Source organism: Pyxicephalus adspersus, chromosome 6 (genome assembly GCF_032062135.1).
Source record: "Pyxicephalus adspersus chromosome 6, UCB_Pads_2.0, whole genome shotgun sequence".
NCBI lineage: Eukaryota > Metazoa > Chordata > Amphibia > Anura > Pyxicephalidae > Pyxicephalus > Pyxicephalus adspersus.
Window position 1 is genome coordinate 36883878 of NC_092863.1, and position 144179 is coordinate 37028056.

General features: G+C 37.1%; 3 protein-coding genes and 1 long non-coding RNA gene across 6 annotated transcripts; 2 read left to right on the forward strand and 2 right to left on the reverse strand.

Annotated features, from left to right (window-relative positions):
* Window positions 1-52858: 52858 nt before the first annotated feature.
* On the reverse strand, window positions 52859-100431 carry NF2 (NF2, moesin-ezrin-radixin like (MERLIN) tumor suppressor). Of its 2 annotated transcripts, XM_072415289.1 has the most exons (18): window positions 100312-100431; window positions 98157-98434; window positions 93182-93307; window positions 92981-93103; window positions 91824-91907; window positions 89104-89172; window positions 87417-87499; window positions 86305-86380; window positions 85312-85446; window positions 84630-84704; window positions 84048-84161; window positions 73450-73572; window positions 73116-73333; window positions 72670-72775; window positions 70091-70224; window positions 67332-67479; window positions 66799-66845; window positions 52859-54950 (listed from the first exon to the last, which is right to left on the reverse strand). In XM_072415289.1, the coding sequence occupies exons 2-17, from the start codon at window positions 98268-98270 to the stop codon at window positions 66822-66824; spliced, it is 1752 nt and encodes a 583-aa protein (XP_072271390.1). In that variant the 5' UTR covers window positions 98271-98434; window positions 100312-100431; the 3' UTR covers window positions 52859-54950; window positions 66799-66821. The 2 variants fall into 2 exon arrangements, with proteins under 2 accessions (XP_072271390.1, XP_072271389.1); XM_072415288.1 differs by lacking the exon at window positions 66799-66845.
* A 6084-nt stretch (window positions 100432-106515) lies between these two features.
* On the forward strand, window positions 106516-125988 carry NIPSNAP1 (nipsnap homolog 1). The gene is made up of 10 exons (XM_072415294.1): window positions 106516-106671; window positions 110355-110482; window positions 111185-111230; window positions 115940-116034; window positions 116100-116170; window positions 116386-116526; window positions 123643-123674; window positions 124410-124504; window positions 125107-125190; window positions 125302-125988. The coding sequence occupies exons 1-10, from the start codon at window positions 106589-106591 to the stop codon at window positions 125364-125366; spliced, it is 840 nt and encodes a 279-aa protein (XP_072271395.1). The 5' UTR covers window positions 106516-106588; the 3' UTR covers window positions 125367-125988.
* LOC140333562 (uncharacterized) lies at window positions 125517-128520 on the reverse strand. The gene is made up of 3 exons (XR_011921393.1): window positions 128370-128520; window positions 127831-127935; window positions 125517-125769 (listed from the first exon to the last, which is right to left on the reverse strand). It is a non-coding gene; the product is annotated as an uncharacterized lncRNA (long non-coding RNA).
* A 154-nt stretch (window positions 128521-128674) lies between these two features.
* Window positions 128675-141663, forward strand: THOC5 (THO complex subunit 5). Of its 2 annotated transcripts, XM_072415290.1 has the most exons (21): window positions 128675-128787; window positions 130026-130123; window positions 130685-130828; window positions 131881-131994; window positions 132069-132166; window positions 132883-133029; window positions 133402-133516; window positions 134120-134252; window positions 135312-135347; window positions 136206-136283; window positions 137043-137083; window positions 137581-137680; window positions 137763-137871; window positions 137985-138086; window positions 138185-138281; window positions 138482-138596; window positions 138692-138795; window positions 139173-139260; window positions 139804-139919; window positions 140043-140233; window positions 141486-141663. In XM_072415290.1, exons 2-21 carry the CDS (start codon window positions 130046-130048, stop codon window positions 141547-141549), a joined length of 2070 nt encoding a protein of 689 aa, XP_072271391.1. In that variant the 5' UTR covers window positions 128675-128787; window positions 130026-130045; the 3' UTR covers window positions 141550-141663. The 2 variants fall into 2 exon arrangements, with proteins under 2 accessions (XP_072271391.1, XP_072271394.1); XM_072415293.1 differs by lacking the exon at window positions 135312-135347.
* The last annotated feature ends 2516 nt before the right edge of the window (window positions 141664-144179 follow it).

The following is a 144179-nucleotide window of genomic DNA, read 5'->3' on the forward strand; positions in this document are numbered from 1 at the left end:
AGTCACCAAAGGCTAGGATATTCTAAAAGCAGGACCTGCAGAGAAGTGTCTTTGAAATAATCACAGTAGGTAACAGTTGTGTTCCTTATAATAAAGCAGCAGTGAAAAGACCAATTTTCTTTAGTAAGAGAAAGCTAATGACTTTGTAGTTAATGCCCTGTAGATACAAGCTAGCAGAGCAGGGGTGAAGCTCAAGCAATATACTGAACAAAGGAACTTTCTAAGTACTAGCATGTTGAGATAGATATTTAGAACTTAATAAGAATGTCACCAAATCCAGCTATTTATTGGAATAAATGATAGCCTATTTTCAAAGAGCCTGCAGTAAACCACAAAGAAAAGCATAGCCAAAATAGCAGATCTAAAAACCATGATAAGCTCTAGTGTCACATTTAGGATAGGATGCATAGTTTATATAAGATATAACTAGTATCACTAAGGTAGTACCCAAGTAGAAAAAAAGCTGGATGCCAGAGTACTTGATGGCCAGAGTACTATAAAGTATAATTTAGAAAGCTATACCACTTCTTTATACATAAACACTACTGTGATATTTTTGCAGGTATATCTAGATCCAGTTCATTACAGGAAATTGCATTAAATGCTATGTTCAGATGTTTTTAATCATATGAACATAATTCATAAGGCACAGACACCTAGACACCAAGAAGACAGTGATATATGTTAAAGTTTTAATTAATCACGACTTTTCCTAGAGAATAATGAACCCCCAGTCAACCAAACAAAAGTCCCCAAATGTGCAGGGAAGAGTAGGTTAAAGTATTTCTTACAGACCTGACTTGCACAAAAGTATATCACAGCAGGTGAGACTATTATATGCCTAGCCAAACTAGTAAAATGCTTGGATGGTTGATCCTTTCTTGATTTTCTCATAGGAAGTATGCGCTTGAGGAGATTGTTTAGAGGTAGTGTCAAGCTGATTTTGTTTGCTTGTCCCAAAGATTGTTAAGGGGGCTGAAGGTCAATAAATTTCAGAAGATCCTTAGCTTATCTCAAGTCATAAGTGTTTGAAGCAGTCTTTTATAAGTAAACTACAACCTAAAGCATTATTAGCAGTAATAAATGCAAATGAATTTAATATTTTTCGCATGTCTATATTGATCAGTTCAAATTTAAAACTTTTGATTCAGGCGGTGCAGTGCAGTACTAAAACATCTGTCTCATGCAGAATTGTATATAGGTATAAAGATAGAGATTATAAATTATAGGTAGAGATATAAAGGATAGCCTGGCAATATTTTTCCTGTGGGAAAGTATAGAAGTATATTCCAAATTTGTCTGAGGCAAAGGGGCAGCTGACAGTCATAGGACCTGGACCAGGAAGTAAGCAGGGACTGGTATCCCTGACCAGAGCTGGTGCTGGCAGCAGGGGAATGAAAGGTAGGTGATACTGAAGAGGGCACAGATCCCCTGGTTCTGCGGGGATCTGTGACATTGCATCTTTACTCTTGTGAAGTATGAAAACGCTTGAGATCTCTGAATGAAACAACTTAACACAGGATTTGAAGTCCTCCCCACCTTGGTGAATATTGGTTATAGAGACTTCCTCTCTTTGTTCCCCTCATATGGCACTGACATGTTCTCCCTACTAGTTCAAAATGATAGCCTAGTTCATCTGTTATATAAATGTCAAAATCATTAATCACCGTACAAAATTAGACGTTTCTCCTGAGGAAGCTTTATTAGAAACACGTTATTAGAGGTTATAACACCTATTAATATATATGCATTAGCTTTATTGCAAAGAAAAGGATAGGCAAGATAATCAGCACTAAAGTGGAACTTGCTGTCCGATTTTATTGTAATTTATGATATTGTATAATTATAATTATTGCATAATTATGTCATTATAAATCAATCATTTTGATTTGTACAATCTACCTCAAAATTTTAAAAATTTTTAAGTTGTCACTGTTTGGGACATGGTACCATAGGTATAATAGGCCACTGACACTTACCTCATCAATATTACTGATCTAACCTTGGTCAATCCAGTCTCCAACACCTCAAGGATGTCTAGGGTGGGGAGATTTGAAAATTTAGGCCATTTAACTATGAATTAAGATTTTGAAATGTTTGATAAGTGTTTTACAGGAAGTATATCATGGAGATTGAGGTCAATAAAGAGGATGGTCCAAAATATTTGCTGAGAGCTGGAGGCAGTCTATTATGGAATGCAGCTTCTTTTCGTAGTGATGCATTTTTGAGCTGCATATAGTATAAAGCATGATGGTAAGGCACCCAATATTTATTACTTGAATTTCAATGAGCTTGCCCTCAGAGTTTAAGAGCTCTGCTAGCATTTGTATCCCCCTTGACTCCCACAGTTAAAAGACATGCCAGGTTATAAAATCTGAGACTTGGTTGGTTTACCCCTAGGTGCTTTATTGGATAGTAAATTTTAGCCTTTGCTACTGGCCTTTTTACCCCTCCATATAAAATGCGAAAAAGCAGATTGCCACTTAAGTATGTCAGAGCGCTTTAACAGAGTGAAGCATCTGTAATGGAGATAATAATCTAGAGAAAATATTCTTTTGTATAGGATGGCAATGCCCCATAAAAGAGACTGGTAAATTGAATTATGTCTTCTGTTCTTGAATAGTTTTAGCTATTAAAGGCTTAAAGTTTAGGGACATGTCAGGTGTTTGTCTCATGACTTGGATTCCTAGGTAAGTTATACTTTGTAAAGTCAGCTTAATATTGCAAAAGGTAACCTAAAATCTTTTGGGTCTCTCTCTGGTATTGCTCTCACAGAAAGTATACATAGAATTTGGTGAAGACCTCTGCAATGTCTTTGGGAGAGTGATGTAAAATCCCTTCGGATCTCTGATGAATAGGACATGTTCAGGCTTGTGAAATCCTTTCACCAGATTGCCCTAGCATTTTGCCTGATTTGTTCCAAAACCCAAAAATTCAACATCCTGAAAAGAGCAGATGATCATATCATGTTGTGTCATCTGTCAGATGCATTACACTGTAGGTAGTAAGTAATTGTTTAGCTCAGTACCTGATTATGTGCATTGGGTCCAAAGGCTGCATAGATAGTTAATGTAGCAGTCGCAAGTTGGTGTGTCACAGCAGCCCATCTTCCATCTGTGGGTTCATAAATAGTTTTCATGGCTCTGTAGCCTAAATGTTTATGAAGCAAAAACAGTATACCCGTCTTTCTACTGGCTGCTGGGGCACCCCAAACTTCTCCCACCCACTATTTACACATAAAATGAAAACAAGATTTAGAAAGGTTCTTAGGTAGTACAGAACATAAGCCCCCCACATGCCATGTCACTACATTTGTCATGGAGGCAAATATGAGGCATAATATATTATGTGTGTAACGTGAACATGGGGTATAGTACAAACAAATGGTGGGGTGTATACTAATTTTTTTGATAGCTTCTCAGTTGGATAGTTTGTCTGCTATGTCCCATCAATTTACTATATTGAGTTACTGCACCACAATATAGGATTTCCTATATGAGGTGTTTCCCTGATAATTAAACTAAAGGAGGGGAAGAATCTTCTTTCACTAGGCTGAGTCTATGCATTATATACTACTTCTTCAATGGGTACAGGGTAAATGTCTGTTTCATTATCCCTGCTGACATCAGCCAGCTGTCAGCCAGCAATTTTGTCAATGTTATCACAATACACAGGCTATGGCTATGCGGATTAGGAGAGCTGTTTCATAGTTCAGTTTGTTTATTGCTGGACAATACTGATTCCAGCTGTCATAATCAAGTGTAGCTTTGTTATCTGTGGACTTGGAATCTTGATATGGAATCAGTTCTTTTCAAGATCAGCAGCATATATCAAAATGTATCAATTTCTTTTTTAAAAGAAGGATTATCATAGTTCCAGATGCTTAGGGTATTGAATTAAAATACTAAAAACTCATCATGGGTAATAACTATTTGAGTATTGTCCTTTTAGCAGATATTTACGCATAAATATATATTGCATGTAAACCTAAAATTGTAAATGTAATGTTTAAACTATATTTTGTGTACTAAACATGATTGCACTGTGTAACATAAACCATAAAAGAAATATATTCCTTTTTTATATTATTTTGACATATGTGCAGTATCCTACAGGAACTTCCTGTCTACATGTGCTAATGTCTGAATATCATTGCCTTGAAATGGCTTTATGTTAAAAAGAGAGGGCCAAATGGGAAGAAAGACATAGCAAGAACAAAACTGGACACAATTGCCTGAAAAATAGCCTGAAAAAAAATAATAGCAGGATCAGTCGGTATTCACTGAGTTACAAAACAGAAAAGCTGAACAACTTTTGAAATTGAAGACATTACCAGATTTAAGTGATTGGGTTTGAAACTGCTTTATATGCCTTTCTTCATTAGTACATCAGTTTAAAGCGGAACTAAATTTTCACCTTAAAAATTTGTGATCACACAGGGTTTTATTGCAGAAAGGGACAGGCAATGTTCATTCTGCAATAGGAATTCTTACCTGTCTGATTGCTCCATGGTGCTGTCAAAATTGCTTTGTGCAAATGCAGCCCAGCGTTGGTTGTCAGGATAAGCGGGACATCCTGACTTCCTCTGTGGTTGCCTGCACTGAATGAACTCCGACATGCCTAAGCAGGAGTTACATCATCATGGCCTGGCAAATAAAGATGGCTGAAGACCACAAAAAGGAAGAGAAGAAGGAAGAAGATTGTTGCACTCTGCGATGAAATGGGGACAAGGGAGTATCACGGGGTTTATTTTATACAATGGTTATACTGCACAGAAGCCAATGTGGGATCATCCTTGGAACAAAATAATAAAATAATGATCATAAATATAAATGCCTATACAGGGAGGTGCCATGCTCCTCATCTGGTGAAGTTGCCACTCATTAAAAACATTCAAAAAGCAGTGCTTTGAGACATACTATCAAATCCAAACAACACACTACCAAGTTCACAAAAAAGATCTAACTATGCCTAGATCGTTAGTTTGATTTCCTCTTAAGATCCTAATTTTCTTTATATTCTTTCTATAATACTGTTCTTGGTACATATGGTCTTCCATATACCAACAAGAAGAAACCAGGCACAAAATATAACATATATGCTCCTAGCAGCAATTATATACTTTCTATATTGTACTTGACTTTGTTGGTAAAAGGACATTAAATATGGATTTGAACTGTTTGAATACACTAGTGCATGTTATGGAATCTCCTTTTTAGTTTTCATGTTCCAAGTCGTGCAAAAATATATGAAAATATTGGATGTAAACAGGCAGCCGATGAGTGATAGTGAGATGGCAACTTGTCTTTGTAGTGTTGTCATGTGAGGAGGTAGACAGTAAATTACATTTAGGCAGAAATACAAAACTAAATTTATCATACATTACTGGCCTGTCAAATATTGCTACCTGCTCACCATTTCTGAACAAAAAAGCATAAACTACATGTACCATACAATGAGTTACTGTATATACTATCAGTGAGTAGATTGTATACATCAGTTTATGGCAAACAAAATGGTCATTGTGATTGCTAGATTGTTTTTTAGCTGGAGATAATCATTCATGAAAAAAGAAAAAGTTTGAAAACTAAAGCAAAGAAAACCCTACATGTGTAATGTGCAGATATGACTGTGTGATGTATGTATGTAATTATAAATCATATTTAAAAACAAGGAAAACCACATCTGAATTGCCATTGTATATCATTTTGTAGATCCAAAATCAATAGGACACATAATTAGCTACCATGGTGACAGCAATGTAGAATATACATCATTATTAGCAGAATATTTAACAAAATCCTGTAGTTTAGGTGCAACTTGTTGGGTTTTTTGAACTTTCAAAAGTTTGGAATAACATCTGCTATAAAATTGCATTTGAATGTCAGTACCTTGCTTGGAAGTTGTAAAATGCACAAAAGGATTGCTCACATAGGAAAGTAAATTATCAACTTGCTAAAGGTCATTTCCCCTTATGCAAAACTTACCTTTGCAAATAATACCCAGATGTACACCACAAACATAAATAAAGCACAAATTTTGCTTGCCTATGATTGAATGGTTGATGTCAGTGAAACTTGACCTTGACCATTCAGTGGCTAAGTGAACATTTCATTGCTAGACAAGTATTCTCTTTGCTAAATGAACAGCATATATTCCATCCAACTCCAAAGATTACAATGTTAAAAATATTGTGTTCCTTTGCATGAAAATACCCTCACTGCAATTAGGGTGCTGGTCACCTAGACTTGAACAAATGATTGCTTAACAATGAATAACATATACCTGCAAATGTGTATACCCTTTACTTCAGTTAATTTGGATGGTATCTCTTTTTCAGTCAAAAAATATAACACTAGCCAAAATGACTTAACACTACTAATGTTCAAATATAAGATGATACATGCTCACATTTATTCCTAAAGGAAGACAATTATTGTTTAAAGTTTTATTGGTTTGAAATGTGAATGGATCCATATTAATAGAAGAAAGACAGGAAAAGAAGCAGAGGGTTGGTGGTGAACAGCAGGTAGATACGCTGAAAGAGATGGCAGAAGACAGACAAATGATGAAGACAGGCAGAAATTGGCATGAAACAGTAGATAAATGAGAGAGCAGAAGCACATATATGAAGAGGCAGAAAGAGGGGCGCAAAGCCTGACTGAGAGTGAGTGCTGCAGAAGGAGATAGTGATATGATATGTTATACATCTGTCTATATATCTCATCAGAACCAAGATCTTTCTCCTCCATATGGGCACATATGTACCTCATGAGAAAGCATGCCAGATCGCAATAACATTAAACATGTTCTCAATCTTTAAAAAACCTGCAATTCCCAGATCCTTGTGTTTAATGCTGGTACTATTTTTACTTCCCAATACAGCACTGTTTTGTTACTGAACGTAGAAACAAATGAATCCATACATTTTAATTAATGTCTTACTAAGGTCTTCACTGGTTCACAGTTATAAATGGAGATGGATTACTCAGTCAATTTTCATTTAAAACTATATTTCTTTAAACTTATGTACTTATTCACATCTGTAGCATCACTAGCTGTTACTTGTCTATTATTAGCTATTCTATAAAGTATGTTTTTTTATATATGTATATAGGTATTGATTTTTTTTGTACAAGCAATCTACATATATGAGCTACATGCAGTATGCAATGCACATAAACTTATTAAAGATAGTTCTCACAATCCCTATCAAAGCAAGAAATGTTACTTTCTTTTAAGCTACGTACACACTTCCAATTTTTATCGTTGGTAAACGAACGACGAACGATCCTGCACGATATCTGCGAACGATCGTATGGCACCGATCCTGTACCTACAGATAACGACACGATCGTTCAAAGATATTGTACACACGATAGATGCGATCGTTTGAACGATACAGGAAGTGACGTGCACCACAGGAAGTGAGTGAACGTTCGTTCACCACGCATGCTCAGACCATGGACGATCACTGAACGACCGTACACACGATAGATGGTCAACGATCGTCGTCCAATCCGATCCGCCGGTCCGGTCGTTCATTTCCAACGACTTTCCTCGTTCGTCGGCGTCGTTGGTCACTTTTTTTACGAACGATTTTTGGCTGATCGGTCGTTCGTCGTTCGTTCGTCGTTCATTTCCAACGATAAAAATTAGAAGTGTGTACGCAGCTTTAGTTCTCTAAGCCTCACACACACTTCAAGTGGCTTTCCCTGCATCTGCCTATGGAATGTGCCCCATTTACTTAGGGGAAGCTTCTTCTCTACAGAAGTCATTCATGTTTACTTATAGAATGATACAAGCAGTGTCTTACTTGTGTTGCACTTGCTGGATGGCTGAAAAAACTTGCAGAAATTGTCTACAGGCGTCTTCCATGAGACTTCCCTGCTCTCTTCTCACAGTTTATGCTAAATGCTTTTATTGGCCCAGGTTCTTTTATGGGTGACAAAAATAACTCAAAGACTTGTCTGTTGCCCATCATTTCATCAGGGAAACAGAGCAAGCTAAAGTGTTTTTTTTTTATGTTGTCATCTCAATAGTGTATTCTGCAGTTTCAGAAATCTCTTTTTTTACAACTAGAAGAAAACATTTTACAGCAATATTCCAGTCTCTTTGAGGCAGAGTTAGTTTATTTTTAGGGGAAGACTTTAGGCTTTTATCTGTGGAGGGTGACTGTTGCTTTTTGTCATCATTGTTTGTAGCTTCTCAGTGCTGCTGCTGCCATCTCATAACACAGCAAGGCGGGAACCACTATTTCTGCATAGCACACACTTCAGAAGTTCTCCAACATTTCTCTGTATTTACCACACAGAAAACAAACACCATATAGAGGTTCTAAACACAGGGTCTGCACAGTAACAATGTAAAACAAATTCATACACCACAGATTTAAAATTTGTGATCCTGAGATTCCCCATTTCCATGCTTTGAATACATTTGAACATTAGCCACAAGTTTGCAGATGAAGAATTTTAAAGTTTAATTAACAAGTTCCTCACAATTCAATGCATTCACTTCTCTGCAAACATTGACACATACTTACATACATTCTGTATGACTTTAAAGACAATGAGTTGAATAAATAAGTTTGTGTAACAGTCCTTTGTAATTAAAATCCTAATGTCACCCCTAAAAAAGATTGGTTTAAATGATTGCTTAGGCACATAAAAGCATTGTTTATACACACATGCCATCAGGAACATTAGTATATTTCTTTTCCTTTTACAGATATACTGTTGCAAAGTCGCCCTGTGCCAATTACATTATAAAAAGCTGTGTCCAAATTCTGTAAGCTAGGGATTGGGGCAAAGAAAAGCACCCTATTACCAGGGACAAAACAGGGCTTGAATGCAGGTAAAATACTGTGAAACGCTTACCTAACATAAAATGAATGTGTGTAAAAAAAAGATTTCTGTACGTAGTTACTAGTTTTCCTGTGCCTGTCCTGTAGGCAATTGTGTCATTAAATGTAATATATAAATGATATCTATGTATGGCTGATGTGAAGAAAATAAAATGTTCCAAGTCCCGGAGCCTAAAGGCTTTTTTGGGATAAAGTCTACATCTTACCTGGTAGCCAGACCTGAATATTAGTCTATTCAGACTATCTACAATTCTTTTCAATTGTTCTACAGCTAATGCTCAAGGCATTTTTATTGTGGAAACCTGCTCTTGTGGAGGACATGCAAACATGCTATTTTTTGTTTTGGGGAATCTACAATATTTAGGGGGGTAGTTGACTCTATTATTCATGAGTTGACCTGAGTTTTGGTAATTGCTTGGACAGGCAGATGTATGTATATGTCCCTTCTTTATATTGTATTAATCCAGGCTATGTCTGATAACCCATTGTATACTCAATTTTTGCATAGAAACTTGATTTCTTTTACACCTGAACACGACTCTCTGTGTGCCTAGCCTAGATCTGTCATTCAAATTCTGATTTTTGTACACTCACTGTATTTAATCTATACAGTGTTTCCCTCCGTGCAAGTACATGCAAATCTTGTAAGAGTGCTATTTCTGATTTAATGGCAGAGCAATGAATCCCCAGCACGGCTGTCAACGTGTCAGATTCTGCAGAAAAGCTTGACTTTTTTCACCTCACAGAATCCCTGTGCTGGAATGAGAGATGGACATATTCCCCAGATCCAATGTATCTATCACTGCACAATCTCATCTAATGAGGAGAGGGGTGGAAGAGGAATTCCCTTGCTTTCCTAAAATACCTAATTCACAAGATGTCTGACTTCAAACTGACATTCCTGGGTCACTGCAAACATATTCTGACAATCACCCACAATAACCAAGTGGCAGATTTTAAAAAAGGCTGTTGTGTTCTGTGTTCCTGCTTAACAATATCAGAATTGTAATATATGAATACACAGACACCATGGGGTTAGAAAAGGGTTTTCATGTACATTTTGTGTCATCTATCAACCAAAAAATTATTACCCTTATCTTTAAATGTTTTTTTTATATAATCCAGTTTGTGCTAAATAAATAAGGGAATGGGTCAATGAAATGTAATGAATACAATCTACCCGATGTTACGCAAGGATGCACACAGATACATTTGGTAGCCTGACTCCTCAAAATGGAACAATCTTTCTCAACCACAGCAGTACCTTAATTTTGAAGAGTTGGTTTGAAGTGATTTTTAAGCTTAACTCCTTGCAGATACCTCTTTTATTTTTTCTGCTCAAACTTAGAACTAGAAAAGGGAAAGGTAGGTAACTAGGTGTGCTGCATGCCCTTGATGTGACAAGGAAAATGACTGAGAAAAAGAGAAGAATACCCAATCACTGACAGACATCAGGTGCACAGCTTTAAATGCAGTATGGAAAAGTTAGGTTACCTTTCTATACACATACACTATACACATACTGTATATATATATATATATATATATATATATATATTATGTGTATTACTTTTCAAAGAATTTCGATTTCGTCCCCCCCAAATAAAAATTATTTAAGCAAGGGTTCCCTAAAAACCAAAACTTATTCTAAGGGTTTTTCTATATTTATATATATACTAGGGGTTGCTGAGAAGTCAGCAAAGGACATTCACACTGGGATGTCACAAACACTGGGGGATAAGTGTCCTTCCTTTCCCTGGAGAAACAAAAACTTCATGATGGCTCGTTTGCACAGTTACATACTAAGATATTGGTCTGTCATATGCCCCACACTCATTTTTCTATTTCATCTGGAAGGGGGCAAAGCCAGGAACTTCTCAGCACCCAAATATATTCTAAATATGAGCCTGATTTATTAAAGCTCTCCAAAGCTGGAGAAGATACACTTTCATAAGTGAAGCTGGGCGTTCCAGCAAGCCTGGAATGGATTTCTTCAAAGTCATTTGCGAGCAAATGTTTTGAATCCTGGACCAGATTCATTGCAGGTTTGCTGGATCACCCAGCTTCACTGATGAAAGTGTATCCTTTCCAGCCTTGGAGAGCTTTTATAAATCAGGCCCTATGTATCTAGCTGTTCATCTGGAGTTGTTCCCCAATTCTTAGTTAAATAATGTTGAGTGTCATCCAAAACAAGAGTTCTTGATTTTAGTGTGATGCTACAATGTACTGCTGTTTGTTTGTATAGCATATAACAGATGACAATATTCAGACACGTCAGCACCATTAAAGGCCACCTATAGAGTCATCACATGTAAAGCACTCATAATTAAGGTATTTATTTTTTAAATAGTTTAAAACAGGTGTGGGGAGATGCACCAACATTGGAGGAAAGTCGAAATGGTAGGGTAGAAGCAGTTGTATTAAATGCTCCTCACTTAAGGTTTTCTTCATATAATCTTTTTCACCATTTGTATGCCAGTTAAACTCTTTATTTTAATTTTATTAGGGGTCATTGGTAAAATGCTTCTGACAATGATAGTCACTGTGAAGAATGTCCTCTTACAGTTGTGGTTTCAATGCCATTATTATAGACAGCTAAAAAGATTATGTGTCATGCTTGTGCTTCTGCAAGGTGACATTAAGTCTTGAACTATGCAGGGACCATCAGATGGGAGAACAGTCAGACCCAGCGCATTAAAAACCCCTGTAAACCCTTGTAGTAACCCTAAGGTTCCACAGAAGTCTGTCTGAACCAGTCTTGCATGAGGAATGCTTAAAGCATTTGTTGGGTTTTTTGGCAAGAAAGAAAAAAGCCTCAGCATATGAAGACCATTGAAACCTGGCAGTCTTTTTCTCAAAGCAAAAAAACATGGCATTTTTTGCCTTAAGAGAGAAGACTGCTGTGTTTCTAAAACCTCATATCAGTTTGTGCCATGGTAAACCAGTAAATTGTCTAAGTAGAACCTGGTGTGCTGTTCTGCTTTCTTCTTTTTGGTGCCCCTATCACCCACTTAATTTGTGTGTCTTGGATTATGTTGTGCATAGTGAGGTACATTTATTATTTAGGACTTTTTTCCCATCTGAGATCTATTAGGGAATACTAATTACCTGCACACAACAAGAAGTGAAAGGTAATCTCCCCAAACTAAAGGCAACCTGAAATACAAAAATCAGAAATGATCAGTAGGACAAAAAGAGGGGTGAATCTTCTCAGCAGGGGGGATAAATCAATGGGAAAAAAACAAAAACACTTTCTAAATCTCCATATTTTGAAGCTGAACTCTGAAGCTTAAAGTCTTGTATTCTGACGTGCACATTTAGAGGCACCTCGATGTATACTATGAGCTTCCCACAGTATGCACTAGAAGCTGAGGAAAGTCAGAGAAAAACGCTTCTTTTTTTCTGGCTAGGAGACATCCACATTTTCTGCCCGTTTCCTCCCCAGTTTTACTGTCCCTAGCTGCCCTTTCATTTATTACATTATAACTTGTTCCGTCATTTGAATGGCATGATTACTGTCAGTATATCTGCATAGTAGCCCTATTTGTAACTTAGGCTGACCCTCCCTCTCCTAACTATGCTGGATAAGGGATTTGAAGTAACAAGTTAAGAAAAAAACCCATTTTGTGTTTTTTTTATTAATACATAAATGCATTGATTGGTGACATTTAGTACATGTCTATGTGAAGTAACTTGCAGAGCCAATCAGAAACAAAAAATGCTTAGTATTCAAAGCACATTGTAGATTTACTCTTAAAATAGATTGTTTGAGAGAAAAAAAAGACATGACCCTTTTTATTCCATTTGAATAACAACCCCTTCTTGTTGTGTGCAGGTAATTTCTGATTCTTAAACTGTTATCCCTAAATCCCTCACTGCAGGAGGAGGGGGTAAGATGTAACTTTGGCTTTATAATTGTATGATAGGATGAAACCCTTTTCACAAAAGAGATGCATAAACAAATACAAAAGACACAATATATGCAGAAGGCAGAAAGCATGAAAAAAAGCGAAAATGTCTTTTTTTTTAGAATTAGGTAAAAAAACTAGGTCATGTAGCTCTTAAATAAAGGAAGTTGCTGTAGACCTTGCTGACAATGCAAATAGATTAAATAGACAATATCTAATATAAAGGTTTCACAGACTAAAATTTATCAGTGTCTTTTTTTTTCTTTAGACTTTTTACTGTGTAGTGAATGTAGCTATATTTTTTTAAGTTTGATTTCACAGCTAATAAATAGAATCATGTTGATTCCTTAAAGCAAAACTCAATCTTACAAACAAATTGTAAAACATAGTTCCCAGAAGCTTAATTAAAAACACTGACTGCTGTACATACCTGATTTTTGACACTGTCACCATCAGTCTAATAGATCCTGCACCACTCTGGGTTCCCATTATTCAACCCACTTCTTGTGTTCTAAGTTGTAGTTAATTGAAAACCATATAGAAAAACAGTGGATCTAAAGATATATGGATAGTGTAGCTATATATAAATTTTGATTTTATTATGTGCAGTTCAAGCTTGACTTATCTCCGCTTTCTCTTGAACCACCTCAAGACTTACTTTATATGTGGTTGATGGGCAATCATCAACACCCCCTCCCAATCTTTTCTGTATCTTTGTGTAAAAAACGGTTTGAAATATCCACCCAGCAACCACATTTACTTGCTTTGAGGAAGTGGTAATTGTACTGTCACCTTGCCTTCCATATAAACTTACCATAATAGCTGAGAACTAGCCCTAAATAAACAAAAAGAAAGGGTTGGGCCAGGCTCAAATAAGTATCATTATTTTTACTAACAGTAACCCCATTCTGTATACTTATTGAAAAGTTAAAGTACAGCATGTTTTCCTTTTAAAAACACTCCCTGTTAATTTGTCATTCTGATCCACTGGCTTTAGCAGGGGCACACGTAGCCAACAGTAGGCTCCTATGCAAAAGGTTCTAAAGAGGGTAGGGGGCCCTTGTGCACACTTTGCACTTACCTATGCCACCCTTGGGCTTTAGTATATTTGTGTAACTTGCATAAAGCAAGCATACAGCAAGCATAATTAGAACTCCTCATCTGTATACTTATTCTAGATAAGTACTAAGGTTGCCAGTGCAGGGGGGATCAGCATTGGCAACCTATGTATTTTTATTATCACAGGTTTCCTTTAAATTTTAGAACAGACAGCAGTGGCAGCAGTGGGAGAGAAATTAACAGGTATTTTGTAGCCACTATAATGGCTGGAAAAAGCTTGTTCTTTACATATATTTGTGTGAAATAGCAGTAAAATCAATAGTGAAATGAATGTTTGCAATGTGCCTTCTTTCACCCTTCTGTGGCAGTGTTTTGAATTTGTTGGCAGTGAACAGATGCACATCCTTGAATGTTCCTAGAAAGAATGAGAATGAATCACTTTGTACAATATCAACAGAAAATGTTCATAAAAGCTCTTACTATAAAAGTGTCTGGCTTTGATATCAGTTTAAAAATGCTTTTGAGATCATTCAGGATTCATTGACAGGTGCGTTTGCCCTTCAGTTGACCTTCTGATCTGTATTACCGGTAGTCCTACTTTCAGCAGGTTTTGCATCCCTACTGGAATGCAAAACTTGATATTCACAAACAAAAACCCAATGACACAGGCCCAAAATTATAAAAGATGAAGTAACTTGTATCCAACACCAAATACATTTTTACCTTTATTTATATACCTCAATGTAAAGAATTTTGATTTGGGTAGAAAGGAATTAAAGAGGAAATCCCTTAAAACAACCACATCCTCATTTTGGGGAAAATTTGTTTTCCTGCCAAATCCATTAAGACAGTTTCTATTGTCACCTGCTATTCTTTATATATTATCACTCTGAATATTTCAATAAAGATGTGTAGAAAGCAAAAAAATTGTGTTTCCTGCCATATATAGTGCCACTATCTCCTATGGCATTCCGCAAGATAATACATATAGCAAAGGAGAGTAGTACAGGTAATAAATTATATAAAATGTTGTAACAACTAGTACAGACAGGGGTTTTGCAACTTCTTAAGGTATAAGAAAGTAAAACAAAAGATGAAAGAACTTACACATATATACTTACATACAGAGTAATAAGGAAGGCAAATAAGTTTATGGTCTATTAGAGTATAGGCATGTAATACAAAAGGTAGATGAGCTTATACTCTATGATGTCTGTTTGTAAGACAAGGTCACTGACATTAACGGAAACATTCCCTGGTAGAAATTCAGTTACTGCCATTGAAATACATGGACCTGGAAGATTCTCCACCAGGGAATGTTTTAGTAAATGTCAGATTCACTGCTTTATAAATTGAGCCCTTTTAGGATATTGGAAAGCAATACAGAAGGTGGGTGAGCGTATACTACATTAGTGTATAGGAAAGTAATAAAGAAGGGAGAAGAGCTTTTATTCTATTGGAAAAGCGTACAATTTGGAAATGTATAAAGTACATATGGTTTAAACCATTAAGATTTATATTAACTCAGACTCCTGTATATTAACTGACTTATTGCATGTGTAAAATTTGTACTTTACTTGTATGACATGGGATAAATAACAATGGAAAGTGTTATTTATCTCACAAAATTGTTACTTTATTATGTTATCAAACAGCCAGTTTTCCTGCTCTCCATAATGGCAATCATATGAGAAAGTACAGCTCACACCAGTCTGATATCAGTGGCATTTTAAGGATTGGTTTTCCTTGTAATAATCTTTGTGAATTGACTTTTGCATATAAATTACCTACAAAATCAATAATATATAATATGTGCTTGGTAAATGTTATATGTTCATGATGTAAATTCATGTGTTTCTTGTGATAATGCCTTTAGTAAATTGAAAAATTTGTCTCCATAAAAAAATGAATAATGCATGCCTATAAAAATGCAGCTTTTGTGAACTGAGCCAAGTATGAAATATGGAAGAATCTAAAATCTGTTAGTATATAAGGAGATCTAATAAAAGATAAAATACAATGCGGCTGTTGTCGTTTGTATCAATTCAATTTGTTTAAAACAGTACATGTTATGCTTAAATAAGGGAAGCCTGCTAACTTTTTGGGTTGGAGCTGGTTGGCTGTTGCCAGTTTTTGTAACCTATAAAACATTAAAAATATATTTTGCAGTCTGCCACCGACATGAACTCAGCAGTTTTTGTTTTTTTGTGTTTGATATCCCCCAAATAATAAAGTGTATCCTTCTCTTTCTCTAACAACATGACAATGCTCTCAGTATAGTCTCAGATTGTCATTTAGTTTTATTTAGTGAAAAGTTAAAGACAAACAAATGAAAATCCAACTCCAGCTTATACTGTATATTAAAGCAGATCTAAGCCATCAAAATTAAAAAATACAACCAGGCAGGCCCCTTATATAAAATAACCTTACCTGCCTAATAAAAACTTTTAATTGTAGTTACTTGTCTTTGCTTCGCCATCACCATGTTCATCTGATCTTCCACTTGGAGTTGGGTCTTTGGCCGTTGCTATTGGCTGAGCAAATATGGCATAACTCTATTTATTCTAAAGTATATTTATTCCCTGAAGCCCCAGGGGATGGTGGGATACTTGGCACATCCAGTGATCCTACAATGAGGTGTGCATGCAGGTATGTTTTATTGCATAAAGGATCAATGGATCAACTGGCAGGAACTACAAGTGAAAATATTACATAATCAGGAGAGGACTAAATCTGCTGTGTAAATTTTACTTACATATTGCATCATAAGTGTCCTTTTTGGTACTTTTTTATTCTCATATTACCAATTTTAGTGATCTTTAAGACCACTTTTAGCCAATACATTGGATAAGTTGAATATTCACACTGTTGGTCATGTAGTGTATTTCCTCCACATGCCTAATATTAGAACAGATTATCTTTTACTCACTTACCTCTATTGAGTTTGGGTTGATATTCCTTAATATTTGGCTGCTGAAAACTAAGAAACAACTGTAGCTTGAAGCCATTGGATAGCCAAGGAAATGTCTAGTTTGAGGTCATAATTAACCTGTCATTAATTAAGTGAGCTGACTGGGGGAATGCTGGCCAAAAAAGCACGTATATTCACATTTACAATTTTTACAATATTTCAGATTCTTTTCACACACCTCTTCTACACCATATACCCAGAAAAGTACATCAATTCCTATTTCTTGCCTGCTAATTGGACAATAAAGAGTAGTAGCAGCACTAGTAGCAGAATACTAGTGAGGTCATCTCTAAAACCTACCATCCTGCTAGCATGTTGCCTGTGTTAGGCTGGTATCACTGTGCAATAATGAAATAAAACACTTCTATATCTCCCTTTCTCAATAGTCTGACTGTTGCTTGACTGATATTAGGACAGACTTATGTGTGTGTTCTGTATTTTTTTTAGTTATAGATGGATAATTCTTGGATGGGATATCTTACTGTCACAGTGACAAATGATTTCATCAAACAGGAAATGAGAGAGACCCTGCAAAATTTTCTGATTATATTTTCCTGTATCCATAGAGAACCAACTAGTTACACAGCAATGTCACTAACTGTCCATCAGAGGGTCACTCAGTCTAAAGTCCCTACTTACCAATTTTCGGGGAATCCAACTAACCTACATCAACAACAAACAATCTACAACAAAGTTTTGGGATGTGGAAGGTGGAAGGAAGCCCATGCAAACAGGGAGCACATAAAAACTCCATGCCATTCATTATTTGATGAACATTTTTACAGAAAAGCCTTAGCATCTAACTCTAAAGTCTTATTGCAACACATGGAGCTTAGTATCTGTCAGAACCACACTCCGTCCCATATATTGAGAGATACATTGGTTTTAATACTTCATCATAGGAACACTTGTGGCAGTAGAATGCTTTCTGAGAGATGAAAATAGGCATTAAAAAGAGAAAGAAAACTTGCCACTGCTAAGAGACAAGTGGGGTGTTGTTTGTAGACATGTGACTTAAAACCTTTGTTGCCATTATTAGGACCCACTTGTGCCCTATAGAAGGTTTACACCTACAGGGAATTTATGTCAATCTAAAGCAAAAACAAGACATGAAATAGACTATTTTTTATTGTTTCTCTTGTCTCACCAAGCAGCAATCATCCCTTTTATGGTTCACATTACAGTCATACATCATGGGGGGGGGGGGGGGGGGTGAGCAGAGGAAGGTGGGTTTAAGTAAGTAACCAATGAACATTGGAAAAGGGGGACTTATTATAATTTCCACCAACAGCAGTGAAGGGGGTATATTATTATTTACACTTACACCAGTAAAAGGAAAGGGGGGGGGGGTTATTACTGCCACTGACACCAGTGAAAGGTATTTTTTTTATTATTGCCCCTGACCCCAGGGAAGGGGGTATTTTATTGCTGCCACTGACACCAGGAAAGAGGGCTTAAAGTTACTGACACTAATGAGTTGGGGGTTTATTATTTTTGCAACTGAACACCAATGAATGGAGGTTTATTTCTGCACTTACTGAACACCAACAGGGTGGTGGTATTAATTATTTCATTAAACACAGATAAAGAGGGTTTACTATTACTGTCACTGACCCCATTTATTGTGTGTTTAATATTAATGTCATTAATGACAGTTTCCATTAAAACTAATAAATGGGCCAATTTATTTTGGGGATACTGGTGAATGTAGGGTTTATTAATACTGCTATTGACATCAGGGAATAGGGTATATTATAACTACCATTGAACCCTGATGAAGGGAGATGTATTTTGGCACCCAATGAACTCTAACAAATTGGAGTTTATTATTGCTGCCAATGACACCAATATTTAATCTTTGTTTTTACTCCCATCTTCTCAGTGGACCCAAAGTAAACATATAGAATAACGGGAAATTTGTTTGCAAACATGGTTATAATGTAATAATATATTAATTATTTGTCCTTAGACATCTTTTGTGTGAGTTTGGTACCGATTCTTTGAATGGGGACACATTTCTGTATCAGTATGTAAGTATGTAAATAGATAATTTTCTGATGTACTAGTTTTGTGTCCACAATACTAATTATTTGACTACAGATGTTATTCTGGTTTGGAAGTAAAGTACTAATCCTAGGAACATAACTCTTTTGTGTTAGTAATGTACTGACTTCTCTTTCTGCTGAAGTTTTTCTGGTGTGGTATGGATTCCTTGTTTAGGAACATGCTTCTACTGTGTCAATACGATACTTATTCAACAAGTGTCAATACGATACTTATTCAAGTGTCAACATAATTTTGGTGGGTTAATTAGGTGCTCTCTTTCCTGTGAGTAGATGACTTTTTTTTTAAGTCTGTAGACATTCTTTTGTCAGCCCAGGTGGTGTGTCTAAACTAAATCCCATACCACCTCCTTTTTGGTACCCAACATTAACCTCTAGTTCCTATGCCTAGTATGTAACCTTAACTCGTTCTTACCTTGTGTCTAACCTTAACCACTTTAATCTTAACCCCCTTCCTACCTAGCGCCTAATCTTAACTCCCTTTTTGGTGCCTAACCCCCTTGCCTGGTACCTAACCCTAATCATTCCTTCTTAATACCTAACCTTATACTCTCTTTCTAGTGCTCAAATTAAGCACTACTGGCTAACCTAGCAAGAATTCTATACAACAGAGATCCCTATGAAGGCAACACATTCTGTTCTTATTTCACTGGTAGTGTGAAGATTACCTAAATCATTAAAGTTTAAAGAATGTTTCCTTGTTTGGTCTAGATAGGCACCTAGTTAAAGAAAATCCAGACTACCACAGACAAAAGCCCTGGAGTCCATGCAATAGGTGCCAAAGGGATAAATGTGGCTCATAGGCTGCAGGTTGGGCTGCAGGGTAATAGAGTATTTTGATAGTATGCATAATCGGGTATGTATGTACATTATATATGAATATGTTTGGTATTATTTATGTTTTGTTTCTGTTTACACTGACAAACTAACAGACATACACTGACTAAATGCACACAACTTTGTATACGTATGCATGTATGTAAATAATTAGGAATGAGCAGTGATCTAACACATATCTTCTACTACTGCTGCATACTTCCATACATTCAAAGATATAAGAGTGGGATATTGTTTTAGCACAGGACATTTCTGTCATTACCCCAGCTATGCAAACTACAAAGAATAGAGATATGCACAAAGTATGAATCTTTTTTTTTTTATTCACAAATACTTTGTTCATCACTACGTTTCCAAACAACTGTCTTTTCATGGAAAAAGTGTAAAAAAAAATAGGAAATGCCATAATAAAAATGTTGGATAAAAAGTTTAGTGTAGAATAACACTAGAATAATACATTTTATAGCAATCTTAGCAGCAAACCAAAAGGAGGGAGAACTGAGAAGGCAAGAGGGACAGGGATTTGGTCCAAAAATAGGTACAATGTCTCCAAATCGGGGAAGGTTGGGAGCCATGCTGCTGTAGAGCCATAACTATGTGTGATAGACCATACAGAAAATCTGTAAAGGTGCAGTCAGCTTCTATTTCCTAACTCAAAGGTACTGTCTATATTGATATTATCTGCATACATACCGATCTTTTAGGGGTTCCAAAATGGTACATAACTTTTACATAATTTAATTTTGTCAAAAATGTATCTACTAGAGTTACACATACACAATTTGTTCTAATGGCTTACATGCCTTATGCCATTTCCTATTTATCTGATGTCCAAAACTGAACTACATGCCCCGGAAGATAGTCTTACTAATTAATCTTGGGGACACTGATGAATTTAGGGTACAGGGGCAACATTTTGTTTCTGATTCCTAAACTTTTGTCTCTTGTAAAACAATAAAAAAAAATCCTTGCTTGTTTTAAAAGCAGTAGACTGGAACTGCAAGGTGTATGCAGGCTAAGTGACCTAAAACATACCAAATCAATTGGATCAGCATGATCAGGGAATTAGTATTTTCAGCAAAAGTCAGCAATGGCAACCTTTATACATCCTCAGTAAAGTTTACCTTAAAGTGCTAACATCTTCTAATGTCAAGTTTTATTGTGCAAATGTGTTGGCCCCAACCTGCTACAAAAAATGTATTTCATACTTTCCACCTTCTGATATAGAACCTGCTCCTTGAGTTTCAGGGTATTCTTAGGTATTTTTAAAATGTCCTACGAGGGACCACTGACTCCTGATTGAAAACATAATGCCATATGCACAAACTTTACATTAAGGACAGAGCTTTTAAAATGTCCCAAGGGTGTATACAATATTCAATTCACTGTAATGTATGTTCTATTATAGTGGCAGTCCTTCATGGGTCACATGCCAGAGTCTTGACAGAACAAAAACATGTCCTATGAATTATATATGCCAGTTCTGGAAATTCACTAATGCACAGTTAGCTCTGGAATGACATTAGTGAGGTGAAAAATTGGATCATTTAGAAACCAACATAATACACAGGCTTGTTAAAGTAGACACAAGCGTTTTTCATCATTAATGGGTCAACAAAGATATAAAAGTTTTTTTTCAACATTTTTTCATACATAGACTATTATTTATTAATAATATTATCAGTATGAATGATTTATATAGAGCCATCATTTTCTGTGGCTTTGTACAATAAACAATACATAGTACAGACACAAACAACCATGTTGGAGACACAAGTAATGCCCAACTGAACAGCTAATCTTGTAAATTATGTAGAAGTGGAAAAAGATGTATTTACACAACAGCTAAACAAAAACACAATGAGGACGCTACAGGACGAGCCCAACTGAGCGACGGCAAATATATCATATGTAGAGGTAGGGTACAAATGTATGTGCACAGAGCAGTCATGGAAAAAATATAAGGGAGACCCCTTCCTTTACAAGCATACAACCTAAGAGGATAATGGGTAGTGTAAAAGAGGTTAGAGAGTCAATAAACTCTCTGGAGGTGAAAGCTTAATAACTGGGTCAGGTGACCTATATCAGATTATACGCAAAAGTGGTTAAGTGCCAAACTGGTTGTGGGAGTACCAATAAAGAGAAGAAGCACACAAAAAAACCTGAATGCAATAATAAAAATGAGTGACCAGAGAGACTAGATCCCCATACAGATGTCACATACAGCGGAGATAGAAATTTAACATTATCTATATGTTTCAAGTAAGTCCTAAAAGTAGATGAAGAAAACCTAGTTAAACAAATGAAACACAATTTTTTTTTATTTAATAATTGAGTCTGGTGTTTTCAATGTCTCACATTGGTGAATGTTGATGTTCATGAGTTCACATTCAGGAGAACACTGAACAGCAATGGTGTGTATGGCAGGGTAGCAAGAAGAAAACTTCTGCTATCCCCCAAAAATATTGCTGACTGTCTACAGTTTTCTACAGATCATGTAAACAAACCAGGAGGATACTGGGAGAATGTTTTTCGGACATATGAAGCCAACATAGAACGTAATGGCCTAAAAGAATAGCATTACAGTTGCATAAAGAAAAACACTGCATTCTCTCATAATACCCTTATCTATTTGGGAAATATAGTAATGGGAGTGTTCTGGTTTGGGCCAGTTTTGCCACATTAGGACCTAGACAGCTTGCCATCATTTGAAGGAACAATGAATTTGAAGTTAAAATGTCAAGACCTCTGTCCATTACCTGAATCTCTGAAGAATAAAGTGAATGTTCCAGATTGGCCAAGTCAAAGTCTTGACCTTAATCCAATTAAAATGTTGTGGAAAAACCTAAAGTGGCCAGTTCATGTAAGGTAACCCATCAACATCCAAGAGATGAAGTTGTTCCGTATAGATGAATGGGCTACAATTTCTCTGAGTCAATGTGCAGGACTAATCAACAGTTACTGCAAATGTTTAGTTGGAGTTATTGTTGCACAAGGGGCCACATCAAATACTAAGAGCACTGTTTACTACCTTTTTCCACAAACAGATATGTTAATTTTTTTTTTAATTATTATAAAATGATTTTTGTTTAATTTGTTTGACTCGGTTTTCTTCATCTATTTTTAAGATTGAAAGTTTGAAAATTAGATCATGTTTTAGGTTCTATATAAAGATCAAGTAAATATATTGGGTTCATATAAAAATATAGAACATTTTAAAGGGTTTACAAACAAAAGCACCATCATAGGTGTCAGATGATTGTTGATGAAAGTATTCTTTCATTATAGTTTTCAATGACAAATGAACAAGTGAGCGCTCTCAATGGAGAGAAAAGGGGGGAGGACGAGTCAGTGGCACGCCCTCCCCCATGTTCTTCGCGATAGGAATATACAGTGGTTCTTTCTAATTAGCACTTCATTCATTTGTTATAGTGGATTGATAAATGACATCAGGTTACAGCTATACACATGTCAGATTTTCGCTTGAGACGAGCATGACCATTTGCTTCAGGTGATAATAATCTGATTGTATGTTACTTAAGAAGTGGATGTTGTTAGCAGAGATGATGGTATTTATAGATAGGTGCAGTTATATAAAGGAAAGCCAGATTGCAGGAAGCTTTGTTAGAATCCTGAACAGTATCATATGTGTTATAGGAATCCAATAAAGAAACTGGCTGAGACTAACTAGGCTAGGCTATCTGTGTATACTAGATAATTGAAAATCTGCATATGAACAGTACCCCCTTGTTGTCGTTTAGGGATTCACCGTGATGTATCCCTAAACAATCAACCAGGACCACTGCTGTCTTATCCTATGGATTTATTGGGGGCAACCCACTCATCCTTCCCCAAAAAAAACTTAATAGCATTGTCATGTACTGCAAAAATGTATATATAATTGAATTTGTTTTCTTTTTTGCCCAGACATACATTTGAAAATGGATCTGTTAAGCTCCTACACAAGTGAATTAAGTGGAAGGAACTTGGTAATTAATTTTTTGACTTCCAGATTTTGAATACAATTTGGAACTGGATAAGTCTGAAAAAAATTTTGTCCCATATATTTGAAGAAGTGCACATCTCTATGTTTATCTTTTCTTTAGTTAATGCATGTTGTGAAATACAATTAGCTCCTGGTTATTCCATTATATTGCAAAACTTAAAGCCTGTAAGGGATGTTTTTCTCTGAAAATGCAATAGCTTGGACTGCTGGTCCCCTTACCCGCCATATGATATGCTATGGCTATAATTACACCTTTTCACAGTATACCAGGTGATTTACCTGTTATCATTGCAGTTACGGTTTTGGTAAATAAGGAAAACTAGAAAAACGTAACTTTCTTGACGAAATAAAGCATGCCAAATGAAACAAGAAAGATTTGAACATTGGTATTCCCAGGTTCACAGTTACTCTATAGACCAACCTTTCTTAACCAGGACTCTCAGGACCCTAAGGTACCCTCTGAGGTTGCTGGTGATTACTTGAGTGGTGAACAACAACAAACTGATCAATGGCCAGTAATACAAAGGGAGTATCTTTGAATTTTGCATTTACTATTATTGTAGTGTCACTTCCACACAAATCATTAGGGGACACTGTATTTCTTACTGTCCAAATCTGCCCTGGGTGTCTGATGTTTAGACACAATATAAATTTTAATTCTTTTAGTTTTCTAAAACTTACTCTGTATATTAATGCACCACGAGCTGTAGGTATGATAATTTCTTAGCAATGAGATCCCACGAGACATCAAAATTATTTCAAGAGTTTTTCTGAGGTATGGAGGTTGAGTAAAGCTTCTTTTGAAAAAATGTGAGAAAAACTAAAAGGTACAGGGCAATAATAATGTCCAAACCCCTTTTCTACCTGAACGTATATATATATTTCACTCTGTTGCCTTTTGTCTGTATTTCAGTGATGTGGGAACATTCCTGTTTGTGATGCTGAAACAAACCTACAGGCTCTTATATCAAGAGTTCTTATTTCAGTGTCATTTGAACTTTATGATACATGCAAATGAATGCAAAACTCCAGGCAAACATCTAAATACACAGCTGAAATACAAATATATTTACTGTTTTACGTGCTCAAAGATGTTTAACTCTCCACAGCCCAATGTAGGGATTTACGCACATTTTCCACAAAGCAAAGGAGATGCATGTAGTTCATTCTTAAAGAGATCCTGCAGCAAGGCTATTTATTTTATAACAAACAGCTTTCCAAATGATTATATCCTAAATGAATAGATTTAAGGTATGTAATTTATCTGTGTAAGCCTCCCTTAAGTTAAAAAGCCCTGAAAATGTAGCTGGGCACTGCCCCTACCAATGTAATGTCAGAAGACCAAGTGGACCTGGTACACTTAAGTGACACACTATGGTACTTTTATTCAGCCCCCCCCCCCACCATCTACATGTAAGTAAATGGTTAGTGATTTACATATATAAGTGGGGGCAGATATACTGGGCCTGATTTATTAAAGCTCTCAAAGGCTGGAGAGGATACACTTTCATCAGTGAAGCTGGGAGATCCAGCAAACCTGGAAAGGATCTGGTACAGGATTCAAAAAATTTGCAAGCAAATAGCAAATGACTTTAAAGAAATCTATTCCAGGGTTGCTGGATCACCCAGCTTCACTGATGAAAGTGTATCCTCTCCAGCCTTGGAAAGCTTTATTAAATCAGACCCACTGGGTCAGCACAGTAAGTAATAACACACTTTTAGAAGAGGAGAGGGTTATGAAACGCAAGGAGTTAGGAGTGTGTGTTAGGGAATTGACTTCATTGTAGAAGTCAAATTATCTAGCATGTTCAAAATCACATTGCAAGGTAAAGAAAACGACTGTATATACTTGAATATAAACTGAACAGATTATCAATCACTCGTGACCTATGTATTATCCTAGGGCACAAAGCCATCATTGCTAACATTCAAAACAGTGATCTTTTGGGAGTGCCCCCAAATTATCATTTTTTTAGAAACAAGTAATGACTTTAATTTCAATAGAACAGGCATTGATAGACCTTTATGTTCTCATGCTGCACTTATCCATTGCAGTGCGGGGCGAACTGAAACAGGTGATCAAACCAGTAACCATTGGGAGATATATTGCTTCTTGAAAGCCAAAAAATTAATTTTGAAAAATCGGTTATATTATATTACACCTAATTTGGAGGACCTGAAGGCCTTGCTACATAAACGAGTCTTATTAGGTGAACTTTTTACAATGAAAGGCCTGGAAAACAATTTTTTTTGCCTAAAATGGTATACATTTTCAGTGCAGGGATTGACCTTGGAGCAATTGAAGGAAGTAATTACCAACTTTAGAGGGACCATTTGGTACGCAACGGAACAATTGGCAGGAACATTGGGAGCCTTAGATGTTCTAAAATAACCTTAACAAGGTGGGATAAAAATAACAAAACAACAAAAAATCCAATGAAACAGGTACTTTTTAGTTCAATAAGCTTGCAGTTTATTGTAATTTAGACAAGGTTTGTACAAGTTTACAAGTCAATAGCCATGGTCGAGGGTTTGTTTCGAAGCTTTTATTATACAAAGCCATATTGTGTTTTCCTTTGTAAACGTCAAGTATGTACTTTTCCTCATTGTGTCATGTTATGTTTTGTTAGTCATGTAATAACAGAAAACTTTCAATAAAAAAATATAAAAAAAACAGTGAAAAATAAAATGTGAATACATACTGTATTTATCCATGGTGTGTCATTTCCCAAACATTTATTTCAAAAGGAACAAAAGTAAAATTACATGGACTCAGTCTGCATGTCTTTTTTTTTCCTTTATACAGGTAAAGGTAATTTGATCTTTTAAGTTGGATGGTTATCATGGGTCACTTGCACTTAGGGCATAGGTGCTGCCCATCAGTAGATGGTGTTGTTTCCTTATGTAAGGTGTCTACCAAACCAGTGTCTATTGTGTCTGATGGCAAGAGTTTTATACACACTTTACATGAGGACTCAGCGCCATCCAGTGTTGTGACAAGTATAAACCGAGATTATTTTGATATTGAATTATACTCAAGTATGTACAGTAATTTATGAATAGGGAAAACAAGCAACCTTTTCAAAACACTTGAGTTCTCTGATTTTCTTTTGACAATTTTTGTAGGTTGGAGAAGGTGTCTTAAGGGAAGTCAACTTCATTTGTCACTCTCCATTTCCAGCCTTCTCATTGGACAGTGAGCAGGGATATGTCTTAGAAAGTATAAATAATAAACCAGAAATTGTCAGTATATACCAGAGTAATATGGCAATATTTATTATTCCTTTTTATAGTCAAAGTCTGTAAGAAGTTAAGAATAGTATTTTACATAATGGGGGAAGTTGGATACTTTAGTGATCAGCTATATACATTTACATTCAGTTACCGCTGTTTCATTAACAGTGTTTTGAAAAGTGGACTAATATCATTTATATCATGATCTCATATCAAAGAAAATAACATTCTTACATTTGTAATATAACATTTTATTAACAATAGTCACCTAATATTAAATGATATAAAATAAATATATTTAGAATGTGACTAAAACTATAGAATAGAAAATTACTATATTACTATTACTATTACTATAGACTAACTATTACTAATAATACTATTGACTATAGAAAGTCAATACTATTATTATTGCTTATTATTCATAATGACATTTAAAATATGTTCATGTTTTCTTTTAAAAAATAACTTGACAACCTATTGATATAAAATATTATATTTAATTAGATTTTATTTAATACTATTATTCTTGTAAAAACAATAGGTATCCAGTCAGCAAACATATATGTTTTTGCTCTTCTCAGCAATTCACTTTATTATATCTGACTGACAAACATACTGTGTTAATGGATATTAAGGATTCTGGGAGATAACACAAGAGGTCCAAAATCTATGCTGACAGAAGCTTATTTTCTTTCCTCAATACATCAATAGAATGTACTAAGGGAATCCTGTGAGGAAAAGATATAAACACTTTCATGTTTAGAAAATAAATAAAAATCTATGTGCATTTATAAAAACATAAAAATCGTCAAAATTCTACTCACGTCTAGAGTGCTACATGAATGAACAAAGTTAAATGGACATTTTCTGTGTTTTTTCAAATACTTATATAAAAGTTACTCATTCTTGGAAATACATGCTTCCAGAACCTTATATAATTATATATATTTCTTACGGGTTTCACTGTTTTGTTTTTGCTAAATGTAAACATTAAAACTGAAGTTCATTCTACATATATGTTATCTAACCTTGTTCCTTCTTTTCCCTCGGATCGGCATGATATAATAAAATGTTTTACTTAATCTTTTGTGAAGTTTAGGAGACCAATGCAGTACATTGTAGTATTTATGTGAAGTATTTAGGTTCAAACAACTCAAAAATGGCTTTACCTCAGCAGAAAGGAACAAAAAAAACATCTTCGTCTCATCAGAAGGCAACACAAAAAGCTTAATTTCAGAAATCGGCAAAACAAAAACAACTTTGGCCACCAAAGCGGCTACGCCAGGTACTCACAGTTTGCACAGGGTGGTGGTATCAGTCAGATATAATTGAATTTTTTTTTTTTATTTTTATTTAATTGGAATTCCATTTCAAATTCCATAGAAAAAGAAATAGTTTCTGAAAAATAATATTGCCTAAAGAAAGACTATTGTTTCCCCCTCCTTCCAAATAATGGCAAATAAACAGGCTCATAGTTGAAATTGTAAAAGTTGGGATTTACAATTACAGTACGGAGTTCCAGTGTCAGTGAATGGTGATTTTAAGTCTTGTGGTAAAGAATACCTCAATCTGACCTTGGTTAAAACGATCAATTTAGAGATTTACAAGTGCAAAGGACATGAGGAGTACCTAAATAGTAAAGAAAATGTTTTATTTTTGTCTAGAATGACTGAAATACATACAGCCTTCATCAATAGAATAGAATAGATGAAGAAACACAGCATGTATCTCTATCTCTTCTGTAGTGTTGTGTATTACTACAGCATAATTCCTCATTGCATTGCTCACATTAGTATGTACTGCATTGCCCCCATATATTACTTGCCCTTGTTTGTTTCATGTTTTGCTCTACTTTAAACATCATTTCCAGCTAATGAGCTGCTTACATGAATGTGCAGCTGAGTCAAATATCTGATCTATCTGCTATTTGTTTTCTGCAATTTTGCTTATACAAGCAGCAAATAAAGATTTTATTACTGATATGAGCAGTAAGAGAGCAGAAAAACTTTGCATCTTGTATGAAATAAATTAAATAACCTAACCTAGTTTCACGTGTCCCCACAGGGAGGATAATGTTTCTAATAAAATTCTTTACATCTTAATAATGTATTTATTGCTTACACTAACTGATCTCAGGTTTCCAAAGCCAGTTTAGTTAATCCTATATAAAATTTTTATATTGACCACAGATTCGAGTTTCATGAAATTTATATTTCATGAGTTATTTCCTGCGTTGTCAGATCTGCTTAGAAGAGATGTTCCCATAAGAATGGTTAATAAATCCTAATTGTATTCCAACTGTCCAGTGGTGAAAGGGTCTTTCAGAAAAATATAAGCAGAAGGAGCTTGTCCATATATTCCATTTTTATAAAGAAAATATACCATAATATATTTGTAGTCACACTTCACCAGAGTCATAACAAAGATAGATGATTTATGGCTTGCTGCTTTCGATCAGTTCTCAACGCTGAAATAGTTTATAAGACAGAAGGTGATTTTTAAAACAATTGCCAATGTTAAAATGTAAAAACTCAAGCACATTTTGTCATGAGCCCTGAGGAGAAGGAGAGAAAGCAAACTGACCCCTTTCCCATCAACACAAAATCATACACTTTGGTCAGATAGTTTTTTACAATTGTTCTTAACAGGGATTCAATCTAGTTCTGTTTCAAAACAATATTATTCCCCCGAAACAATATGGGAAGTCTGTTCTAAATCTGATCAATGCAGCCAAAGTCTGCATCCCCTTGTACTGGAAGAAAATCATGCCTCCACTGATCAGATCAGAGAAAAATAAATGTAATTATGTTAACAGAGGAATTTACTTCTAGCCTACATTGCCAGTAAGCATCTTTTGGGAATACATGGTTAACACAAGGTGCAAAAATATAAACCCCTTTTGGGTGCACCAGTCAGCTTTGGATTAATAACCACTTTGTAACCTATAGTTATATTACTTTTGGGAAACACCTTTATGTTGTTATCCCCAACACACACACTTTTTTTTTCTTAACTCCCCTTTTTTAAATTTTTTGGGGTTACATATTTTGTCATCTTTTAGTGAACAAAAAGTGTGTCATTGGTTACTGAAATAACAAACCACATTTGACTGTTTACTCCTAATTGTTATGTTGGCAATTCAAAGTACTTACCAGAATACTGGTGTTTACCTATTTGTTGAGTTGGCTTGTTTCACCTGGATATCTAGCAGTGGATCGTTTCCAAGCCACTTCATTAGTTCACTTGATTGTATACTTTTACTGGCTGTTTTTAATAATTGGCCTATAGGCTGTGCCCCATTTTTGTTAACTTTTGTATTGCCTTATCCCCATTATGCTTTGTGGATAAATAAAGGACATATAAAAAAGTGCTTTTGTTAAGGCTTTTTTACCTTTTATTTTTTGTTTGTGATCCTGCACATACCCAAACTGTATGTATTGAGGAGCAGCATTGTCATCCTTGGAAAGGAAATGTCTTAGGACTAAAAATACATTACCATTTGTTAACACCACAGTTTAGGGGAAAGTGTTCATTAGTTTACATATAGAATTGTATTTTAATGTAGAAATACACCTGGATCACTGGGTGTTTTTTTAACATATAAAACAAAACCCTTTCAGTTATATTTTAACAGACCAAAAGACAGTAAAATAGGATATGTTCACTAACAATAAAGTATTTAGGCTTGTTGTAGTACTGACTATCACATGCATATCATGCAAAGACTACTGTGGATATCAGGAGGTTATGTTTTGAGGCATTATAACTGTCCGGGATATAAAATTGAAATAAGTTTTATAACTAGCTAACACCCATCCAGATAATAAACAAGTAGGTAGGATGGAAAAAAATCCCAGCAAGTATAGTACAAATTCCAAATCCCCCCCTGACATATATCTAACTGTTAACAACACTGTTATTCGGCCCTCCCCTCAGGCACGTTGTCTTGGTGTCACCTTTGACTCGGCTCTCTGGAATGGTCTTCCTCGTCCTATTCGGCTTGCTCCTACTTTCTGCTCATTTAAAAGAGCACTCAAAACCCATTTTTTTAAACTTGCCTACCCGTCTTCTTCTGTTTTTTGAAACCACCACTACTTCCCACCACCACTTCCCACCACTGCATATCTCCCATGGTCACAAGGTGACCTCTAAATAATATAGAATCACTGCAACCTGTAATGGTTTTAAATACAAGCCAATAAATGTTATATAAAGAATAGAATGGAAGAACATTTTTTATACCAGTTATACATAATTACTAGAAAAACAGCAAACCACAATTTCCAAGAAATGCAAAGGGAAACCGCTGATAAAGACTACCACAGTGTGCCTTGCACCCACCCCACATTGGTGGCTCTGGTAATCCCAGGGATGATGGGCCACTGGCACCTAACCCATCAACCTTGGTGAGACATTTGCCTGTCTATGGCTGATCTACATGGATTTTATAAAAAATATGTCAGAAAATATATAAATCTCCATGCAAGTTTGGAGAGTATGACCTGTACAATACATTGTGATTGCAGTAAGTGAAATATAATTGTGTCTCCTATTGTGTGAGACTTTCCCCACTGCCTAGATTTGTAAGCTATTTAATGTACAGAGCTGCGTAATATGTTGGCACTATATAAATCCTGTTTATTATTATTATTAATAATAATAATGTAAAACAGTGCATGTGTTAAATCCTAATGGCCAGCTGACACTCCTAAATTAGGAATTCTGACATATAAATGTAAACTGGTGTAAACTTCCACAATGTCCTTTTTGTGAACTGATGCCCAAAACTGGACTGCATATTCCAGATGTGGTCTGATCAATGCTTTGTACAGGGGCAGGATTAAGTATCCATCTCTGCAGTCTATTCCTCTTTTAATACAAAGAAGTATCTTTAGATATTGCAGCTTGGCAATGCATGCCATTATTATTATGATTCTTATCTTCTATTTGCTTGAAAAAAAGTTATATGATGTAGTTCCTTTTAAAGGCACTCTTCCATTAGGATAACAAAGTAACCAACCATGTGAAAGACCATATAAAATATTACTATAAGAACTTTTTATTGGATAGTCCATTCTGAGACACTTCCTGATGTACCTTCACCAGTTATTTTATCACTGCAGGAAAATGATAAATTAAATAAACACTCATGAAAAAAGCTACTTATTTGATATGTTCTTTTACAGGGGAGTGTTGGTTGCCTTTTGTGGTCCAAATGATTAAGGATATTTCCTATTTCTGCAAAAATATGCAGGAATTGGGCATACAAATGTTAAAAATTGTCAGCTTTAACAACCATCCATTGTTTACTTTGCCAACTGTTTGATGTTATACCAGTAGTTGGCAAGGTATACATTGGATGGAAGCTGATTCTTTACATACATAGCATGTAATGTTTCTATTGGGTGGTGTTTGTCAATGGTGGTTCATTCTGAATATGCCCCTGAACACCACCAGCCCATAGGAATGACGCCTGTTGTACACCTTTACAATATCTCGGTGTCTCAAAGGTGTTGCACTCAAACAACGGTTTGGTAAGCTTTAAGGAACATTCATCCTACCTGAAATCAAATGAACCCAGGCATATTCAACTAATTCTACTGGCAGGGTCATTTTAGGACCACAAAACTGAGGGTTGGATACTATTGTCTCTATAAGAGACGTTTATAGCAAACAGTTAACAGTGTGTCTTTTGTAGGTTCTATGAAAATGGTGATCTCATAATGTTTCACCATTACAGCTGCTTCAGAAATATACAATTGTATCGTGATGCAGATGAATATAATTTCTGTGCCTGATTCCACAAAATCCCATCTGGGATTAGATCACACAGTTTATTTCCTTCCTCTAGGGGTATCCCTGTCTGTTTTGCTTGTAGTTAAAAATTGTCATAAACTAGAGATATTTTCCAAGCTGCTAAAGTGATTTGTAATACATTCATCTTAACATGGGAAAATAACATTTAAAGCAAAATGCTATGTTTTTATGGAATTAAAAGAAACTGATAAAAAAAATTATTCTGCCACAGAAAAATTAACATGTTGAGAATAAGCATGCTGCAATTGAAGGTGGAACTCTTGATCTGCCTACTTGCTCTGGGTATTTAAACTATTTGGTTAGGTCAAAAGGCCAATCATGGCCGTGTACACTGAGCAGTTCCTGCATTCTGGCATACCAACAGCTACTGGGAATTAATGAACTCCCAATGTGAGGTATATAATTTAGGCCTGGCCAATCAAAATGCCTGAAGATACCGAACCTAGAAGAGGACTGGGTAAAGATGGCGGCTCATTGATGGAGCAAGGGCAGGTAAGTGTAATAAAAAAATTGCCATCAGGCAGGTAAGTCACCTTAACAACTGTGTAATTTCGAAATTGAGCTGTCTCAGACAAGAAAGAAGCTGATGACCCCAGATGATGCCAAATTAAAGATGGTGTTATTCTTTGCACGGAGAAACTGATGAAGGACATGTCAGAGGGAGTGTTATGATCTCTGTGTGAAGGAAAAAATATCTGTAAGTAAAACACTTACACATTAAATAAATGCATGCAACTGATAAGAAAATTTACATTTACAATTAAACATACTTACCTCCCTGATCTCTGCCTTAACTGTCCAAATCCCTGTGCTGCGCATGCATTGGTTTCAGGGATACCTGACCTATCACAGCCTCCCCTATGGGACTAAATGAACCCAGTGAGTTACGTCATCCTGGCCTGGCCAGTCAAGAAGGCAGAAGATGTAAACAAGGCAAAGAAGAAGGAAGAAGATGGCGGGACCCATGTCAGTTCAGTACAGGTGTTTGGTTAAGCTTTAACTAGCAATGAGGTGACGCAGAAGTTGCAAAGTTGAATCAGGAAATACTGGTGTCACCTACCTTTCTAATTAGGGTGGCAAGACTGGCTAAACAGAATGACAAACCATCTGGAAGGTAAAATGGCTTACATATGTGTTTTTGTTTATTTAGCTGTTTCATATTAACTAGCACTGTAGCACATATATGACAATAAAACTGTATACATTCACTGCAAATCTTGTGCTGTCCACTCCTTATTGTGCTGGTATTCTAATATTATGTATAATGTGTATAGTGTCATTATCTCCTTTGACAGGCTAAAAAGCGAGTGATAAAAATAAAGCCTAAGAAAGACTGCCCTGCCTGTTTTATTTTTGTTTTACATTGAGATCAATGAATACATTTGGTATTCTACACTTCCCAAAATATGTTTTCATCATATGGATTGCAGCTGTTCCATATAAAGGAATGATAAAATGTTTTCATAAATAACTTGATGTAAGATGATGTATCCGCCTAATAACTCCCTATCTCTGCTGTTCCTTTACATGTTGGAGCTCATTATGAATTCAATGGCAGAATCACTCTACAGTGATACAGAGAATGTGGAAAATCTATTTGTAAGAAACAAAGCAGATAGATTTTACATTCTGCCCAGGAGCCACAGGGGAATTGTTCCGGGACATAAATTAGATTAAATAAGGGCTATTTATATGGTGATGAGGGGACCCCGTTACTTCCAAATTATGGAAGAGTGGCCAGGGAGCTTCTCCTTCAAAGCGCCCTCACACATACTTGCACTCTCTGCCTCTCTCTGCTGTAACTACATGTTCAGCCTGCAGATTAAATAACCGACAAATGTCCCCATGAGGACATTTTAAGGTTAACTCCCTCCCATCCAGAAAGAAACATGGAAGTTTTTTTTTCCTCTAAACCTTTCTGAAGAATAAAAGCCAGCTTACAGAGTCTCCTCTGATATCCTTGAATATACAATATCAGATGACTCATCTGAACATGATATATGATTCAGTCCTAGATGTCCAAGCTTATAATGATCTTAGTTTGCTGTGCTTACCATTCAAAGTATAATTACTACAATACAATATAAGTTATACTTTTTGGGAGGGGGTGGTCCAGACTGACATTACAGCGGTCCATACATAGAAAGGCATTTGATAAAAAGGATTCTGGTGCAATGTAGCGATTGTCTGCCCAAGACCAATGTTCATGAACATCTCGGGTGATCTAGCACCTTTTAGAGATCTATTGTGCTGGATCACCAAACAACCTACTATTATTTATTTTACTTGTATTCCTTACAAAGTGTATTTTCACATTGTTTTTTTTTTAATTGAATTTTAAGGTAAACATTCTCAGTTAGGATATATACATATGTCAGATAATAATCGCCCAGGAACGTGCTGCTCTCTCGCCCTCCCCTCTGTATAGAATAGTATGAAGGTGTGTGTGTACAATACTCATTCATTCTTCCATCACTGGAAATGATCATGAAAAATCGTTCCCAGCAACAGTAATCAAACATCTATCTGTGACATAACAGGTGCAATATACCTTATGTTATAAAAGCATGGCAGCATTTGCTCTGCACAAGTCGTACAGAAGATGGTATACAAAAAAATAATTCTAAGAGTAGGAAGCTAAGAAAAATACATTTTTGAAGAGCTGCCAGTTCCAGTGGATACCCTCCCAGGCCATCTTAACATATTGTCCAGCCGAGTGCTAAAATGTCATACAATAGTACTCAAATGACCTCATAAAATATCATTTCATTTAGTTTTATAATTGTGTTGGCTGTGATATTTTAAAATACAACCAATTCTGCCTATAACAGTAGTCTGGCAATGTCATGAAGTTGTTGTATGCTGTACACACTGGCACTATAAAATGGGCAGTTGGTGTTTAGAGGTATATGTGCATGTAATGTATAAATGAGTGCCATTTATATACTCCTACTTCCAGGCAACTCAAGAGAGCCTGTAGCAAAGAATTATGCGGAAGGCAACATGACAGGGGGCACGGACAGACACGAAGCAAGGGGTGGGGGTTGGTTGGAAAGGGTTAAAAGCTAGTCCTGGAGGAAAGGAAGGAGGGGGAGTAGGTTGGGTCGGAAGTAATAGGGGCGGAGTGAGTAGAGGGTAAAAGGAGAGTCAAACGGAAGTGAGTCACATTTTTTGAAAAGAAGAAGTTGTTGTTGTTTGTTAGTTTATCTGTTTGTTTGTGTTGTTTGTGTTTATTTGTTTCAGTGTTATATTTATTCGCTTATGTTCATATATTTAATATGTGGTAAATCATTATTTTGATACATTATGTTAAGTTATAATTGGTTATTGTATTTATTAATAAACGGCTGCTTGCCAGCCATTAAACTGCAGATCGTGGTAGTGTGGTTTGTAAGGTGAAGATGCAGAAGAAGGTTGGAAAAAGGGGGCTGGCAAGAGAGGAGGTATGTTGGTAATGGTGGAGGGGAAGGTGCAGGGGCAAGGTACGGGCTACCCTAGTCATGTAACACACAACAAGTAGTTTGGTGATTGTCGTTAATTGGGTAAAGTGTGTTACCATTTATAATTAGGATGTAGGTGTTTTTGTATATAGTATGTCCTGTTTGTTGCCTTGATAAAGTGGACCACTGCCCCCGAAAATCACAGTGATGGTTTATATGGAAACACAGTAAAGGGATTTTCAAGGAACCATGAGTAATGACAGTGTTGTTATTTGGATTTTGTGTTTTGTGTCAATATTGTCATGTACCACTCACTTTTTTATTATGTGAGCCCTTAGTGTGGTAATGTATATGGAAGGTTAGAGCTAATCTTACCCCTGCCTAACCTGTCAGTGTGTTCCCAATAAATTGTCCAAAATCAAAAGAAGCTTAAAGCCGCATATACACGTGCAATTGCAGTCGTTGGAAAGGATCTTTCTCAATCCTTTCCAAGGACTAAGCACTCCACGATGCATGAACGATGCTCTACATACAGCATCATTCTTCTCTATTCAGAGGGGAGGGGAGAGCGACTGAGCGGCACCCCGCTGCGCACTCTCCCCCTTCACTTGCATTACGATCGTTCGTCGTTCATCGTCCGTGGATCCGCCAGGACGGTGGTTTGGATGATGAACAATGCACGCTGTACACACTTCAGATTCTTGTCGGATATCGGCCTTGAGACGATTATCGGACGAGAACCATTGAAAGTGTGTACGTAGCTTAAGTCCGCTAGTGCTAATACTGCACCCGTGACAACAACAGCTCTTGTGCAAAGTGTTACCCTGGGGCTACACTGGTGATTTGTAGTAGTTTAATTACTCTCAAAATCTCATTGGATCAATGACATTGTTTGTATTACTTTAATGACATAGCAGAAACTATTAGTGATTACACTCCTCTCATCTCTTTTACAGAATTCAGTGTAAGATGAAGATTAATCTTTCACGTATACTTCCTTGAGTTAATCTCAAGATGACTGAAAAAAAATCCACTAGTGTCCTGCAGTAGCACAAAAAAGCAATTTAATCTTATAGCAGATTTTTCAGTCTATGAGATTAAAAAAGTAAAAAGTAAATTTATCTGTTTTATGTTTTTGAAAATTGAATATTTAAAAGTAAACATGCTATTTACTTTATATAGGAAACCAAAGAACACAGAGATATAATACAGTAGATTGAGAACATGAATGACCTGACACAGCTCATACTATATTGGGATGACATTGTATTGCATCCTCAGATTTGATGGCAAAGAGGTCTTGATAATATCAGATACATGGATATAATACGGCCGCAAGATTTTGTCAAAAGGGTGGTTTTTGTAATAGCACTAACTGTCTCATACATCATATTGTGGTTAATTTGAGATTTAACCATGCTTAAATATAGAGATGTGGATTTCCATCTGGCAGCAATATTTAATCTGGCAGCCTTGAAAATGAACTGGATCTCATTGGAATGGAAATTGTAAACCCTGGGCATGTATGCCTAATAGAAAAGAGAGGGCTTGAGGGAATTTTATGGCCAAAATGTAATTTGGGTATGATTTGTGTCCAGAATGTAGATACTATATGGCAAATCTACCAGATGTTTTTGTTTCCCAATGTCTTTTCTATAAGAGTTTAAAGAGATTACATCTGAAATGTAGCTAGCAGCATTCATCTCATTCGATTAAAGGATGCAAAAAAATAGAATATTTGTTAGCTCTAAAGATATTGTTTATCACAGGACAATATTTTATGATTATGACTACTTTAATGATGAAACTATTTAAAACCAGGAAAGTTGTCAGGTTTTGTAGTCCAAAATTTGAACAACAGATTGGATTTGAATTCTAGATGGGGACCTTAGGTTTTGAAATTGATTCATTTTATAATCAGAGTTTTGACTAAAGTCCCAATCTAAAATATGCTTTTTGTTTTAGCTCTGTGCTTTGGTCTTTCTCTGAAATATACAGAAATGTGCAGGAATCTGTTATGATTGTATATAGGGAAGTGTCAAGCCACATCACCATTGCTGATTGGACAATGTAAATGGCAGGATGACCTAAAGGAGTCTTGAAAAGAAAGGCCTGGAGCAACCAAGGGGAAAAGATAAATTGAAGGGCATGCATGAACTGGGGCTAGGTGGAGCAAGGGATAGTGGTTTTAGAAAGAAGGGTAAGGATAAGTGAAATATACGAGGTCGGGATAGGCTGTGAAGGGCAGAGAAGTAAATAGGTAAAAGGAGGTCAAACAGGAAGTGGGGGGAGTCTAAATTTAAGTGAAGAGCTTCTCTCCCGCCCACCCTAGTTTAAAAGGGGAAGGGTAGGTCAGTTAAAGAGGTGGTTGGGGCCCTCAGAGAGCATCTTTTAAAGGTGTGTGCTACAATAGAGAGCCATCTTGGGTGTGGTTTACATAAATAGTGGGGTATATGTAGGGTGACCGTAAAAAGGGGGGCTGCGAGTAGTGTACTCAGTCCCATGCTCATGGTCTTATGGCTGGGAACATAAGTGTTGGTTGGACAGCTCTCCCAGATACTATGGTGGTAAATGGTGCCTCTGAGGGCTTCCAACCAGAAAGGGAGTAAGAGTGTTGAGATTAAGGTAAGGGAATTGGTATTGTAATTCTTGTTGTGTTTGAGATTGTTATTATTTTGTTGGTTATTCATGGTTTAAATGTTATATAGTTTATTGTTTGATGTTAGTTAAAGAAAGTTAAATTTATTCATAATTAAAGAAAGAGTTTTACGTTTTAGGGTTGTGACAATAAAACTGCCATCAAGACAATTTCACACAAGTTGTAGTCTGTGTCAGGGATGGCGGGGTTGGAAAAGGTGGAGTGGGAGGTGGGAAGAGTTTGGCGGCAAAGGAAAAAAATAGGGGGAAAGAGGAGGAACAAAGCAGGTTTGAAGGAGGAGGGGCGACAGTGCTAGCTCCCTGGGTCATACTTTCAAGGCCCAGAAACAACTGAAAACATATACACGTTAATAAAATGGCACAAACCAAAAAATGCAGATTTGTTTTTTTTTTTCTATCAAATTGGCTAAAACACTGTGATTTTCTTACAAGCTGATCATTTCAATAAACGTGTAATATTTCCCTTGGGTAGGATATGCTTGGTGTGGGCAGCCGTCTAAAAAAAACAAGCATTAAAATTACTAACCAGGGGGAGGAAGGGATGCATGACACCTGAAAGGGAATATTCATTTTTTCAGCAATACTACACTAACATTTACTTGTGTATTCGCATGTAGCTAAATAACATACAGAAAATATGTTTTAGATAAGGACAAAAAAACATGATGGGACACGTACTATGACATATTAAATAATGATTCTGCTGTAAACTACAATTCATAGTGGACCCAGTTCAGCCACTTGTAATTGTTCCGCACACATGAATAATAGATGCAAATTAGCATCAAGTGCACGTTAAAATTGCCACATTGGTCCTTCATTCTCCCAGTACAAGTAAATGAAGTGATGCTGTAGACTGCACTTCATGAAGCAAATGCTTTACTAAGCTTCTCTTTTACATATTGTAAGCTGAACATTGGGAGCAGTTAGTACATGTGCGTGAAATGTGCAGCAAGGGAACCGTTTTGCCACTTGTGTGCATCAGGCTTTATATAACATGCATCCTAATTAGTTACAATCGACTAATTGTTAGTGCAGTAAGCTGAGCAAGATCGTTGTGAGGTTCTATATCAAATGTGGTCACATAGTGTTCAGTAAGGTAGACATTTCTCACTGCCAGGCAGCTGCTGCTAAAGCAAAATAAAAATCTTGGGATGTAATAAAAAGGGAATAGAAGCAAGAACAATTTTATTATTATTATTGATTTATAAAGCACCACCATCTCCCGTGGCGCTGTACAAAATAATAAACAAAGGAGGGTATTGCAAGCTATACAATACAAAAAATGTTTCATGGATCAGTACATACAGTTGTTTAGCCAAACACAGCAATACCAAGAAACAATGAGAGAAAGAGCCCAGCCAAATTGAACTTACATTCTAGATATATATCTATCTAATATATAAGGATAATGGCAAGAAAACGAGAAGTAAGGGGAGTTAGTAGGCTCAGATTAAAACATGAGGTGAGGAAGTAGTAACAGATCTGTGACTTGAGGGAAAAAATCTCTATGCTTGAGTTAAACCTGTGAGAACAGAAATATACGTTGCTATTGCAAACTTTGGCAGAGGTTCCTAGGGGTTACCTGAGTCATGAGAAATCTGGAACTCTCAGGTCTGATTACCTTGCACCAATGATCTTTTAGACTAGCTGTAAATGTTGTATTGTTCCCATTCACCACCAAGCGTATACTGTACTGCAAGCTCTGGATATGGTTATTATAGCATGGATTTCCCAATACCTAAAAGCCATTTTAGTGGTCCCCCAATGTTAAAAAGGTTGAGAAAGGCTGGTCTAGTTAGTAAAGGCAAGTTTAGGATATCAACTCTGCAACTTTGATCTTCAGCTTGGCACCTGCTGATTCCTCAGTGATTTAGCAGCCATATAATCCCTAATGTAAACTCAAAGCAGGACCTATGGGAGAGGAGAACATAAGCATATAAACTACCCAGAGGATGACTTAACCAGTGGTTACAATACTTTTCCAGTTCATGTCTCCGTTGGTGCACTTGAACTTTTTTTCAAAGCACCCCTAGGCCAAAACAAAGATCTATCAAATCATAGGAACAGCAGTTAGGTATGTGTTCTGGTCTAAGGTACAGTACTCTGAAAACAAAATGTATACATAAAAATTCAATATTAATAGAAAGCTAAAACAGGAACAGTCTAAAATAAAAGAATATATATATATATATATATATATATATAAAATAATATATCTGTTAGATGCTATAATTTATGGTTTTGGGTGATGACAGTCTTTACTTATTTAAAGCTGAACATTGTGCTGTAACCCTGCAGCGATGACAGGTCCATCTTCACCACAAGCATCAGGGCGGACTTCTGTGAAGACGGTGATCCCTGCATGCGCGAGAGTTATATTATCCCTGGCGGCTTCCTATATGTGTGGTGATGCCACACAAAGTCAAGTTCTAAGCTACATGGTGCATGCACTGCGTAGTTTACAGCAGAATGAAAAAGCCACCAGGAGCCAGGGAACATTGCATGTCTCTTTTGTCAAATAGTACTATCTCCTGGTGCTTTATGGTTTTCTCAGTTTAGGTACATTTTAAGGAATGACTACAGGGCCTGCAGCATTTGGTTAGTGATGAGTGAACATAAATGAGGGAGAGGATTAGCGATAAGCAGCTTCGGGAAATTTGAGTGTTGAATGTTGAAAAAACATAAGGTTTTGTCTACATTACACCATGTTTAGAATTTAATATACAGTTCTGTGTCCCTACCAACAATGAAAACACAGCAGGGTTTGAGCAAGAACAGAAGCAGGCAACTTATTTAAAGGCATAGGATGTATATTCTATACTGACAAAATACGTAAGCAGATTATGTTTACTGTAGACAGAATGCTTCTCTGGCTGGCTACATGCAGGGTAACATTTTGTAAAAGATTTAACACACAAATGACAGAAGATATATTGTAGGTACAAAAATCACTAACAATCAATAACAATCAATAGTTATGATGAAATTTTTCAATAAGTGTTATCAATATAAATGAAAGGGTGAGGGGTAGAAAATCTAAAGATGTCAGCTACTGTTTAAAGAGCGAATAATCAGAATTAATGACCAATAACCCTAAGAACAAACATAAAATATAAATAGTGTTCAGTCATCTGTAATAATGCCAATAGGAAGAAGATACAACATTTTTATACAATCTTAAATGAAATTGCTTTGTGTGTGGCCAGCTTTAGAGGAGATGTTAATAAAAACTAGAGCTCAATACAAAAGAATACTAAACTCTTCACTCTAATGCTACTGACGAGTAAATCTCTGCCACAAAGTTCAACCATCACCATGGTTTTTTTTTTTGGCTGTGATGTCCGACAATATACTGTAAGCTAATATAAATGTAGATACCTTTTATAAGGTGACTTTCCGCACAGGCTTCCATCATTTTTTTTTGGCCTGAGCTATATCGCTCTTTGACATATTGATATCACCTAGTACTTGCATCAATCTTACTCTGTTTTCCTGTTGTATTTTCCTGGTGTATTATATGTGCATTCATGTCCAAAACAAGTAACTCTGACATACAGACAACTCCTCGACACGAACCGAACTTCCCTGCTGCTCGTGTGCAGGACGAAGGCTTGATAGGGGGAGGGGGCAGTTTGCATGATTTGCAGAAGAATTCTTTTACTAAACACAGCAGAGGTTGTGGGTCATCTTAAGGACTGAGCTCTTCTGCAACATCTTGTAACTTTTTAATGACAAAGACAAACTCTGCAGTTGTTTCCTTTTGAAAATCAAAGCACGGCTTACTCCAGTGGTTAATTAATGTCTAGGCTCCATAAAGTTTTTTTTTTGGTGATAAACTCACTGTGAGGATTTTATACAGTAACTGACACCATGCTGCCTAATAATATGTTGAGACAAGATCTGTCCTAATTACATTTAATAAAATAATGTACCTGTTCCCACTACAAATTCAACTTAAGAACAAACCTACACTCCCTATCTCGTATGTAGCCAGGGGACTACTTGTATATGTATCAAGGCTACCTACACCAAATATAAGTGGTAGTGCTTAAATTATAAATAGTTTGTGGTCTACAAAGAAAGTATACTTCATACAAGTACAATGATGCACACATAATATACATTTCCAGTGTCCCATTCTGCCATCTTGGCATGGCTATTGAATGGGTTTTTTAGCACCAAATGGTGCAACTCTAAAAGGTTATTTGGGCATCTGCATTATTAGACAGGAAAGACTAGGAAAAGTAAGGTCAACCAAAAGATTGAAATAGTAATAGAAAGGAAAATATAGGGAAAAGGCAAATAAAAAAAGAAAAATTTAGCCTTTGATTAAAAAAAAGCATTAACTGATATACCCCTTAAAGAGCTATATTTAAAAAACTTAGGTACACCAAAACCATAACATGTATTTAACTATATATGTATATTGCAAAACCTTGCATGTAGGAATGGCTATAGTAACATGCCAATATGGTCTGCTTACTGACTATATTAGGGGGGTTGCTGCCAGGTATAGAGAAATAATGTAAAGGTATATCTCATGTGCATTTATTAACATTGGAAGAAAAGGTTTTTATTGCAAAATCAGGTATGTAATTCCCTGGGGTTTTTTAAAAAGTTCAATTAGTCACAATTTTAGGTGATAGAAAGTTTTTCTAGTATAAATTTGCAGAGACTATTTGAGTCCTTGTTTGTCCATTTTATTAAGGAGTTGTACACATTTTTTATATGGATTGAACTAGGATGACTTAGGACTTATTCTTTATGTTTGGTGGCCACACGGTTCCTTTTTTTATATTTTAAAATAAAGCTGTGGTTTTTTGTCTCTGCAAAAAAAAGATGAGAGGGAAGAAACAAGAGGTACGTTAATCACTCTCCAAGGAAAAACAAATTGTGTACCATTGGAAAATGCATTTACATATGAGGTTACTTCTGCACCTGTGACCACTAATGAATTATTTTCTGTGGTCAGTTGAGTTTAACAGTGCTTGCCAGGTTCCCAATCTTATATGTTCCACAATATGCAAATAACCTCATGTATATTAATAGTTTTCACTTGAAAATAAAATTATGCATTCATAATAGATGTCTTACATTAACCATGTAATAATCTGCTATAAATGATATTATATTCTGAAGAGCAAAGTCATCGGTTATTCTCATAGCTATAGCACTCACAGAAGCATTCATATACATTATTAAATATTGTATATGTACCAACATATATTACATATTGTGTTTGTAGAAATGAGTTATTTTATGAACCACAAATCAATTGAGAATGAGAGTTTTCTGTATAGATCAGGGGTCAGCAACCTTTACTATCAAAAGAGCCATTTTGCCTCCTCTTCCACTAAAGAAAAATAGTCTGGAGCCGCAAAACATAACACAGTTTATAAACTTTTAAAAGTTTTAATATTTTTTTAATTTTACCTGTTACAACAAGTGTGCATGTGTAGGCCTACTTTGAAATAAATTAAACACTGAACTATGCCCCTAGAAGCCTCCAGCTTCTAACGTATCATCCTGTTACATTAGAAGCTGGAGGCTTCTAACGTAACAGGGTAGATTTCTTTTGATGGGCAGAGTTCTTTATGTTCTGGCGATGCCTTAGCGATGAAATTTTAAGGGGTGTTAGCCACAGGTGTCCCTCATTTGCAGCTTTCATTTTGTTCACCTGTACCCCCCAATCTTGAGTAATTGGGGTTCAGGTGCTAGAAGCCTCCAGCAATGTGTAACAGGGTAGATTATTTTGATGGGCAGAGTTCTTCATTTTCTGACGATGCCTTAGCGATTCAATTGTAGGTGGTGTTAGCCATAAGTGTCCCCCACTTGCACCTCTATTTTGGTCACCTGTACCCCCTTCCTGTTCCAGAGAAATTAGGGTTCAGGTGCCTCCAGCAATGTGTAACGGTAGATTTTTTTGATGGGCAGAGTTCTTTATGTTCTGATGATAGCCTAACAATTAAATTTTAGGGGGTGTTAGTCACAGGTGTCCCCCACTTGCACCTACATTTTTGGTTTTGTACATCTTCCCATTCCAGAGGAACTGGGGTTCAAAGGAGGGGGATGTCATTGTACACACCCATTTATACACGCCCCGTGGTAGATTTATTTCACTGGTAGATTTTTTTCATTAGAACACCGGATAGGGAATCCCCCTCCTCCGCAGTGTCTTGGGAGGAAGGGGATCCCCCATCAGAGATCTCCCCGCGGCAGCCGAAGGGAGCCACAACAAGGAGGCTGAAGAGCCGCATGCGGCTCCAGAGCCACAGGTTGCAGACCCCTGGTATAGATGATTAGCAGTAGTTGAAGGGCTTGCTTATACTAAACATTCTTGAAAATTCCTGTAAGAATTATGTGTTGGTACATGAGATTTAGGATACATTGACAAAACATTTTAAATCCTTATGTTGTCTTATTAGTGCAGTGTTTCCTAACTTTTTCACATTGAGAAACCCTTGAAATAACGTATAGGTCTCAAGGAACCCCTGCTCTAATTACTATTTACACAATTCACAGTACATTAGTGTGGAGGTCAGTGGGAGGAATGCCTCCTACATTGCTGGTCAGTGGTAAGAAGGTCACAGATTCCCAAAAAGATAATTTGGGGTCACTAAAACTGAACCCTGATTAAGAAACACTGTAATAGAGTATTTAATATTCATGTTTAAAAAATGTTTATGGTAAATAACAACTAAAGTAGTTACATTGTAAGAAGTCCAGGCTATACACCACAAGTGCCAAACTCAAATCAAGGGTTTGGGCTACGTGGCCTGTAGGGCAGTTGACAACAGAAAATGGGTCAATAATATTAACACAAGTATGAGTAAGAATTGTGGGGAGATGATGGCATAGAAAGATTGAAACCCTGTTTTTATCAATTTATAGGGATGGATTCATACATGGCAGTATGGATTCATAGTGAATACATCTGGAAAGTGTCCCTGACCCAAAAAATAACTGTACTAAAAATTTAGAATGCAGAACCAACAAACAATGATAAGAAGATAAACAAAAAAGAAAGGATAGACCAAGAAAAAAGAGGAAAAAGCATAAAAAAGGATAAGGAGTAAGAAAAAAAGCTTAACACCAAATCAATATGGCTCTCTAACCCCAGGGGTAATTATAAACGCAGGGACAATAAAAGTCACTTAGATGACCACCTTGCCTTGGCGTGCAATAAATGAAAATTTCACAATACATGGACAAACTGTTTAATTGGTTTCATGTTCAGGTAGCTTCCTAGGTATTTTTTGTGATACTTTTGCCAAGATTGTATAAGAAACCTAAACACTGATTCAATATCTCATAATTTTTGTCCAATCCAACTACATGTGAAGTAGGTTACCTAGAGATTTGGACTTAACACTATAGGACCATATACCAGACCATAAGTCGTTTATAGTTGGATTTACTGGTTGTTGTGTTTAATTGAGCAATGGGCTATTTGTTTTCAATCCTCCTGTTTTAGTTATGAAAAGGTTTCTTTTTAATTGTCCTAAATTTAGAGAAATTCACTTTTCAAGCTTTTGGACTGTAATAGAAAGCTATACCGTGTAACATTGTAAAAGGTCTTAAACACATACTCTAGTTATTATGGAAGAAACTCTTGCTAGTGCTCATCTGATTTTGTCAGTTCTGCAGTATTACTATGGGGAGCCTTAAACTGCATTTCAAAGAGCATTTTACATAAGTGAAGTCAATATTTGTTTTTAGCCGTTGAGGTTTTTGATGTAATTATCTGCATTTGGAAAAGTGATTAATGTTAGCCAGGACTGCAGAATTCATAGGGCAGCTGCTCTAAAAATATATCAGGGCCTTCAGCTCTCGATTCAATTTGTTCATATGTATAGTAAAAAAAAAAAGAAAGAACTAAAGATGCAAGAATATTTTTTAGCATATTTGAATGGGTCACATCATTAGGTGATGCATGACCTGAAAAACCTGCAAATCAATTGTTTGTGATTTACAGTGCATCATTTTCATTTTAGTGTAGCTGTAGATGTAGCTCATCATTATAAGTAATGGCTGGTGTCCGATCACCACTGTCTCAGACAGCAAGAAAACATTATGCAGTCTTTATTACTTGAGAGTTACAACTTGTTTTACAAGAATATAACACATACTGCACAAGAAGTGTAAGCTAGAAGGAAGCATAAAACATACAAATATTATATTTTATTATTTATCTACTCAGGTAGCACTTTAGAACCTTTTCAGTAATGTATTTATTTTAAAGTTGCAGAGCAGTGTAATAGGTTAAACAAGGAGCTAGTTGACCTGCAGTGTGTGCTGAGAGCTCCTGAACCCAAATAATTTCCAATAGCAAAGCTCTGCTATTCTAGCGGGACTTGATAACTGCTTATCAGAACCCCCTAGGTTTTAGGGCTCCAGCAAACACCTGACAGTGCCTAATTGCTTTCAATAACTTTTTAGGCAAGACAGAAATACTTGCTATCAGAAATGCATAAAATTTCTTGCTGTAAGCAATAACAATAGCACAAAACAATATTATCATCATTTTGTAAAATACTCAACTCATCATCCCATCAAATGAAGACGAACAAAGGCAGACATGTTTGATGTCCACCCTAGGGGACATTCTCTCCAAACATACAGTACAATGAGTGTAGCAAAGGATAACCAGGTAAAAATAATGTGTTAGCTGCGTTAGTTTTAAGGATTGGTAAGCTCCACTATAGTACAATTGTGCTTATGGGTTTAGTATATTGAAAATTACCAGTCATTTTTAGAATTATGTATTTGAATGAAATATAAAGATTATTACTACAGAGATCTAGGATTAGGGTCTGTAAGTCTACATAAGGCATGTTGTAATGTGAAATCCGTGAATAAATGGGAGGAACACTTTCACAATTGAACACTGGACAAATAAAATAAATGGTTCAGACTAGAAGACAAAAAAAACAATCAAAAGATTGTCATATTTAAATTCAAGATGAGGAAATTGTGAACTAATTTGAGGCCTGCTATCTAAACATCAGTCATTCCTTGAAATAATGTGGAAAATGAACTCCTCATCACACTTAGATATCAAGAAAAAGTAATGCTAGGTTAGTAAGGCCACCTCTCTGTATCACGTAAATGTAGTTGAGGAATAGAGAGAAAGAAAGAGGTTTGAGGCTCTGGGTAGTTCTTTGAAAATAAATGTGTGTATTAGAACTTTATTATGTGGATAACAAATCGTAGTACATGAAGATACAGTATTTGCCACTGTAAATGTCTACCAGGACAATGGGAAATACTGTATCTTCATTTACTACAACTTAGCATCAAAGTAAAAAAGTTCTAATACACGCATTTATTTTCAAGGAACTACCCAGAGCCTCAAACCTCTTTTCTCTCTATTCCTCAACTACATTCCTAGAAATAATAACAACATTTAATTTGAAACAGAATGTTTTCGTGTAGGCCAAAGGTTAATTAAACTTTTAGGTGGCAGGTACAGGGTACAGGGTTCAGTGGGAAGTCCCTGTTCTGAGTAAGGGCATGGAAGGCATGACTTAGGAAGACCAGGCAAAGTATGAATCACTCTATGGTTGTGTAGTATGGCTGCTCCTGCAGTGATACCAACTAACAGACCATCAGGATTGGGTTTAGGTGGGGGTACTGTCATGGTCAGATAAGTTATTAATAAAGAGGAAAATACTTATTATTCTACTTATGAAAACTAGAAAAAAAATTGCATATACAGGAGGATTTTAGCAAGATAATGTGCAGTGTCATAAATGCAGCCATGACTTGGCCAACACTGGAAAAAAATGACATATTCGACTGGCACTTCAGGCCATCCAGTTTGTCTCCAACTGGAACAAGACTGGCAGAGCCATTATTGTCCACAAGATACGTGAATAATGAGGCTCTATTTATAAAGCAAAGAATCTGACATTCTGAAGAATGAATTGCTGCCATTGAAAGGGAAGACTCCCTGTTTTATGAATAGAGCCCATGGAGTAATGTTTAGGAAACTATTTAGCTTTTTGGTTTAGTGCTTACTGACATGTATATCTTAAGACTAGATATCTGTTTGATTTGTGTTTCATAAACTGATCATTATTCTCAAAATCTAAAAGTTGCTTATAGGAGGTGATGTGCAGCTCCAAGCATGTATATATGTATGTATATATATATATATATATATATATGTATATATATATTGATATATATATACTTTATCATTTGCCTTTAAAATATTACATTTTGTATGTATTTTAAAGACAGTATAACCAGAAGGGCCGATTTGCCCCAGAAAACAAATACCTGTAAATGTCTCACTTATTTATGATAATAAAGGTACTTCCATATTAAAAAGGCCCGAAGTTGAAATGCAAAAATGAACGAGTGTGATACAACAGCTGCAAGCACACCGCCATTGCTTCATCTTTTAGTGGTCTAATGCCATAGTGAATGTATCCAGCCCCTTGGCCATGGGAGGCTGCCAATATCTCTGCTGGTTATAGGCTTTTCCTCCCAAGGATTCTTGTGAGTGCAATAAATCTGTGCAGCCAGATTAAGTGCTAAATGGAACTGTGAATTGAAGTATTTATTGGTCTTATTATGCTAAACTCTTAGTGCTCCTATGACTTCCATCTGAGTGAAAAAGTAATTTCCTTTCTTCCTTTTGTGGCTGTTCACTAGTGGATTTACATATAGTTCACTTTTATATCAATACATAAACACTTTTATTTTACATCAGGAAATGTGATAAATGAGGAAGATGATTGTTTTCTTTTGTTTGAAATTAAAATTCAGTTGGTTTAGATATCTGCCAGTTTGTAAAATCATTTTTCCATGACTGTATTACCGCTTCCTGGGTCAGGTCCCTGCCAACTGGATGTAGGTGACGAGGTTTATTCACTGTTCACTGAAAAGGCAGCAGACGTAGGTAGCTGAATTGCTGAACCAGGAAGATGAACTGCTACATCAGGAACTACTTATCACCAATCTGGCTGTGCAACATGAAAAATATGCATAAATCACAAGATTGGTTATACAGAACTGCCAATCCTTTGACAGGTAAAACAGTGAAGATATATGTATTTTACTGTATGCGACCCCTTGCATGGAATTCCACAGCAAGGTCAATCAGGAGTTTAAAGTATATATGAAGTCATAATGTATACAGCAAACACAGGACATTGAAACACTCAATGATTTTGCTTAGTTTTATTCAGCAGTCACATGACTGAAGTAGCTGTCAGTTTTGCCCGGGTTATGGGTTGTAAGGGAACTAGGAGCAGGCAAGGTATCCTGTAGTTATAGAGAAAAGTTGGTATGCAAACAGACCAAGCTGGCATTGACTTACTTTAGTGCCTAACATGGACAGAATGCTTAAAAAAAAGACGAAAACTTTTCGGTTTTGCTAATCAAAAATGTTACAAAGTAAGAAGAAAAATATACAAAATTACAGAAAAATATACAAAAATATTTTTAAGTATTATTAGCTGACTGGCCCAAAAGAGAGAAGTCCCATATGTGTGCATGGGAGTTACATCATTCCAACCTGGCCAATCAAGATGGCTGTAGATCCCCAAACCCAGAGGAGGACCAGGTGAAGGTACCAGTACTGTCAACAGAGCAAGGAGAGGTAAGTTTAGTTAAAGAATAACAAGCAGCATTTATTTTATTGTTAAGGAGACATAGACTGTTCCTCCTACTATAATTTTTATTTTTGAATTGTAGTTACGCTTTAAAAGCAACTAGTGCAATTACCTGAATTCTTCTTAATATGAGTGTCTTGTAAGGCCCTGTACAGTAGCACAGGGATTGATAGATTGTGTGAGGGAAGCAGCACTGCCAGCCAGTTTGAGATATTAAATGCAAATATTCGAATATTCGAGAGGTGCACACTGGTAGGATAGAGTAAAGCTACGTACACACGTCAGATTTTTATCGCCCGATAATCGGCATCGGCCAATTATCGGGCGAAAATCTGCCGTGTGTACAGTCGGTGTCGTCCATCGTCCGGACGACCGACCTGCCGGATCCACGGACGATGGACGACAGCCGATCCTAATGAAAGGAAAGGGGAGAGCGCGCAGCAGGGTGCCGCTCCGTCGCTCTCCCCCTCCCCTCTCCATAGAGCATGAACGGTGCTGTATGTACAGCACCGTTCATGCATCGTGCACTCCCTTGTCGTTGGAAAGGATCGTGAAAGATCCTTTCCAACGACAAAAATTGGAAGTGTGTACGCAGCTTAAGAATGAGCATATAGATAACCTTATCAAGTCTGCTGCTTTGTCATTGTTCAGTGAGCCTGCTGACAATACAGAGAAAACCATTGTAACCCTTGTATAGTCTTTACTATTATTAATATTAATAGGAGAAAATGTGGGGTCATCAGCCTGTCTGTGATGTGTAAATCTCTTCAACAGATGGGCAGAAAGAACATTTTTTTTGTCAGCTTTCATATATGTATTTTAGATTGGAAAGACACACTGTCACTTTGAGCAGGTGGTGGAAGGATGTGGGGTGGGTAATGGAAGCTTTACAAAGACTTTATTTTCAGCATTATTGACTTGAAGAAAGCTGCAAGTGAACTAATACATTATGATCTCCATACTCTTCTAGGTAATTGAGAACACAAAAGTTAATGGATGAGTATGTAAGATTTTTAGAATTACAGGTCCACAATGGCAACGTACATATAACTCTCCATAAAGAATTCCTTTAACCGTCTCCGAAAGTTCTCAATTCACAAATGTCAGTATAGTTTCACCAATGAAATATACACATACAGAGAAGTTATGAATGTGTTGTACCTACAGAAAAAAAACCCTGTTAACAGAGACAATTCCTGATAAAAATAAATGTAGTTTATTATTGCTTTCTCCTTACCTATCATATCACGCATGCAATCTTTTGATGTCACCAGTTAGCCATTTTTCACTTTACACACTTTTACTTCAATGCATTGATTTATTTTTCTTTCTGACTCAGTCACAGCCAAGTCCCCACGGTCTCAGCATAAATCATTATCAAGTCTGTACATGCTGATTTGTGCATTCTGCCCCTTCCTCCTACCTAATAAATGTTTATGGTCATTAACAAATACAATAAAATGGATAGCACATCAATTGCAATCTTGTGTATGGTTCCATGTAAACCAGTCCTGTGAGTATAGTTTTTGATTTTCCATTCCATACACAAATGTCACACACAAGGGCACATCTTAAAAGGGCCAGAAAAACCCCCTTGCTTGCTAGAGAAAATAAATTTACTAAAATATTGAATTAACATCTGTCTCATTGCCAATTGTCAGGACTAGTACACACACTAATAAATTGGTTGGAAGTCCCAAAACACTGCACACACATTCTGTCCTTCCAATTGTTTTCTTCTTAGAGAAAGTGATTGGAATTGTGAAAGGATTGGATTGATCATTTATACACACAACATGACTTGAGTACTTTCAATTGACATTTGCCAACATGTCCAGTCAAAAATGTTGGATGCTAATTTCCCTTCAGATCTGTTTTTTTTTTTTTTTTTTTAGAATGGAAGTGAAAATTGGTCTTGGTGTAATAGGCCTTATTATCTTGTAATCTAAAATGTTGTAAAATGTACTGACAAAGACATAAAAGGTACATTTATTTTGTCATATTACATTTTAACTTCTAACATATTAACTTGCAAGTGGTCCTTTAACAAAGCCTATATTACAGGTTAGTGGTTCCAATACCTTAAATAATGATTATTTTTATTACTAATAAATCCAGATATCTATTTCAGTATTACAATATAAACGTATCAGTGGAGGAATGTAATTATTCTGATGTGTTGATCTATTCAGAAACCAAATTTGTTTTTCATATAAACAGCAGTTTCTATAGATCACTGGTTGAACATTTTCTTGGGCTAACTCTTCAAATCTCGCAGATCTTATGCCCAAAGCTTCCTGTGGTCTTATCTGCACACAGTGGAAAAATACACATCAATTTGTATAAATCAGTTTTTCAAACCAAACACAGGTTTTTCATTTTTTTTTTTTTATTAAAACCAACACTTTTTTGTTTTAACAAAACAATACTGAAAACACTCCCAACACAGTCCAATAACCTTAAGACTGGAAGGAAGACGGGATATATATAAAATATACATATAAAAATACTGCAGTCTTATTTTTAAAATCCATCAGCACAAAACTGAATTAGGTCAGTACAATTTTCATGGCAGCATCCTCTTCAAACAACTCCCTCCTTTCTCTCCTCAGTCCCCCACCTCGCTTGCAATGTCACAGATTTAGAAAATGCTTCTCATGCCAAGTGTGTAAAAGCTAAAGATGAAGCTGTATAAACAGGAGTTTGCAAATAAAAAGAATCGATAGTTACAGCCGAGACAAAATGAAAGGTAACAGGTACTGAGGGTCAACTACAGCTCTTTAAACTGATCACTTGGTCCAGGAACTAGAAACACATTGTAAAACCAAATATAGAAATACATTAACAGTTTATGTAAACTTAAGTTATGTGTACAGAAAATCCATAATTGTGCATCAAAACCAAGAATGTTTTCAAGGCCTAGATAACCAAGTTAGGAATATGTGCATAGAAGAAGACATAGTAGCGGACATATTTAAATGAGAACTATACTATTAATTTAGTTTTTTGGTTAGTGAAAAAAGGAAGGCACTTGGTACGTGCAGCCATGCCTAGAGGTGCCAGTTAGGTCCTCTTAACTCCAGTTGGGAGGTCACCAGTGAAGACAATGGTGTAAACTTTTATTTTTGGAAAGCAGAAGATATCTTAATTGTGATGGGAGGTTATTGATGGCCAAATGTCCAAGGTGCACTACACTACTGCAAAAAACTAAATTAATGTTGGTCAACCGTAATCACAAATCTATCATTTTTACTATGGAAAAAAAATTACCAAAATTCTACATCATACATATTATATTGATAATACCACACTTATTGATTGTCTATTAAATAAATAAAAATAAGACCATTTTTTTAATGAACCAAGAGTCTCAAACCTGATCTTTATCATAGGACATAAAATGTCAGCTTAAAATTGTAGTTTTTTGTTTCACTGGTACATCTCTCATTTTAAAGTCCAAATGTATCTGTGTTGCCTGACATCCATCCTTTCATAACTGCTTTATGTAGTGTCAAAATAATGTGCAGATTGCAGGGTGAGGAGAAAGAACCTAAAAAAAGGATTCCAACTCAACAGCTGTAAACTCGCAATTTCTTTTTTTTCAGGGACACCTTCTGAACCACAGAGCTAATAAGACCTTTGGTGTATTGAATCCATTTAAGGAAATATTTTCTTGCTAAAGAAGCAGAAACAAGGTGAACAGAAGGTGAAATTCTGTAAACATATTATACATTACAAAAACTTTCCCCTGCAAAAAACATTTAGACCTGCATTTTCCAAAATGCAGAAGGTGATGACTGTAACCATCATTAGGTTCCTATGTAGTGATGCCAGCAGCTGTAACACTTATATATGGTGGGTCCAGCACTACATATTTACTAAATTAAGCAGTGTTGATGAGGGAGTTTTAGAACAGCCATGTGGATCTTGTACGTGTCATAAAAGGGTGCCTACAAACAGCCACCAAACGTTGTTAACTTTTGCGGTGATGTCTGACTGTCTTACCATGTCTCAACTAGTCTTATCCAAGTGTTGCAAAAGGATTGTCTGCATTGGCACTTTCGAAGATCATTCTTTTTTTTCTATGTACAAAAAAAAGTGTTGTGTATAGTTTTGCAGGTGCCATAAAAAATTCCATCCTTCATCTGTTCTTCTACTATCACACAAAGCAGGTATTACAAGTAAAAACATTGTATTTATCAGTTCACATTATTCCTCCGAGCGATAATAGTTTGCATATGGCAAAAGGAACACAGCACAAGCTTGAATAAAGACGATAAAAAAAAAGGCAGTTCAACCATATTCATAGCTGTCCCTTATCACAGTTGTATTGATGTGTCCACATTGTGTTTGTGACCCTCGCTTGATGTCCATAGAGAGTTGGGATGCCTACAAGTGACAGGTAACGGATTACAGTTCTTCAAAGAAGGCCACTCTGCACTGTGTGCTCTGCAATGTGAGCTGCAGGGAAAGAAACAGCATTAATAGAATATTAAAGAAATGGAGGCCAACTTTAAACACTAAAACAAAAACAAAAAATCTGCACACAGGAATGGAAGCTAATTTAGTATTAGTGCATATGGATTTTGTAGGTGAACAAGAACTTCCCCAATAAAAGCTCCTTCCAGGCTATATATATATATATATATATATATATATATATATATATATATATATATATATATATATATATTTGGCCAATAATCACAGCCTATAGGGTATTAAATAGAGGTGTCATTTTACTTTGACAAATTTAATTTAAAATACAATAAATATACATAGTTAAGTTATCATGGTATCCATGTTTACTGAGGAGACAGACTGTAGGAATGTGGATGTTAGGAATTTTAAAATCGATTTGCTGTGGCAGTGTAAGTATTTCTACAGTTCCATGCAAGCCTTTGCTAGTCCTATCCCACTGGACTAAAGCGTGCTGGTTCTAGTCCTCTGGATCTTCTCATAGCTATATTATAGCACATTTTAGGGTTAGTGTTAATTGTGCAAACAGCTATATTATTTACACATTTCCCTTTATTATCAGGAAAGGGGGGGTTGTTCAGCGAATTTTGATATAACACTTGTTCAGGGTCTGTAAAAGTTACCTGTGCTTTTACCATGAATTTTAAACACTGTCATAGGCAAACAAAAATTATGTAAGCATTTGACAAACACACAAACACACACACACACACACTCATTTATCTAGAACGCTGGCACTGTCAACTATCACAACAATTTGTTGCATCCCAAGCCCATTCCTATTTGTATGGAATATAAAATGTTTCTCTGGGACAGCGAAGTTTTTATTGGTATTGCTGCAAAAACAACTGGAAATTTATTTATTCATAAGGCTTTGCATCAGATTCAACTAAGCTAGGAATTATGTCAGGAAATCTGCTTTCAGCACAAAAATAGCGCACAACAAAATAATCAATCTTTAAACGTTATGGATTATCAATTTGGTGGAAAACATATTCAGGATGACTTAAATACACGTACAATTGCCAAATACAATACAAACACAGACTTGCAGGAGAAAGCATTGTTATGGAAACAAGTAATACCATCATGCGACAAACAAAGAATTTAACAGTGCTAGATGTAAGAGGAAATGATTAGGCAAAAATCAGGCAAATTCATCCACAGTCTTCTCATATCTTCCTAGTAAGACATTTTGGCTGTAGACCCCCTACAGCCATCACCATAATATGGAATTTTTGTTCAATTGTCCTGATGCAGGGGAAAGCAAAATATTTATTGTAAAAGAACTATAGTAACACTGACAACTGAGCACATCTGAGAACACAGGTTTGGAATCAGACGTTGATTAAAGTGTAAGCACAGACAAAAATATACATATTTCTTTAAGTTTTGGAAAGAGTGGGAAAAGTTTAGAACCAAAGATTTTAAAGCTATTTAGGATCCCTTAGATTTTGACACGGCATCCCCAAAGAAGTGGTAAGGGGAATTATAGGAAGGAAGAAGCACATATTACAGTATATCATTGTTCTGTACATTCTTTATCATTCAAACACAATGCTTTTGGGGGGACTATCAGGAGAGGGGGGGGGGGTATTGTAGACAGTGGCAGGGTGGAATTTTGCTGCCTTTGTCATGGTTTGGTACAACAACTACCACCTGAATGGTTAGAGGAGAATTCTTTCTAATGGAGGTCTGTAGATCAGTGAAAACCTGACAAGGATACTAATCTTTTCCTACTTTTAACTATCCAAAAAAAACCTTTGAGCTAATCTGGTAAAATGAGGGATGCTGTACATACCTATCATGTCATGTGTTATATAATGTTAATAACACTGGTATTAACAGATACAGAATAACAGAATTTACTACACAGCCAGATAGAGGACCTCCTTATTCCATCTCAGATAAGTGACCCCTTTTTAACACCCCGGAAACTACCACCAGATATAATATAGTAAAACTAAGAAGCAGTACCTTCTGTATTACAAGAATGGAGGATGAAACAATAAATCCTTTTGTAAATAAAATGGTACATATATACAATTTGTCTGTGTATGTAGCAATTCAAAGTGTCAATTTTAAAGAAAAAAATATGGTTGACAAATGTTTTAAACATTTTTTGGTAATTTTGATTCTCATTCTGCAAAAACTCCGTGTAACTCAGGGGGCTTGCATGCTTTGGTTTGCACAGTGCATCTTGTGCAGACTGAACATTTAGACTCCAGGGGAGGAGGGTCCATCATTGAGTCATCATTCAGATGACTCATTCAGCTTTGTGTGTGTTTGTACCTCCAGATCCAGCTATTCTCAGACTTACAGTTAATCAGCAGTTGAAAACCCTAAAGTACCAAACTCACTCTTGCCACCTGCAGGCTTGAAAGCTAAATATGATTTGCTCTATACAATATACTACATTTACCCAATTTAAAAAAAAACTAATTTGAAAATGGATGTGTCACCAATGAACCGATTACAAAAACTTAATACTGTATTTATCAGTGGTGCCATTGTTGTCAATGCAAGGACTCTTCACACTGTAGAAAGAAGAGGGTTTATTGTTGTAACAAATATTGTGGTATGGTTATAATGTATAAGGTCTATGTTTTTTTTTTAAGTTTCTTATATAGTGTGGAGGTATAACTTCCTGTGATGACAGCACCTCTACGTTACTGTTAGGTCATTCAAGTGATACTCCACAGCAGCCTTTCTCAAGGCTTGTTATTAATGTCCAGGTCTTCAGGAACCCTGATAATGTTTATAATATGCCATGTTCATAATACATTTACATCTTACATGGTTGGTCAGTGGAAAGATTGGGAAGCTTTTAGATCATTGGTGTCAGTGTTCAGAGAGACTCTGGGTGCTCATGGCTCATGGAACCTCTAGCAACTCTAGGAACCCACCTCCTTGCTCCTCCCCGACTACATAAAATGTTATAAAGGGATGTTTGTCAAGAGAAGTTTGGCCAGCAGAGACAGAAATTAGATCCAAAAATTGAGAGATGTGATATATAACGAAGTTGGGTCTGAGCAAGGAAAATTTCCAGTTTAAAAACACATTCTGCAAGAGAATAAAACATTAATGGAAAGAAGAAACCTGTTAAATTTTACCTGTTTAAAATTGTAAAAGTAAAAGCACAACAAAATATGATAGTGTCAAAATTCTGGTAAAAAGAGCTGGAGGGGATCTTGTATTCCACTACTTCTTAACCAGAGGCAACATACATATTATCTTATGATTTAGTATCAGTCTGAGAACTTGTGAAGACAGATCAATTTAGCTCAAATGATCTGTGTCTCTTTCTTGCTGTTTGTGCATTTTGTTTTTCTAGTCATGGACTGTAGCATTTACGTTCCAAATGTACATGCAGTAAATTTGCTTTAGCTCAGAGGAACGCACACATCAATGTGTCAATACTATCAAGGTGCTGAAAATTATTTATTTATGCTATGGTGCAGACAACACTAAAGTCTAACAAACTCAGGACAATAAGGATAAACAAAGCCAAAAACATTTCCAAATATCTATCATAAAATAAAAACGCAAAGATACATTTGCTTTGAGTCACAAATTATTAAAATGTAACACCTTTATCATGATGTCTTCAATAATAGGCAGCACATGGGCAGCACGGTGGCTCAGGGGTTAGCACTCCAGCCTTTGCAGAGCTAGGTCCTAGGTTCGAATCCCACCCAGGACACTATCTGCATGGAGTTTGCAGGTTCTCCCCGTGTCTGTGTGGGTTTCCTCCGGGTACTCTGGTTTCCTCCCACATCCCAAAAACATGCAGTTAAGTTAATTGGCTTCCTCCTAAAAATTGACCTTAGACTACATTAACCACATATGACTATAGTAGGGACATTAGATTGTGAGCTCCTTTGAGGGACAGTTAGTGACACGACTATGAACTTTGTACAGCGCTGCGTAATATGATGGCGCTATATAAATACTGTATAATATTAATAGGGACATCTCATTTTAGTACAGTTTATCTGCAATACAATGAAACACAACCCCATTAACACCGCAAGACTTAGAAAGGAGGCCACCTAAGTACTTCTTAAAAAAAAAATTGTTAAAAATCTGGTGTAGTATCTTACTAATGCAGTTAAGTATTGTAATCATTGTAACTCAATGAGGAAATTTCATGCTCTAGGGTAAAAACGCTTGTGATAATTGTCAAAGATTTTCCAAGAGCCAGCAAAAATTAATATTATGTTTTCTTAAAAGCTATTTTGAGAGCGCAGCAGTAACCATACAGGGAAAAACCATATGTACCGTAGTCCACCATTGCGAGTCCTCACTACTTGTTACTGCTGTGCTAGGCATTCAGTGTGTGATGTTCTCCCAAGGTTTTTTTTTTCAATTGGTATTATGATGATAATTACGATTGATTTTAATCGATTTTTGCAATTGACAAGTATTCAGTACACTCAGATTTGTTTTACCTATGTTTCACTGGTTTAAAGGTGGGCGCTTAATCTATTTTAAAATCAATGTCCTTTATTTAACAGTGCTGCCTGCATTTGCCACAAAAGCACTATGTTGACTCGCGAATGCTTGGGAAATCATCTGATCCTGAAAGTTGCTTGGCTGAAAATGATTGATGCAGTTTGACCAAGCTATAGATTCTACAAGGAGAGGTTACCCACAGAAACTGACAGCTGGCAGGCCCGCATACACTGTCCATTTACCAATGCCTTACTTGACCTCAATTAATCTTCGTGCATTTCAGATAAAACAAATTGAGAATCCCCTCAATGACCTTCATTACACGGCTACTGGAAATTTACTGTGCTAGCAGTCTAAAAAAGTATTTCTAATGGCACACACAGTACACAAAGAAAGTAAAACGCTCTAGTATATATATTATAGTGGAAAAAAAATTGTATACGGTTTTATTTCTTCAAAAACTGGAAAATATCCGATTAATCTTCCTGGGTTAAGGAGGCATTTCCCTACTGACCACCAATGGTTGGAGACATGTCCCCACTGACGCCAATGTAAGGGGAACATTTCTCGGTTGAACACGATTTGGAAGGGGCATTTTCCACTGGTTTCTTTACAGAGCACTATTAATATTTGATCTGCATTACCTATACTCTGGGTATTGACCCTTTACCATGACGCTTATTTGTTTATTATTAGATAGAACTAATCTGTTAAGAGCAGTAGATATAGTAATTGGCACAGGTTTCCAGAGACCTTAAGCGTCTAAGGCTAAGTACACACGTGCAATAATTGTCGTTGGAAAGGATCTTTCACAATCTTTTCCAACAACAAACAACTGCACTAAGCAAGGTTCTGCTCTATAGAGAAGACAGGGGGAAGAACGAGTGAGTGGCACACGCTTTGTTCCTTTCACTTGCATTACGAACGCTCGTTGTCTATGGATCCGCCAGGTCAGTCGTTTGAACGATGGACAATCACTGTACACACGCCAGATTCTCGCCTGATATCAGCCCTGAGCCAATTTTTGAACAAGAACCATTGCATGTGTGTACCTAGCCTAAGACTTCAAGGGTTACGAAATGTTGGTTTAAACAATCCATTAGGATAATCTGTTGACAAATGTGTGAACACAGATTTTCTCTAAATATTTCTCTTCTCTTTGTGGCTACAAAATTAATCTAAAAGAATAAACATTCAGAAGAAACAGTTTGATGTTCTTTATTGGACCATCTGGAAACATAATGTTTTAGATTTTCAGAATGATTTTAAACTAGAACAATTAACTAGAACAAAGCAAGTACATATCTGATAACAGTGTCTGAAATACCAGTCCGACGTTCCTCAGAACAAACAGCTAGATTCCATATAACACTGAAAAAGGACAGATGGTACAAAAGAAAGAATTTAACCAGTTGCTGTTGGGCAACACAGACAGTTCTCATTTCCAGCACTTTATTAAATGAAGTCAAAATTAATACTCGGTGCTGAAATATGTGTAATTTGCCAATTCTGGCTCAGTCTGGTGCACATGTGATACCCATCAACCATACTATAACATAAATGAGAATAGCACAGACTTAGTATTGTAATGCCATTTCTCTTCCTGTGAATGACTAACCGGAGAAGATGTTTTAGGGATTGAGAAAATACAAAATACCGGTGCATGATTTATAATAGTGACGGGACATATTGTGATAAAATTACATATGGGTAAAAGCCTACAATGTAGAAATCTGTGTGGACTGCACAACAAAAACTAGCAATCAATAACCAATTCTCATCTCTCACTTGTCAGGAAGCATGTAGATAATCTCTAATCCTTTGGAAGCATGCTAGATAAAACAGATGACATAACCCATATTATATCTGCCACCTCAATGCTCATTATGAACAAATAGGTATAGTGATAGCTGTATGATGGGGCAGAAATGTTCTAGAAAACAATTTGCTATAATTTAACCAAGCAAAAATGCTACAGCAGGATCAGATTTCCATTACTCGGAGAGATTAGCCACATGACCTCCACTGAGTATAAAATACTAATAAAGAATTTTAGGAAATGAACAGCTGAAGTGACAGCCACTAAAAATGGTCTGAACAGATAACCCCTGTTAAAAAAATATTCATTGGATTATATATGGTGACTGTTTACTGAGATGCTCTAAAGCCAATCCTATATTTTAGTTGATGCCCTCAAACATTTAATTTGAAACATCTAACCTGGATATTCATCTGAAACATCAGAATCTGGAAAAATCAAGATAAGAAGTTTTTGCATACACCTTGGACTGCATAAACCTAAACTTGTTTTTCTATTTATTGAATTACTACAATGTGGATTTAAAGCTGCCCCATTTTCTCATACCAGCCATTCTGTAATACACTGTATAGCTGCTCAAGGAAAAAAAGCCCATGTTGAAAAATACCCCCATGCCACTAGATATAACCAAATGTAGGAACCACAACACTTAGTAATATACTGCTACAAGGGAATTGGTCACACATCATAACCCATACTACTACTACATTCAGCTCTTTCTTCCCTGAAACATGCACTTCTCATTAAGGTTATTGACTTTTTCATGTATTACAGAATGTAACATTTACATCCTATCACAGAGATACCCCGATCTGTGCTACTAAGACATCACGAGAAGTCGTTAACCAGTTGTATCACACATTGACTGTACTACATTATAAACGAGTCAAAAAATAAATATTTAAATGGCCAAATAGACATGATACATATTTCAGATGATTCCCGGCTTGCAGGCCTAGGCCTATGTGATGGAAATGTGTTAAGGATTCTAAGTGGTTATACAGGCAGCTGGAGCACACACTAGGAACACAGCGTTTCTGCTCTGGTGCACATTGCAATGTGTGCAGGGAAAGAAGGCGAAGGGAGGGGGATTCCCCAGGGGCGCCTCCGGCTGCCCCCATTCTCTCTGTCGCCCAGCTCGGCTCTCGCATCCAATTAAGACTGATGCTGGGCGGCTGGCTTCCCCTGAAACATGGAACACCTCGTGTGTGAGAAGAGGAGGCGGCGGCGGCGGGATGGGGGCTGTGGCAGAGAGGAAAGCCCTGTAAACGAGGGGAGGGGGTGCTCATTGCTTTGTAATGCAGTTCCTAATACCTGTTTGTGGAATCCATTGAACATTACAAACCAACTGTACGAAACTGAAACGAATAATGTTCTACAAACCCACATACCTATAGAGTCACATGGTATGTAATGAGCCCAACAAAAAGCATAAAATATGAAAAAAAACAAGCACAGTTTGAACACTCTGCATAGGAAAAATAAAGTAATCATTTGGAAATAAAAATCTAGTATTCAAAAGAAGCTACAGAAAATGAAATGTGACCCTGCCCGACACAATTGAGTAGCTTTCTTAATTTTACAACTAGTGTTAGAAAAATCAAGCTAAAAGCTAATTATTACAAAACGACAAAAGCATTGGTGTATATGCATCCAGCGTATGGACCATATAGCACTGCTGATTTATTACTGGGAGATGAACAGCAGCACAAGAAGTGGTACTGAATGTTAGCGGAACAGTAAGAGAAAATATAGTCGGAGGCCCCAGAAGGAATTAAGATAGAAATGTAGCAGTATCTGGGTAACCAGGTATGGCAGAATCCAAGCAGTACAAATAAGAAGCTTTCATTTACAGTACTGTGACAAAAGATAGTGACCAGAGAAGACACTGCAGGGAAAGCAAGAAAAGGACTGATAACAGAAGGTTTAATGGTGCAAGGAAATCTTATACTGAGTAAAAGACAGCAGTGTCAGCACAGCAGACGGTTTAGTGGGTAAGAACGAACTGAGCAATATTCACACTAATAAAAAGTAGACTATGAAAAATGAATATGAGCACTGCAGGAGAGCACAGAAAAATAACAAGCAAAAAACAGTGATGACAATACGGAGGACGGGCTTCACCAAGAGAACATGAACAAAAGAAATGCAGTTAATGTTAATGATAAGCAACAGCACTTCTCACTGCAGATAAGAAGTAGGTGCCAAAAGGGCCAAGTAAAAGAAAACCAAGAAGCATGATAGATTTTGCAGAGAGCAAAGATTTAAAAAAGGCAGATGATAAAAGAAGTATGACAACAGTAGATAACCTCTGCATAGGTGTCATTCCTCAGCCGAAAGTATCAATCAGTCCAGTGCAAAGTTATTCCTAAAACCTCTCAAAATACCATAATAATGAAATTCAACGTTTACAGTTAGGTCATGTTCAGACTAGCAGTATTTTGCCATGGTATTTACCTTCCCTGTCCAAAACTGGGTGCTTGGCATCGTAACAGGCTGGCACTGCTGGGATTTTTCAGGCATTTGCAAAGGGCTGTAAAAGCCCAGCAGACGGTTCCATTTTCTTTCACGTTTTTGTCAATTGAAACCACTTGTTAAGATGTAAAAACACTTGGTAAAGACGGCTTGCAAATAAAGAATACCCAAACAGACCCATTGGCTCCAATTAAATATTTTTTGTTTCCAAATAGTTTTGACCCCCCCTTTCATACACCTGTAGTCTGAGCATACTCTTATCATACAATCTAGGCCTTGCATGACAGTGTACAAATGTGGGCAGCATTTATAGGTACCCTTACAGCTCACTATAAAAAGTGTTTTATGCCTCCTGAAAAATGATAAAATGAAAAGCAGTTGTATATTGTATACCCACATGCATTTGACAGCATATTGAGTAAAGCAAAATATGTACTGCTTCATTCAACAAAGATGCTTTTAAATGACTTTTAAATGATACAATCTGATCTCCAAGGTCAAGGTCCATCAGTGTCTGATCACGCCATTGGTTTTGAGTGACAGTGGGCTCAATAGAAGAAGACCCAGGAGGGCTCCAGTGATGAAAGAAAACATTAAAACAAATGACTGAAGTTTGCTGAAAATATGTATTGACAAGTCACATTAGTTCTATGTCGACAAAAAAAAAAAATTAGGCTTGTAACTCAAGAAAAGAACACCATACAAAAACATTGAGGAGCCTCAATCATTTTTGGGGCTATTTTGGCAGGTTGTAGGAACTCCTTTATCAAGTTTATCTACATTTGAATACTATATAAATGAATGACCGAATGTATGTTGTTACAGGCAAAATAAAATCCTTTGTAACTGGTGTTTTTTTTTTTTTTTGCTTGTTAGACACGTTTCTACTGTACATGAGCAAAAGAATCCTAGAAACATCTACCAATTCTTTGGAAGCATCTGTTAGATGCTGATGTATGAACAGTTGTACTAGAGTAAAATGGTTTGTCACCTAATAAATATTGTGACCAAAAGACCAACCCACACCTGATAGACTTAAAGGTTGTGAAGAATAAAAAGGTCAGTGTAACTGCATTTACTTGGAGTAAAAAAGTGGCAGCATTAAGCAGATGTTTTGAACATCAGCAGATATTGGAAACACATTTCATATACATGGGTATGGGAATGGACACATGTTTCACCAAGAATAATGGGTGGTGAACAATCACGGAGAATGATACAACACTCATTTTTGGCTGATGCTGTATATGGGTGGAAATGCCATACAGAGTTTGATCAACAGTATTTAGAGACATAGGCAGTTACAACTATTTTATTCCACCGGTTTGTAGTATTTGGAATAGCCATTCACAACCAAGGGTCCTCCAGTTGTTGCCAAAGGTTACTTAAGCTGTGGCTGATTTACTTTCCATAAGATGGAGCTGCATAGTTCTGTGCCCAACACAACTTGGACCATTCACATGAAACCAAGGGCCTTTTTAAGCTCTCTGTAAAAGGTGGCATTCTGACCCACTGGCAACCAATGCAAATAGCATTTTTCTATTGATTATAGCAGGGATTCCCCACTGATCGTTGTTTTAAGGGTTCCTCAGGGGGTTAAAAGATTAGGAAAGGCCGATTGAGAAAATATATGTTTTAGTAATTTAAAATGTTTTTTTTTTGTGGCCTAAAATGTGCATTTTAAAATGTGTGAAACAATTTTCTCAGGATGTAATGTTAAGCATAAAAATATTTAACTAATAACTAATAGTTATGATGTTTCACTTGATCTTACATGATCTTTTGGTTGTTGGCCACCAGTAGATGGCGATGTGCCCTCATGGTATATGTGTAACAAACTTATGTTTCTTGCCCCTGATGGCAAGATTTGTTACATGCCCGGGTATAAACATTTATTCGTTTTCTAAAAAATGTTGGTTTATTTATATCGAATATATGCTTTATGTGGGTCATAGGGAGATGGTGGGGAGGTTTTTCAGCCTGTACTTCTGATTTTGTTTTGGTAAAGCCTGCCATGGACATGAGTGCCATGAGTTTCTACTGTAATTCTAAAACCTGCCTTAGTTGTAATACTTGTTGTAGGAATATGATGTTCTCTTTAGTATCCTGAAAACAAAGACAAGCAGAGGCAACTGCACAGAGCTGGATCATCACAGATAACTCATTTTAAACGAATGTAACCGGAACACGCACAAGGCAGGACAGCATTGCAGAATTTGGAGTAAGGGTTTTTCCCGAGGATCTGTGTCCATGCAGTTAAGTACCACGGGTTACTTTCCCATTTATACATATTTTTTGACTGAGAGGTTTTCATATGAACCCCAATTTAGTGAATAGAATGTTAACCACTTATTGGTTCTGATACAGTATATTCATGTCACCTGAGATTTTACTTTACTCTTAGTAAAGTGTATACAATACAGTGGACTCAAAGTGCACAGTGCACATGACTGTGTGTTCCAATATTGTGCATGCTTCTGGAAGAAACTTTCTGATTGGTGGTGTAACAGGCACTTGCAAGCCAATCAGTGTGTAAAAACGCTAGTTGATATATAATAGCTATATATATAGTTTATATTATACAATAATATGAACTATAATAAAATAGTCTGCAGGTGTCAATAAAAAAATGCAACAAATGCTTTTACTGTAGTACTTTTCTAAGTCATATGAATGATATGACAAATAATGAAATGAGAACGAGAACACTGCTCAAAACAAACATGCAACTTTCTTCTCCATAATCAAATAAGTTTTACAAAACAATACTGTCAAAATAAACCATAGCTTGTTCTTAAAACAATAATGTATGTTTTATTGAGTGATTATTTAGTCACTGTCAAATAATTAGGCCCATGGTAGAAATTTAAATCTGTTCTTGCATATAAGGGATATACAGAGCCGATGTGGTTAATGTGAAAAGCGGAATAAACACACTTGAAGTAAAGCAGTACTGCTCAGAACTGTTGCTTTTGATATTCTACTTAGCCTTCCGTGCTGGAAGAAATATGGACTCATGTAACAACAGTTAGTGTTACAAAGATGTTATTGACAGTACACACACACACACATACACAATACCTGGCACACACTATGGGTCACGCTCAGATGCAGACAGCTCTCCTCCCCTGACAGGAAAAAAGAAAAATGCCAAAGCATGTGAACAGCGAACATCATTATAGGAGACTGGCTCACAGCACCATGGCTGTCACATACAGTGAGCAAAAAGTTTTGTTGCATAGCAATATTCATCTCTCCTCCTTACTAAGCTTGTGATGGATTTGGCATAAAGGCCCAGGGTTTATCTCTAAAGCAAACTGGATGTTATTAAAGAAGATAGACAAGTTTCATTTTTTTTATTTAGCTTTTTTTTTCTGAACATGACACACTCTTACTATAGTACAAAATCTTTTACTGTTAGATTTGCATACAGTCTCACCTGCCAACACTCAGCAACCTTTAGTCATGAAACATTTAATTGTTTTGCCAAAGCCAGGCCAGAGTTTGAGGCCACCAAGAGATTCAAATGTATTATACTGATCTAATTGACCAAGAGAAACAATTTGCTTTTACTCCAAGTTATCGCTGGCTGTTATAATCACTTTATGTCTCACCTTTTTGATTGTATTTTGTTTGCTTCCTGCATTCTCGTGCATTATATCCATTGCGCTCTCACGTTCCTTTAACTTAAGGGATTCTATTTCCGTTTTCAGCTCATTCAGCTGTTCTTGCAGGTGGCGGCTCTTTTCCATGTACTCTACCCTGAGGAAAAACAAGTATGTATGTAAGCAATCAAACATAATGAAACAACATATCAATAACGAGGATGGCACTATATTCCATTCATAATCTGTTTTTTCAATCAAGCAAAACATTACCAATTATCCTCTTATGTGATGTTAAGATTTTTATTTATCAAACCTTACACCACCTGCAGTAAAAAGCTAATTTTGTTCAGACATTTGTAGAAAGATTTTATACACATGTATGTATGTATATATATATATATATATATATATATATATATATATATATATATATATATATATGTCTTTCTAATCCTTACACGTATACCTGCAATGAGGTGGGATATATTAGACAGCAAGTAAACAATCATTGCTTAGTCTGGAAGCAAAAATGGTCCAAGGGAAAAAAACCAATTACTCATTGATAGGGGTCATGGGACCCAAGGTTCAATGATGCACATTGGTGGGGATAAACTAGCATATCTGGTCTAAATCCATATAAATTAAAAAATTTAAAAACCTACAGCTGGTCATGAAAGAAAGGTGTCAGGGCACATAATCACAGTTTGCTGAGTAGCCACAGACCAGTCAGAGTGGCCACAATGATCCTTGTCCTCCACCAAACGTGACTACAATGGGCACATGAAGCAATGAAAAATGGTGGTATGGTCTGATGCATTGGGTTTTCTTTTACATTCTTTGGCTGACTGAATATTTGTGCATCATTTATATTAGGTGGGTGGTTTTATTGGCTGATTAGTGTGAGTGTAGGTATACATTTTTTTCCTTACAAAGTAATAAGACAGATAGTGTTAATGAAGTTTATGCCCCTGGAGATGCCAGTCCTGACAGAGAACAGGTACCCAAAAGCTCAAGTGAGGCAGCCCAGAAACAGGTAGGTTTTGTCCACCTATTGGAAAGGTCTGCACATAGCGAGGTTTCTCCTATAGGGGTGTGCATGTCTAGACCTGTTACCAAACAATAATTTAAAAACAGGAAATTCTACTAAACAATTTGATATTCAAAGCAAATGGAAGGTCACATATAGTCCACTCAATACCCTCACCATGAAAACAAATTGAGTTGAACAAATTCTCCAGCAGGTAGTTTGTCAAGTCTGATCATGAAGATCAGTCTGGGGGTCAAGTTCTAACATGAAGAATGAAAATATGACAAAACACACCTTGAGCGATAACACAAAGGGGTGGTATAACTTATTCCTGTCAATGCAACCTCAAATCGTTCCTATACGCCAACGGTCGCCAAACGGTGGTCTGCAAGAAAATTTTTGTGGTCCGTGACTCTGGCCAGTGCAGCCACGAGAGGGGTCAGGAGAAGGACCCAACTGGGGGAACGCACCTGCCAGAGCTGCAGACCATGTCCCCCGACAGATCACAGACTCAGGGGATTGGTACCTGCATGGCAGAGTGGGCAGGTTCTGGCATCATGACATCACTATGGGAGAAGATTATTCCCCTTTGAGTGACACCCGGCTACCCGCGCATGTGCCGTTTGGAGCCGGTAAATTTAGTGGTCCGTGGGGTCAAAAAAGGTTGGCAACCACTGCTATATTCGATTCAATATAGGATTTCTATCATTCTATCATGACAGCTGTGCACTTTTTCCAACTGGCCAATAATAGGCAGAACACGTCATTGTTTCAATGAAACAAGAAAGGTAGAGGGATTCTAACAGCAGTCAAAAGTGGGAACCCAATAGAAGTCTTAAGACTAACACTAATTCACCCACACATTCGATACCCAGCAAAAAAACAAAAAGTATGTATATAGGTAGCATAAGGAGTTATCTTGGGCTAGGTTAAAGTTTTTGTTTTACTAGTGTTAAATTCTCCAGTAGGCATCAGTGTAACCCCAAGGGACAAAACTGATGGTTTACAGGGATACAATGAACCTAAATTATTGACTAACCATACATATACTCTATAAAATCTTTATATTGAATGGAAACATAATACTCTACAAGTTGTTCCAAACTCAAATACCAGCATTTGTTTAGCAGCACAATTGGATGTACAACTGCTTTATGCAAGTTTCTTCAATTCAATTTGCTAAAGCATCAATGTAAGAAGCCCGAGGACACCTTTTAAATCAAGTCTCTAGCCATATCTCGGCTATTTGGCATGCAAAATAACTAATTTCCAAGCCTTTGTGTAAGGTAAGAGTCAGACCGATCATAGGAATTATTCAACCTTAGTGATAACACTGAAGAGTGTACGTGGCACAAAATAAGTCATTATTTTACAAAATAAAGGATTTATGCCAAACACAGGGATAAGGTGTCTTCTTGGTAAGCTATTAATAGGTATAAATCATCCATATTTGCATGCATTTCCCTTTGCAATATCATTTATGGCCTCACCTCAATCTGCATACAAATCAGCTACTATTCTTCTCTTGTATAGATAGGGGTATGGCCAGTCATGCAATAATACCCATGGGTGCAAACCAATTACTAAAAACTTCTGCACACCTTCAGTGTGTTCTGTATATACCACACCACTACTTGACATTTGCACAACTGACAGCATACACTGAACGTGAAGTAAATTTAGAAATGTCAGCTGAAGTATTGGATATGCAGCACACAATCCCCACCCTGCATCTTACTTTTCTTTCTCTATTTCCATGGACAGGCGTTTCATATCGGTGTCCTTGAAATCGTAGGGCATACTGTCACTGAGCAGGCTGAAGCTTGGCACATCAACAGGGGGCACCGAGCTACTGCTGGTACCTGCTGCTTGCTGAAAAAATAATGATTTACGATTAGAGAAATTGCAAGTTTTAGAAATGGAGAAAACAATGACAAGAGCAGAACAAAAAAAATACTACTGCCTACTGTCTGACTCCGTGACCTTTAGCACTCTGATTGTGACACCACTAGGGCAAACACAGACTTAAACTAGTCCAGGCCTTAGTGTTAAGTGTAAATGTGACTGACATGACAACACATGTCAATCACAATTACATACCCTCACCATCCAGCTTCTGATTCATATGAAATGCTTCTAGATCCTTGGGTAATGCTTTAGCATGATTAAGTCCTTAAGTTTTTTTTGTCTTTTAGTTCTTTATGTGATGCAACCTGTAATATAGTTATTGTCTCCATTTTCCTGATGAAGTGCACAAACTTGCCACGAAATGCATTGAAAACTATTTAGGAAGTTTGTTTTCAACTGTTGGCCATGAACAATATTTCCGGACTTAAAGATAATATGATGTACAACAAATTGGATGTGTGGCCAAATAAGTTACCAAGCAAATAGAAAGTTGGCTTTAAAGATATAGATCATGTGATTGTTATATATCTCACAAAATTACTTTTTGTTGGTGTTCCAAGGAAAATGGAAATGTTCACTGAAAAGTTGTTCAGTATTCTTGGTAATGGCTGCTGAGAAAGTTCCTCCATTCTCTCTTTGTCTTTGGTTTATGCTATTGTTTAAGCTTCATCTGCAAAGCTTAATTTTATATGATTTAAGCAAAGCTGCTACAATTGCCACGTGCAAAAATGCATGCGTTATATTCAAATTGTTGTTTATATATTCGACAACTATTTTCTTACATTTGTGGAACTGCATAGGGCCTGTGTTAATAGGGTTATGTTTACATCAAGCAGGTTTTTAATTCCTATAAAACTCGCTTGAAGCAGGTCAAACAAAAGTCACCAGCTGATAAAAACTGCTCAATGAGTTCTGAGTTATCTCAAATGAAAGCTATCTATACAAATCTAAAGGTTACACTGTCAACAAAAGCACCTAATGTTTTTTTTATTATATATATATATATATATATATATATATATATATATATATACACATACACACATACATACATACATACATATACACACACTATAATAAGAGAGACTGCAAATCTTGCAGAAACAGAAAACTTGGGAATAATTTAAAGGATTTTACCAGTATGATGTTTTATATCCATCTGACCACAATATGTAGTAAAATGAAGACCATGCAAAACACCACTATAGGCACTGATCTCAGTTATTAATCCCGGTGTCTCCAGCAGGTGAAAGGGGCTTTTTTGGGTACTACTGAGGCATTGTACAGGTAACACTCTAAAAATTCAGCAGCTGGCAACCTTTACAAATGCCCAAGTGAACAGTTACCAAGACAACCACGGATTTGGTTTAGAGATACTTTACAACGTCCAGTAATGTTGTTTGAATTACCAAGTATATATATTAGAAAAGAAAATGGGTTTAAGCATTAATTAGGTTCAGTAGCACTGGAAAAGTGTGCATGCATCATTACCCTACTGTGGTTGTTAGGCTATGCATCCACAAGTTGAAATGGATTTTAAGACATTAGCATTGTAAACTAAACATTATAAAATAGTCAAGCTGCACATTCCTTGTCATATGTATCAGTCCCCATTAAAATAACAGAGAAATAAACATAAGTATGCAAATGCATATGGAATTAAAGGATTTTTATCAGCATAAGACATTTATTTATGTTCCTGCAGACTAAGAAACGTGTTAAGTCTTTATCCTCCTTTCTCCCCAGAAGGTCAATGCTATCTTTATTAGGGCATTATCCAAGGACAACATTTTCATACTAACCAAAGATAAAGGTCCGAGAATAACAGGTTCACATAAATCATCCATTATGTAGGCTTTGATTTTTATGTTTTGGGTAGAGAGTAACTCTACCTGCCTGCAGTTGCTTCTTACTTCACTAAAAGTCTGAGCCAGCAGGAAGGATAAAGACTGGGGCAATGATTCCTACTACCTACAAGAGGCACTAAGACTATGGCCCAGATTTATTAAAGCTCTCCAAGGCTGGAGAGAATACATTTTCATCGGTGAAGCTGGGTGATCCACGAAACCTGGATCTGGTCCAGAATTGAAAACATTTGCTAACAAATAGCAAATCCATTCTAGATTTGCTGGATCACCCAGCTTCACTGATGAAAGTGTATTCTCTCCATCCTTCAGGAGTGTTAATAAATCAGGCCCTATGTCTAGGCACAATCACTTGTTTGGAGCTAACCTGATTTCACAAATAACTGCTGCTTTTTTTTTTTTTTTTTTACCAAAAATTTATTTTTTTTTCACCAAAAATTATTTTTGTGCAGGTATACACAATTCTGATAGGTTTGCGTTAATACAAATCAATAAAAAAAAATTTGAGTATCCTACAGCAAATAAAGTTAAATGCCTTATTTACCGCATATGCTGCTTTGTTAGTGATTTCCAATAGCTTTTGTTTGGCTCTGCGCTCAGATTCCCGGGCTTCTTGTAAATCTTGTTTCAACTGTTCGGCTTCCTTTGCTCTTAGACACAGATAAAAGTAATAAAATTATTATGTGCAAAGTGGGAATTGCCTGTTTAAAGATTTCAACAGGCGTTTAACACTCAAAACATTCTACACAATGGCATTTGTTTATGAAAGTTACGCTAAACTATATATTATAAAAACAAATAGGTCAGAACCAGTCCAACATAGAAATGAACATATAGGCTAAAACAAGAATGAAAACATATCTGGTTATGCTACCATTTTATAATCTTTTGTACTTTATTCCCCATTCCTTGTTATGTGAACAGAAGAACATATCTGGGTAAAATATAGACAATATCTATGCCCATTGCCTCATAAGAATATAAGCCTACCTTCTTTCAGACTCCTCTGCCATCTTAAGAGCCAACATTTCAGTCTCTAGCACTTTCTGTTCCATGAGTCTCTTTTCCTCTTCACTCCGAATAGCTGTTGCTTTAATCCTTTGCATCTCCTGCTCAGCCTCCGCAGCTTTCTGGGCAAGCAGTTTAGCTTCTTCCTCTGTGATTTGAGCCTTTTCTGCTAGCAAGTCTGCTGTTTCTTCAGACCTCATCTAGATGGAAATAAAAGCAATTCAATCTTTTGCTGAGGTATGATGACTCATGAGTCTGATCTGATATATAACTTTAGGACAATGCATTAATATGCGCTCATCTAGAAATGTCTCACCAGAGCATCATTGGCCATTTGTGCTTCTTCCTTCAGCTGCAACAATCTTCTTTCCAGCTCATCGCGTGCCCTCTCGGCCTCTTCTCTCAACTGCTTTTCACGTGCCAGCCTCTGGCGTTCCATCTGCAGGGAATTAAAAACTTGTTTCAGAATAACAGAGTTTGAGAGACTAAAGAAGATGAAGTTAACATTTTTATTCATAATCACAACAAGGCTCAAGAACTGAACTCATTACTTTGGTTCACTTAACCACAGTGACTTGGATTCATCACATATTCTGCATTAAGGAAAATATAATAAATGGAATACGTCAAGGCAAGGGTAAAGAGTGTAATTGAGAACTCTGGCTAGAACAGGCATGGGCAAACTACGGGCCGCAGGCCGTATACAGTCCAATAAGGTTGTTTCTCTGGTCCTTTGTGTGCTCCGCGGCTCCGGCCGGTGCCATCCCGAGCAGGATCAGAGGACCCCAAGCTGGGGGGCGCACCGGCCAGAGCTGCGGAACACGTCCCCTCTTTGTATCGTGGAGGTGGGCGGGCTGTGTCACTGCACACAACCCCCCCACTCTCCCATCGCAGACTCAGATCTGCAAAAGGAGTGGGCGGGGTTATGCCATCATGACTTCAAGTTCAGTGGCGTCATGATGGCATAACCCTGCCCACTCTCCAATCAGCCTGGCCCCTCTGTCAAATTTTATGTCAGATTGTGGCCCCTGATTGAAAAAGTTTGCCCATCCCTTGCCTAGATAGAATCTTCAACAGATAAATGAAGCCATGGGATGGTTCATCCTACAGAGGTCAATATTAAGTAAAATATCATAATTAGGGTCCATTGCAAAATGAATAAGCCCAACACATGTAGAAAATATAACAGCAATAATGTATTCAGCGAATTAGAGACTTCCAAGAAACGGTTATGATATCTTATTGTTTTACCTAAAGCATAATACTATATATTTTTTCATTTATTTTTTTTTTCAGTTCTCCAAGACTGGAGCAAATAGACGATCATGGGAGGACATGGATGATCCAGCAAACCTGGAATGGATTTCTTAAAAATAATTTGCTATTAGTATTGGAACAGATCCGTTCCAGGTTTGCTATATTTCCCAGGTTCTTCCACGAAAGTCTACCTTCTCTGGTCTTTGAGAGCTTTAATAAATCAGGCCCAATATGTATCCAAAAAAAAATTAAAAGGTTTTTATCACCATGGCATAGGGGTTTCAGAGATCTTCATATACACAGGTTTCTGTAAGCAGACAATGTGTATAAACTTCAATTATATCTTAGAGAATTTCAAACCCAAAACCCCATGCCAGAAGGTATAGCCCTAATGAGTGTAAACTGCTGAGTATAACAATGTTATAGCTAGGCGCTTGCGCTTTGCTCTTGAAGGTCATAACACAGCACAAAGATCCAAAGAAAACTATCATCTTTAAAAACCTCTAATTAAAAGTAAATGATGACATTGATCATACACGCGTTGTGTATTACAGTTTCATCTTCCACATTAAGGAAGGGTCACAACTAGGTCCTTTTCTTTTCATTAATTTGCAAAGAGATTTTCAAGTTGTTCCTATTAAAAAGTTTTCGGTTGAAGAATGAAAATTAGTTAACGTATGCTTCTTTGGAAGCCTTGAAATGCTGGAGTAAAGATGTTTTCCTCCGGAAATGTCTTTTTCATGGTAAATAAATCTTACTATGATGTTTGTGTTTGCAATATGTTTGAAGATATATTTTTGAAGTAGGCTTTATTAGTTCTGCTGAAGCTTTCCATTTTTCTTGGTGATGAAGTCCTAGATAAGGAATCACATCAAATTCACAAAAAGACAGCCCAACTACAAGCAAATAGGAAGGCAGATTAGCGAACAATTGCAGATCCACGTAGGGTATCCGAAGCGGACTCTGCTAGCTAAGCAAAAAAAAATTCTTGCTCTGATCCATTCTACATAAAACGACTTGGGCATCTTTGGCCGCCTGCCTTAAACCCACACATCTCAAGGAATTTTATCTGGAAATAAAATCTTTTTATTTACCAATTTAGAGTGTGCACATTAAGGAGTTCAGCAGAATTTGCTCTACTGTCAATGTTTTCTTACTTAAGTGATTAAATAATACTTTCAGTAGATAGACTTGCCCCTTAGATCTAATAAAAGGATCAGTAAAGGAAAGCATGCAGAGTAACATCTGGCATGCGTGATGAATCAGGAGGGTTGGGAGGAGGTTACTCACCTTCATTTGCCTCTAGTCTACCAGCCATTCTCAACCGGGATTTCCATTGGAGTTGTAAATGGGTGACTTCCATTTGCTGGTGCCTGCATAGTTCTTTAAATAATACCATTGGAGCCAACAATATGACACTAGAGATGATCTTAGCTCTCTTTAAGAGTAGTATTCTGATCATCCCTGTGAGGGGAACATTCTATCTGACAACTTACGTAAGGGGCAACAACCACCAGTGACATCCAATGTATTTGTTTTAGAAGGGTTCCCCAAACCTTGAAATGATTTTAGGGGTTCCTCTTGGGTAAAAAGACAGATTAAAGAATAGATTAGGCTATGGCCATTCTATTCTTTTTACAGCTTATTCAGCCTACTTTACAATATATAATTTCTGGATGTATTTTTCTCTCAATGGATTTTTAGTTTGGCAGTCTTGCTAGCACAAAAACCCTTTTCGTTGTTGCTACAGCATGTTCTTCTATAATAATGTCAATAAAATTCACACGTGCGCCTGCAGCTTTAGACGCAACTGAAGTCAAAAACGAGAAGGGCAGCTATAAGATGAACTAAAGTCAGAAAATATAACTGGTTATCTTGAATAATATCAGGTTGTACACACACTTTTCTTTTAAAAAGCAGCAATATACAACACCTATTTTAAGTATCAGCCACTTCAGCCAGTGCAGGATAAGCCTGTAAGATTGAATAGAAATTATATTTTCAACCTAATGGTGCCTCTAGGGAAAGAACAAGAATAAAATTGACTGTCTTAGCTAACGCACTATTGCCTACAAATAACTTTTAAAGTCTAAGGTATCATAAAACTTGTAATTTTGTTAATCAGTCTTTCTGCTACCTGCATATTTAAAACAGCCCTACAGTTATACATTAAAGTACGACAGAGACCTACCTGTTGTCCTCTGCCACAAATAATATCAACATATTGTCCCTAATCTTCTATAAGGCTGTCATCTATTTGTATGTGATATCAGGGCTGTGATCCCCAGTTTACAAATATAAGCATTACTTCTTGAAGTTAACTTTTAATCAACTCTGTAATTCTACGACACATGCAGGACCATGTCAGGCTTACATCATTTTAATTATTATGTCTGTGCTTAGCTCTCTATAACATAACTGCTTCTATATAGTACATTTTGTGAAATAACCAGTACCAATATACTAACCTCCACCCCCAGACAAGTTAAAATGATCATTTATTCTATGAAAACCATTTTTCTTTTACAGCATTCTTTTTTATCTGTAATATTGAGTTCTTGCTGTTTTTGTAGTTTTTAAATAATATTTTAGCTTTATTCCACTTTGTCCCTTGTGTACATTTAGGTTACATGAAGTACTCTATAGCCACTCTTCACTTCCTACTAGTTTATCTCAGACAGACTCCATCTTTTCAACCGGTGTAGACAGGGGCGAGGAGATTTGATCCACAGCATGGTAATACTAAATTCTGAATGTCCCGGGTCTGTAGTGGGTATATTTTCAGTGCCTACACTTGTGCACCAGTGGTTCCTTACCAATTTATTGCACAATTTATAATACATAGTGTTACTCTTTCAGCTAAACCATTTTATTAGTTCAACAGAATTTGCTACAAAATAAAACACCTGTCTCAAACATTTAGGAGCAGCAGCTCGTTCGTCTCTCAGAAGCCACATGAAAGATCTGGACAGTTTTTTCCCCCCAAAATTCCATATTTACCAATACCCAGCTTCTACCTGCTCATTTCTCAGCCATAGGCTGTTACTTAAAGTAGAAGGCTGCTACAAATTGGATAAAGTCCATCCCACTAAAAGAAAATATTTCTGGGGTTTAAAAGTTTTTTTTAAAAATACAGAGCAAATGATGAGGGGGCGACTAAAACCCACTAGAGGGTTTAGGTCGGTTATCGGACAGCGAAGCCCCTTCATAATGGTCACAGCATGTGTACAGACCCAGAATAAACTAAATCAGTTTTGGTTTTTAAATTAAGCATTTAAATTAAAAAAAACTTCAGATTTATATCTGTTATATGTAAAGCTGAAAAAAAAACATTAGGAAAAGATTATATTTCTCCTTTAGGTCTGTTTGTACCTGAAAGTGAATGTTAAATTGCAATGCAGAAAAAAAAAACATTGCTTCTTACTGCTACCTGTTCAGACACCTATGCTGCATTGCAGCAGAATAAAACAAAATCATGTACTTATGTCAGGGGTCCACAGAAAAATCAATGAATGCATGTAAAAAGATGGCAAAACCAGCTCTGACTGACTGCAATCAATCGCCTGTACTAATGTTATCTCAGCAAGGATACGGACTCTACTATAAAACCGAGGAAGATTGACAATCAAGCATGTCCAAATCCTATCAATAACAGTCTTCATTTAAACTGGAAAATATGACATTTTCATATTAACTGGAAAAATTTAATTTGGACAAGGAATTTAATCTGATGATTGGTGAGCTACAGTGGCAGGATATATACTATACACCAGAAATTAGACAATACAGAAGTGTGGAGTATATCACATACAGCACAGCTATGTATAGTATAAAAAATTTACAAAACACAGTGTACAGGTGGGATGTGTACTATAGTATACAAATATCTGCTGAGTGGGTCAATGAATGGCACATAATGTACAGCATAGGGCAGTGTTTCTCAACCAGGGTTCTGTGGAACCCTAGGGTTCCTTCGGGGACACTTCTCAATGACACTTCTGTGATTCTCTCAATGACACTAATGATCTTTCTGGCTACCTAAGGGTGACATTCTGCCCAATGGCCACCAATGTAAGAGGAATTCTTCCTACTGACCACCCCACTAATGTACTGTGAGATGTGGAAATAGTAATTATAGCAAGAGTTCCCTATGACCTGATAGTTTTTTCAAGGTTTTCCTCTTGAGATAAAAGGTTGAGATAGGCTGGCATAGAGTGAAATGTGAATCTAATAATCTTTTTTTATCATTTTTTTCTTGAAAAAGTAAATGCCTTTTTAGCAGGAAAAGATGATAATGTAGATAGATACCAGACAGCTGCAGACAGCTTTGGCAGAATGTTAATAAAATAGGGAAATTTGCTCAGAATGAAAATTTTCAGATGATTTTCCCTCGTTCTTAGGTACAAAAGTAACCTCTAACACTAAAAGTGCAAAACATTTGTGAGCATATTTACTTAAAGAGGAACTAAACGCAAAAAAAAAAAAAAAATACACTTGCCTCCTGAGGAGCCGCCGCGGTCTTCACTTCCGGATTCTTCATCCTACGTCACCTGACCCAGGTGCGAGATCGGGTGACGTAGGATAAAAAGAAAATTGACGATCTCACTGCGCATGCGTGAAATCTGCTAATTTTTCTCTTTGAGCAAAAAGGTTCCTTCATGTGCAGAAGGAGCACCCAAGAGCCTCCTGGAGTGCCTGACCTGAGTATCCTATTCGTTTTGAACTGCCTAGGCAGCGGTGCTGCACCCTTTTTTGTCTTTTTTTTAAAAGGGTGATGCACCTGTAGGAAAAAAAAAACAGAATTTTGTACTTGTCTATGCTAAGGGTAGGTACGCTTTAAGAGGAGGAAAGCCGTTTTAGATCCCCTTATGAAGGCTTGTTAATAATTTACTGTATAAGAAGAAGTCTATTAGATTGCAGAAGGGTGAGCTTAGCGAATCATTTATATGAAGCCAAAAAAGAGGACACGGAGGTCCTGCTCAGCACTGTATACAGGTATACCAGGGGACAATTGCCTTAACTGTGAAATGAGAGAACACAGCACATTTATCTCCGCAGGATGTTGGCTGCTGCACTAAATTTTTTAGCCTTTTCATGGCTTTCCTGAAATCCATCAGACACAATGAAGACGTAAATCTATAGAATATCACTTGGAATCATGTCTGGAAGTAATTACATTAGATAAAGCATTTAAAGGCTATAGCCTTTTACCTCGGTAATCTGTGGAGTTACAACAGTCATAAATCAACCTCACTTACCAGTGCAACACATCCGCCCTACTACTTGTATTGGTCATGTTACTGAACTCATAGAAGTCAATAAACAGTGACAAAGTGGAGTCACCGCATTGACTGGCACCTAAAGGTGAATGCTGATCCATTCTGAAGCTCTGAGACCTGCGTATATACAAGTAAGCCAACCTCCTAAATAAGACATCCAGAATGATTTGTTCTCTGTCTGCCCTTTAAATTAATTAGATTGAATTCAATATGAGCTAAACCTGTAACCACCCCCACCACCAACGGCTATATTATACTGAGCAGGGGCAGCCATCAGGGTGAATCCAAACATTGTAAGGGTAAGTTTATTAACTAGGTCATTATGGTAACATGCAGTAAAATCTGCCTGATTCATATGATTTATTCTAAATGGAATCCGAAAGCTCGTAAACAGCCCACTGCATTGCAATGCAGTGATGTCAACCACCTATGCTGCAAGTTTGCGAAAACCTGCATTTTCACATAAACCTTTCACATAAACCTTTATAACATTACCGCAGGTGTGATAATTTCTAATATATGTGCATATGCTGAAAAATGGATCACTAAAAGCAATTCACAGCACTCTTCTGACATTCAAAAGTAGTCAATTACCAGAAAAATACACTGTATTATCATCATATTGTTGTATTCTATAACCGCTAAAATACAGTGGAAGCTTTTGCAGATTTTAAATGCAGCAAAATGCTAAAACTGTCCTGAAAAGTGAATTATTTATCTTATGCCTACACTGAACCATGCCTCATTCACCTTGGAAAAATAAAATAGATTCAACCCAAGTGCTATAAATTGTGTACTCTGCAAAATTACACTGCGAGAACATTTGTCCTTTTACAGAATATTGATCTCCATTACAGACACACCTGATGGCATTGGAGGTCATAAGTGAATCTATTACAGGAATACTAAAAAAGTGTTTCAAAATTATCTACGTCACTTTGTTCCACCCTAATTTATCCAATTGTAATAATGTGCAGAATAATGTGCAGTATCTAAACTACAGAGCATATATATATATATATATATATATATATATATATATATATATATATACCCAATAACTATTATATATACATACATCTATATTAGTTAGTAAAGAGGTTGTATATTAAACCATGTCAAACAAAAAACCTTAAAGTGTTACTGCAGTCAATCGAAATATAAAAATAGACCAAAACAGCTACAACTGCATTAGTGATAATGGAATAATTGAAACATTATTATATCAGGTTACAAAATAACATTCATAATTAATTCTGGCAAAACAAAGGCATAAAGTTTATTTATTGTTAAGAAATAGTGTCCCCTTGTGGTTGAGGCTGGAAGTGCAGAAAGATGCAGTGTAACTTATCTGTATGCTAGTCAGGCAAGTCACATGGATGAGTGAGCGGGAGGAGATGAGTCGATGGCTAAGGCTGTGTGTTTGAATGCTAAGTGCTGCAGAGGCGTCACACTGCGACGGCCCATTCCCTCTGATGGCATTAACATTCCTGTCCGGCAGCATCCACACTTAGCGCAGCTGTCATCAGGGGATTGGGTAATTGCAGATAACACCAAGGCGCACGCTAAAGAAAGGACTGGGCCAGCCATCTACTTGTGCATGTGTGATACTCTGCCCTTAGCACAAAAGAGAAGGGAGCATGGGTTAAGTGCAGCTACACCGTCGAAAGGTGGCATCAACTCAATCAAACTCTTGAATGGGAAACACTACAATTTCCTGACGGAAGAGGAGTAATAGATCATAGAGACCGCTTTCTACTCTCTGGGAACAAAGATCTTCTACTTCTACTCTCTTCTACAAAGATCAGCTTTACACCAACATTATAAGGCACACTTTTAATTCTAGAAATGGGAATGTGTGATATACAAAGTCATGTTTATGTGACTGTTTAGGTCTCCATTGGAAGCACACATGATGCAATTGCTTGCAGTAATACCAATATTAGGCAATGTAGGCCTCCTCCTAAAAAAATGTCAAATATCTAGCTTTTCCAGCTTCAATATTTTTAATTCACAGACCCAGAACAAGCATACTGCAAATGAGGGTCACAACTAGTTATCTCTGTACTTGTTATGGTGCAGCCAGGGAAGTAGCATTTTTAAAAGTAAAGGACAGCAATGGCAGCAAAGACCTTTACCTTCTATTATTATTTTTATTATTACACGGTATTTACCGTATTTTTCGCCGTATAAGACGCTCCGGAATATAAGACGCACCCAATTTAAAAGGAGGAAAATCTAGAAAAAAAATATTCTGAAAGATTATTCCCCTTCTGATCACTCATGTGCCATTCATACCGGTATTCCCCTTCTGATCACTCATGTGCCATTCAAATTCCCTTTCTGATCACTCTATGCCTTTCAAATTCCCTTTCTGATCATTCTGTCATTCAAATTCCCCTTCTGATCACTCTGTCATTCAAATTCCCCTTCTGATCACTCTGTGCTTTTTTTCCACTGTACGGCAGTTAGGACAGGGAACAGCAGGTGGCACTGTGCCGGCTTCTTTCGCTCTGCTTTACAGACAGAAGACACGTGCTGCTGCCAGAGGAGACAGACGCTGCTGCAGCCAGAGACACACGCAGGATCGGGTATCGGGTGAGTATATTATTTTAATTATTTTATCACACCTTTGTCGTATAGGACGCACTAACTTTCCCCCCCCCCAGTTTTGGGGAAGAAAAAGTGCGTCTTATACGGCAAAAAATACGGTATATAGCACCGCCATATTAGGAAGCGCTGTACAAAGTCTATAGTCATGTCACTCTATGTCCCTTAAAGGAGCTCACAATCTAATGTCCCTATGTCATATGTTCTAATGTCATATGTCATTAATGCAGTCCAAGGTAAATTTAGGGGGAAGCCAATTAACCTAACTGCATGTTTTTGGGATGTGGAAGGAAACGGGAGTACCCGGAGGAAACCCATGCAAACATGGGGAGAACCTGCAAACTCCATGCAGATAGTGTCTTCTATGACAGACTCTTTCCTAATGGGTCTCAACCATTTCATAGACTATACTCATACACCCTATATTATTTATAGTCTTCCCAACATACAATATAGCATCAAAGGCTTGCAGAATTTGACATCAATTGTGCAGTTCAAAAACCTCACCCCCAGTTTGCATTTTTATTAAGATTTTTTTCCTGTCACACAAACACAGGAAAAAAATATCTGGTTTTGTAGTTAGAATGTAAACCTCAACAACCAAGAGCTATTTGTTTCATTTTGATCTGATAAAACATACAAATCAAGCCACTTTATTTCTGTATAATAAGTGCAATAAATAAAAAATACCTGGTAAGAATTATTTTGACCGGATAGTTTTCTGCACTCATATCAGAAAATTTGTTCTCAGCTTTTTTTGTGAAGTACAAAAGACTCTGTTTGTTATGTAGATAAGGGAAGGGGGGGATGATCTGTAGTCCCAACACACTTCCTGCCCTTGGGTGGCAATGCTGTTCTATGGTAGATACATAAAGCAATATTTCACCCTAGCAAAGTGGCAGAATCAAAAGGTAGGAAAAAAAACATGGAAAATAATGCAGCCACACATCCATGGTAACTTGAATAAAAGGAAGTGTTGCGATATGACATCCTCTATAAAACACAATAGGATGTGATAGCCTTGTGCAGCTTGGGATCGATCCAGTATCTAAAATTATTATACAGGGCTTTTTGAACTGCAGGAAGCCTTTAGCTGTAAGTAATACGATTGCAAAAAGCTTTTATACAGCACAAGGACAAGAAAGCACAGCTGTGGCTTAATTATTCAACCAAATTTGAAAAGATTACAGCTGAGCATTTCAGTCATTTTTGGGGCAAGTGTCTACTATGAAATGTCCAACTAATATAAAAATGTGACTCTGCTATGAATTATGCCTGAGCTCATATGCTCTGCATCTTATTCAGCCAGACAACAAATGTCGTCCATTTACCAGAGCAACACAATATAGACAGGGAGACAGTATCATACAGTCCATATACCATGCACCATGTAGTGTAGTGCTATGTGTGCAGCGGTGTCGACTGCTGGGGATAATGAAAAAAAATCTTTTATTGATGTCTTTCCTTATTTGGGGACATCCCCATTTCCTAAAGCCCTGTAAGAGCAAGGAAAAATCCAGACAGTGATGTTCTAGATGTCAAATGCCTTAAAATAATCAAACAGTCCTAGCTACCCGTTCCCCAAATAACCAAATGTTCATTGATTTTAATATGAAACAGTCATTTCAAAAGGATAAAACACATAAACTTGCTTGTTAAGCCAATATGAACATTACAAGTTGGATCCATGATTACAGGCTGGAAATTTTCAATAAAAAAATATCTCAAAGCACCTGTCTCCGAAAAGCTGTTGCAACTCATGACTCACCTGTTTTCTGGCTTTTTCTTCCCTGGCCTGAGCTTTCATTTGCTGCACCTCAAGGGAGTCTGCTTTTCTTCTCCGCATGAACAAATCATGGTTCCCAATGCACAGTTGTAGAATCTGGAAGCAAAAGTTTCCATTATAACAAGAAAAAGTATCATCCAATCATGCAAGTTGTTACCTGTCATGCCATGAAACAGAAACTGAATGGAAAATCAACTTGTATTTTCATAAACTTTCAAAGCTGTTTACAAAAACTAAATGGTTGATAACCCCAAAATGTAGACATATCAAGCTACTTGCTAAAGTCCACGGAGCTCAAAAATGTGGGGCCTTGGAGGCTGTCAACATATACCTGACTCTTCTATTTTGGCTGAATCATAGTTCCATAATAGAATAACCCTGCTCTATGGGGTGGGAGGCTGTGACAATTTATGTGTTTCTTATAATAGAACATCTAAGAATCTATTACTCTGAAGTCAATAAAAGAGAGATGTCACGCATGCTATACATCTTCAATTACTGGGAAAACCCCACAATTAATCGCTATCATAAAGGAATACTGCAGAGTTCTCATGGGCAACCTACCAGCTTGTTGACCCGCAGTTTCGAGGAGTTGAATTTGAAGACATCAATTTTCTTATCAAGTGGCTTTATAGTGAACTGTAACAGAAAAGTTGTATTTTAATGAACCTATAAAGAACATTTCATGTACATACACAGCTTTATACCAAGCCTAGTGTAAAAAACACTTTATATGATGAAAAGTAATTGGCTGTGCTGGAAGATGAATAAAATGAAGTGCAAGGAGCTCCTCACTTCTGCCAATCAGGGAATCCAAAAGACGTTTTTCAGTACAGTACCTGGTTGTACTGTAACCAATTTCTCTTTTCTCCAGATTACGGATACCACTCAAGTCTGCTCTAGTTACATTAGAGCTGGGGAATTGGACTATCATTGAATGGTGCTTTTCCCATTGTGGTCCTGGATTACAAAGTGGGGATGGGTCCCCATTTTCCCCCTTCTTTTCCTTTCTTATCTTTCCACCTTTTCTCATTTTTCTTATGGTTTATCCGGGATGGTTTTCTAATTTCAAGTGTGTAACATATCAGAACTGAAACTGTTGCTTACCCATAATTTAGCATTTTTATATGATAAGATTGACTAATTTTTGCGTGAAGGTATAAACACTGTGTATTTTTTTACCCTTTTTAAATTTTCCATAAATAAAGTATGTTCAAAAAAACAAAACATAATTGGCTCTGCTCACCTCTTTGTCACTGTAAGAGATATTCCGGATTTCATTCCAAGGGAAGGAAGTTTTAGGGGTGAGTCTGTTTTCAGGATCATAAATATGCAGACCCAGGGCATCCACCCCCAGCAGTAACTCTGTGCCTTTTTTGTTCTAAGAGAATAAAAAGAGCAAATTTTTAGCCTGTGATAACATATAATATGGGCAAAATTAATAAGCAACAAAAAACACCAATCCAGTGGGGATCAGACCTTAAATTAGAATTGCAGAGTTGGCATTTTTAACATGAAGGCTGCCATCAACATTGCTCAGATATGGAATATGGGGGGCATTGCTCTTAAGGTGTACCCCTAAAACAAAAGGAAATCTCCAGATACGGCAACAACTAATGATTTCTCTTTAAACATCACAAGTTTTCACATAAACAAACTCACGTTCCAGTCACAGGGTTTCTATCCCTCCCCTCCAGCAAATTATACTCCGTGTCCCTAATAATCAGACATTTAAAATGTTGATCTTTTCAGTAAGTTGTACACTTTAAGTATATATTAATTAAAACACTAAAAATACAATACTAAATCCTATTAGTTTAAACGATGGGAAAATGGGAGTTGTTACCAAAAACATGCAATGTGTTCTAGGTCACCTATCAAGTGGGGTCCACTCTTCAACAGAGGTCTGTGTGAAGCACTTACAAAACAGGAGGTTTGCCATTTACATGCCGTATATTATACACTTACACAAAATTAGGTAAAGAGATATTTATATATACAAAACAACCTTAACTTATGTCTTAATTCACGTCTGAGTATACCACGATCTTCCTGGTGTTTGCCAATGTAAACTATGAATATTACTTTTTCTTTTACTTCTTTTTACGAGCAACAACTGACATTTTCATTCCATTTATTGTTTATATATCTCCTTTTCCACATAATAGTTCATATGTTTCTGTTACAGCTGGCTTTAGAAGCAGCAACAAATTCATGACAAGACCCATCAATTTCTTACCTTTATGAGGAAGTAATTTACTCCATACATCTCCAAGTCTTGTGCTATTTTCAGATATTCCATCTCAGCTTCATCTCTGTAAACACAAAAGAAAGATTTAATGTTAGGCTGTTGGTACAACGATGTTCTCAATCATCCAGGCAAAGCATGATTTACAGGTTTGTGCACACTGCCTTTCTATGCTGAAGTCTTTTTTTATTCCTATTTTTTTAAAAAGGAAGGAAACTTATAACAAAGAAAAAGAGGAGTTTTAGGGTAACCCACGTATTTATTACATTTTCAATACTGCTTTTTTTTGTGTATGCATATTCTGTATTACACATGTGGTAGATGCATGATAGGGACTACATTCCAACCATTCTCCATGAAGAAAGAGGGGAGGAGGCTAGTCTGTCAAGAAGAGAAAAGTAATTTTATAGGCGGCTATCATCCTGCATTACAATAATGAGAGTCTTTATTCAGGTTTTCAAACCCACCACTTTTAAAGAATAAGAAGTAGATGCATACGAGTACCCATATTGTGTTACATGTACATTCTAACATTCTTTCTTGGCAGAAATTAAAAAGTGACTGGCCCCCTTCCCCCAAAGCTGGCTACGGCCCTCCATTACTTTGCCTATATCTTCGTTCATTTTTCAATTCTGCCTTTTTTCAAGGAATAAAGACAAATGTACATGTATATGAACATACAAGCACTGATTGCACAAGAGGAACCTTGTTTTAAAAATCCTGGCATCCTCATTTCAATCTTGGCAGACCTCCTGGGTTGCCAGGTACACCTATGTAATGCATAGGTGCCTATGGACCAATCATGCCCCGCTTTAACCCAAAAGAATGTATACCAAGACAGTTGACCCAGTACAATTTAGTAACTAACAGAAGAGTACACTATTTTGTAATATTCAAGAGAGAAAAAAAAATGACACGAAGAATAAAGTGGGTAAAAAAGCATGAGTAATAGCACAATATCTATTATATAACATAGGAAATCAGACCTGTTTTGTGCTTTGATTTCTTCACTTCAAAGGAAAAGATGCCCATGTGCACATTTTCATTTTCAACACAATTGGCATAAAACCTACAGAGGTACTGAAATGTAGATGGTATTTTACCTGGTTCGCCCGCGATGTTCTGCATACCAAGCAGTGATCCTCTCCTCCCACATTTCTGGAGTCATTTGATACAGGTTAATTACCTGAAATATATAGGAACAGATTGTCTACAGTGACAATGTATTTACAAACAAACAAAGATTTGCTGCGTTAAATGACAATTTGTAAAATGTTACTTAGCACAAAGCTGGAGCTTAAAAATGTACCCTTTTCCTGAAAATTGCCCTTAAAATAGCACCTCTTGGTATTTGGGGGTGACCAGCTATGGGGCTACAGGGCATTAAGCCTCAAAGTTGTATTTTGTGAGAGTGTCCAGTAGCCTCAAAACTGTACTAGGTATATAACTCTAAAGCTTCTTATAATCTCAGTGAATTTAGGGGAAAATTTAGTGATATCACAAATTTTCTGTTTTTAGTTCTCCTCGTTGGAGGCTTTCATATGAAGTGAAAGCGCTGCTCTTAACAAAATGGCCACTTTCACAAAAAGGCACACTGGAGAACAAGCTATAGTTAGTCAGTATTGTGGAAAAAAACAGCTGAAGGGAGACCACAGGCAATAGTGGTGATTAGTATTTTGCCTTGTGCCTGCCTTTTACCCTGGCAAAGCTTTCAGAGATCTGTTGCTCATAAAAAGGAGACACATAGCTGGGAAGCCCCGAGTTACATTCATCCCTCTGTGGACAGCGAGGACATGTGCAGATTAGAGTAGATAATCACTATATTGTTCACTGTATGAAATACAGGCAGATCATAGCTGGAAAGGGAAGAAGTGTTCTAGGTTTTGGGAGGAAATGTAAATATCAGGGTCGAGGTCAGGGGTGTCAAACTCTGGCCCCCAACGTTCTTTTTTTTTTTTGGCCCCCAAAGGAATCCTAAATATGAACTGCAGCTGGCCCACCGCTGCCTTCAAATAGTGTAGCTACTACAATTCCTGACATCACTCGCGTCTTTAGACCAGCGGGCTCTCTGCCTATGCGTGGCCCCGCATTGGACTGTTTTATAGACGCAAATAATGCTGGAAATTTTAGTAGCAACGCTATTTCAATGAAGAGGGAGTTTCCGCTGTGGGCCACTCATAAAATTTAGCTCCGCATTGGCCACATATGGCATTTCCAGCACTCCCCCTCAGCTGTACTTTTCCATGCTACTCCAAGGCATGGACTTGAATGGTTGGATTTTCATAGAAGAATATTGTTATTATTGTTAGTCTGTGCAAAAAGGTTTCCATTGACATTTAACACAGAAGGCTACAAATCGGGACAGAGGCATAGGATTTTTTCTTAAATAAAATTAAAAAAAAAAACTCTCTATTATAGGCTTGTTACAGATAGAATGTGAAGCAAAACATCTTTGTTTCCATATGAAAACGGTTTATATCTAATGAGAAGGAAATGAGAATTGTGATGAGAATTGAGAATTTCCCCAATTTTTTCAATAAATTTCAAGGTTGGCTCGCGACTTTGTCTGAGTTTTTAATTTTGGACCTTTGTATATTTGAGTTTGACACCCCTGGTATGGGCAATTCATGAAAAAAAATTGTTTGATGCCGACTGGGGTTAAACAGGCTCAGATACTGCCACAACTTCTAGATACTGCCACAGACTATTTGTGTAGGCAATACTGTACAATACAGCAAGAAGAAAATCTTGTTTTTTAGGTCAGACTCCGATATCTAAAACTAAACTCACCCTCTTTGGAAGTAGCTCCTCTTCAGCCAAAAACCCACGTTTGTGTACAGAGGCATCATAATCTCCATACTGAAAGAGAAACAATGATCAATACCAGCTCTAAATGGAATCAAATAATGGAAAACTTAGGAAAATAGGTGTATGTGTGTATTGCTATAACTATACAAAAGTTTCTTTTTTTAACTGAAGTTTAAACGCAAACTAAAAGCCGCTGAAATTGTGCTGCTATAGATACCCTCCTCACATATCCTACTGACTGTGTAAATCAGCACACTGATTTGCTGTGCTCTTCCATCTGTAAGTATGTTCATAATGTTAGACTGAAACACCTAACATGATTTAAGTTTTTCTCTACAGGAGTTTACAGGAAGCCATCACAAACTATTCAGCATTTAGATCCCTGTGCCCAATGGTAGTTAGCGTGGGATCCTCGGGTGCCAGCAGTCAGTAGTCTGTGTTTTTCTATACATTTATTAATATAAAATGTTTATTTAACGGTTTCTACTAGCATTTATTGTTTTCTTTTTAAATTTCCTTCTTTGTGTTGTCTATTTTTATTCTTTTTTTATATTTTTGTTTTCTCTGACTTTTTAAAGGATTCTGCTAGGAAGAATATAAAATTAAATATATATAAAGTGCCAGTGATTTTGTTTTTAAGAGAGCACAGACCAATAAAGGAACTGTATAAGAATGCAGGTCTAGCAGTCCTTTATAACACGTCTCCAGTGTTTGACAGTCTTCTGATGAAAGACTCCAGTCATAGCTGTAGTTCTTGACCATCCATCATAGTATATCCTGTATCTTTAGCATTACATACACTACACATTATGTATGGCCCAATGTCAGGCCCCCATACTAAGTAATAGTAAGTTAAACACCTCTGATTTGCACTAATAAAATTAAAAATGAATTGTATGTATTACTGTAGAACTGCTTCATTTTCCAGTTGTCAATTCAATTAGAAATTCATAACACACTGAAAAAGTCTTAATGCAATGCTTTGGATCATCTGATGGGTGCTGATGAGGTTAAATATAGCCATGTTCAAAAGAGCCTCATGTTTTATAGCAATGGACCAAGCACAGTCAAAGCCCTGTTCATGCATATGTGTGTATAAATATATAACACACAGGGCTCTGATTGTTAATTTCTATTCTTATTTCAATTTTACTCTCCACTTGCAAAAAACAAAAACACATGTGCATGGTTTGCTCATATTCTTCTATATCTCCCCAGTTTTTTTTTCATTGCTGGGATGTTTACTTGTGTCTGTAGGTTTGGTAATCCTACTTACACTGATTTACAGATGACCGGCATCTGCTAAGATTTTAGGTGGGTGATATTAGAGCTTCAGATTTATCATGCATACAAAGTAACAGCTATATCTTATTATGAGAAGAGCAAGATGAAAGGGATACGATGTACATGGTAACACAAAGAGAGAATTAGCTACCCTACTTGTTTTTAATTTGGTAAAAGCAGTAAAAATGAAAAAAGCACAAAAAAATGAAAACTCATTTGAGATCCATTGTCCAGGCAAAATAGTGCAGAATTTTACAAGAAAATCAATGATCCCAAGAGCAAAAATGTGGGAAAAAAGGTGAAAATGTTTCTACATTAGTTCACATGTGATTTGTTTTAATCTTTACATTCCTAATAATGTAATTTATTCTGCAAATGAATGTTTGCTTCCAATATCCATCTTGTTTTTCAATGGCCAGCTGAAAAGGTTGTTGAATAAGGCAATCGAAGAGGAAGTGAACATGGTCACAATGATTTCCAATTCATATTTACAAATCTAAGGGCATTGGATGCCAGACCTTTGCTAAGAAAAAAAAATAGTTATGTGAACAAACTTCTGTATATTATAGACAAAAAAAGCTGCTCGGAGGTCAGCCCTCACCATAGGTAAAACCATTTACAAGACCTCAGATGATCTGCTTACCCAAGGCTGAGGGGCACAGCACTAGCCCAATTAACCCCCCTGGCGGTATTCTCGAGAGTGGCTCGGAGTAAAAAAATAAAAAAAAACAGGCAAAAAGCGGTAACCCCGAGCCACACTCAGGGTAGCTAAAAAAAAAAAAATCACACTTACCTTTTCCAATCTCGTCCCCCAGCATCCTGCCTGAAGGATCTCATTCTCAGGCAGCGTCCTGTTCCTCCGATCTTCAGCCGGCTAATGCAGTGACGTTCCTGAGGTTTCCCCAGTGAGGTCGGTGCATGCGACGGTGTGGGAGGGAGGCTCAACAGGAAATTCAAATAATTATGTATTGGATTCAATACAAAATAGCTGTATTGAATCCAATACAAATTAACCTTTATAGTATATATATATATATATATATATATATATATATATATATATTTATTATACATGCTACTGTACAGTTATATTACAGTTTTCAGTATTTTTATGCACCCTTGTTTTAATATTTAAGGTTTATTAATAAATTTATTAAATATTGGACATATTTCGGTGAGTTATGCCTAAGAATTTTAGACCTACCATGTAAAATACATTTTCATGCAAAACAATGTAACGCTTTTTGCGTAAAAAGTGGACAGAATTAGAACACCGGGGGGGGGGGGGGGGTTAACTTTCTGCACCACTCTTTGTTAGCAATGCCAGTCGGCTTGGGGTAAGCATGGATGTAAGTCTGGATGGGTTACTAGCTGCTAGGGTTTTTTCATATATACATTTTGTGTATGCCAAAACCCACCTTTGCTTGCACTGCATAAGACGCTAATAGAACAGATGCTTCTGGAGGGCAATAAATTTTCTCCTCCAATATTTGCTTCTTCACCTGTTTAAAAGTATAGAAAAATAAGGTTAAAATGTATTGAATCAAACCTACGAATACAGCAAGCTACTGGCACAATACTTTATTCAGGGCATCAACTGTATGCAGAAAATACAACTTTTAGGAGGTAAACAGATACCGAATGTGCAAATGACATGCATCTTTGAAAGAGAAACCCCTAGCTATTGAAACTCATCTTCTTCATACTCCTCCCATTTTGTTGCCCTATCTAGGCCCTCTGTAAATACTTTTCACAAATGGAGAACATGTGACCTCCTTACAGAATGCAGCCCCAGGACTTAAGCAATCAATGACCAGACCTGGACACTGCAATGTGAGGAGGCAGAAGTTTACCTTACATAAGCCCCAACACAATTTGGACTCCTGGCTTCAATAGAGAAAGTATGCACCAGAAAGATAAATGGGGAAAAGTGCTACCTTAAAAGAAAATCTGTCACTTTGCCCTGAATAGACAAACTGGACAGACTTTTAAAATGAACATTTGCTCAAACTATATACAATAATTATATGCATGTTCTGTACAAACAATAAAGAACTTGAAAACAAGTCCTCACCTCTGAATCTACAGGCATGGTGAAATAACTTACCGTATTTTTCGGACTATAAGACGCAGCATCGCGGGATCGGGTGAGTATGATTTTTTTTAATTACCGGTATATTTAACATGTATTCGGTGTATAAGACGCACCCACTTTTCCCCCCCAGTTTTGGGGAAGAAAAAGTGCGTCTTATAGTCCGAAAAATACGGTACCTTTTAAGTTCACAAAAGGGGCACTAAAAGCACAGGTTATGTTGTGATTGTTGCAAGAAAAATGCATATCACATTTTTATCCTAGACTATATTCATGACATTTTTTTAAAGCAGCTATTGCACAAAGAAAAAGAAGTTCAGTTTATTGGTTTAAAATATTAAATAATTTTTTACTATTAATGCTATATAAGCTATTTCTTGCTATACCTGGAGATCAGGCCTAAAACCAAAAAGCAATACCCTATGTGTTTTTTGTTTTAGAATAAACTTTCCAGCTACAAGAGAGAATTAGATGGGACCTTACCTGCAGGAAGAAGAGATGCTGTGTAATCTCCTGTACAAGTTCTTCTTCTACATTTTCAGGGTAAAATTTGGCTAAAAAGTGGAATGTCACGGGTTCTTCTTTTGGTACATCATGATCCAGAACCTATAGAAAGTGAACGTAATAAATTAAAAAGACCACAAAAAATAGACATAAATAAAGCATCATAGTAATCTTCATTACCTTTTTATCCATTTTTAGCCAAGCTATGGTATCTTTAATAGTGTACTGAAGACCAAAAAACCAGGTTTCACGAAGGCCCAAGGTTCGACATACCAAATCAAACAGGTCTTTTCCTTTCCACTTAACCTGAAAGAAAACATTTGACAATTCTTAATATACACTTGAAACTATACTAAAGCAGACCTTTAGGATTTTTAGGATTGTATCACCCCCCTTCTCCATCTCAAATAGCAGTTTTACTGTTTAAATATAAAAAAAAAAAAATTCAACATCTGTACTGCAAGGAGTTATGTCAAGCTTCCCAATAAAATCTCAGGATATGAAAAGTATACCAAATCTGGCAAGAAGAACCTAAGCACTAAGGGGGATTACATTTTGGTGAGATTTGGGATACCCTAGCATTTCCCAGGATCTGTCCAGAATGGGGGGACTACATCATCCTGATCTAGGCACCTCAGATATAGCAAGTATATTCAGTGATTTATCTCCTACTTTTTTGGCACTGTAAACTGCAATGTCCAATTTAAAGCAAACCACAAAATTAAATTACATCAAAACCATAACAAAACAGTGTTGACATTTGACAAAGTAGATGGAATGCTGTAAGGTAATTTGTAAGTATCACTTGAAAACAGCAGGTAAAGGCAGCCTGCAATTTTAAAGTGGTTTTCAGAATAAGGACCAAAAAAATCATACTTTCAAGGACATCCTTTACTGCACTCAAGGTAAACTGCATCATAACTGCAGTATGCAGTAATCTTTAGTGCACCACAAATCTGATGTTACAGTGCAAGCAAAATAATTCAGAGAAAAATATATCATTTATATTAAACAGCATAATCAGTCAGAACTTCTGCCCTTTGCTCTATATATACAATTAAAAATAAAATAACATTGTCATAAACTAACCCACAATGAAACCTCGTGCTATAACAGATCCTCAATAAATTGATCAGGATAACTTAAAATATTCTATACCAACATAAAATCAATAATACAAAATATATAAACAGACAGTGGCTCAAGTTATCACTCTGGCCTTTGCAGTGCCAGGGCCCCGGTTTGAATCTCGGGCAGGACATTATCTGTATGGAGTTTGCAGGTTCTCCCTGTGTTTGCATGGGTTACCTCCGGGTACTCCAGTTTCCTCCCACATCCCAAAAACATGCAGTTAGGTTAATTGGCTTCTTCCCAAAAATTGACCTTAGATTGTATTAAAGACATATGACTATGGTAAGGACATTAGATTGTGCGGCCCTTTGAGGGACAGCTAGTGACATGACTATGGACTTTGTACAGCGCTGCGTAATATGTTGGCACTATATAAGTACTGTGAAAAATAATACAGGGCCAGGAGAGGATTTTGAACACTCTTACCTGATTGATACAAATCTAATGCTAATGTATTAGCTTACTTTATCCTTGTTTTTTAAAAAAAATTATGTGTTGCCAAATTTAAAATGTAACAATTTGCATACAGAGAATAAGTATTATTGCACCAAATTTATTCAACTCCTTGGAAAAAGTATAAGGGAGTGTTTTTTTTAACGGCGTAAATATCAATGGGACATAGTTTTTATGTTCTAGCGATGGATGTATTGGTGTGAAGGCATCATAGAGGGAACACACACAGAAGGATGGGTACATCCTGCATACGAAACGGTTGCGAAGACTGAGATTATCCACACTCACTTGTTAAAATCCAACAGTATTATCGCACACTTAGCATTAGTACATGCAAGAACAAAGCCAGTCTTAAAATTGATAGAGATTTAGTAAGAATGCGTAGGATGTAGTCATTATAGGAGTCATTTTGGCGGTCTGGAGAGTACAAAAGAAAGTATACATTGTTTTCATTTTAAGACACAGACATTGTTCTTATGTAAAGTTTCACCACTAGTTGATTGAAAACAAAAGCAGCAGCAAAACTTTCAGGAATATTCAGGGGAAAAAGCTTAACAATTAATGAAGTAATAGGAAAGAGTGACACAAATCAAATATCACTTTTATTACTGACCCATCATAATCATCTCAAAAGTGCAAAATATTTTATAGTAAAACAAGGGAGTGAAGGATAAACAGATTGAACTTATGTTTTTAAAAATAAACCGTAAATGTATGTATTCATATGGATTTTATTGGCATTGCTGCGGGTTACAATTTTGAACAGCAGCAGCAATGGCTGGATTTTGTGCCCTCGGTTTATACTCGAGTTAATGTAGTTTTCCTGTTATAAGTTTAGTTATACTTTAAGACCATGTTTCTTAACCAGTGTTCCATCCTTCCCAATGACTAATGGCTAATGTACTGTGGATATAATAATTCAAGCAGGGGGTCCCCAGACTTTAAAGTTATGTCAAGGGTTCCTCCACAACAAAAAAACATCCATGACTAACAATCTTATGATAAACATTTAATGTATGAGAAATAGAGACACTGTAGTAGTGACTGCGCAATCTTCCTAAGACAGAGGTCTCCAAGCCCAGGGACCAGTGCCGGTCTGTGGCCGGTGAGTTGGGGGCCGCAGAAGACGGGAGGTAGGAGTGCAGGCAGTGGGAGTGCTGGTCGTCTTCCTTACACTGCTCTGTAGTTGGTGACATTGGATTTTTGAACTACAGATCTACAGCCCCTGGTGCCAATTTCTGACAATGCCCCTAGCATTTAGGCCAGCCTTCTTTAAATCAGAGTTCTCCCTTTCAGATCAAGAGCCTTACTTCAAATCTGGATCCATCCCTTATGTTGTTTATCCCCCTCAATCACATCAAGAACCCCTTCAGACCATTGTTAGTGCAGACCCTCAGCAATTCACCAGCAAGTGTGAAGGACCCTTTAGTGAAGATTGGGTCACATGCTAGACAACCACTCTGTAGCACAAATTCCCAAAGCTTCAACAAGTATAATTACTTTGCTTAAGATCTTTACATTGGCCATGAGACTGTCATTTTTCCTATTAGATACTAGGGATATTTGTCACTAAAAGAATTATTATTATGGTTTGTTAACCTTGGTCAGTACCCTGCATCTAGCTTGTAATACCCACTAGAATCAGCACCATGTTATATTCAACAGTTTAGTCATTTAAATATTAACAGTTGGCAACTTTTACATCCTTTTCTGCTGTTGTCAGTGAGATCAGTTTCCTCATGCTGCTTTCTTTTTAAATGAATCCAATAACTGGTTTCTGGACTGCAGGTTGTCTACTTCTGCATGACGAATACTAAACTAAGTGAAGTCATCCTGTGCTCTGTCCCCTACCCTGGCCTAAAGTAACTCTCTTTCTCTTCTGGTGGCCACGCTACTACTCATATTTTAAATTACACAGAAAGCCACATGGCACTGATTCATGGAGCTTTACTGGAGTCACCGGAAGCAAACTGAAAAAAAGGAATCTGTGCAAGAAATAATAAATAGAGGGGGTGTTATTTTAGGTCGTGGTCAGGAATGATAACTGTATTTAGTTTGAAACTGCAATTATTTTTAAAGCTCATGTTTAAACTGCCTTTATTTTGTCTTCTTTGGATGATCCCTCTCCCCTTCATTTATAGTAAAACCTGTTTGGATTACAGACCCAAGTAATCACAGGGTCTCTGTCTATGTAATGTAAAACAGCCTGGTAGGAGGTGCACATCTCTAAGTAAAACCTATATATGATGTGAAGTCTTAAAGCCTGAATAAACTAAAGATCAGTATCAGGTAAATTGTTAGATGATACTGGATGCCCTCCAGTCAAAAAAGAGAAGGATCTATCCCTCTTGCTGCAGCTTCTGACACGCAACGTTAGATATTTACTAGGGGGAAGTATACCATTTGGGGGTCTTTATTTTTTTTTTTTTAAAGTATTTAATTTGACATTATTACTGCACAGCTTTTTTATAGCGCCGACATATTATGCAGCACTGTACAAAGTCCATAGTCATGTCACTAGCTCTTCCTCAAAGGGGCCCTCAATCTAATGTCCCTACCTAACTGCATGTTTTTGGAATGTGGGAAGAAACCACAGTATATGGAGGAAACCCACACAAACACAGGGGATAACCCGGGACCTACCACTCCAAAGGCCAGAGTGCTAACCTCTGAGCCACCTTGACATTCAGGAATATTCTCTGGTGGGGAATCTTCCAGTTACATTTGTATGGCAATGACTGATTATCTTCCGGAGAATATTGCTGAACATCAGATTGGGGTCTCTTTCACAAATGCTGGCCACACAGTTAGTTGCTCCCAAGTGAAAAACACACTGTTACTATGCACCTAGGAGCTGCAAACCACAACTCATTGCCTTTGCATTTGTGGTGGAAGTATGGTCATATAGTTCTTCCTCCTCCGGAGGAAAAGTAACTGCATAGTCAACATAGAAACATTCTAAAAATTGCTCCAATTATGCCAAGGCCATTTTTTGGGATAAGCCTCCACGTTGACTTCCTTACATCTATATCAGTAAATTACCAAATTTGCCATGTGTGCAGAAAAAAAAAAATACAACATAACAGAGAAAAGAAATGCGCCATTCTACTTTTATCAGTCTTAACTATGGTTTAGGACATTGCCTGGAGCTGGTCTTTTAAGCTATGTACACACGTCCAATGGTTCATGCCCGATAATCAGCTCAGGGCCGATATCCAACGAGAATCTGGCATGTGTATAGCGCCCGTCGTCCAAACAACCGTCCTGGCAGATCCATAGACGATGGATGATGAACGATCGTAACGCAAGGGAAGGGAGAAAGCGCAAAGCAGGGTGCCGCTCCGTCATTCTACCTCTTCCTGTATGTACAGCACTTGTTCATGCATTGTGCAGTCCTTAGTCCTTGGAAAGGATGGTGAAAGATCCTTTCCAACGACTATAATTGCACGTGTGTAAGCAGCTTTAGTCACTAGCGTTTACAGATGGGAAAGCTCTTTCGGTACAACTGATTACCTGAATGACAACAGATGTATATAAAGAAAGAACACCACTGTTTTGTAATACATCATACCTCACAGTTAAATTCCATCTCCGCATCCATTGTCATGATTCGGACAGTAAATGTTTTGGGCTGTTTCCTCTTCAGGGAAGAGAAGCTCATTCTTGAAGCAATAGCACCCGCCATAGTTATTAGAGTTCCTGAGTTTTTATCCAGATGTAACCTGTTTCAGCTACTTATATGAATGAAGCTTCTTCTTCCATGCTTTGTATTGATGAATACATTCTGAGCCAGGCAAGTAACTGAGTCCTGTGCGGTCTCTTTGCATGTGAGGTGCCAATTATGGTAACCTGGAACATACAAGAACACAAACATTTGAAATACACATAGGTAATCAAGAAACTAGTCAGTTGCAGAAAGAGATTGGAATCTCAAGCCATTTTGAGGGAATCCACAGTTGGGGCCCTGTCGATTGTTTTAACAATAACAATGATGGAGACCTCCATTTGTTAAAACAGATATTAGTGCCTCAAACTTCTCCAAATGCCAATAAAAGTCCTAAAAAACAGCAACCTTTCCAATTCTGACATAAAAAAATGAATCATACTCATATAACTCAACAGTCTTAACAAATGTTTTCTGCAGAATGACCTACGTAATGTTATGTATAGTGCATTGTTGGGTCCAGGGTCTTGTCGCCTTCCTAAAATTTATAGCAGAACTAAACTCACCTCTCCTTGCTTCATCACCGGCAAGCACATTTTAACCTGGTCCTTTCCCTGGTTTAGGTCTTTGCTCATCCTTATTGTTCAGGCTGGAATGACATTACCCCTGTGCATGTACAATGGGGGAGTCCAAGCTATGTTCGGATCATATGCATGTGCAGCTCTGTGTGCATTCCAAAAAGGTTCATGAACAAGCAGGTAGGTCTGCTTTACTGTAGAAGATTTGGCTTTATTCTCTGAGGACCCACAAAGACAACACAAAGTGCTGATCAGTATTAATATTGGCTTATCAACATTTTAATTAATGGAAAAAGAAATGTAAGCTCTGGCAAATCAAAGATGTATGTTAGAGTCACTGAAATCTAGACAATCAGACACCATTATTACTATATAAAATCCATAGGGGTGCTCAGGAAGGGGCAGGATAACCTCAATATTATTATAAAGCTATGCAATACAGTAGACCCTGCTGTAATACTGAAGTATATATCTAAGCAAAACATTACATCACTAAAAGGCTAGTCGTTTATTGCAGAAAAGACAGGCAATGTCTTACAACGTACCAGCCTGATGACAATACAATACACTACATCCCTCCATCATGGGCGCTGGCAGGTTTGGGATATTTGGCCAGGCATAACTCCTGTAAATTTGTGCAAGAATTCAATGATTCCCATTGCCCGGTGTGCCAGGATTTTACAGAGAAGTATACATGAAACAAAAGTTTGCAGATACATTTGTTATATTGCAGGGGGGACATTGCCTGTCCCAATTAACAATACATACCTTATTTTTTTATTTTATTTACATTCATTAAAATTTTTATTGTTGTCTATGCTCTCATTGCAAAGATTCACCCCCGTACCATGAATGTTAGGTGAAATGAAGGATATGTAAGATTTGTCCCCAGTGAAAACAGTTACCTACAACTAAGGGACAACTCTCTAAAACCGAATACCACCCCTCCCCCCATTTCCTGTTTTTGGGACAGGAAGTAAACAAAGTGGTAAACAGAAATATAAAATGACACTGGCAGGGGGCTTTAACCCTTTCATACTAAAACTAACACAAATACAACGTTGGCTGGACATTTTCAGCATGTAGCCCTGTTCATGCATTGTCCTTATTCCCCAAAACAGGATTTATGTAGCGCCAACATATTACACAGCACAGTACAGTAAATATGGGTTGTAAATGACAGATACAGTGACACGGGAGGAGAGGACCCTGCCCCGAAGAGCTTACACTCTAGGAGGTGGGGGGAGCAGCACACAATAGGAGGGGGATATGGAATGGTGGGAAGTATCCTGCACACACCTATTACCGATCACACAGCCAGCACTGCCTGGATTATCATCCCCCATCAGATCCCATCTGTAGGCTGGGAGATCTCTATAATTACACACAGCCAATCACACTTCTCCCATGGTAACAATAGCGGCAGCACAGGGAGATCAGCGCTCAGCACACGAGCCGGGACACGCGGCGGGCGGAGCACTCACCTGATAATATAAGATTCTACAAATTGTGATCTGCAATCCGTTACGGTGTATACCGGAAGCTGGACGATCCACCAACCTTTCCAACTACTTCCCTGCTGCGGAGAGCCCCTCCCATTCTCCCACTCCCAGCCAATGGCGGCACAGACAGGAAAGCACAAATAGCAGGCCTTCCAGGCTTCCTGTGTATTTAGAGGTAGAGGCGCTGTGATTGGCTGCTATAGGCTCCTGGTCATGGGGATTGTGATCTCTGTATTCTGCAGGCTGATAATACTTTCATTAGGGAATATAATATCTGCTATAAGATGTGTGAAACCTCATTGGAGGATTCCATTTCCTAATTTGTGGCTCTATTAGAAACATAACAATCCTGACACACAGGCGTTGCTTTATTAGTGGCATGTACAGAATGTGAGCATATCATTGTACACAAGTCATAAAACATGCAAAATAATAGTCCTTCCATCATGACTTACGTACATACGTGCAGTAATTGTCGTTAGAAAACTAACGACCGATCAATGATTATTCGCAATTATTTTGAACAATCGTATTCTGCACAATTCTGTACATGCTGTAACAATACGATCGTTCAAATTTAATCCACCAATAATGTACACCAGGGCCGGCGTTCATTTCCACCGACATTCCTCGTTCATTGGCGTCGTTGTGCACCTTTTTTGTTAACGATTTTCGAACAATCGGTTGTTAATTGTTTGTTTCCAACAACAATTATTGCACTGTGTAGGTAGCCTTAGTGTATGACTCTGCTAGGGAGGACGAAGCACCATTTATCTTTTACCTTTATTGTGAACACTGGTATAAAAGCTTCTGATTATCTTCAAGAAGATTCCCAGCCCTAAATGAAAAGTCCGGTAATGAAAATGCATTCAGTTACTTTTACTTATTGCTGAAATGCAAAATACATTATTGAAATCAAACCATGCAGAAAAGATTTGCAAAATCATAAAGTAATTTAGCTAAAGTATTACAGTAAACAGAAATTAGAAATGTTCCAAGTCTAAAATATTAGGCAAATATCTTGAATTATGCTATTATAAGTATGCAGTCTTCAAACAATTTTGCTGGTTTTTGTAGGCCAAAAGAAAAATAACTATAGATTGGGGACCTCATGGCAATGCTGTCCTGTTTAAAGTGAATTATGTATTGAAATGGAATGTTCATTTTGACGTGAACTCAAGGGAAACAAATTATTTTAGGCAATCATTGAACTGCTGAAATCCAAGTCTGAAAAGTCTTCTGTTGGACAGAGCTATAGTCACTGACATCTACATATATCTCTGTTAGAAGTTACTCTACCCACAATGTCTTTATTGTGCTGCTTTATTCATTTAAAAAATACCTAAATGTGAAAAAATAAAAAATTGCAACCAGGTATGTCCTTTTTTTGTTGCAGAACCTGCCTGATTTTTACACCCCCTGTTCCCTGTGCTTAGTTTATTTTTGTTTATTTCACAGGTAGACTTTTTTTTGTGGCGGTCATTGATTGCCAAAGGTTGCAACCAACTTTCCAAAAAATGCCACGAATGATAAGCTCAACATTATTAATATAAACAGTATTTATATAGTGCCAACATACTATGCAGCACTGTACATTAAATAGGGGTTGTAATTGACAGATACACAGAGGTGGGGGAAGTATCACACAATAGGAGGGGGTATATGATACAAGTAGAGTTTCAAACCTACCAAATAGAAAAAAATGCAAAAGTTGGTGTGCCACAATCAGGCAGCATGGATGATCAGGTGGTGAACCTAGAACAAAAAACAATCTGTATGGCGAATGGAAGCAGAAGAAAAATACGAAGGGGAATAAGAAAGAAGAAATGGAAGCCAGGAGCAAAATATTAAAATCAAAATATTAGTAATATTCCAGCATTTCTCAGTCTTACCACTGCATTAAACTTCTAATTTGTTTGTCACTTCACAGCCTGCCTATTTTTCCAGCATTTCTCCTGTCTGCTTCTCTGCAATACCACCATTGCTCATTCTATAAAATCCTTCACCATACTTTGACTTTTCTACTTCATAGTCCCACTCCAAGTACCTTTTATGTCTGTATGTCACTCTACAAATATACCACTGCTTTTCCAGCACCAGTTAACCCTCATTATTTTCTGGATGTCACTGCACATCTCACTTTTCCTTCAGCAAACCTTAGTACTACTTTTTTTGTCATTGTTCTCATTGTTTTTTTCCTTGAATCCTTCAGGGCACTTTTTTTCAGTGTATTTCTTGGTCTACTGTTCCTTTTCCCAACTGTCTCAAGAATTGCCTTTATTCTCTACAATTCCTTGGTTTAATTTGTTCATGTAATAAATCTGAAATTTTAATTATTACCTCCCAAACTGGCTAATATGGTCTTCACAGGGAGCTTTTACATTTTGATGGAGCAGTGAGGCTGTTTGTGTGCTACCTTAGGATATGAGATATGATGTATATAAACTAAATTTTCTCCTGTGTCTAACATTGTTGAAAACTGAATTGATTCTCTTGGTTTGGCAGGTGTACTATATTGAAAATTATGGCAATGCATCAAGCATTACTGATTTTTCTTCCTGTCTCTATTTTATGGAAAGTACGCTCTGAATGTAATAGTTTTCTTCTAATCTTCCCTGTAATGGAGGAAAAGGACTTCCTTATCCATGGCTGTATCAAGCTGCCAAATCCAATACAATTAATAGACCAAGGAAATTCTACCACTGTTTGGCCAGACACCTTACTATAGATCCAACTCTTAAGGTGCTATCCACTAACTTAAATTAAATTAAAGTTAAATTTCCCCTTCCCCACTTTGACTCAGTTAATAGATTCCCAGCCTTTACTCTTGGTCTGTTCAATCCTATTTTTATACAATGGATGCAGAAAGGTCAGGGTAGAGTCTGGAACTTTGTGCTTCAGGGTTTTTAATTCCATCTTTTTCCTTTCAATGGAATGTGCATGTCTCTTGGGGTTTTGGTGCAACCTACAGTTCCAGGCATGTGTTCCGATGAAGTACCAATCAGAGAGACCTTTGTGGTAGCTAATGCAATTTCTAACTACAGAAATCCATATGTGTTCATCCAGCATCCAGAGCATGAACTGGAAATCTACCCTACTTTAGGTTTAATGCACTATCACTTCTGCCCATGGAGCCTCCATTGCAAACTGCTACTAATAAATTTCTGACCTACTAGTACAACACTTAAGGGTGTTATACAAGTTCAACTCGTCTTTTCTGGATGTGCGTTGGAGGTGTCCTACAGGGAAGGGGACTACGTTCCTGTTATGTCACGGATATAATTTGTGACAGTTTATGCAAATATTGATGGGATTCAATTGAAGTGTACAAAGAGAGATAATACAAAGACTTGAATGATTATACTATTTATTAATAAGATAGATAGACAAAACAATGCAATACTGTAATAATAATTAATAAACGGTAACAAAAGATACTTAGCTGCGGAAGAAAACTGAATTCACCCAAAGATTCTGCTGGAAATCAATAACTTGGCAGATGATCAAAGAAACATGTTGCATCCAGCAAGCTCTGGTCAAGACTCCTTCATTAGGTATGGCACTGTGTTTTTAACTACTCAGGAAGGAACTAAGACAATGGCTGGTGTTTGACCAGTACTGACCCATAATCATTCTTAACCCTTACAGGATATGCTACATTTCTTTAGGATGACCTCATGTCTGGTATACATATACCAGTATATACTGACAAAGCATTATTGTTGGTGAGACATGATTGATATTAAATAAATTGTGCTAACCCAACAGTTCCATATATTTTGGTCTTGTCCCAAATTCGAGACATATTTCTACTTACAAACTTTTATTTCCACTGGCCCAATTACTCGGTCCTGGTCCTCTTCCACTTCAATCTATTGTCCTATAAACTCTGAAAAAAGGCTCTTCTTAAATGTAATAAAAGCAGCCAAAGCTTGCATCCCACATTTATGGAAATGTACAGCTTCCCCCTTTGTTCAGGCAGACCTGACCATGGCTTTAAAGTTCTCTTCTGCACAATTCCATATTACTTGCTTTTACAAGTTTATGAATAAAGTCTTCTCCTTTTGTTTTCCATTCCCCTTCCTATCTCTTCCTAATCTATTTATTGAAAATGATGGATGGTATAACAAATGATTTATTATTATTTATTTATTATACACTGTTCAAGTTTAAATGAAGAGATTACACAAAAAATATTCTGCCCTTCAGTGCTCTTCATAGAAAGTTGAGTTTCAGATTTGCAAGTTTTAAAACATTTTTTCAGAAGGTGAAAGTGATCAGAAATAGCAGTCTTTTTTATTGTTTACAAAAGAAAAGGTTTTTCTACAACACAATATGTATGCACAATACTAGTACCTTAAAGCATTGTTAACTTATTATCTACTGCTATCAAAAAGAACAAGTCATTTTTACAGAATATACTGCTGCAGGAGATCCAGTTCAAAACATTAATCATTGTGTTTTATAAATATTGAAGAAATGCGCCATATGTACATTCCAGAGGCTAAACACAAATGTTTGAGTACATTGACCCTAATGACACCACCATGTTCCTGTAACAAGTACTAACACTAATATAACATTCATTTTTATATGGCACCCCAATGGATCCTCAGAAAGCAGCTGCATTACAGTGCACTGGAAAAATGCAACAGGGTCTTTTTTGTAATATAAACTGCATTAAATCCCATTCTTTAAATTGGCTACATAATGCAACATGCTTCAATAAACAAAAACTGCATTCTAGTGTGAATAGGCCCTCATGCGAGATCCAATTAAAGTGATCCTGTCACCACAGGGTTTCTTATACACAATGGTTTGCCTGTAAAATAGGTAATGTATTTACCTTTCTAGTGGCCTGGGAGTTAAGGAAAAAGTTTTGCTTCACAGCTCCACAGAGAACTTGGAAGCATTAGATTTCCACCCTACGGCCTTACCACCTGCACACTGTGGTTCCCCCCATAATCAGATCTACAAGCTGTCAAGAGGAACCAAAGCTTGAGGTGAGGTAGAAAGTATTCTATACACCAAGAAGTGTGATATATTGGAAATAATGGCATTACAACAAATGGGCTGCTGAAATGGTAAGTATATATCCTCCTGTGTTACAGGTTGCCTAATATGTATTATAGTACTATTGTACTAGTGACCCTGGGGTTACAGTGTTGCTTGAAAGATATGTATCCCCCAAATTTTTTAGGGAAGTGTTTCATTGTTGGCAATGTTTCCCTTTACTACCTGTCCCATAGACACATCGGTATGTAGGCATAAATCTCCCCAAAGTGACGGAAGTGACCAGTGTCCCAGTAATATTATTATTATTATTATTATTATTATTATTATTAATAAACAGGATTTATATAGCGCAGACATATCACGCAGTGCTGTACATTAAATAGGGGTTGCAAATGACAGAAAAATACAGACAGTGACACAGGAGGAGAGGACCCTGCCCATTGGAAGAATTACTCTACCCCCTTGTTCTGGTGAAGTTGGAAAATGTTGGATTTCCATCATTTTTGTTCCAGTGATAATATTCACCGGGACAAATAGGGTGAATCTCTCCAGTGGTATAAGCCTATCAGGGGTTCAAACCACTCCACATCCATAAAGCAAAAATAATTTTGGTATGAGATCCAATTTCAATTGATAGGTAGTGCCAGGACAAGGTCCTTTAGCACCCTTTAGTAAAAAGCAATAAGTGCACAGCCTCCATGAGCCGTAAACTACTTTAGCAGCATCGCTTCCATGCCCTGCCACTTTTAGTGCCCCCTCCTGCTGAAGTGCCCACCGCCACCTTTTATTCTGCCCACCCAGCCATACTTAGAAGGCTACAATTTAAAAATAGCACGTTACAGTGAATGCATTTCTGCATTCTTTTATATTTATTGATGTTCTTGTATTTATATAGCGCCAACATGTTTTGATACAAAAATTACAATTGTCTTATATTTGCCATTTTGAATGTATTATTATACATTATTATGTATTATATATACATTATTACATATTTTAGTGTATTGTTATTGTACTATTATTGTATAAAAGATTTGTTTCACACTTCTGTAATGCTCTGTAGTTGTGCCTATCACACATATTAATCCTAGCCAAAGATAAAACTTCTCAGTCAGCAGCTTTATGTACACACCAAATGAATGCACGTGGGCGCGCGTGTCGAATGTGCACGTGCGCGTGACGACGGAAGCGCGCACGCACGGGGAGCTACCTGAGAGCCCATCTTTCATGTGACACTGGAAACATGCTGAGCAGAGTGTCTGTGATTCTGGCTCTGCGACAATGTCCCGGGCTGAGGGCAGGCTGCATGGCCGAGCTGACGTGCAGGTAACCGGGGGCAGCACTATAACGCTCCCTTCGTTGCTGCCTCCACACAGGGCAGGTTATAGGCAGCCCCTGCCATAGGGATGCAGATGCCTGCCATTGCACGGGGAGGGAGGGGGTGTGGATGCATTGCAAGGTATATAGTGCACATTCATTGTCACTGACATAAAACCAAAATCTAGTCAGATATCTGTCTGTGTTTGTAGCTATAATATGCATGCATGCCATTTTATTTATTTATTCAATACCAAGGTCACATGCCATATATTTATATGTAATTGTTATATAGATTGTAGTTATTTTTTATAACTTTTTGTTTTTTTTATAACCCTTTATTTTTGTTTTGTGTTTTTTTTTAATAACTTTTATTATTTTTTTATAAAATGCTTTTTTTTATAAGCCTTTTTTTTATTTTGTTATAACCCTTTATTTGTACCATTTTTAATGTAACCTTGCCTGTGTGTGGTTTGTTACACCTGTTTGTACGCTCCTCACGTTCCATGTCACCAGTCCGTGTCGCCAGTCTCCTGTGTACAATGCCTGGGGGGTGGTGAGCAGGGTAAAGGTTGTGTTTGTCTCATGAAACTTTTACTGTTTCATTGCAGATCACATAAACAACAACTTCTTTTGCATTGTTTTTGTTGAAATAAAAAACGATTTTTATAACTTTAATTTTTCTTCACAGAAGTTGTCTATATATTGATTTCATCAGTCATTTTATATTCAGCTATAATCTGTTGGTAAACCTGTGCATAGGAATGTCTGACAATGACGGATTATTTGCAGGGATCTTTAATATTGGTGTAGAGAATTCATTACTGGGACATTGTTGTACAGATATGTCAGTGTGTGGGCAGCGTATATTGTACGGTGAATAAACTGTTCAGACATTATTATACCATCAAACCTGATGTGTGCCGTGACTAAATAAGAAGTGGGTGAAGGATGAATCAGAAAAAATAACATGTTGAAGCAGACCTACAGTCAAGGACATTGATTTTGAATCCAACTTCCCTTCTATGCTGCTGACAGTACCTGCAAATCAAAGCTAAACTCTATTCCAGCCTTCCTCAACCCTGGTAACACGGAGCAACCCTTAAAATAAATTCCAGATCTTAGGGAAGCCCTGCTATAATTACTATATCTACAGCACCCAATATGGTGGTCAGTGGGAAGAATGCCTCTTACATTACTGGCTATTGGGAAGAAGTTCAGCATACAGATAGCCAAAATGATTAATGGTGTACCCTAAATTGAGAGATACAAATTGCTCATTGATGGAGAAACCCCTAGCAACCTCTGGATGAACCCTGGTTAAGAAACACTGATCTGGACACACATTCCTAAATACAAAGTACAGTATGGGTGCAGTTTCAGCTCCCAACAGTTTAGTATTTATTTCCATCTATTTGAGAATAAAACCTCTCAGCGACACTGTGCACCCCTGACCGTCAGATCAGGAGAACTAACGCTCCTTCTCTCTTCTGCAGTAAAATAGCTCTTACAAGCCTTTTTTCTCACCCAACCCTGTGATTATACAGTGAAAGGAGAAGCAAAATTCAGAGGAATTTACCTTTCTGTCACTCTTCTCCTTTCTTCTATCAGCATTGTTCCTTGTTATATATTTCATTTTTTATTAGGTTTTAGAAAATAGGATAACAAGAACATGGATAAGGTAATCAAAAACAAAAAAAGGGTAAAAAAACATTTAGGGCAGATAACCTTAAACAAGGATAACATGATGTAAAACTACGATAAGGAGAACACATATAGGAAAGATTGATAGACTTGACAGTCTGCCTAATATACAGGGGTACAGTTACAGTTGCAAAAAATTAGGTAGAAAATGTATGCATGTTAGCATGTTCCTTGTTAACGCTTTGATGTGCCGCTGTTTGGCTCATAGTGTGACTTTCTCCTTTTGACAGTCAGAGCTTTGCTATAGAAGGATTGCATGAAGCTGATTATGAAGTTATGTATGTGTTTATACAGCTCAGAGGTTAGCACTCCGGCCTTTGCAGCACTAGGTCATAGGTTTGAATCTGGGCCAGAACTCTATCTGCAAGGAGTATGTATGTGTCCTCCCACATTACAAAAACATGCATTTGGGTTAATTGCCTTCCCCACAACATTAACCTTAGACTGTATTAATACCATATGAATATGGTAGGGATTATTAGATTGTGAGCCCCTTTGAGGGACAGTGATATGACTACAGACTTTGTAAAGCACTGTGTAATATGTCAGCGCTATTTAAATAGTAGCAGAGCAGGGAGCCAAAAAATTGATTTCTAGTAGTTGCACTGTAGTTTGTACTGGTATGAAACACTTTATTTGATACAAATACTTTCCCAAGACTTGATGTGTCCTCCCTTTGGATTTCTATTCTGTGCTATGTCTTAGACATGAGGTCTTTAAATTAGCAGTTTGAGTAAACTTTGGATAGTTGTCCCCTTACTATGGTATGTATATAATAATATAAACTGTATTTATATATCGCCAATATATTACTTGGTACTGTACATTAAATAGGGGTTACAAATGATAGACAGAAACAAAACAATGACACAAGAAAAGGAGTGGATTGCCTCCAATTAATGTCAGACTCCATATTGAATTTGGATATAACAAATACCCTAAAAATGTCACCATTTTGTAATTCTAAATGTGTGTGATAATGGTTGCAGTGAACTGATATGAAGCTAAATCATGGTCAGACATGCAGCTGGTTCTCGTAGCATAGTGAAGAAACGTGTGATTATTTGTATAGTTATGTAAATACAGGGACAAAATTTGGTCTAGATTTTGCTCTTTTCAGTTTCACAAACCCTGTGTCCCCAGTTTATTTGAGCCGGTGGCCAATGTCACTAAGACAATAAGAAAGGAGAAATCCAAACATTTTGAGCTATAATCACTTTTGGAGTTGAGAAAATCGAAAATCGTTTAGGGGGAAACCAGTTAATGTGATAGTTTTTGGGATGAATTTTTGTTTACTTTAAAAAGTTTTAATGTAGTTTCCTGTTTTGTAATTGGCTCAGGAAGTGAAGAGAAATCTCCCTAGCAGGAAACAAAGTAAAAAAACGGATTTTAATACTTTTTTGAAACTCTTACATTTTTGAAATTTACATTTCATCTTTTTCTTCTAAAAATTTAGGATTTACATACTTTTTAAAAAAACAAAAACAAATAACATTTACTATACATTACTGAAAGGATCTGTTTTCAGTGCAGAATGTATATTGTTTCTGGCTCCTTTTTGACAGTTAAGCTTTATGAGGAAGCACATGAAAGCAGAGTATGCTTAGGAGACCATAATTGTTAAATATTGAAGGAAGATATTGTTTGCTTGTATAATATTGTGTCCACAGTGCCATTAAAATACTTGGTAGCTCTAAAGACATGTTTGCACGGGTGATATTTGTTTATAGGAGCTGATTTACATGACAAAGGGTTTGCATTTCTTCCAAACTAGTTTAAAAATTCATAGGTTGGTGATTTAATGGTCTGATTTGTTTTCAGACAAAATAAAACTGATTTCCGTATTGTAATTTAGGAAATGTTTTCCTAAATATTTTTTTGTGATCTAGAAACTGTTGCTGGTTACTTATTTCTGGGTAATATTCATGTTTTTTTTTTTCTTTTGTACAAATCCATTTTTATCACTTTTTCTCTTATCCCAATGATAGGTATTCATCTGATAACAGAGAAAACAGCTGGCTTCGTTCACTGTTTGTACGGAAAGTGGATCCACGCAAAGATGCACATTCCAATTTGCTTTCTAAAAGGGAGACAAGTGGACTGTACAAAATACAGTGTAAGTAAGCCATTTTCTACGACTCTGTATTTTCCTATCTAAATTTTTATTATTAAATAAGAAGGGTTAGGCAGGGTTGGTAGTGTCCTCAGGGACCTGAAAACCTTAACTTGTTTTGTAAGACATCAACAAAATTACCTAGTACCATTGGTAGCTTGGAGAAAAAGTGATATGAATGAAAATATATTCATTTTGTATATGTGATAAGCCTTATCATGATGCTTAGCTATTTCTGTGAAACATTTAATTTTGTTGCTGCATATTTCTCTACGGCTAATTTCAGACATGTGGTGTCAAACTGCTTGGCTAAAGGCCTCCCAGGCATACCGCAAACTGCTGTGTGGTCAGGACAGGCAGACTGGCACCAATATTTGTGTGCAGCTGAAGATTTTTGGACCAAACTCTAGCTGCCCAAAGTGATGTATTGCTTTTGCGAACCACATTGCAATCTGCTTCAGTGGTGGGCAAAAAAAAGGGGGGCAGGGGTTCCAGCTGTTTTTCACTTGATTGGTAGAGGTTGGGAGTAGAGTTGAGCTCATGGAAGACTGGGTGTGAATGACTTTTATTGTGTGTGTATTATTGTGTGCATCCAAATGATAAAACCATTGTATTCTGGTGGGAATTTAAAAACCATGTGATTATGTATCAGTTAAGTAATTGCATCAACTTCCCTTTAAGTTTTCACATCCTCTTTTGTTTCAGTTCATAATGTAAAACCAGAATGCTTGGAAGCTTACAACCAGCTGACGTAAGCATTTTTAAGTTTCCTTTTTGGGACTTTACTGTGTGCGATATGGTTATCTTGACACATGACAGACTTCTTTCCTCTTGAAAGTGTTTTGTTTACAATTTTCTAGCAGCATGATAAGAAATAAAATATTTGTCTGTTATAACAAGAGGCATGAAAAAGGCCTTCAGACCCAAATTTCGACTCCTATAAATGAAATTCCAATGTTTTGTATTTATTACCACATTAAAATGATTACCTAAATTAACAGAATTAAAATATTTAGCAGGTAGAAGCTTTAAATAGGTAGAAATTACTATGAGAGTTGAGGCTTCATACTGATGTAGTATACATACTAGTGAATTTGGTAGGACCAGTGACCGAGGAATAGAAAATTAAAAGTTAGTTAAACTGGATATCTTATCTACCAACTACAAGTCTATATACATAAAATATAAACTGCTCTTATAGCCAAATAATTTTTTTTATTGCCACCATTAATGGGATTGTTAGCTCCTGACTCTAGAGTAATTAGTACTAATGTGTACTATACTTACAGAAATTATTTTTATGTGAAAATGTAGACATCAACTGTGTCAGTAATATTTAATGACGTGGTAATGTATGTAGCTCGTTTCTACCTTTTTTAAAACTTGAAAAAGATTGCATTTAGCATTATACCATAGGACACCCCTAAAAATTTGCATTCCTTAATTCTGTGTGAGCATTTTTAAATCAGATCAACCTGAACACCTATCTATGGACTGATTGATCATTGTTCTTAGAAACATTTTAGATACTTAGTATGCAAAGGTTTGCATGGGTTTTTTAAAGTTGTTTTATATAGCCAGGTTCAACACCAGGCAATAAAAGGGTGGCAGCAGACACCTTGACATGTAAGATATCGATCTTCAGACTTTCAGGAAAAATGTTGCAGTACAAAACTTACATGCTTATGTGTAAATAAAATCTATATTTCTAGTAAACTTTGATTTAGACAGGGTAGAAAAACAATACAGAATAGAAAACATTAGTTTGATTTTATGTATTAAAGCGCAACTGAACAGAAAGGAAACATATGAATAGATAAGAACTGCCTGAGGCCTTGCCTGCAGCTTGCCTATCCCTATTACTTGCTTACTCTGCTTATTTCCGCACTTTGTATCCATGAAGAGGTGGTCATTTTGGTAGAAACAAGTATTTATTTCTTATGTCAGAGCTTTCCATTAGGTAAAACAATGAACCAGCACAGTAGTCATATCATCATAAATTATTTCAGATATCATGAGACTAGCAGAGCATCAGATCTTGCACTTCATATACAAACCTATCAGGGCTCTAGTCAGTGGACTGTCTGGGGCACCCTTACATACCAGAAAGTTCTGTTTTAAAGGAGTAATTCAAAGCAAAAGGTACATTATTTTTAGGATACGTTGACATGGCATTCCTAATATTTCAATCTTTTAGAAAATATGAAAACAAAGTTAGAAACAAGTCGAGACAAAGGAACCTAAAGCAAGATAATTTAAATCTTCATAAGGAGCATTACATCAAAAGAAGAGTACCAGAATGACACAATCATATGGTGAAATAAAAAAAAAAAGGTCTATCTTTAAGTCCAATGTAGAAATTGCATTGGACCATAAATAATTTCCAAGTAAAAAGTTAAGTATAGTTTCCCAAGCTTAAAGTTAATAAATAACAAATAATACAACTTTGAAATCCAGATCTTTAAAGTATGGGTTACTGGAGAGGTTGTGGATAGAGAATTAAAAATGCTTATGAAAAAAAACTGTATGCTCTACCAGTGTAAATAGATACAACAATACAATGGGAAACACAGGTGTATTTCAATGGTTAAGAAATCCCTCCACATTCATCCTGTAAACACAGCAAGGCGGGGAATGGTTCCAGAAAATGAGGCTTTATCGGAAAGAAACAGTTAAAGCAAAGAAACAAGGGATCTTTCCAGACCTTGTTAAAGACTTTGCAAATAACTAATCCAGGAATACCAAGTGTTAGAGAATTTTGACACCTTTTTGTTAAGGGTGTAAGTGAGGTTGTCTTTAGTCATAATCCAGTTAAAGCAGACCTAAACTGAGAAAGCAAATATCACCAGAAAGTAGTACTATTTAACAAAGGAAGCATGCATTGTCTCTTTTGTCGAATAACTAACTCCCTGGCCCCTGGTTGCTTTTTGTTTTTTCTCTAAACTAGCTTAGAGCCCAGCTCTGTGTGTGGCATCACCACACGCAAAGCCAACTGCCAAGGATAATGTGCCTCCTGCACATGAGCAAGTGTAACATCATCCAATCAATAAACAGGGTCACAGTCTCTACGGAAGCCCACCATGGACCTGACGGTGAATATGGTGGCTCCCATTCCTGCAGCAGCAGGTCCTGGGCCTGTCATTCCTGCAGAGCGATAGCACAAGGCCATAATAATGCTGTGCATACTTGTTGATTATGGCAGAAGCTCACCACCCACCAACAAGTTTAGTTACGCTTTAGGTTTCTCTTTGGTGTAATCTAAATAAATGGATGAGGCTTTCCAATAGTGCGCTATAGTAATATGGGCAGTTAGTCATGAAATTAGTTTGGGTAATGGGAGATCAAATTTCAGAACCTTCATGTGCACATGTCCACCACATGTGTAAAAATATGCCTTTATGACAACATCCTCCAAAACTTGAGGAAGATATATTGGTATTCGCCTTGTGAAGTCCAATGAGGAGTAAGTCCCATCTAAAAATGGTGTCATGGTTTGCTTCTATAAACTATATATTCAGAGTAAATAGGGATAAGGATGCAGCCATATTTTTCCAATCCTAGATGTCCCGAAAACACAACATTCTCAAATTCTCCTAAAAAGTACATAATTACATATACTAAAAAAAATGGTGGATTGCATAATTTGAATAATTTAGTTGTTTTACCCATTCATAGGACAAGAATCGGCAGATTAGGATTTACATGTACCTAAATTTACAAATACAGTGAGGGAAAGAAGTATTTGATCCCCTGCTGATTTTGTATGTTTGCCCTCTGACAAGTCTATAATTGTAATGGTAGGTTTTTTGTAGGTGTGGGAGACAGAATACCAACAAAAGAAGCCTCAAAAACCCAGTGTTCAAAAGTCAGAGCTTGATGTGCATTGTAATGAGTGAAATAAGTATTTGATCCCTATCAACCAGCAAGATTCCAGGCTCCCGGGTGTCTTCACTGTAAGCAGGTAACGAGCTGAGATTAGGACCTTTGTAAGGAAGTGCTCCTAATCAAGTTTGTTACAGTACCTGTAGAAAAGACACCTGTCCACAGAAGCAATCAATCAATCAAATTCCAAACTAGCCACCATGGCCAAGACCAAAGAGCTGTCCAAGGATGTCAGAGACAAGAATATAGACCTACACCAGGCTGGGCTGGGCTACAAGACTCCAAGCAGCTTGGTGAGAAGGTGAAAACAGTTGGCGGGCTAATTCGCAAATGCAAGAAACACAAAATAACTGTCAATCTTCCTCGGTCTGGGGCTCCATGCAAGATCTACACTCATGGAGTTGCAATGATCAGGAGAACGATAAAGAAGCTATTTAGAACTACACGGGGGGGGGGGGGGGGGGACTTGTCAATTATCTCAGCTGGGACCATAGTCACCAAGAAAACAATTGATAACACATGCGCCGTGAAAGCCTGAAATCTTGCAGAGCCTGCAAGGTCCCCCTGCTTAAGATAGCACATGTACATGCCCGTCTGCAGTTTGCCAATGAACATCTTAATGATCCAGAGGAGAACTGGGTGAAAGCGTTGTGGTCACATGAGGCCAAAATTGAACTCTTTGGCATCAACTCAACTGGCCGTGACCCCAAGAACCATCCCCACCGTCGAACATGGAGGTGCTTTTTTGCTAAGGGGACAGGACACCTTCACCTCATCGAAGAGACAATGGACGGGGCCATGTCCTGTCAAATCTTGGGTGAGCACCTCCTTCACTCAGCCAGTGCATTGAAAATTGGTCGTGAATGGGTATTCCAGCATGCCAATGACCCAAAACACACAGGCAAGGCAACAAGGGAGTGGCTCAAGAAGAAGCACATGAAGGTCCTGGAGTGGCCTAGCCAGTCTCCAGACCTTAATCACAAAGAAAATCTGTGGAGGGAGCTGAAGGTTCGAGATGCCAAATATCGGCCTCGAAACCTTACTGACTTGGAGAGGATCTGCAAAGAGGAGTGGGACAAAATCCCTCCTGAGATGTGTGCAAACCTGATGGCCAACTACACCATACTACCTCTGTGATTGCCAACAAGGGGGTTGCCACCAAGTACTAAGTCATCTTTTGCGAAGGGATCAAATGCTTATTTCACTCATTAGAATGCACATCGAGTTCTGACTTTTGAGCACTGGGTTTTTGAGGGTTCTTTTGTTGTTATTCTGTCTCTCACACCTACAATAAACCTACCATTACAATTATAGACTGGTCATTTCTTTGTCAGAGAGCAAACGTACAAAATCTGTAGAGGATCAAATACTTCTTTCCCTCACTGTATCTAGCTAGATGGCACATTGCATGATTTTAAATTTTTCACACTAAGGAAACAATATAGGTACAGTTTATTTTTTTCTTCCTGACCTTACAGCATAATTGTAACAGAATGAAGAGATTGGACTTTAAACTGTAAACTATTCTCATGTTTTATATATTTTAAAATTCTGAAAAATTCTTACTTTCCTATGCAGAGAAGAGGTTCTACCTAAGCTTCACCAGGATCCAGATTACCCATGTGATCTGGTGGGTAATTGGAACACGTGGTATGGGGAACAGGACCAAGCAGGTGAGTACAGTTATTTTGGGTGGGCATTAGTATTGTTGCTGGATAAATACTGGTTTCCCTTTCAGTTCATCTCTGGCGATTCTCTGGAGGATATCCAGCTCTCATGGACTGTATGAATAAATTGCGACATAACAAGGTAATGGCATCCTTAAGAGCTTCATGATTACACGTGAACATGGTAGAAATCCATCCGCTTTATTATTGTGGTGTATTTTTCTTAATTACTTTTTAGACAGACTGTAGCTTCACTACTTTATTTGTAAATGATCTTTTCACAAACTTCTTTCTTTAATCCCCTGTGGTTATAATTCTTCTTAAAATGCAATTCCAATCTTTTTTTTTTCTCCTTAGGAATACCTGGCTTTTCGCGAGGAGCGTAGCCGCATGCTGCTCTCACGCAGAAACCAGCTGCTTCTCGAGTTCAGTTTCTGGAATGAACCAGTTCCTCGTAAGGGACCAAACATCTATGAACTGCGCACATACAGGCTAAAGGTAACATTCTAGAATTGTAAAGAAAGGTTGACTATATATGCATTAAAGAAACTTTGCTACCAAACAAGTTAGACTAATCAATTCCTTAGCATGGCCTGCTATCCTCTATGATATAGCTGCCTCCTCTGTTGGGATCTGATGGGTATGTAATTATTGTGCTGACCCCACATCCTCCACTCACTAGAGTGACAGCTCTAAGTCTGCTGACTTCACATCCAAGATGGCTGTGTCCAGTGCGGTCTCAGGACTTTTGGAGGTCTGCACAAGGGAAACCTTTACAGCTAAATACCATGCCTAAAATATGATAAATGCACATTCAGTGCTGTTTCCAAGTTTGTGAAGCCTTTAAAATGTTCAATGTTTTTTTTAATGAGTGTGATCTAAAAATCATCTGATTTTCAAATATCCTAAAAGTAGACAAAATTGTTATATTTGGTCATGTATATATGGGAGGTAAGGGGGGTTGGGGTATCCAAAATCTGTGTGTGGCAAAAGTATGTAAATCCACTGGATTATCATAACATTTGAGGATGAAATCGAAGTCAGGTGTTTTTTTTTTTTGTTTGAATATTTTTATTGAAGTTTTTCAAAATATACAGAAAAGAAACAAAGACATTAACAACAAAAACAAAAATACACCAGCATCATTAATCAAAATATAGACAAAACTGGACTAGAAGAACAATACAGAAAAAAAGAAAATACTCGAGACTGACAATATAGATTAATAATTCGATGATTTACATTTGAAAAAGTCTACGATCTATGCCTAAAGCTGTATGGTGATCCAACCAATGAGTCATTAGCGGTAGCTGACATTTTTTCTAAAACCATAGTGTCCGACAGTCTAGATAATACTACTTGAAAACTTAACGTCGGTTTCCGCCATGCAGCTGCAATCACTTGTCGTGTGGCCAGAAAAATGAAAGAAAGCAGTTTTCGCTGATTTTTAGAAATACAAGAACTTATGTTGTGAAGTAATGCTATCCAGGGGTCTCTCTGAAGGGACACATGCAAGACTGATCGTATATAGTTAAATATTCTGATCCAGAGCTTTTTAACCACAGGACAGTCCCACCAGATATGGCGAAACGTTCCTAGGTCTTTACAACCTCTAAAACAGCATGGGTCTCCCCCATTGACGAATTTCGCAATCTTAACTGGGGTAAAATACCACCTAAATAATACTTTGTATGCATTCTCCTGCATGATTACATTCGGAGAACAAATAGCTATATTCTGCGATATCCTATGCCACTCTTCCTCATCCAACCTCGATCCCAAATCTGTTTCCCATTTATCAACATAAGAAAGAGGGTGAGTATCTTTATTGATTAATGAACTATATAGCATAGAAACTAACCCTGCCGAGCTAGAGCCCCAATAGCAACAGGCTTCAAAACTGGTGAGTTTCAGTAATAGGCCGGTATAAAAATAGGGCAGTTTACTATGCCAGTTAAGGGAGTATGTACTGACATCAAGCCAGCTAAAATCTTAACTCTATCCCAAATACCTAACGCGTATGATAAAGTGGGATCAGACACTAACGGACGTTTTGATAGGGGCAGCCATAAAAGGTTATTTAAATGCACCGCTGGTAACTCGGCAGCATATAGTTTAGCCCATATTGGTGGATCTGTTAGACGATGTAGTGCCACCAATGGAGCCAGCTGAGCAGCTTGCAAATACATACAAAGGTTGGGGACCGAAAGTCCCCCTTTCAATCTATGGCGATACAGCGTTCTATCCGGCACCCGTGGTCTTCCAGGGTGCCAAATAAAACGCAGCACTTTCCTTTGTTCATCTTTAAGAAGATGCATCGGAACTGGTATTGGAAGAGTGCGAAACAAATATAACAATTTTGGGAGGTAAGTCATTTTGATGGCATGTATTCTCCCGATCCAAGACAGTGGAAAATTGCGCCATTTGTAGCGCATGACAGAGAGCTCCCTGAACAAAGGCAGATAATTTGCCTGGTATATAGATGACAAGTGAGATGTGAGCTTAATACCCAGATAGGGGATAGCTTTCAACCAGTTATAGACAAAATATGATTGTAATGAGACTACAATTGGTTCTGGTAAGGTAATATTTAACGCTTTAGATTTTTCATTATTTATTACCAAACCTGATATCTCTGAAAAATGATCAGGTAACTTGTGCAAATTGGGCAATGTAGTGATAGGAGCTGTGAGTGTCAATAATATGTCATCAGCAAACAGCTTGATTTTGTGTACCGTACCAAACACTTCCACCCCAGCTATATCTTGATTTACCCGGACTGCTGCGGCCAAGGGTTCCAGTGCAAGTATAAATAGTATGGGATAAAGGGGACAACCCTGTCTGGTCCCTCGCAGAATCTGAAATGGGAATGAAGCATAACCCATATATTTCACAATAGCTGACGGTGAGGCATACGATGCTTTTATCCAATGCAGAAAATGCGTACCAAAACCCCACCTTTTGAGAGCGTAAAACAGATACTGCCATGATATAGAGTCAAAGGCCTTCCGCACATCTAATGATAACATCATGCTTTGAATAGATTTAGAATGAGATAGGTGTAGAATCTGAAGAGCTCTGCGTACATTATCTCCTGCTTGGCGTCTTGGGACAAAACCCACCTGATCACCATGTATTAAACTACCCAGGAATCTGTTCAGCCTCGTGGCTAAGATTTTTGCCAAAATTTTTACATCCGTATTGAGAAGTGATATGGGTCTGTAATTGGACCAAGATGTGTGGTCAGTCGATGGCTTAGGTATCATAGCAATAGATGCCCGCAGGGATTCTGAGGGAAAAACCCGGCCTAATTTCAAATCATTAAACAAAATCTGTAGATGAGGTGTCAATACTGTTAGCAATTTCTTATAGAATAACGAAGAAAAGCCATCTGGACCAGGGCGTTTGCANATTTTTAAAGAATTAATAGCCAAGGTAATTTCTGAGATTGTGATATCGCGTTGCAAGTCTTCCAGGTCTGAGTTTTCTATTTTAGGCAATTCAATATTAGCAAAGAAACATTCGGCTCTGCCTTCATCCATTGCAGGAGGAACAGAATAAAGGTCTGACAGCCGAGTCTGAAACTCATGAACTATATCTAAGGGGTTGCTAGTCAATTGTTTGGTGGCGGTACGAAGGGAGATGGGAGTATACTGTGGTGTAAACGTTCGCAATCTTTTAGCAAGGAGAGTTCCTGGTTTATTGCCCCAATGGTAGAATATTTGTCTCGTCCGCTGCAGCTGTTATGCAGCCTGTTTAGAGAGACAAAGGTTCAATTCTGTTCGGGCTTTACGTAGTGCAATTGAGGTTCCCAATGTGGGAGTTAATTTATGTAACTGGACTTGTCTCGAATAGATAGTTTCAAGCTGAGTCTGGGCCTGTGATCGCTCCCGCTTCTTAATCGCAGCAATTTGGATTAAATGACCACGCATAACCGTTTTATAAGCTTCCCACAATATTGTAGAAGTTGTCACTGATCCACTGTTCAATTGGAAAAAGTCTGGGGTCATAAGTGTCAGTTTTTCTGTTGTCACTGGTCAAGATAATAGCAAATCATTAAGTGTTCATTGTCCAGTTTTTGGTCTAACCACTAATGATGAACATGTTATTATTACTGGGTCATGGTCAGACCATGGCACCGCCGGTATATTGGCTTTTAGGACAACTGGTAACATAGTTCTAGGGACCCAAATATGATCGATTCTGGAATAAGAGTTGTGAGAAGCTGAATAAAATGTGTAGTCGCGGGATAAGGGGTGCAATTCACGCCATATGTCAAGCAAGCCCAGACTCAGGAAACAGTCCTGTATCGCTACATTTTCCGTAAAGGGAACACTGGTGGATTTGGTGCTTCTGTCCATTTTTTTATTAAATACCGTGTTAGAGTTACCACAGCAAATCAAAGTCCCCTTAGTACATTGCCTAGTTTTCTCTAGCATTTCCCGAAAAAAGGAAACAGAAGGAGAATTTGGAGCATAATAAGCTAAGAAGGTAACCTCCGTATTCTGCAGCGAACCCCTCAGGATAAGATATCGTCCCTCTGGATCTGTCACTTGGTGTGTACATATAAAAGGCATGCGCCGGTGAAAGGCTACAAGGACACCTCTGTGTTTCTTAGTTGTTGACGCCTGGTACAGCTGAGGATAGTGAGCATGCATGAACTTATGAGTGGAGGACACTGAAAAGTGTGTTTCTTGCATGCACACTACATCTATGCTCGAGGAGTGACAGTAATTAAATACTACTTTACGTTTAGACGGTGAGTTAAGACCCTTGATGTTAACTGACATTATACGCAGAGCCATAACAGAGGAAGACATAGAAACATAGCAATGCTTATAAACATAATGCTATATATCAGTCGAGTAGTACAACTAATCCAGTACACATAAAAAAACCAAAAAAAAAACAGTAAATAAACAGAAAAACCTACTACAAAAAAAAACATACAAAATGAACCCATAATAGGGTACAACAAGGGGGCCATAAGAGCCAAAAACAGCTTCAAGAGCCCTTGGAGAGACATAATTGTTAGGATTACTCAACCTCAGTAACCTAACCTGAGAGTCCTGAGCAATCCAATGAGGGTGCATGCGACCAACACTCGGGCTATAACAGGAACAGGTGTGCCTACGGAGGATTCTGGAAAGATAATCGAGGTCTGGATCCCATCAGAATGGCGGAAAATGACAAAATATCCATAAAGATGAATTGTGCGATGACATGGCAGAACAGTTAACCCGGAGATTTAAGTGAGAAGGTTTGGGTAGCCAGGCGTGTAAGAGCTTGAGATCGGTGTACAAAACCACGAGAACCCTGTTCAGAATCAGGGGGAGATGGAGGAGACCGACCCGGATGAGTTGAGCCAGGAATGTCAGAATTCTGTCGGCCTGAAGGTGAGGTAAGGTCAGGCGAGTAGGAAAGACCCAGCTTGAGCAAGGCAGGTTTGGGCATCCTCTGGTGTGGAAAATTGGTATTGAGCTCCTTGTGTCTGGAACAACAGCTTAAAGGGATAGCCCCAACGGTAACGAATCCCGTTAGCTGACAAAATTTGCAAAAAAGGGCGAAGAGCCCGCCGTTTAGCTAATGTAGAAGAAGCCAGATCTGCAAACAGACTATAGTCCACGCCCTGAAACTGTAAACGGGAACCATTCCGGGCCTTCAGTAAAAGGGCATCTTTAGTACGAAAAAAATGAAATTTCACTATAATATCTCTAGGCGGACCATTTGGCTTATTGGAGCCTAGGGAACGGAGGATCCTATACAATTCCAGACGGTCCAGCTGGAGCTCTGGTGCCAGGTCTTGGAACAGGGCCGTAACATAACCCTGTAAATCTAGAACTGTCTCAGGAATACCTCTGATACGTAAATTGCTTCGTCTGGACCGATTCTCATAATCTTCCAATTGGTCCTTCAGGAGAGAAATCTCCTTTTGGGCTGTATTCATATCCTGATCCAAGCTATCCAATACTGTTGTAGCATCATCCATTCTAGATTCCAGAGTATTTATACGATGGCCAGTCTCACGAATATCACGCTTCAACTCCGATACAATAGATGCTATGGCTTGTGTTAGCTCCTCACGGATCATGGTTCTCATTTTTTGTAAAAAAAGAGAATCCTCACTAGTGGTATGCTCAGGAGGATTGCCAAGGGAAGCATCCGTACTGTCTTCGGAATGGTGCACAGGAGAAGAGGCTGAAGACGCTGGAGGTGAAGGCATCGGCGCCATCTTGGATTTGGAGGCCGCACCGCGGGATGGATTCTGCTGCGCCGCGGGACGCTTTGATTTAGATGCCGGTCCCATTTAATTCTCTTCCCAATGCTGTAATAACTCTCCGGGAACACAAAAATGTGTTGTTCGTCCGCAGGATACGCTACGTTTCTCACTAAAAGCCCGAAGCCAAGCGGAGCCTAACTTGGAAACATCCGTCCGTCAGACCACGTGCATGCGCCCCTCTGTTGGAGTCAGGTGTTTTTGATCGAGGAGATGACAATCAGGTGTGAGTGAGTGTCCCAGTTTTATTTAACCACCTGGGTGTTTCACTGATGTCTAGATTTCTGTACCAAAAGCATACAAAAAGTACACTGTTTTTCATGAATTTTTTTTTTTTTTTTTTTTTAATTTTAGACCTGTAAGTTACAGAAATATGTCTGAACAAGAGTCTAGTAGATATCATGAATATAAAAAAAAGTTTGAAACACACAATCATGTAAAAAAAAAAATTTACTTTTAATAAAAATTTAAAAAAAAACACAAAAATGAGCCTAACCCCTCTAGCGTTCTAATTCTGTCAGTTTTTTGATGCAAAAAGTGATCCTATTTTTTATTTTGCATTGAAATTTTTGTTTATATTGTGGGCTTGTAATTCTTAGGATTAACTCCTGGGTATGATAATTATATTTAATATATTATAATCATAAATTATAATATAATACATAATTATAAATAATTAAAAAAAAATAAAGAAATAATAGACAACAATGTAATCTAAAAATAAAATTAAAAATGTACTTTTATTTTTATTTTATGTTGCGTGGTGTTTTTGTACTGTAAAAGCCATTTAAAAGCAGATTACATTGTAATGAGCTTTTAAATTTCCCTCCCAGACACACCCCCTAATGTTGTTACCCTACCTTGAGATCTCTCTAAATGCAAGGCGTGTTATAGAGAGGTTTCAATGGAGGCCAGGGTATATTCTGTGCAACTGGGGGGCTGCCTCACAATGAACATTGAATTCTGAATTGAATATGAACCTAAACACACAAGTCATTCAACCAAAAAATGGTTAAAGAAGGAAAAAGTAAATGTTTGGCGATTCAATTGAGGACCATATAACTTCCTGCACAATGGAATCGCACAGAATATGATTCACTTTTGCCACTCCCAAAAAGGTTATTGGAATAATTTTAAATATGTATAGTAATACAGTGACAAAAAGGTCACCCATGTTACTAGGCATAATGCTGGATGGATGCTATGTGGGACCTAGACATTTCATGTCGCCTTGCAGGGCAAGAAAAAACGATAAATTTCAGTTAAATCAACATTGTCCAGATATGCACAATTCAACTATTTTTAATCCTGAATAATGTGAATCTTTTTTTCTTTAGCCAGGAACAATGATTGAATGGGGTAATAATTGGTGAGTTATACATTGTTTTTCTTTTTCTTTCTTTTGCATTAAACAGACACGTTAGTGAAGTTATGACAGTAAACTCTTTAAAAAAGAAATCCACCTTACGTATTACCAAGCAGTGACCCTTGAAATATTGTTCACGTCTCTATCTACAATATGTATAATATTTGCGTGCTCTGTAAGTTTTAGACATATTATTTTTGACCAACAGAGTGGATCTTGTTTGATTGGTGGTGACCTGTGTAGTGCCGTTTTACATTTGTGGTTTGCAGAAAAAATGTTTTATCTATTGCAACCTTTTTAAAACACTGTTAATCCCTGCATTTACCTGGAAGTGATGGTGCAGCTCCAGTTCCTCAGGGTAGTTCCTTAGACTGAGCCCATTGGTGTAAAAGTAAGGTCACCTAACATAGATACATGGGATTTAAATATTCAGGTATACTCCTACCCATCACTTTTATGTATGAACCTCTCTTTCAATAATGTTATGTAAATATAAACTAACGTTATAGATGTGGTAATTATGGTATTTCAAGTTGTGGTTTAGTTGTTTAGGACACAGATTTAATTACAAAATAATGAATTTTTTAAAAGATGAACCCTAATGTACAGTAATTACTTCTTAGCAGTAAACTAAAACATTGTAAATGTATAGTGCAGTAGAGCAAGGTTTGCATGTACAAAATGCACACTTGTCTGAGTTACTATTCCAGGTAATTGTTTTCATTTTACCCACTTTAGGGCTCGTGCTATAAAGTATCGTCAGGAGAATCAGGAAGCCGTTGGAGGATTTTTTTCTCAGATTGGAGAGTTATATGTGGTGCATCACCTTTGGGGTAAATCCTATTTAAAAATAAATCAAACTATAAATTATACCATTGTATGGTCAGGGAATTGTTTCAGCCATAAAGTACCTCTTTTGTTAGGCTTTCTAGAAAATAATGACTTTTAAGTATATACCCTTCCTTTCGGAAGTTAAACACTAAAAAAAATGTTTTAATGGTTTATAACTCATAATTAGACTCTGGCTTTTACATTTTGGCAAATCAGTAGAAGGAGAAAATCAGGGGAAGCAACCAAAAAACAAATGAAGGCCCTTTCAAAAAAAGGGGGGAGACCCCTATTTCTTAAAAAAAAAACCACGAGACCCAGAGACTTTTTAGAGGCAGAATTTGAAAGAGAGGGTCCAGTTGTGTCTGTTATAGTGATCAGCCACAGGACATATACTGAGCTATGCCCCTAGGATCCTAACCTGGAGGCTGTCTAAAGCAGCCAAATGTTGCTCAGATAAACTGTAGAGTTCAGTACTATGCCCAATAAGATTTTAAATTCACGTCTCTTCTGCGATGGATGCAATGTATAAAAGGTCTTACGTTTGTTTTATGTAGTGTCTCATTAATAAAGGGTATCTTATTTATGTTTCTTCTTTACTTGTCAGCTTACAAAGATCTACAATCCAGAGAAGAAACTAGGAAATCGGCATGGACCAAACGAGGATGGGATGAGAATGTGTATTATACAGGTAACAAACGCTACACAAACCCATTTATTAAAGTCTAAATTTGCCTTATAATACCACTATTCTTGTTAAGTATCAGACCACTTATGCATTTCTTAACCTTTTCTTTTTCAGTACCTCTTGTCCGGAACATGGAGTCTCGTATCATGATTCCTCTTAAGATCTCTCCTCTCCAATGATCTCTCTTCCTCCACCCTGACCATATAACTTCATAATGATTCCTGTAGTTTGAATTGTAAAGGGCAGTGCACTTTATTTCCATGGAAGATTTCTGACTGCAGTAAAGTGCTGATTTCCAGGAATTTTATAGAAAATGACAATAGAACATATGATGGAAGAGCTTTTATTTCAGGACAATGTTATGTCTTTACACACTGATTTCCAGAATCATCCTAGATTTTTAAAGTATTCATTAGTTCTTGATATATTGTCATTAGATGGTGTACTCAGGGAATCTTTATCATTTCAGATTATCATTTGCTGCTAAAGAAAATAATATATTGAACATTAGGCGCTGAACTCTGCACAATTAGTCCTGTAAGCTTCTTCTCCTGTTTTCTTTTTGATCATTTGAATTGCTGCCTAGAAAACATAAGTGAGTGTAAATAATAAAATCTTGCTGTGTATGTTTTCTTATTATGTGATTTAATGTTGGTCAATGTACAATAACATTGTATGTGTTGAATTCTCCTTTCAAATGGTAAAATATTAGTCAGCCTATAAAATGTACATTGGCTACTGTTACATTTCATAGAACATAAAATATACAAATTTGAAAAAAGAACAAATTTAAAAACCTTGTTTAGTTGACTTATGGTCTGTATTTCAATGCAAAACGTAATAACCTGGCCTCTAGTTTTACTCGTCATGTCCAGGTTCAATAGACAGTAATCGCCCACCAGCGTTTGTGCTTATCTATTGTGCTGGTCTACCCTGGTTACCTGCATTGATATGTTTGTTGTAGGAGGCAGAAGACAACACAAGCTCTTTCTTAATCATAGTGCTGAGTGTTAAAGCAGACCTGCATCTGAGATCATGTTGGCTGCCATTGATAAATTCCTTGTAAAAATTTTAATTGCATGGATGTAAATATGATTTTTTATGTTTTTACTGGTTTCACTGTGTGACAATTACCTGAACCGCGTACCTATTCTGGGCCATTGGATCAGTACAAATAAAGGCAAAGGCTCAGAACACCAACAAGTCAATTATATTTATAAAATGGTCAGCAATGGCAGCTTACAAAATCTATTGGTGTCAGTCTGCTTTTATTTATTAAGCCCAACTAATGTAGGGGCCCTGAAAAGAGAAGGGTAGTCCTTAATGCAGCCTAAGGTGATCCAAACCAAGCCTTTAACCTACACAGCATGATATGGGTTCCAGTAAGCAAATAAATTAGGGGAAGGGGTATAATGTAATTGAAAGAAAGAGAAAAAAAAAAAAAATATATATATATATATATAGCGCTCCTGGTATTTTGTTCTGAAGGGCTTAGCAAAGTTGCATATTTAAAGTAAAGCAGTACATTAGTTGCAATTTATTAGGAATGCCATTGTTACAACCTATAGGAAATGCTACTTTGTTCAGCACGGAACTAGGATTTAGGGCCTGATATGTCAAGAATTCTGTTACGTAAGCACACGGTGATTCACTCTGCACTTAAGGATTGCCCTGCTGTAGATTGACAACTTGTTAATGGTCTTTCTAATAAAATGAATAGTCCCCAGTTAGTGCTGGAAAAGATTACAGGAGCCCTGAAGTTTGAAGATTTACCTGAAGTAGGTAAATCTTTGCTGTTGGTAAAATACTCTGCTTGAGGTGAGGAAGCCCAGAACGATCTTCTATCGGTACCAACCCTAGAATTACAAGTTGCAAACAGGCTACTAGTTTTATGCATTGCATATCAACCACAATAAAAAAAATAATTTATGTAGAAAACATTAGGTTCACCTTATTATTTACAAAGCGGATTTTAGCCACATTACCTGATGTTCTCAATTAAATTGTGAATGATTGGCACATTTGTACACGGATTTGATGCCAGCCTAGCATGAAATGGGGGGGGGGGGGGGGGTAGTAGCTGACTGATAAACTGTATCATTAACTGGTCTCAGGATGAAGGATCTGCACCAACATTCCAAGGGTTTGTAGAATTGTCATTCTTTAGACTCATGCCCATTATACTTGAATTGGACTGTAATGTAGGATTGACAGTCACAGACCATGGCAATATATGACTACAGGTAGTCCCTGAGTTAGGGACATCCGACATATGGACAGAAATCTTTTACTAAACACAGCTGAGGTTGTGGGTGATCTTAGGAGTTGAGCGGATTTGTAACATCTTGTAACTCTTTAATGACCAAGACAAACTGTAGTTGTTTCTTTTTAAATATCAAAGCACAGCTTGCTCAAGAAGGTAATGTCTAGGCTCCATATTTTTTTTTTTTTTTTTTTTTGCTGCTTTGCTTGTGATTAACCCACAGTGAGAATTTTTTACAGTAACTAACAGTACGCTGTCTAATAATATGTTGAGACAAAATCTGTCCATTATTAAAATAATGTACCTGTTCTGCCCTACATACTCAACGTAAAGAGGAAGTAAACTCAAAAGTGTCCAAAACAAAATAAAAATACACTTACCTTCAGTCTTGCAGAGCAGTCAATTGGTCCAGAGGTTTCTTCCATCAGGTTTAGCGTTGCCCTGTTATCCGCCCCAGGTCCTGCCATCTCTTTTCCCTGGTTCTTCTGAGTTTGGGGGAAAAACTTGCCGATTTTACTGCACATGCGTTAGATTGGCTACCCCCCCCCCTTTTTTTTTTTGAAAGGGCTCTTTGGGCACCCTGGTCATGGGCAGAAGGAGCACCCAAGAGCCTCCCAGGATGTGTGACATCGGTCTACCCTTTTATGCAAAGTGGCAATTCAGAGTTTAGGTACGCTTTAACAAACCCACAGTCCCTATCTGGTGACATCAGTGCCTGTGACCTGAGCTCTGAGTGTCCTACATACAAGGAGAAACCTTTGGGAGAAAAGTAATAGGATAAAAGTGTGATTTACAGACACCCCAGGTACAAACAAACATTAAACCCTTTCAGGATAGGAAAAGGGAAGTTTTTTTTATTAACCTGGAGGGTAGGCTGTAAGAGGCAAACAGGAGCCAGAACAATTTGGATAAATACTACCTGTGTGGCACCAGCAGCCATCATTGTCTTGTCAGCACCTAAAAAAATCAAAACTGAATTATTAGCAATCCCAGAATATATTCCCTTTGCTTCTGTAGTTCTGCAAACTGGTGTCAACTTTTGAAAACACAGGCAGCAATCACTATTATCGCTGTAAAATGATTACTAGAATAAAATAAATAAACGTGCCTGGAACGGATCTCAATTTGACTTTATATGTAGTTTGCGTTCCCAGTTATCAGCTGTCGGCGGCGCTGCTGTGGCTTGGCGCTTATGTAGGGGGCGCTCTGTCCCAACACTCTATGGTGCTGAGACCTGTGGGAAAAGTTACACTTCCGGTTGAGTGGTCTGTGTCGGCGGATGTGGATGAGATTTGTTGGAACTCATTTATTATCGGCGCTTTCAGATTCTCGATAATGTAAGTATAATGTTAGCATTACTGTGTGTTCAAGGGGCACCGTGCTCCCCGCAAGCACTGAGTGCAGGACGCACAGTGTGAGTGTAGTTGGGGGATTTGCGGGTCCCAGCATGTAATTGTGTCATCAGAGCAATGTAACACAACGTGGCCTGCATTTACTCTTTGATTAGTGCTTACCTAAATAATTATAATCCTATATCTGAGCTGCAGCCTTTCATCAGCCTCGCCTGTACTGAGACTGCTTACTCAGACTTCACTGACTGCTGTGTGCATTAGAAGCTGCAGCAAGGCACCAAGCAGGTTCCAGGGAATGCTGGGTAAGCAGTTGTTTGAGCAGACTCCTAGGCTCACTGCTTGGGGATCACCTTAGTGAAAATTGGAGCTCTCTACATTACCCAGAAGGAAACATTTATTTATTTACTAGAAATTCTAGGAGCTAATTGTTATCTGTCAGCTTTGGTGTCAAAATACAAAAATCATTCTGAAATAATATTTGTCTGCAAGATTTGTTTTATCTGTGAGTGAAAGATGACGAGGCTCGAAAAGATCTGGTAAAGCTCCTGATATGGCTGGCCATTTCTAATAATACACCAACCATGCCTATGGCATGCACTATTCTTTTACACTGAAGAGAATATTTCCAGTTTTTGGACAATCTGTATATAAAAAAAGTCTCTGCCCTGTTACCAGCAATCAGGAATTGTAGTCTGAGCTGTCTGCAATTCATTCCTGCTTATTATTGTTTTTTCTGGATTGTCACCTCAGACAGATCATCAAATCTTTTATTCCTGTGCCTGCATGTTCCCCTGAAGTCTTAGTACTACAATACATTGGTTACATGATCTCAGATCTGCCGTGTGTTTGTGTATGTATATGTGTGTATATATGTGTGTTTGTGTATGTATGCCTGTGTGTGTGTGTGTGTTTTTATATATATATATATATATATATATATATATATATATATATATATATATACACACACACATACATTAGTGTTTTCCCAAGACCCTACGTGCGTGCCTACGTTCCATTCATTCCTGGCACCGGGTATTCCCAGACAGGCAAAAAGCAACCTTCTTGCATTTTTACTTTTTTTATTAGTGTGGTTTCACTTGACGTTTTTTATGCTTTGACAAAATGTAGAGATGATGCTAATGCAAACATAAGTCATTGTTAGAAATGAAATATTTCTTTCTGTAAAACCTAATAAAAAATGTCAATTTTTGTTCCTAAAGCTTAATCAGGGACAAGAGAAATGTCTTCAGACAGTAAGAAAAGAAAGCCAAAAGTTATTAGGAGTGAAGAGGGAAAACGAAACCGCCATGAAGAGCAGGTAATGTAGTAAAACATTTTTAAATATGTCAGTAAAACTTTTTTACATCTAAAGTACAATGTGAGGCCAATAAGAAATATTAATCAACTCAATAAACAGGTTGTAGGATCATTAAACTGACCCTCGTCCTATAATTTTTCCCTCTTGCATTGGAAATAAGTCTTTATGTTTATGAGATGACGAGTTTTGGAGTTAAAGTTGCCTGCCTTCTGCAATTGTCTGCTCTTGCTTTGTGCTTTGCTAGACCGGTCCCATTCAGCCACACCAAATGCCTCACTGCCCTGCCCATCTGACCATTTTTGTCATCCCCTTCTGTGCAAGTCTATGGTGCCTTAATCTGTACAAGGGCCCATTCACAATCGCAAAGCAGAGTCCTGGGGGCTGTGGAAGCAAGGAAGTTTATTCTTCTACCCCAAATAATCAACTCCTCAGAGAGAAGCTATTAAATCCTGCAGTTTAAAGTGTGGCTCACTGCAAGGGCAAGAATTTATGGCCAGAGTTTCCCTTGGAAGCGTGTATTTTAACCTAATATATACACACATATTTTTTGCTTTGATAAAGGAGGGACGATACTATAGTGAAGAGGCTGAGCTAGACCTGCGTGACCCAAAAGAAGACTACCAGCTGTACAAAGAAACCTGTGAAGAACTACAGAGACTTATGGCTGAAATACAGGACCTTAAGAGCAAGGGTAGCAAAGATGCGGTAAGTGTTTGTCAAGCATCAGATTAAACGAATGGACCTGTAGGTGTGGTGATGTTTAGCCATAATACACAGCATAATCGTACCAACACCTCTTACCGGGGGAGGTTATGACATGGACTTGTTTTGCAGTCACAGAACCTGGGGAATTTTTAAGTTGTCCATTAACTCCCCTTTTGTACCAAAATATTTTGGAGGCAAATGTGAGACCATCTGTGCAACAGCTTAAGCTAGGTCTAAATTGGGTCATGCAGCAGGCACTGATCCCAAGCCCATCAGCAAATCTACAACAGAATTGCTGAAAAGGAAAAGAATAAAAATGTTGCAATGGCTTAGTCAGAGTCTGAACTTTAAACTGCTAAAAATGCTGAACCTTAAGAGAACTGTGCATAAATGAATGCCTGTAACCTCAATGAACTGAAGCAATTTTGTAAAAGAGCATGCGACACAATGATGTGAGAGACTGATAAAGCATAAAAAACTTACAAATGATTGCTGCTAAAAGTGATTTTATAAACTCTTGAATCATGGGGTGTACTTAATTTGTCACACCTTGGCTTCTTTTTTGTTAAATAAGGACATAGTGGAATCTGTTGTGTTAAAAAAAAAAATTAAGAACCAGATGATTTTTTATGACGTCTTGTTATGGTATAACTGTTGTGTGAAATATAGGGTACATTGCAATACCTTCAAAACAAATGTGTTATTCTCTACCTATATTGTTGTGGCTTCTATAAATGTCTGACAGAAATAAACATTTTTTGCCCCCTGTAATCCTGAGGGGATATACACCCCCATTATTTGACCCAATGACCATTGGTGGTAAAAAGAAAAGGGAAAGAAAACCCAATATTTTAGTTGTCATTACAGTTAGAGCTGTGGGTAAATTCTCCAAGGGGGATTCTTATTTCTTTGACAACTCTCTTACATCCTTAGTAATAGAAATGAAGGTTAATCACTGTAACAAAAATGTAGTATAGGTTTTAACCCTTTTCTGCACTACTAAAAACTAAACCATTTGGGTTTTACATATTTTGATCTTATCCAATCTATAGTCTGCAGAAATTGAAGAGAGACGAATCCAGAGCTGTGTGCACTTCATGACACTAAAGAAACTGAATCGTTTGGCTCACATCAGACTAAAGAAAGCCAGAGACCAAACCCATGAGGTATGTGGCACACATGAACTTTTCTATACCAATTATCTTGAGTTTGGGTTATTTATGTTTGTGTTCTTTTTCAGGCAAAGCAGAAAGTGGATGCATACCATCTACAGTTACAGAACCTCTTGTATGAAGTTATGCACCTTCAAAAGGAAATCACTAAATGCTTGGAGTTCAAGTAAGGCAGTGCTAGCTTATAAGCCAATTTGAATGTTTTTGTTTTATATTTTTTAACTATAGTTTGGGTTGAAAATTAGCAGTTTTTTTAAATATCTTAGGCATAAAGCAATGGTGAAACTTGTGGTATCAAAGTGTTTTAAATTTTGTAGCCTTGTTAGTACCAGAGGGTTTCATATTCATGGCCACTGGATGGTGAATCAAGGAAAATATTAAGCAGTCTGGTGACACGGGGCACTACAATGAAAAAACAAATGTGTCCATTTTCTGACTATGCTGTGTGACAAAATTGTGCTGCATAGGGTAAACAGCATTACATATTTTGATTGGTGAACCATTCACAGAGATTTTTATGTATAAGTTAGCTGTTTACCTGGAACAACACTTTATATTTATAAAACAGGGAATCTGTCATTACCGCAAACATTCCCTAGTAGGGAACAATTACTGCCAATAAAATACAAGGCGCTGGAAGATTCCCACTAGAGAATGTTTGAGGGAATGTCAGATTCCCTGTTTATATATGGAGTCCTTGTGTTTCTCATTATTGCGTTTTTTGAAATAGCCTTATGGACTTTAACATCTGAAAATAGTATTGCTATAAGAAATCTTGTTAGGTTTTAGGGTATCAAAATGAAATATCTTATACATGGCCTGTTTCATCTCCATACAATGGAACATTAACTTTTTTTTTTCTTCTTCTTAACTTTTCTACAGATCTAAGCATGAAGAAATTGACCTGGTAAGTGTAGAAGAGTTTTACCGTGAGGCTCCATCAGCGATCAGCAAGCCAGACATAACTTCTGCTGATGCCCATCAACAGACGTTAGCTCGTTTGGATTGGGAACTTGAGCAAAGGAAAAGGTTAGCCACATCTATAATGGAGTTAATTCTGTCCTTTCTTCACTGGTTTACTTTACTTAATCTTACAAAAGATTTTTTTTTCTTTTTTCGATAATTTAGATTTAGAAGTCTGTCTGACCTATATGTTCTGACAATGCCTGTTGCGGGGGGGTAATATTTCTTTGCACTCCCTGCTCGGTGTGTTTGTGTGTGGGGAAAAACACGGAAGATTTTCGCCCGATAATTGGCCGATGCCGATTATCAGGCGATAAAAATCTGCCGTGTGTACGTAGCTTAACAGGAACAGTAAATATCATTTCCTAGTGGAGTTGTATCAGATCCATGCGTCCTTGTAAATGATGTGTTATCTAAACAGTCTGTGTACTTTGTTAGACTGGCAGAGAAATACAAGGAAAGTTTGGCAAGTAAGGAGAAAATTCTAAAAGAGATAGAAGTGAAGAAGGAATATCTAAACAGTCTGCAGCCACAGCTTCACAACATTATGCAGGTAATATTCTGTAACAAATAAGGACTTTTATTGAAACCATTGTTTATGTATGAGGTTGTGCTGTAAGGGATATAAAGTTATTAGTTCCTAGTTAAATTGTGCTGATGTCTTCACTTCAATTTTTATGTTGCACATAGTTGTTTATGTCTTTATATAATTAGAAAAAGATCTATTTCACTTTTTTTATGGCTTCAGCAAAAACAAAAAAATCCAGTTCTGTTTCCTCTGAGCAAAAAAACTGTAACTCTAAATCATAGAGGAGTGCTTTTTCTTTACATTCCTGCTAAAAATGGCCTAATTCACTGACCCAAAACTAGTATACAGTGCAGGAGCTGTAAGGTAATCACGTCAGCAATCAGGGCAATTTTCTTTACGCTTTACAAGTCAATGCTTTTATTTCTCATTGCTACAACTACACTTTTTCATTGCCTTTTTTTACACATGCCTGTACTGTATTGTACTTAGATTTAGTAAAATCTGGATTTTCATTTTTTTTTTTTTTTTAATTTTACTTTTACTCTAGAATTTAACGTGAAAAATAAAGATGTCTAAAGGTTTTACTAAAAAAAAATAAATGAAAAATGCTAATTATTCCATCCCCAGGCCTCACTCCCAGTGCAAGAATATTTGTCAATGCCATTCGATTGCATGCATAAACAGTATGAGATAGCACGCCATCTTCCAGCACCTTTGTATGTACTGTTCGTCCAGGCCAGTGCCTACAGTCAGGCATGTGGTGAGTATCTTCATCATTCTCTTAATTTTGCCGGTTACTTGATAACATGCCTTTGGCAGATATGTATTGCTGATTTCTGAGAACCATTTCTAAAGGTCGTGATGAGTTGTTCTGTTTTGGGTCATATTCAGCAAAGCTCCATTACATATCGTCATATCTGGTTTGTATTCAGGCTTGTATGTGCCAGGGCCTCCACCATTCACACTGGTCAGTGTTCAAGCAACTTTGTAAGTAAAATAAAAAAGCAAATAAATTGCTGTGAGGCACATAGTTCAGACTCGCTGGCCAGTTAAATTGTGCAGAAGGTGCCAGCACATAGCTGCAGCAGCTTTCCAAGTGCTACTCCATACCCTACTGCTATGTAGTTTTGATAAGCAAAGCTCCAGCAGTTTATTAATTTACCTATTATACAGTCTATTACTGATGTGACAGCACATCATAGTTTTAGGCTTGTAGGAATGTGGGTAAGCTAGGAGGTGGCTCACATTCAGGCATATTACCAAGCTTCCAAAATATATCTACAACTTAGTTCCTGAACTTGAATACATGGCATCCAATTTCTTTTTTTTAGATGAATCAAGTTCAGAATACACATTTACAGTTAGCTCATAAAGATAAATTACGGTTTTAAAACCGAACTCCGTTCAGACTCCAGTGAAAAAATGTCCAATATGCTCTGTGGGTGGATATTCATTGTCCTAATGTCCATTCATTGTGCTAATGCAGGACTCTTGGTCCTGTATTGTATACGGCGATGACAGTATGCCAGCAATAATGAGTATTTCAGCTTTATTTCATTAAAATGTTTGCTTTATGCCTGTGCCCGACATTTTTTTTTTTTTTAAGAAAAAGAAATTGTCCTTTAGAAGCTCATTGTCTTCAGGCACAGCACCATCCATACATACCAGTATTCCCCTTATTACTTACATATTTCCCTGTTTGTAGCCAGGATATCACTGTATTGTTTTCATTTCCATTCTTCTACATGTTCTCTTTTTCTTTCTTACTCTCTATTCATGTCTTTTTCTTTCTTCATGTATTTTCTCTTCCAAATGTCAGCCCACATGAAGAGTTACTCCCAGCCCTATAGGCAGGGTGAGTATACATCTTCTGCTCGCATCCACGCTATCATTTTTTTTTTTTTTTTTTTTTATTATGTTTACAGTTGTGTGATGCTGGTTTTGTGTACTTTTTAGCTTTGTTGCTGGTGGCTTGCTTCCCTTTTGGTTCTGTAGCAAGTGTTAAAGTTTGCCTTGCTTCAAATGGAAAAAAATGAGACCTTCCTGATTTACTTTCCTTGAGCTTTGGGTACAAAGGGCTAAACGCATTATTGTTGTCTTTAAGTGTTTGGGATTTTTTTATTTTGTATTCATGTGGTCTTTTTTTTTCCTGCCGCAATTGAAATATTGTAATATAATTATTGTATAGAGTAATCTTAATATTATTATTATATTTTTTTTTTTTTTTGCATGATTCGATTTTTTATATTTGTCACTCTAGACTAATTCAGTGACCATTCATAGACAAAATAATAGGAACATTATAATAAATATTCACTTTGGTTATTTTCATTTTCTGCCCTTGCTGCTTTATAAGCCTAGCAATTCACACACATCCCTCTGTATGACTTAAAGATCTAAATATTTGTTATCCCATTTGCAGTGCTTTCATTTATGTGCTGCTGATAATAAACCTGTCAACAAGCAGTTAACTGTCAGTGAGGAAGAGATTTAATTGCCTGGTTGCCCCTTTCCTAATGCACATCTAACTCAGAGCTTAGTTACCAGTAAATCGGCACTCCAGATGGCATCCAGGAATCCTTATCTTTGGTTTAGTACTCAGACATTTACACTTTACAGAAGCCCATGAATTGTTTTTCAGAAGTTTACTTGCTTCTGTTTTCCTGTTTCGGTTTTAAATAATCATTTAATCTTTTTTTATGTTATGTTGCAGACAAGAAGCTCTTGGTCAGCATTGAAGGGAATGTCGATGAGGCAAAGGCTTTGTTTAAACCTCCAGAAGATTCACAAGGTAGTTTTCCTAAACTATTTTATATTATAATAAAGAATATTTCCTAAGATACAAAGTGCTACATTTTCTTTGAATTTTTCTTGTTTATCTTGATCTTTATCTTTGTGTCTTGTTCAAAGAAAAGCATATGTAAAGAGTGATGATTTAAGTTAGAGGAAACCTCCCAAACCTTACCCTTAATGCTATGTTCAGACTGGGGTTGAGGTTTGGTTAACGCTTCATGTCAGTGACCAGCTCCCTTGGCGGAGACACAAGTTGCTTCTACCCACAGCAATGAATGGCTGGTGTGGCAGCTGGGAAGTTTTTACTGCGTATGTTTCTGAAGGAGAGATTTTCCCTCGCCTAATGTCTCAATTACTGTAACTGTAAATAGGAGAAAATCTCTCTAATGGACATACAACAGCACTAGAAAACATTTTGGTAGTTGAGGAAAGATTAGAGCTGCCGTCAGGGTGTTATTGGGATAAGGAGTAAGTACAAATCTCCCCAGCAAGAATACACAAACAATAAAACCGTGGCAGAGATTCTAACCTTACTCCTATTCTATGTAAAAGGCTAAAGGTGGTCTTTGTGCTTTATAAAACAACCAAGTAGGTAGTCTGCTGTACTTGAAAGAACTAAGTAATTTTCTAAAAACAAGTTAGCTAGAAAAAACTCTTAAGTGGACAGAGCAGTGTTCAGTGTTAGGTTGAATTTTTGAGGTGTACAAATGTCTTGTTCTTGCAGTGATTATATTGTTTGCTTCATGTGTATTTTCAGATGATGAAAGTGATTCTGATGCTGAAGAGGAGCAGACAACGGTGAGTTTATGTGAAGCCGAGGGTAGCATATATCAGATCTTGCCTAATATTTTCAAAAGGGTTCATTTAGATTGCACACAACTTTTCATAGGTGTCAGTTCAGAAAGCAGGGAGCTTTTCTGTAAGGGTACGTCTAGTGTGAAGCTAAACTCCAATTTCTTGTATGCATGCTGTCTGAACACTTGTCCCTATTAGTGTTGGATGCAAGCTATGTCCTCAGCAGGTAGATTAGATCTCTTTGAGGGATAAAAAATGCCAGCATTTGTTGACTTTTTTTTTCACTGTGGAAAACAGCTCAAAGGTCAGAGTGCCTGGACACTGGTATTTCCGAGAGTATTCTGTGGTCTTTTTATATGGGATAAAATTTCTAAATCTTTTAGGGCATTTGCAAAGTTGCTGTAGCAAATCAAAATGGCAATGGGAAGATTTGTTCTTTGGCTACTATAGTGAACTGAATTGTCTTGATCCTATATTGCCTTTTCTTTTTCATCGTGCAGAAGCGGAGGCGTCCGACACTTGGGGTACAGCTGGATGATAAGAGAAAAGAGATGCTGAAAAAACATCCTTTGTCTGTGTCCCTTGTAGTTAAATGTAAAGGTAAATATCTGTTCTTATGGTAAATAATTTGGATGACATGAGCATATATTTGTCATATGTCATTCTATTTTTTTTTTCTCAGATGGCAGCTCTCTGAATCTGGCCTTCTACTTTCTTATGAACCTCAACATACTCACTGTGAAGATCAAGGTTACAACGGCATCTGAGTTGTCCAGTGCAATTAGTGCAGGGTAAGGTGGAATAGTTATATAGCAATATATCAAGTCTTTAACATTATAATAATGGGCAAACAGCTTACTGTGCTTCATTGGTAATATCCTCTCACATTTCTTAACTTCACTAGTGATCTTTTAAACCCTGACTCGGTACTAAACTGCCTGTATCCTGGGGACGATGGAAAGAAAACCCCAAACCCAGCTAACAGATACCAGTTTGATAAAGTGGGGTGAGTTACTACATGTACATTTTGTATAATTTGAAATAATAGTAAGCTGTGTTTTTTGGAACCCAGATAATTTTTTTCTACAAATTTTAATATTTTAGCATCCTGGATTTGAGTGACTATATTTCAGAGCTTGGCCACCCTTACTTATGGGTGCAGGCAATGGGTGGACTGCATTTTCCAACAGATCATCCTCAGGTAAACCTAAATATTTATTGTGCTTGTGCCTGCGACTCTCCCTTGCAAAATAATTGGGCTGTGCAGGGAATCAAACCTAATGTCTTATGGATAGTTGTACGGTTTGCTTACCTTGTCTCCAAACTTTATCATTATTGACTTTTGTGAAGGTTTTGTAACCTATGACATACTAGAAATAAATGTCTGTTCTGTCCTTGCAGCCTGCAGTGGTAGCAGACAATACGCTAAGTGCCAGTCACATGGAGAAGACCATTCACTTGTTGAGGTCCCGTCTACAATCTCGGCTGTCTCTTCACAAACAGTTTTCATCTCTCGGTATGTGTCAGTACACATTTTTATGTGCAGCATTTACCTATTATCAGATGTCACTTGTCATGTTTTTTTATTTATTTATTTTTTCCATTTTAAAGAACATGGTGTCATTCCCATTTCTGGAGATTGCCAGAACCTTTTTCCTGCTAAGGTTGTTTCACGGTTAACAAAGTGGAACATGATCACCTATGAGGATTATGTGGTGAGTGAAGAATATCTTTATTGACCTCATGTTTAAAGTGTGCTATAGAGTATCTGGAGTTCTGGAGATAAAAGAATTTTAAAACTGCGTTGCCTAAAATGTAGGCACTTTATTAATAAGTTTAAATAATAAGAGCACATTTTCTGTGTTGATAAATTGCAGGTGTTTTGATTAGGATTTCAAAAGAGTTAAAGGTTTTGGGGAACAAAGTATACTGTAGAATGCAGAGCATACTGAATGTTCTGCTTTATTTGATTTAAAGTTGAGAATTTTTTTTAAATGTTACAAATAAATAAAAAAACATGAATTTAGAGTATATTAGGTCCATGAGGGGTATTCCTAACTAGCTAAATAAATTATTGTTCTCTCAATTACAGATGCTCCCTTTCACAAAAGACGTGGTGGAGGCAGGACTAGCGCTGGATACTCATCTTTATTATTCTTTCATGATTGAGAGAGGGACAGGTATGAACTGGGGATATATAGATTCATTTATTTGTTATATACAAATGTTGGTTAAGTACAACTGTTTGCTTCTTCAATCACTTTGGCTGCTGTCTGGTACGAATTTGATGGAAATTATAGGAGTCTTGGCATGCCTTCAATGTTCATGAGTAAATTTTAGACAATAGTTTACCATCAAATTTGACTGCTTTTCCATTGTCTTCCTTTCTTCATTTTCGTCAGTGTGTAGGTATTTTTTATGTTCAATATGCATACTTTATAATAAGCTTGCAAAGCCATTCGCAGTAAGTTTAGGTGCTAATACTACTGATAGTTTATTTTTTTTTTTCTGTGCAAGACCCCTTGTTCTTAGGATGGTACTTTTATTTACTTTAACATTTCACGTTATATATCCTATTTCATTACTCTTTTTCCTGAATAAGGGAAAGTTTCTAAGCAAAATGAATGCCATTCTTTCATGAATGTACTCTACTGCAAAGTTTTTAATGCCATAATTACAAGTTTATTAAGAATACTGATTTTTCTTCTTTCTTTTGTTACCAGCCAAACTTCAAGGAACAGTAATTCTTAATCCTGGCTATTGCTCAGTTCCCCCATTGTTTAGTCTTTGCCTAAACTGGAAAGGAGAACGCAGTTCCAGAAATGATGAAAATATCCGGGTAAGTGTTGACAGAGAAATAAGCTTAACCATCAGAACCGCATGTAGTGGCATAATATTCTGGGTATATTTGTGGGATGATACAGGGTGTAGTATTTCATAGTCTTTTCCAACATCCCCGCAGGTTATGGAGAGTGAGATCAATGTCTACTATAAGGAGCTGTGCGGTCCTGCTCCTGGATTCCAACTGCTAACTAATCAGCTGCAGAGACTGTGCATGCTGCTAGATGTCTATCTAGAGACAGAATGCCATGATAACAGTGTGGAGGGACCACACGAATTTCCTCCAGAGAAGATATGTCTTCGTTTAGTCAGGTAAATTATTTGGAAAAAAAATGCTCAATGTTTTACACTTAAAGCAGAACTTTTTTAACCAATGCACACAAGTAATTGCCACCATACAGTACAGCTCCCACTGTGCCCCCCTCCTGGCTAATTCTAAACCACCTTCTGTGTGGAGTGGGAAAGGCAAGTATGTGGCCATAAACAAGCTGTAGCCCCCATATCTGGAGAGATGAAAGCACAGCAGGAACTGTATTGTATGGCTGCAGAAATCTGGGTGTTTATTAGTATATAAGTATGAAAACGGTGAAGTTAGTTGATGATTTAAACCTCAGAGGAAGTAACTTTATTGATCAAGTAATTCTTTATAAAATTAATATACTAAGCCACTCGTTGTGGGCAGATTTAATTTGGTCATCCAGGTTTTTGCCCCACTGTGGCAAAAATTCCCCCCCACTGTGTTTGTTCTAAAAGCTCTTTGTGAATATGTAAAGGATGCAAACGGTATCCAGGTTTTCTGATGTTCACCCTTTTTTAGTAATGTGTTTAATTGTTATATTGATCCTATAATACTACAGAGAGAAATACATTGCTGACATACACATCACTCTTGATCTGTGTACATAATCCATGTCGCTGCCTCAGAATATTTTGAAGCAATTGGATCATCATGACAGGATTGACAGAAAAGGTTTTCTTGGAACAATTTGAATTAATTGTCAGTATAGACATGTTGATTTAGGATGATGCTATGAGTATGCCCTTTAGTAAGTAATTCGTGAAGATAGTTTGTTAATAAATTAATGCGGTTTCATTTTATTTTCCCAGTAGACAAATATTATAAAAAACATTTTTAAAAAACTTACTTTTCACAGGGATTAATCCCTACGCCTTTTATGCAGTAATTTAACTTAGTGTAATCATGTTTATTTTACAATCTAAAATGCAAAAGTTCTATCAAAAGTGATATTTCAGTTACAGCTGAATAAATTAGTTGTTCCTAGATGTTTATCTCTTAAAAAATCTGCAAGAAAAACTTACGTTTCCACCCACCTTGGGGGAATTAGCAGTCTTATTTTGGGTGTCCTCTTTTTTTCATTTTACCTTTTTTACTAACAGAAATTGGGGCTCTTGCCACCATTGTCCTCTTGAGTCTTTCCTAATCTTTAAAATTTGTAATATTAATGTTGGATAAACAGACCCTTTATTTAAATAATTCATTCCTAATGCTTGTCTGTTCTGTGTACTGCCTATTTCAATTGTATATCAAATATCTCTGTCACAGGGGGCCAAGCCGTACAAAGCCTTTCAAGTATAACTACCCTCAAGGATTTTTCAGCCATCGCTAATTCTTCAGATCCTTCCAAAGGCAACCTTGGTGCTTGCACAGCATTTCCCACCAGCAATTTGTGTTCTAAATGTCTTCCATGTAATAGAATAAAGTAAATGTGTTATGTATTTGATTTTTTTTGCATTGTTTGCATTTATTATTTCATTATCATTTCCAGTGTTTAGCTCAATATCGCATGATATGTCTATTTGTGTGTGGAACCCTTAAGACACAGTATAATGTGGGAGTGTTTATTACTCTCTAAGCCCTAACCACTTTATCAGTAATCAAAAAATTGATAGAAAAATGGATAAACAGTTGGAAGAAACACTATATCCTTTTTGAAATGGAATCTTTATCTTTGGGCAAACAAGAATCTTCAGCTTAAGTCTATGGACACAGCGCAAAACATTTTTGATGCAAGAATGAGGTAGTTGAATTTACAAGGTAAACCAATGTGGTAACCAATGTGGTGAGGTATGTTCCCCTAACCAAGGTATGTAGAATGAATAATACAGGTAGTCCCCGGGTTACATACGGGATAGGGGGCTGTAGGTTTGTTCTTAAGTTGAATTTGTATGTAGGTTGGAACAGGTACATTATTTTAATAAATGCAAATAGGACCGATGTTTGTCTCAACATATTATTAGGCAGCATGGTGTCAGTTACTGTATAAAATCCTCACAGTGAGTTAGTCACAAACAAGGAAAAAAAAAAAAAACTTTATGGAGCCTAGACATTCATTAAGTTCTGGAGCAAGCTGTGCTTTGATATGCAAAAAGGAACAAAAATAAACAACTGCAGAGTTTGTCTTGGACACTAAAGACTTACAAGATGCTACGGATCAATCAGTTCAGCTCTTAAGATCACCCACAACCTCAGCTGTGTTTAGCAAAAGATTTCTTCTGCAAGTCATTGAAACCACCCCTCTCCAAGTCTCCGTGCTGCACAGGAGAGAGCAGGGAGGCCCTGTTCGTATCTAGGAGTCTTCCATATGTTGGATGTCCTTAACCCAGAGACTACCTGTATATGAAATCATTTAAAAACTATCTTCTCCATTAATTTCAGTAGGATAAAAATTATTACATAGTGCTCAAAATATACAAATATAATAGCCCAATAACCAATAGACCAATGTTACTGCTGCCCAAGAAAAAACGGCCATAACACAAAAGGATGACTTTTTTTTTTTTTTTTGTCGGGTGCCACCATCTTTAGCATCCTTCTTTTGGCTATGCCACCTGATCTTGCACTGCGCAGGCACAAGATCGGGTGACATAGCTTGCTCTGTAAAAGGGGAAATAGAGTGCTGATCTCACTGCGCATGCATCTCTTTCCACTTGGTGTAGGAAATGTCCCTTGCCTGAGATCGGGCATGTACAGAAGGAGCAGCCAAGAGCCTCCCTGGGATGTGTGATGTAGGTATCTCAGGAGACTCTGCACCCCCCTTTAGTCTTGATTGCCGCAGAAAGGAGAGGGGCTTCACCCTTTTTTTTTGTTTCTTTTCTAAAATAAAAAATACAACTCTTTTATATAAAGTAAACATTTTAGTTTAGGTCTTTTTTAACTTACAGCCTTTTAGGTTTTTGTAGTATATATGGGGAAATATTTTTGTCTGATGCGCAGTGCTTTAAGTGGTGCTCTAAGTACTGAAGGGCAAAGTTAGTTGTTTTTCCAGTAAAGTGTTCCCATTCATGTAATAATTTTCAGTCTCTACTTGAAACTTTTTATATAATAAAATGTGGCGCATTCATTTAGTTAAGGCTTTATATACAGTAGTAAAAGGTATTATGAAACCATAGAAGGTCTGGTAAATTTGTCTCCCTTTTTTTAATTCTTTATAACCTTACGTCTACATTCATCATTAGGAAACACACATTTTTAACATGTTTGAAAGAATTTATTAGTACATAACTATATATTGCACAAATTGAAAAGCAAGTTTTTCAGGGCTGGAATAGTGCATCATAAACTACGCAGACTGAAACTTTAGCATACGTCATTATCCATTTCTACGCAGACTGAAACTTTAGCATACATCATTATCCATTTCTACGCAGACTGAAACTTTAGCATGCATCATTATCCATTTTAACACCCTATCCATGGCCAATCTGTACCTGTTCTTTCGACTTGCTTCCTATGGAATCAACCTGAGCTGAATCTAATATGTATTTTCCCAGCAAGTGACATTGATACAGCATTGATTAATACATAAAAAATATTTGGAAGTGTAATAGAGCATTGAGTTCCAGGTAAAACTGGTTCTGCTGCAGTGCATCTACCAGATAGGACAAAGTTCATGTATGTTTAATGTGACTGTCTGCCTCAGTATTGGTTGCTGTATATGGCTGTTTGATCACTCCTGCTTTACTTCCCTGATTTTTTCTTTTTTTGAATTACATTCATTATTATGCTGAGAAGATATCTTCAGTAGAAGAACCTTCTGATTTGTGGGTCTGCAAGTGTTTGTTTTCATTTCTTCTGCATCTTCATATAGGAAGACTTTGATGGACTATACTCAAACACACATGGCTTTCATACTTTGGATAATTACTGCTAGTTAAGGCTTCATAAAACTCAGTTCTTTACCCTGTCTCTTTATTTTGCCAGTTTGGCATATTATGTCAAGTGTTTAGTTCTTTAACA

Excerpts from the sequence above, each read along its gene's own strand:
- THOC5 (XM_072415290.1), top strand. The coding sequence starts at position 130,046 with ATGTCTTCAGACAGTAAGAAAAGAAAGCCAAAAGTTATTAGGAGTGAA. Across the intron at positions 138,087-138,184 it reads TACCAGTTTGATAAAGTGGG|CATCCTGGATTTGAGTGACT; the intron begins GTGAGTTACTAC and ends TTAATATTTTAG. Across the intron at positions 138,796-139,172 it reads TCACCTATGAGGATTATGTG|ATGCTCCCTTTCACAAAAGA; the intron begins GTGAGTGAAGAA and ends TCTCAATTACAG.
- NF2 (XM_072415288.1), bottom strand. The coding sequence starts at position 98,270 with ATGGCGGGTGCTATTGCTTCAAGAATGAGCTTCTCTTCCCTGAAGAGG. Across the intron at positions 86,381-87,416 it reads GAACATCGCGGGCGAACCAG|AGATGAAGCTGAGATGGAAT; the intron begins GTAAAATACCAT and ends TTGTGTTTACAG. Across the intron at positions 73,334-73,449 it reads AAATGGCCAATGATGCTCTG|ATGAGGTCTGAAGAAACAGC; the intron begins GTGAGACATTTC and ends ATTTCCATCTAG.
- NIPSNAP1 (XM_072415294.1), top strand. The coding sequence starts at position 106,589 with ATGCTGAGCAGAGTGTCTGTGATTCTGGCTCTGCGACAATGTCCCGGG. Across the intron at positions 111,231-115,939 it reads GAAGCTTACAACCAGCTGAC|AGAAGAGGTTCTACCTAAGC; the intron begins GTAAGCATTTTT and ends TTTCCTATGCAG. Across the intron at positions 124,505-125,106 it reads TGTGGTGCATCACCTTTGGG|CTTACAAAGATCTACAATCC; the intron begins GTAAATCCTATT and ends TTTACTTGTCAG.